The sequence below is a fragment of the Choloepus didactylus genome, chromosome 1 (genome assembly GCF_015220235.1).
Source record: "Choloepus didactylus isolate mChoDid1 chromosome 1, mChoDid1.pri, whole genome shotgun sequence".
Taxonomy (NCBI): domain Eukaryota; kingdom Metazoa; phylum Chordata; class Mammalia; order Pilosa; family Megalonychidae; genus Choloepus; species Choloepus didactylus.
In genome coordinates this window covers 244,875,131-245,017,658 of record NC_051307.1, presented here as the reverse complement: position 1 = coordinate 245,017,658, position 142,528 = coordinate 244,875,131, and the positions used below count along the sequence as shown (strand labels likewise).

At 50.5% G+C, this 142,528-nt stretch overlaps 1 protein-coding gene across 1 annotated transcript; it reads left to right on the top strand.

The window, feature by feature from the left end:
- Positions 1 to 25,335: 25,335 nt before the first annotated feature.
- On the top strand, positions 25,336 to 126,263 carry FBLN2 (fibulin 2). The gene is made up of 18 exons (XM_037802728.1): positions 25,336 to 25,367; positions 56,416 to 57,712; positions 90,588 to 90,699; positions 91,921 to 92,047; positions 96,786 to 96,966; positions 99,996 to 100,205; positions 100,938 to 101,051; positions 101,754 to 101,855; positions 103,883 to 104,023; positions 108,230 to 108,364; positions 109,704 to 109,841; positions 113,084 to 113,227; positions 113,354 to 113,482; positions 113,942 to 114,067; positions 114,745 to 114,861; positions 115,322 to 115,450; positions 120,388 to 120,511; positions 124,325 to 126,263. Exons 2-18 carry the CDS (start codon positions 56,458 to 56,460, stop codon positions 124,680 to 124,682), a joined length of 3,642 nt encoding a protein of 1,213 aa, XP_037658656.1. The 5' UTR covers positions 25,336 to 25,367; positions 56,416 to 56,457; the 3' UTR covers positions 124,683 to 126,263.
- Positions 126,264 to 142,528: the final 16,265 nt, after the last annotated feature.

The following is a 142,528-nucleotide window of genomic DNA, read 5'->3' as shown; positions in this document are numbered from 1 at the left end:
CAGCATGTCAGGGACATCTTGGGCAGCCGTCCAGCTGGACGGATCCCCCAAGAGAGCCTGGTCCCAGCAGCCCCACTTGTAATAGCCTCTCTTGGCGTGAACTTGACGGGTTCCCGGCCAGAAGGTGGCAGGGCCAGATGCTCCACTCTCAAAAGGCCAGTGTGGGACCTGCAGGGTGGTAAGAGCAGACATTTCTGTGGGGTGGTTAATACAGATGTGGGGGTGTCATTATACTATTCTCTCTAACTTCTCTTAGAAATTTTCCCTAATGACAAATGATACAGCTAATCCTAAAGAATAACAGAACGCTTGGACCACTGTGGCATTAAATAGCTCTCTTTCTGGCTCCATTTCCTGGATGGATATAGTAAGGATGTAATCCACTTGCATATGGTGTAGACTTGGCAATGTGGCTTGCAATTTTGTGCAGAATAAACATGTCCCCCAAAGTGGAAGCAGCCCAAATGTCCATCAACTGACTAGTGGATATACAAAAGATGGGCTCACCATCCAATGCAATATTCTTTAGCCATAAGAAAGAAGGATGTTCTGATCCCTGAGTCATGCTACGACAATGGATGGACCTTGAATACATCATGCCGAGTGAAAACACCATGCATGTATTATATGTTTCCACTTACATCAAATATCTGGAATAAGCAAATTCACTTAGACAGAAAATAGATTAGAGGTTATCAGGGGCTGGGGGAGAGGGAATGGAGAGTGATTACTTAATGGGTGCAGAGTTTCTGTTTTGGGTGAGGAAAAAGAGTAATGGAAGGTGATGATAGTAGCATGACATTGTCAAAGTAATTGATGCCATTAAATTATACACTAAAAATGGTTAAAATGGCAACTTTTATTTCATATATATTACCACATTTTAAAAAAGCACATTATGCTAAGTGAGTATGTACAAGGGGGTATATAGGAATGCTGTACTTTCTGCATGATATTTCTGCAAATCTACAACTGCTATTAAAAAAAAAAAAAACACTTTATGCTAAACAAAAGAAGCCAGACACAAAAGAACAAATGTTATATGATTTCATTCATATGAAATGCCCAGAATAGGTAAATTCGTACAAAATAGATTTGCGGTTGCCAGGGACTGGGGTGGGGTGGGGGAGAGGGGAAATAAAGAGTGACTGCAAACGGAGACAGGTTTACTTTTTGGGGTGATAGAAATGATCTAAATTTAGATTATGGTTGTGGGTGCCTAACCTTGTAAATACATTAAAACCCAATAAATTGTTTACTTCAAATGGGTGAATTGAATGGTATATGAGTTATATCTCAATAAAGCCATTTACAAAAAGATGTCTATACCCCAAAGAACTGAAAGCAGGGACTTGAACAGATATTTGCACACTGATGTTCGTAGCAGCATTGTTCACAATTGCCAAATATGGAAGCAACCCAAGTGCCCATCAACTAATGGATGGATAAATAAAACGTGGTATATACACACCATGGAATATTATCCCAGCTGTAAAAAGGAATGAAGTTCTGATACATGCCACAATGTGGATGAACCTTGAAGACATCATGTTGAGTGACATAAGCCAGATGCAAAAGGATAAATATGATATGATCCCAATGATAAGAAATAATTAGAATAAGCAAATTCATAGAATCAGAATCTAGAATATAGGTTACCAGGAGATGGGGTGGTGACATGCTCTTTCCTCTTTGTTATTGTTTCCTTAAATATCCACATGACTGACTCCCTCATCTTATTCACTTCTTTACCGACATGTCACCTTCTCAGATAGGCCTTATCTGACTTGCCCATTTAATATTTACCTTCCACCTCTTTCCAGCACTTCCTGCTTTTTTCCCCTTACCATCCACATCACTATCTAACATACCATATATATACGTACTTACCAGTCTAATCTTGTTCTCTCCCCCTAAACTGTCAGACACGTGAGAGCAGGGAATTTGTCTGTCTTGTCGACTGTGAGGACCCCAGTGCCTGGGCACTGATTGGCACGATGATTGACAAGTATTTGTTGAAATGATACTACTTATTTCCTAGGGGTGTGTGTGCATGCATGGAAACCCCTAGAAAAATGGCTGCAAGGATGTACTCCAAGCTTGTGGTCTTGGTTCTTTCTGGGAGCCTGTTCTCATTAGGAGAAGCACAGGGTGTCCATCCGGTGTTTTAAGGAGATGTTGGTCTACTCTTGAGTGTTTTATTGATGCTGACTCTACATCAGATGCTGCTTCACAGCAGGGAACAGGTAGACAGAGACCCAGCCTTCATGGTGCAGAGACACAAATAAATATATATAACACAGAGATTCTCAAAGCATGGCCTGGAGACCCCTGGGGATCCCTAAGACCCTCTTAGGAGGTTCACCAAAATCAAAACTCTTTTCATAGTAATACTGGGATACCGTTTGCCTTTTTCTCTTGCTGACATTTGCACTGCTGGTGCAAAACATGGCTGGTAAAGCACAAACCAGAACTGAGGCACCTAACTGGGCTAGTAGTCATTGGATTCCTCACCACCATGCACTCACGATAAAAAGAGATGTCAGTTTCAATTAAGAATTTCCTTGATAAAGCATTAAAATGATTAATTTTACTCAACCTTGGTCCTTGAGTACATATCTTTTTAATATTCTATGTGATGAAATGGGATGCACACATAGGCATACAAAAGTACAATGGTTGGCACAAGGAAAAACACTTGTGCAATCATTTGTGTTGTTAGCTAAACTAGCCGCTTTTGTATTGAACACCATTTTTTAATTGAAAGAACCAAAAAAAAAAACTGTGTGGTGATTCAGTCTTGGGCATTTGGCAGGAATTTTCTTGAAAATGAATGAAGTGAGCTGTCACATCAAGGAAACCAACTGATGGCAGTTGCTGCCGATGATAAACTGTGAGTTTTAAGTGAAAATTAGAATTTTGGAAAACTTGTGTTGATACCAGGAGTTTGATAGCTTCCCAATACTTAGAGACTTTTCTGATGAGATTGGTAGTGTTATCGACAAATATCATTTTTAGCTATTGAATAATGGACTGTTTCAAAATTTGGAAGATCTCATTTTCCAAATGACCAAAACATGTTGTTACAAAATCTTACATGGATAAAAGATCCATACAAAATGCCAGATAGACCAATGAATTTTCAGGTAGCAAAGTACGATCAGTTCATTCATATGGTTTCAGATTCCACATAGCAACTGAATTTTCAGAAATCACCACTCATTGAGTTTTGGTGTTCTGGAAAAGAAAACTATTCACAGTTATCTGAAAAGGCTATTAAAATACTCCTCCCTTTGCCAACCACATATCCATGTGTAAGGCCAGATTTTCCTCACATATTTCAACTAAAATTGTGTATCACAACAGATTGAATGCAGAAACAGATATGGGAATCCAGCTGACTTCAATTAAGGCAGACACTAATGAAATTCGCAAAAATATAAAACAACGCCTCTGCATTAATTTGTTTTTAAAAATGGAGTTATTTTTCATAAAAATAAATTATTTATATAACCATGTAATGGTTTTTCTATGGTTATTTTTAAACAGATTGATAAACACATATTTTAACAATTTTCAATCACACACACATAAATTAAAACTCTTTGAGGTCCCCAATGATTTCTGAGAATGTAAAGGATAGGGTTGCCAGGTAAAACAGAAGTATGTCCCAGGCGATATATGGGACAGACTTATACTAAAAATTATGTTATTTATTTGAAATTCAAATTCAACCGGTTGCTCTTCATTTTTATTTATTTACTCAATCTGACAACCCTCTTAAAGGGGTTCCAGGAGCAAAATCTTTGAGAACCACTGATATTATATACTCAGAAGTGTGGTGTTTTGAGGTAAAAGATATTGGGTAGGAAAGAGTGAGGAAGATTGTTTGCTTTATTCAGTGTCAGTGACTTGGTGACATTGGATCAGAGAGTGGAATGAAGGGATGGTTGAGCTATGTGGGGGAAGGGGCTCCGGAGAAGGCACAGTGAGTCCTTGACACTAGTAGGGGCTTGGGGTGTTGGAGGCACAGCAAGGATGGTGGGAGATGTAGCCCTCACTTCCCTCAAATCTGCTCTGTGAGATGGGAATCTCTTTGCCCAGACGTGCAGGCTCAGAGAGGCTTAGAACAAGCTCAAGTTTGTGCAGCTGGTGCACGGCAGCCAGGGAGCCAGCCCCCTTAGGGTTTGACCCCCAAGCCTATGTTCGACCTTTCTAGCATCTTCCCCAGCTGCAGGACAAGGGCAGGCTGGCCCAGGGCCTGGTGGAAATAGATGTGGGATGGGAAGCTGGTTTCCTCCTAGGCTGTGGGGGAAGGCAGGGACAGAGGGGCCAGGGGCGAGGGGCAGCAGAACAAAGGCCTTTTGAGAGAGGCAGGGTTTCTGGGGCTGGCCCTGTCTGCACAGGGGATTAGGGTCATCAGTCTGGAGGAGCAGGTCTGGGCTGAGCCAGGCTGCCTGCTGGGGCTATCATCCCTTCTGGGGCAAAGGCTTAGCTGCCTGGTTGCATCTCTGAGCAGAGTGGACTGGTCAGGGCTGGGAAAACAAGAGAGGGGCATGGGACAAGCATCCCCCTGGGATATGAGTGAGTGGAAAATGTCCTTATCCTCCCCTCGGCCCCACTGTGGCACTGCTGTAGGGGTGTCCTTTAGCTACAGGACATGGCAGGGTGAGGGATGAGCTGACCTGAGACCTACGAGGTGGGCTGGGGCACAAGGTACAAAGGCTCCAGCCCCAGTGTCCTGGCCTGAGGGCTGGGCCTGGGACAGCAGGAGGGAACTTCCTCCCAGCTAATGAGATGCCAGCGCAGTAGAGACCCAGGGTGGGTGGGTGGAGCCGGCAGTCCCAGAGGAACCAACAAAGAGATGCATCAATCATCAAATCAACCAAAAGTCAGTCTGCTTCTTATTAGCACCTTGCTCCGGCAATTTAAAAAAAAAGTCAATGATAAAATACTCCTCCCAGAAAATATTCTTTTCCAGTCTTAGTACTAAGCAATTGCTATAGATACTATTAAGTCTTTTTAAAAAAGTTTCTCTTATCTTGCTTTTATCTTTTATTTTATTTTTTAAATCAAGTTTGAGTGACATAGATGCATGTTTCAAATGAGCATATTTTATGACCGGCCCTTCAGGAAACATTGCATTCTACACAGAAGTTCTTTGGAAGAACTTCCAGTTATGCAATTGTCCCCCGACACGTGCAGATTTCAACTGTAAGCTTTTGCAGAGTAAGCTCATAAAAGTTTGAAATAGTTTGAGCAGTTGAAGGTGCAGTTTGCGTCTCTAACTAGTCTCAAAACACAATGCTTGTGTGGTAATCGTAAAGACGAAAAAGCAGAACTTGGTTTCTTCAAGTCTGTCTTTCCAGGTGGTTGTGTGGAGTTTTTATTGGGGTGTAAAATGCAAAACTGTGAAACAAATGAAAACTCCGCGTGTCATGTTTTTGTTTGGTAAGTGCAAATTTTACTTCGCACAAAGAATATATTCATTCCATGTCATGATAGCTACGGAAAATAATTTTGTCATCTGGAAAGCAGGGAAAAGTGATCCTTTCTGAGCGTCAAACATGCAACGACTGCTGCTGGGTGAGAGTGACAGCAGAGGGAGCCTGAATTGGCCCAGACAAATTTACTCAGAGAGAGGGAGGTGGGTCGCCCAGGTCAGAGTGGGAGGGCAAGGCTGGGCTGGGAAAAGGGTGTGCAGAAGTTATAGCTGAAGTAGGGCTGTGGATGGAAGGATTTGAGGTGGTGCCCAGTTAGTGCAGGGGCAAGACCGACGGGGTGGGGGGAGTTTGCCAGATCTGCACGATACTCCCATGTTCTGCACATCGTATCTTTTTAACACGGCCCCTGGCCACTTCTCTGGGTGAACAGCCCTGCCACTGTGGATTTGCCCAGGTCCCAGCTACTTCATCCTATCCCAAGGGCAGGACAATATGGGAAGTCCTCAGGAAAGGGAGAAAAACCTGTGTATTAGTCAGCATTCTCCAGAGAGACCAAACTGATAATCTCTCTCTCTCTCTCTCTCTCTCTCTCTCTCTCAAGAGATCTATTACAGGAATTGGCTCACACGACCATGGGGACTGGCAAATCTGAATTCTGTACACCTGGCTGCAACCTGGAAACTTCAGAAAAGGTGATTCTGAAATCTGGCACATCTAAAATCTCTAGGGTAGGCTGCAAGCTGGAAACTCCAAAGAAGGTGAGGTCGTATTCCCCAGAGGAGCTGGCTGGCTGAAGAAAAGGCAGAATTTCTTCTTTCTGGTTCCTGAAATCCCTAGTTCTTGCTCCAACTGATTGGATGAGGAGCCTCCCCTCATTGGTGAAGGCAATTTCCTATGTTGATTGTAGATGCAATCAGTTGACTATAGATGCAAATTTATTTACAAGATACCCTCACAGTAGCAATCAAGCCAGTGCTTGTTTGACAAAAAACTGGATGCCATAGCCCAGCCAAGTGGACACATGAACTTAACTATCGCACCCTGATTGGATACAGACCATGTGTCTGGTGTTATTCTCCTGCCCTCTCTGCAGCTCTGTGACTGGGACTCCTTTGGGGCATCCCCACCCTGCTCTCCCCTACTCCTTTCCTCCCTCTCCAACCCCTTCTCCTCTGTTTCCTTCCTGGATGGCTTCACCCATCTGTCCCCTAGCTTCGGCCTCCATTCTCTCTCTTTTTCTAAGTTCTTTTGGCGATGTCTCCCAACCTCACATGCTCCTATACCCCTTCTCTCTGTTAGAAGCTCCCAATCCTGCTCCAATTCAGAAATTCCTCAGACAGTCCTCATGCTTAGCAAATCCAACCCCAGGCTCATCGTTGCTCCTAAGCCTATTCCAAATTTCTATGCTCCCCACTTCAGTGACAGCTCAAGATCTTCCGCTTCTCCTCCTCGATGGCCACCAATCACCAAGCCCAACCACTTCTCCCTCTGTCATAACCTCCTAGACGACTGCTCCATCCTCTAGCCCCAATTCTTCACCCAAAAGTCCGCTTCCAACAGAACCCTGTATTTAGCTCAATGTCAATTTATCAAGCTCCTGCCAGGTTCTGCAGAAGACCCAGAGGTCAAATAAAGATCTGATCCCATCCCCGAGGGCCTCCAATCCCCGATCCTATCCATCTTTCCACCCACCCATCCATCCATCCATCCATCCATTTATTCATTTTTTCCTACTCTGTGCCAGGCCTTAGGCTGGGCATGGGGCTCAGAGAAGACTCAGATATGGCCCCTGCCCATGAATAGCTCAGTCTAATGAGAGAGGGACAGTGGGAATACATAATGACCAGAGATGTAATGGAGGAAGTATGAGAACAGGGGATGTGATGCCTGAGCTGGGTTCTGGCAGTTGAATAGTAGTTTACCAGGAGAAAAATTGAGGGAAGGGCACCGAGGCAGAGGAAACAGCATCTGCAAAGGCTCAGCGGTGTGATGGGTGTGGTGTGTGCCATTAGCTCAGTCTGAGGGGGAGATGTGTGGGAGATGACATTGGCTAGTGGTAGGGTTGGGGTCAGCTGAGCCTTCCTGTGGCCAGAATGGGGGGCAGATTGAAGTAAAGCCTGGAGGCCTCAAGACAAGGTTAGGGCTGTGTGGGGGTCCAAGTGAGGCAGCAAGGAGAGAGGGGATACAGGCAAAAGGACCACGCTCATTCTATTGGCGATGCACCATATGTGAGGCCTGGACAAAACTGGGGCTGGGACAGACAGGGTGCCATTCCTGAGAGAGCAGTTTGAGATGGACATGTGCAGATGAGTCACCATGTTTCTCTCTGAGCATCCAGCCCTCCACTTGCACAATCAAGCTTCCCAGGAGTCCTGGGTTCAAATCCTGACTCAGCCACTTAACCTCTGCCTTACTTTCCTCAGCTACAAAATGGGACAGTGACCTCCCACCTAAGAGGTCATAAACTAGAGTACTTAAGCGAAAATGAGTCTAAAGAATGACAAACCGTCTCTGCCCCTCAGGCTCTGCACTGAGGGGCAACAGGGGCAGGGTGGGGGTTGGGGTATTTGCAGGGCATGTGTCCCGTCTCAAAGGGGGCCTGTGACTTCACTCCAGCTTATGGGAGTACAAGACCAATAGTGCCAGATCCCCTACTTTTTCAAGAGAAGCCAGAAACACAAACTCTTGAAATGCTCTGATTTTTAAGATTCTGCAGTGAAACTTCCCTCCCAGTCCCAGACTCTGAGTGGGTGGTGTGGAGCTGGAACAATCCTATGGGTTTGAGGCAGTGCAGAAAGTGGCCAAGATGTTCCAGAGAGGAAGGGGATGTCAGGCTGGGGAAGCCAGGAAGACAAGGAGGTCTGCACAGCCAGACAGGCACACTTAGTTCCAAAAGCGCAGGGATCCAGTCCACTGATTTCTGCATCCTCTGTGCTCAGTGATGGGGCTGGCATGTGGGAGGTGCTGAGAGAGGTTTGTTGTCCAGATGAATGAATCTGAAATGACACGAGATTGGCATATTCATCTCAGGCTTTAAGGCTCTGGCCCTGGGCTCGTCTGGCTGTCTTCGATTTTCTATAGCCATGGAATTTTTCTTTTTTTTTTTTTTTTTTAGTAGATACACTTTATTAAGTTAAGGGAGTTCCTTTCCATTCCTGGTGTTTGAGAATTTTTTCATGAATGAATGTTGAATTCATTAAATGTCTTTCCCCGCCCCCTGTATCCACTGAGATGATCATATGATTTTTCTTCCAATGCGGTGAACTGAATGAACTTATTGTCTAAGGTTTAAGCCAAACTTGTGTTCTTGGGATAAATCCCACTTGCAAGTGACCCCTTATCTTTTATAGGGATGGCTGGATTTGGTTTGTTAATATTTTGTTGAAGATAATTTGCGTCCGTGTGTCTGAGAGAGGCTGGCTGGTAATTTTCCTTTCTCATGCTTATGGCCTGTTTCCCAGTCGTGCCTCCCTCCCTGCTGGAGCCAGGCTCCCCAACAGTTCAGCCATCTAAGGGGGCTGGGGCTAGCAGTCTCAGGGTCACCCTGGGCTGGGGGGCAGAGTAGGAGCTTCCCGGGCCTGTCTGTGCAGCCTGGGGGTCTCAGGAATGGGGGGAGCAATTAGTGAGGTTGATGGCTGCTGGCAGAGTCACTGTGTGTGTGTGAGTGTGGAGACCCCCCCCCCCCAGAGTCTGCCTGGTGGTTGGGAGGGTCCCACAGCTGGGCCACAGCCTAACTCTGCTTCCCCATAAACCCCCATATATCCTGCCCTCCTTCCTTTTTTAGCATAGCTCCCTGACTCAAGTGCCTGAGCTCTCTGGGAGGACAGACCAGAAAGGGTTTATTTTTTCTTCCCTCTGAGCTGTCAAGCAGGCTCTGTAGATCCTGTTGTCCCCTGATGGACATCTCCTGCAGATCTCAGAGCTTTGGGATGTCAAAAGTCTAAAAGTCTGGTTTGGGCCACTGTGAATTGCAAATCTTCTCTTCTCCCCTTCCTTCCCCTCTCCTCTCCCTTCCCTTCCAGACCCTTCCCTTCCCTTCCACCTGCAAAGGGGTGAGGAGATATGGCCTGCCTCTCCTTTCTGTCCTTCCCTCTGTCCATCCAGCTGGGAGGAGGCTGTCTTGCTAGTCTCCTGGCTGCACTGACAAGCCATGAAAGACCTTGGGTGGCCTCCGTCCCCACCAGCTCATCGAGGTCACGTGTGAGTTCTCCCAGGGGCCCTTTTGGGTTCCGTCATGCAGAGGAACCCTGCTGCTGTGGGTCCCCCAGGGCCCAGGTGGCCATCTAGGGTGGGGAACCTGCCAGACAGCCCAAGCTTGGCCCCGTGGGGTGGTGACCATTTGACTTGCAGAATTTCATGCCACCAAATGGTGGGTGGGCAGGCAGACCCTGCTGCCCTTCTCTTCCCTGTCCCTGCTGTCCCATCCTCCTTGTCCCTGTGCAAAGGGAGGAGTCCACTGCATGAGGTGACGTCCAAACTGAGCCTGTGCTGGCAGCTCCACGCAATTGCCAGGAGATGTAGTTTTGGGTGTACATGTGTTACTTTGGTTTTCTTGGAGAAGAAAAGCATAGCTCCTGCCTGCTAAGCCACAATTCATGACCCAGATGCTTTTCCAAGTCTTGTCTCTCTTTCTGATCATCTCCATATATAGACTGGTGGGACAGGGCAAGGAGGGGGTCCTGGGGCGACAGCTGGAGCTCGATAGTGTGTCTGGCCTCCATTTGCTGCCAGCTTTCTCTGCAAAATGGGCTTCTGGATGCTTTTTCGGCCTCAGCTTTGGGTCCTGGCCACAAATTCAAAAGGGAAATTCTCCCTCAACACCCCGTGACTTGCCCAAGGCCAACCCTCAATCATCCCCTCTTGTCCTGACATGTGGGGACACAAAGGATGACCTGGGACAAGGATTTGGGGGCAAGGACCTTATCTGGGAGGTGTTCCCTGAAAGCGCAGTGAGAGTACAAGTCAGGCAAGGAGGAAAGCCAACAAAGAGTGAGTGAATGAACGAGTCACCATTGTGGGCAAGTGAGGCTCAAACCAGATGGGGACCCCAAAAGGACTGAGTAGAGCATACCTCAGAATGGCCCCAGAAAGGGGCAAGAAAGCTGTGGTGTCTGTCCACTAATCCTGCTCCTTGATTGTTGCGGGCTGCAAAGTCCACCTGTGGGCAGATGAGCTCTTGCACTCAGAGGTGCCAACAGAAAGCCATCTGTGGGTGGCATGGACGTCGTCTGTCCCCGGACCACCCCCTAACCATGGCTTTAGCCACTTAATAATAAGAAAAACCAAAATAAACTGACCTGGGGGCAGCATCACAGCTTACCACAATCACCCTTTTATTAACTACTTAGCCCGCTATCACATGCACATGTAGGATGAATTTTCACAAAGCAAACAAAGTCGTGTAACCCAGATCAAGAAACAAGACATGGCCAGCCCCCCAGAAGTCCCCTTTATCTCCCCTCTTCATCACAGCCACCCTAAATAAAGATATCACTATCCTAACTTCTAATCTTTTCTAGAACTTCATAAAAAAATGGAATCAGACACATGAAATCTGCATGCAACTATTTTGGCTCAAAACTGTGCTTGTCACTGCCTCCACGTTGCTGGGTGTAATTGTAAATCGCTTGCTCCCACTGCTCTAGGGCATTCAATTGTGTGACTACAAAGCCTGATGTATTTATCCATCCGCTGTTGATGGACGTTTGAGTGGTTTTCAGTTTGGGGATACTGCGTACAGCGCTACAAGGAATATTCTTGTACACATCATCTGTCTCCTTCCTCTTGAGCAAAAACTTAGGAGTGGAATTTCTGGGTCATAGTGCACACACACATATGTTCAGCTTTAGGCAATCCTGCCCAAGAATTTACCATTTTATACTCCACCCCCACCCCCAGCAACCAGCGGTGGATAAGAATTCCAGTTGCTTGGCGTCCTTGCCATGCTTGCCATTTTCTATCTTTTTCATTCGACAAGTCTCATGGGCATGGGACCATGGCTTTTTCACATGTGCCATTTGATCGTCCTCATCCTCATTTCACAGATGAGAAAGCAGACGCTCCGAGAGGGAAGTCCCAGGCTCCACGTCACGCACAGTATAGGTGGCAGAATGGGGGCCTGAGCCCTAATTCTCTTTGGGAGGACTTCTGCTGGCTGGGAGGGAGTGGTGGGTGGACACTGGGCAGATTTCTGGATGCGAAGTGGTGAGCGGGAACTGTGGGCTGCTTCCTCTCTTGCAGCTGTCCAGAAAGACCTGGTGATGACACCCGTCCCCACCCATTCCCTGACTTGCTGAGGGGAGGCTGCCTTGTCCCAGCCTTCTCCAAGGAAAGCCCAGAGTGGGATCTGTTCGGGGAAGGAATGCCCCTTTCTTGGCTTTGGAGGGCAGTGTAGCTGCTGAGCGTGATCTCACTTTGACCCGATGCAGATGCAGCCCGAGAGCACGTGGTGATGATCTCCAAGCCTCCCCTGTTCCCTCAGCTGTAAAATGGGCCTGATGGCAATCCCTGCCTGAGGGGCTGGCACAAGGATGTCATGAAACCAGAAGGGAAAATGCTTCAACTGGCTCCCCGAGCTCCACGGGGAACTTGAGCGAGAGGCTGGAGCAGCTGGGGGCGATGGAAGGGGATTTTCCGTTGGAGTCCGGGGCATCTGGCATTCCGTGCAGGGGCCCAGATGTGGAGAGGGGTGCAGGTTTGCCGTCTGCCCACCCTGCCCCCTCCTCCCACATGGTGGCATATGGTTTTGTTCAGCGGGAGCCAAGCTTTTGGCGGGGGGTGGGGGGGTGGGGGGAGAAGATTCTGCCAAAGAGCCCGGAGAACAAGGCGCCTTTGTCTGGGGCCGGGGTCTGCCCATTTCCTGGGCCTGGAACTGCAGGTCAGGTCTCAGGCCGGCTATCCAGGGGCAACATCTGTGACAAGCCAGGGGCTCCATTCTGTCCGGTTGGGGAAACTGAGGCCAGAGAGGACAAGGGACTTTCCAGCGTGCTCTGTTTGTCATCAGCAGGACTAGAACCCGGCTCTCCTGATTCTCCACCTTATATCAGCTCCCAGGAGTCCCCGAGGACCCTGCTGGAGTACATCTTGGTCCAGCCATTCTTCTTTAACAGCCCTTCGCTGCCCCTGCCAATTCCTCCCTCTTTCCCTCTCTCTCACTTGGAGTTTTGGAGAGACTTGTGCAACCACACTCCTTAGGTACCAGGAATATAATCGTGAGCAAACAGTCTTTGCCCTTGGGGAGTTCACTGCATAGTGGCAAATCCTGACAAGCCCTCAAGGTTGAGCGGGAGTGCAGTACAGTTTCAGTGTGGGTGAGGAGAAGCTCGGTGGGCTTCCTGGAGGAAGTGATCTTTAAGCTGAAATCTGAAGGCTGGAAAAGAAGAAGCCAGGCCTGGAGGGTGGAACCAGAGGGGAAAGGGCAGAGCACAAGCAAGAGCTGGAAGGTTGCAGAGAACAGGGTATGGTCAAGCGAGTAGAAGCAGCCCCAGAGGGGAGGACCAGAGGGGAATGAGGAAGACAGGAGTGGAGAGGGAGGAAATGGCTCCTATCTAGAATGAAGAGGCAGGGCAGAGCCAAACCACCGCCGGGCCTTGTCGGCCAGGCTGCTGAGCTTGGGCTTTATTCCTAGGCCGATGGGGAGCCACAGCAAGCCCTTAAAAGACACTGAGTCATGTGATCAGACTTAGGTTTCAGAAATCATGGATTGCAAAGAAGAAAAAAAAAAAAAGTTTTAAGGAGCAAAAGATTTGAGCTGAAATTTCACAAAGGAAGAAATACAGATGGCTCATGCATGGATGTCAAGAGGCTCAACCTCATTAGCAGCAAAGAAAATGTAAATAAAAACCACACCAGGATGCCATTTCGCGCCTACTGCACACAAAAACTGAGGAGTGTTGGGGAGGTGGAGGCACGGCAGCAGCAGCAGCAGCTGGAGGAAATGCACTTTGGTACAAAACGCTCTGATACAACTGTTTGGCATGAGCTGGTGAACTTGAATATGTGTTCCTAAGACTCAGCCCTCCCATTCCTGGATTCTCACCTTAGAGAACACAAGCAAATGTCACAGGAAGACAGAGACAAGGACAGCTATAGCAGCAGTATTTGTCATACGAAAAGACAACAAACAACCTGCATGTTCATAGACAAGAGAATCATTCCGTGTGGCCGAGCCAACCCGTGGAATATTATACAATACTGAAAATAAAAGGACAGCTAGAGGCACTGCTGTGGATGTCTCATAGAAGCCACGAGAAATACTTACAGTATGAGTCTGCTTATATCAAGTTCAAACACAGCCTGGAGGGAAATAATAGATAGTTTCGAGATGCTTCCTGAGGTGGTAAAATTTTTAAGAAAAATAAGGGGCAGATGACCCCACAAGTCAGGAGAGAGGTTATCTCTTGGGGAAGGTCTGCGATTGGAGAGGGGTGCAGGAGAGGGTTCCCCAAACCTGAATCAGCTTTGAGTGCATGTCACATTCTCTCCTGCTGGCTAACATTTTTGCAATGGGTGTAACCTGCTTGTTTTATTATTAGTCACTGACCACAGTGACTTTCCCATCAGACCTAAGTTGCTTCCAGCACCACGCACTGGCCTGGTTGGTACCCAGGCTTGGGGGAGACAAGGGCTCCGCATGATTGGCTGGATTGGTCTGGGCTTCTGTCGGCTGACAGCCAATCACTGATGAGCTGGATGAGGTCCCCTTGTGCCTGTTGGAAATTTTCCAGAGAACATTACTTTAAAAATGTGTGCTAAGAAAATATTGAGATGGGGTGTGAATCTAATGTAGAAGAAATGGATCTTGAACTCACCTGCCCTGTCAGGGCCATTCATGGATTCCTCTCCAACATCTGCAAAAAAAAGAAAAAAAAAAAAAAAAAGGCCCCATTTTCCATTTAGAGATTCATCCCACACCCCATCAGGCTTTGGTCAATCCTGCCCAAGGCTTTGGGGAGAGCATCTGACCTGGGTGGAGCTAATTGGCACAGCCCATTTTTCCTGCCCCCTCCAATCAGAGTGAATCTCAACACCAGGGGATGTGTGCTTTATTTTGCCTGGACTCAAAGGATGTGGGATGAAGCTGCTATGAAATTTTGATCAGCAGAAGAGGTGACCTTGGTGGCAAATGGAGGCAAAAGGAGGAAGAAACTTGTTCCTGGGGACTTTATTTGAGCACCTGGATCCATCTGTGCTTGAAATCCACCCCTATCCTCCTATACTTTTTCATTATTGGGGTCGAGAACTCTGGATATTTTTTTCTTTTCTTTTCTTTTCTTTTCTTTTCTTTTCTTTTCTTTTCTTTTCTTTCTTTTTTCTTTTTTTTGGCTTAAGACTGTTTGGATCAAGTGCACTGTGACTCACAACAGAAAGAGTTCAGCCTGGCACCCCTCCTCAACTCATCAGTGACCCCTCCTGAGCTAGAAACCTGGGCATCACCCTGGCTCCTTTTTCTCCCTCTCTTCCAGCATCTACACTGGTCCTACAATTTCTCTCCTATTCTACCACTTTCCCACTGTTACCACCCTCATCTAAATCCTATCATCTCCCACCTGGACACTTATATTGGCTTCCTTAGGGGATTCCTGCCTCCCCACCCAAGCAGCCAGGGAGATCTTGTAAAACAGAAATCAGACCACACCACTGCCCAGCTTTAAAACCCTTCAGTGTCTCCCCATTGCTCTCAGAATAAATACCAAATTTCTTCCCCTAGCCCACAGGGCTCCCTGAGGTCCTGGCCCTGCCATGTCCCCTTCACCCTGCCCTCCCCCTCTCCCTCCCCCACAAATAACTCTATAGCTTCCAGATTACTTCTTCTGGTCTGGTGAATTGTCCCAGGCAACCTGACTTTCATTAAGCACTTACTGTTCGGGCCGGGCCCTGTTCTAAGTCCTTCCCACATATTGACGCATCAAACCCTTGTGCAACCAGAAATGAGGCCCTGAGAGGTTAGGAGCCTGGCTCCAGTGCCCATGGGCTTACCCACTCCTCCACACCACCTCCCCTGCATGGCCGCCTTAGAGCTCATCTTGCTGTTCGTTTGTGAGATGATTTGAGTTTATATCCATCTCCACTAAAGTGCGAGCTACAAGAGGGCAGAGATAAGTCTGGCAGACCCTCTGCTGGATCTCCTGTGGAATGGAAAGGGCCTTGCACATAGTAGGTGCTCAGTACGGATTTGCCAAGTGAGTCATATTAGCTGGTCTTTGTGGACTGCTTACTATGTGCAAGCTGCTTTCCGAGCACTTCATAGATATTCACTCCTTTTGTCCTTGCAACAGCACGGGGAGTTAGGCAGTATTATTTTATAGCTGGGGACACTGAGACCCAGAGAGGGGCCGTCCCCAGGGTCCCCCGGCTAGTAAATGGAGGAGCTGGGATTCAAACTGAGGCAGCCGGGCTCCAGGGTCTGTTCTTATAAACATGTGCTGCATCACCCCTGTGTGGATAGATGGATGGACAGTGCCAGGAGTCAGGGCGAGCAAGGTCAGGGGTGTGGAGCCGAGACTGGGCCCATGTTCTCAGCAAGTTAGGAGGCCAGGGTTAGACGGACAAAGATGAACAATTAAGACACATATCTCTGGGGATCTGCTCTGCTTCCTGAGGCTGGAGCCAGCTGGCCAGGATGCTCCAGAGAGTGTGTGTCCACTGACTACTGCCTTATCGGGGGCTTGGTAAGGAAGCGGCCGAGGCAGCCTCCAGGGAGAGCTGGATGGGTTGGAAAGAGACCAGAGGGAACTCATTCAAATGATTACCCCTGTTTTATAGAGGAGAAAACGAGGCCCGGAAAGGTTAGGAGCCTGGCTCCAGTGCCCACAGGCTTAACCAGAACAGATGGACAGGGCTGCCTGTGGGTTCCCAAGCCCACAGGTTCAGCTGGGAGGCTGAGAGGAATCTGGAGTCAGGACGTTTTGGCACTTTGATACAGTCACCCCAAATCACCACTACCAGCTTGGGTCACATTACCTGAAGTCTAAAGGTTGGAATGTGGAAGGTGAAACTTCCCTCCGGGTTGCACAAACCATCCCAGGATCCTCTGCGAGAGGGGCAGGCTGAGTTGGCAGAGATTGAGAGAGCTGGGGTGGCTCGGTATGGAGAAGGACCCCTGGTTGCAGAAGGCCCAGAGGGTAGGGCCAGAACTCAAGAAGGGAGTCACCCACACTGTGTGAGGAAAACTTTTCTCTCAGGCCAGGAATTGCCCAGGAATGTAAGATGCTATCCTTCCACCCCATAGCTGAATTCCTGACTCCTTCCTCCAGGTTCAGCTAGGGCAGTTCTGCACTGGGTTCCTTGCACCCAGAGAAGTGGATTCTGGGCCCTCTGGCATTCCTGTGGCCCAGTGGGGTCCAAGGGTCTCAGATTTGGACCAGGAGACACAACGTCCGCTGGACGGTGGCACTGGAAGCCAAGAGCCTGGCTTGGCAGACTCTGGCCTGAAGAGCTTTAGATTCCAGGGGGTTGTGGAGTCCACCCTAACTTCCTGGTGTTAGTGGTGGTGGTGGCGGGGAGTGCCTGGATTTGGAGCCAAGCTCATCTCTCTTTGAGCCTCAGTTTCTGCATCTATAAAGTGGAAACACAGTATTTAATATCCAGGGTGGTGGAGACAAGCTAAAGGAGAGAACAGTGTATCAGAGCTTAATAAACCATGTAACATGGTGGCTATTTTAGGCATTGCCTCAAAATGTCAGGAAGCAGATGTCAGGATAGGATTAGATGTGCAAGAAAATTATCGCGGATGGGAGCAGAAGAAAGCAGAGAGAGTCTCAGAACTGCAATAGGAGGTCTGACACTTGTGAAAGGAGATGGGGGAAGGAAGGTGGAGTAGGAAGAGTTTTGGGGTGCAGCACAGTTCCAAAAAGTTTCAGCTGGGGTGGTGGGGAATCCTTAAGAAATTTTTCTGCTGGAGAAGTCCTAGGTCTCCCCTGAAAGTTCCTGTATTAGTAGCTGGCTGGGAGGGGTTCACGGTGGCCTCTGCACAAATGCAATGGTGGATCTAGAGGGGCTGTTGGTCACCTATGCTTCTTGCAGTGGGAGATGCAAGTGACACATTTTCAGGGTGACCGTAAACACCATTATCCCAAACTTGTCAATACCCAAGGACTGATGGGGCAGAGCCCTGCCAGTTAACCGGAAGTTATTTGGAGCTTCAGAGGCCAGGGTTTGTCATCTAAATACAAATGTGTTTTTCTTCCTCGCATTCCTGGAAGGGGAGATGTCCAGGCATTACTGGAAAATCCTGTCCCACAACCAGGCAATAAGCCGGAGTACCTCCACCAGGTGGGTGGGAAATAGTAGCCAGAGGGGCTTGGGTTAGATTGAAGTGAGTCAGTGAGTGAATGGATGGATGAATGAATGAAAAAAAGAGCTTGAAGAGAATATAAGTGGCTTTCCATTTCTATCTCAGAATAGGGAAAGCCTTTTTAAGCACAACTCCCAAGTCATAGACCACGAATAAAAACTCTGGTAAATTTATTGACATCAAAATTTTAAAAGCCTCTTTGTAAAAAAAAAGGAAGGAACAAAAGAAAGAAAAACATAATGAAAGTTAAAAATACAGAGATAAATATCTGCTGCATGTATTTGACAAAAAGTCACTATTCCTACTACACTTATCCCTTCCACATCACGACTTCCCCATTGCGGTTTCAATATATTGTGGGCTGACATAAGAAATTTAATGGATTTGGGGGGAGTTTTTTTGGAAGCCCCAGACAACATGCAAAAGCCAGGAGATGACACAGAAAAAGTTGAGAAACTCAGGAATGCATAAAATCTATGTATAATATTGTATAATAGCAACATATTTTCTGTTTCTATCATAAATATACACAATTTCTTTTTTAAAGTTAAAATAAGTAAAAAAATTTTACGCGGATTTTCTGGATTCGGGGGAGAGGGAACTGCGCCCCCTTAACCCCTGTGATGTGGAAGGGATAGCTGTATACAAAGAATTCTTAAAACTTAAGATAAAGACAAACAGCCCAGTAATGAAAAGGAATAAAGAATACGTGCATGCAATCCTCAGAAGAAATGCAAATGGCTAATAAGCATTTAAAAAGATGGTCAGCTTCATAAAATGAGACACCCTTTTCACCTAACAGATTGACCCCAGTTGATAATACTGGGTGAGGGCAAATCTGTGGGGAGCAAGTTCTCTCACATGTTATCAGTGGGAGTAAATATGCAAAGCTTTCTGGAGAGCTCTTTTGTAATAAATATCAAAAGCATTAAAACATGTAACATGGTCTTTGCCCTTGCAACTTCTTGAAGGTGGAAAAGAGCCCAAAGACACAGATCTGAGGATGTATTTCAAACATTTTTTCATAATAAGGAAAATTGGAAACAATAAATCAGGTAAATAAACTGCAATTGTAGCAGACAGTGGAATACCACACAGCGTTGGGCAATGATTGTGTAGACATATATTCATCAATGTAGAAAACGGCCACAGTGTATCATATGGAAAAACATATAGTAGAGACAGTATTCATTAGAATTTGATTGTGGAAATGCATAATACATACATACCTACTTACATATAGATGTATGTATAGCTCAAAAGTGGTTGGAAGAGGTACACTTGGGAAGATAGATTTGCTGGTTTTGAATGTTTTACAATTTGTATTTTCTAATTTACTTCTTAAAATCAGAATCAGCCTCTCTCATTTCACAGATGAGGAAACTGAGGGTCAGAGTGGACCAGGCCTCATGTCTCTGAGCTGCCTCTGCTATCCTGTGGGCCCCTTTCAGCACCCCCAGGGCTCTACTATGTGGCCTTGGGCAAGTCCCTTCCCTCTCTGGGCTCGTCCTGTAAGGGAAGGGGGTCTCAGGCCCCTCGGCCTAGTTTTCCAGTCTGATGGGGCAGTCCCAGGCCTGAGCTCAGCGCCCCTGTCCCCCTCTCCTATCCCCCACCTCCAGGAGACCTGGCCTAAACAGCAGGGCTGGGCCAAGTCTTGTCCAGGGTGACCAGGAGTGCCAGAGATTTCATCACATCAGGCGGAGGGGCGGGTGGGGTGAGTCACGAGTGAGTCGGGCCCGAGGAGTGGGGGCCAACCATTCCCAGATGGGAGGTGTCAGGCCACGCAGCTTTCCTGGAATAAGCAGAAAGTTTGGGAAAGTGCAGAAAAATCCGAGTGGAAGAAAAATTTAAATGGTCACCCTCTCCCACATTCCATGCACACCAACCCCTGTAAGCAAATGCTCTGCCAAGGGGTCACCCAGACCCTGCTCACATTCTCTGGGTGATGGGGAACTCACTACTTCACTACAATTTGTTCCATGCCACATCAGGGAAAAGCATTCAGGCTCTGGAGTGAGACTGCTCAGGGCTGGGGTCCTAGCTATGCCACTGAGCCTCTGTTTCTTTGTCTATAAAATGGGTGTAATAGTATCTAGTACCTCTAGGATTGCCTTAAGGAATAAATGACTTAATTGGTATAGGTATCTGTTAAAATCTTTGCCCATAGTGTGTGCTAAACAAATATAAGTTTATGGTTCACTCCAGTCATGTTCCCCTTAATTTAAGGCACATCACCCTTGGAGAGAGCCTGGACATCCTAAATCTCTGATCCCCCAGTGGTTAACCCCAGCAAACAAGAGGGGGCCTGGGAATGCAGGCACTGAACTTGGTAGTTGATGTTTATCAGGCGAGACTCTTGGGTGTGCCAGAAACAAAGCCCCAGCTCAAATTAGCTGAAGCCCCAAAGGGGATTTATTGGCCCAGAATTGAAAAATCCAGGAGTGGGATGGCTTCAGGCAGAGCTATAATCAGGTGCTTAATAAATATTAATGTCATCCAAAAGTTCTCTTTCTCTCTGCCTCTGACTCCTCCTCTCAGCTCTGCTTTCCTCTGAGCCGGTGTCATTTGTGGCAGGTTCCCCTAAAAGGTGCCCCTCAAGCTCCAGGCTCCCACCCCACAGCTGAGCTTCAGAGCAGAAAGAGAGTGCTTCTTTCCCTGGCTGCACTCCAAGCACAGTCTGCCTTAAATAAAGGGACCCCTTCACGAGTCTCATTCCCTTGCCTAAGCCAGTCACCGTGGCTGGGTGATGGAACATTCCAGTGGGCTAGATCTGATCAGGTGCCCACCCAGCTCCATCTGAACCTATGGAGAAAAAGGGAGGTTCTTCAGAGGAGACTTGAGGGGCTGGTACCCAGAATAGGGGGCACGGATGGACCGAAACCACAGATGTGGATTGTGCAAAGTCTTCAAGGGGTGCCCCAAACCATGAGCTTCTGTGGGAGATTGGAGCACAGTGTGTCTATGAATTCTTACCAGCTGCGTTTGAGCTAGATGTTGGAGTTTATTAGATGGTTATTAGGTCTAGGCTGGGCTGCCACAATAAAAAGGCCTTACAGACTCATGGCTTAGCCAACTTAAAAGTTTATTTCTCTTTCATGTGTCGGTCCAGGCCAGCTATGGGTGCTCTACTATCATCACGGGGGCTTCTTCCGGCAAAACAGGTCACTTCCATCTCAAAATACGAGACGGCTGCTGCACCAGATTCTCATTTCAGCCTGCTGGAAGGGGAAAACAGAAAGGGGAAAGTACATTCCTTCCTTTTAAAAGCGTGAACCAGAAGCTGCCCGTATTGCTTCTGCTCCCTTCTAATGGTGCAAAACTTTCACAGTCCTACCTAGCTGCAAAGGAGGCTAGTAGTTGTTAGCCAGGTGGCCCAGCTAAAACATCTCCAATTACATTTCTGATACCAACAGTGGGGGACAACTAGTAGTTTCTGACCTAAGTGGAGAGGATCTGGGTGGATGGAACAGCATTTGTGGTGGAATGGGAAAAAGCAAGGAGATGGGAAGGTTCCTAGTGTACAATAACACATGAGCTTTTCGTCTGGTTGAAGAGTGGGTGCTGGGAATGGGGGCAGGGGTGTGGTTGGGCAAAGAGGTGGAGAGAAGCCTGAATTTCATCCTAGGGATTGCTTGTGTGACTCCATGTCCAAGCTCCAATGCCAGCAGCTGCCCTTGGTCACCCTTGGGACTTGGGGTGTGTAGATGGGTGGTATGGCCTGCTCTGGGGAGGACAGACGAGAAGGAGAGAGACCTTCTCAGGTCCCAGGGCTTGGGGTCATTTGAGCAGGAAATTCCAGGTGTTGGCGGGGGCATGTCCCCTTGTTCTCACAGATTCCTCCACCCTTGTAGACGGACACAGCTGGCAGAAGGTAGCCAGAGTGAGGCCTTGTAAAGCAGTGTTTTTCAAACTTGATACCACCATACAATCAACTAGAGATTAAAAAAATATTGGCGCCCATCTCCACTCTCTGGAGATTCAGATTTAACTGCTCCAGAGTAGAGACCAGATATCAGTATTAAAAGGAAAAAAAAAAAAAAAAAATCCCAGGTGATTCTAATGCACTGCTAAGTTTATAAAACCTTGTTCTAAAGCTGGGGCCGTGCTTTCTTCGTCGTTCCATCCCCTGGAGGAGGTGGCCATCTGTCTGAAATCACTGCCCATCATATTTAAATATCTTTCTATATTTGTGGGATTCTCCCCTCCTCCCCCTTGGAGTCTCGGTAGGGCTACACTCACTTTTCCAGCCTCCTTTGCCAAACTCTGCCTGCCACAGAGTTTGAACGTGAGAGGAGCTGTGACGAAGCAGGCCCAGTGCAGAATCTACTCTTGGAGGAAGGGGAGTAGCATCAGTAGAAGATCTGGTGGGGAGACCCGGGCCCACCATTCGAGGGGTGGGCACATCCCAGGCTGCCTGCACCAGGTGTGCAGGGAGATTTTTAGGTGCTGTTGCCTGGTCTTTTCCCTCCAGGCTTGGTTCCTGAAGACACTGTGATCACAGGTTCCTTTTCTCCTTTGAAAAGCTCTGGTTGGTTCAGATGGTTTGCAAGTAATAATCATAACAACAACAGCAAATGTTTACTGGAGGGTTTATCCTGTGCCAGACACTGCTTTAAGCATCTTAACTTCAGAACAATACTAGGAGGGAGGAGCTATCTTACAGACGAAGATACTGGGATCAGAGAGGTAAAGCAACACAAGGAGGGTATGGAATTTAAATCAAGGTCATTTGGCACCAGCCCCCATGCTCCCAAACCCCAAGTTGTTGTCCTGTTGGTGGCTTTTACCATTCTTGTTACTCTCATTATTCAGATGCCCATACTGGGGCTCAGAGAGGGACAGCCACCTACCCAATGTTACCCAGCGAGGACCCAGACCTGGACAGTGCAGCAAACCTTCTCCTCCCCATCCGGGCTTGCCAGGTGGGTGTAGGTGAGCTGAATCCTGGCATCTCGGTGCCCAGAAGGTTGATGATATTGTCGCCGATATAAATAACACCACTGCCTGCTCTGACAGTTCTGTTTTGGCCTTATCAGCCTGAAACTTCCCCCAACTGTGTCTCGGCCAGGTCCGGGGCCCTAAATTCTTGGTGGGTAATGCATGCTTTCTCTGTGATAACAGTCCTGGCTGAGCTCCCAAGGGGATGGTCGCCTTGGCGGCATCTCCGGCTCAGATAACGGGGGACAAGAGACTGTCTCCACTTTATCTCATGAAAAGCCAGCCAGGTCTTGGGCTCTGCGGGGAGGCCAAATCTCAGCTCACGGCCTCTCAGTCCTGAGGCCGGGGGAAGGGAGCCTCATTCGAAGGGCACCTGGGTGGTGGAGCTCTTAACCATTGGGACACCCTACCTACCTTCATTTATAAATGAAGGAACAAGTTCAGCTAGTGACAAGTACTGGGAAGAGAATGCAACACAGTAATAGGATAGTGTCTGGAGTGGGGGAAGTTGCTACCTTGGCTAGGATGGTCAGGAAGGGTTTGTGGGGTGGTGACATTTCAGCTGATATCTCAAGGCAAGGAGGAGCGAGCACGGGAAGAGATGGGGCCTAGTGTTCCAGGTAGAGGGAACAGCATATGCAAAGACTCTGAAGGCGGAACAAACTCCAATGTGGAGAAGTACCCAGAGCAGGGAGGTCACCTGCCCAGGTAGGGCCTGCTGGGCCTGGGTTCTCAGTTAGAGGCCTTAGTTCTTCTACCCTCTCGGCTTCTCTGTGGTGAGCACTTTCTGAACCGCCGAGCCCTTCAGGCTTCAGTACCTGCCAGCTGTGTGACTCTGGGCATGTTGCTTCCCTTCTCTGTGCTTTGGATCCTGACTGTCTTGCCACTGTGCTGGGCTGTGGGGAGACCCTTGGGTGGGAGAGGGGCACACCCTGGGCCCATGGGTGCTGCCTAGAGGTGAGGTGGAGACCCCTTGGCCAGGTGTCTCTGGGCAGGGACAGAAGGTGTTCTGAGCACTGGGTTCTGGAAAAAGTGGTCTCAGGTTTGAGGGAGACACCGAGACCAAAAGATAAAGTAAGAGGGAGATGCAGAGACCAAGAGGGACAAATAGGGTAAGACATAGAAATAGACTCAGAAAGGGAGAGAAAAGTTTGGGGGAGAGTGAGCAGCACCCCGAGAGAGAGAGATAGAGAGACATACATGGGCCATCGGAATGAGACACCAAGAGATAGAGGGGTTGAGTGACAGAGAGAGACCCAGAAAGACAAAGATGGAGAATTAAAGAGAGGACAAAAGGGAAAGCTGTGAATGTATTAACTGCCACTGAATTAATTGTACACCTTAAAATGGTTAAAATGGTGCATTTTATGCTATGTAAATTTTATCACCACAAAGAGAGAGAGAAAAAGACAAAACAAGAAACTCGGATGGAGAAGCAAAGAGAGACAGACATACAGACAGAGGTAGAAAGACAGAATTCCCGGAGCCCGCCTTGCTTTAGGCCTGACTGGGCTTTGGGACCCTACGTGGGATCACAGTGGTCTGTCCCTGAGTGCACGTCCATGGGGCACTGTGGGTTTGGGGATAGTCCCCTTTCCACTGGGCTGCTCTGGTGCCGGAATGTTTGCCCAAGTCTGGCAGTGCCTGGAATTTGCCCATGTGGGTTTTGGTGGTGGGGCTCTGAGCTCTTGCCCAGGGGGTAAGGACCCGAGAGGCAGCCCCTTGCCAACTGCCTGCTCCCTGTAGGGCCTCCTCCAAATGCAGTCTCCGAGTCTGCCAAATGGGGTGCCTGGGGGAGCAGGATGTCCCATCCTGCCTTGATCGTGGGGCTCAGAGCCACTGTAATTAACATTGTTGGAGCTTGCAACTTGCCCAGTGGTCACTGCCTATTGGGCCTTGACCTGGGGTTAGTCACCCTGTTCAGGAGACAAGGAAGCTGAGCTCAGAGAGGTCAAGGTCCTTGGCTGAGGTCACACAGTAGTCACAGACAGCAGAGTTGGGCTGGGAGAAGGGGCAAATCTGGGGTGTCCCAAAGCTGGAGCTTGGAACCCTCTGCCCAGGGACCTGTAGTAGCAGTAGGGCCTGCCAAGTGCCAGAGGGAGCTCCCAGGGTAGGAAGGGGAGATGGGGAGGCTGGGTCCAGGCTGGACCTGGCCTCGAACCGCACCCCATCGGCCTGCCTCTTGGCAGTTCTGTAGGGCAGGCCCCTTAGGGTTACTGGACCGTCTTCCTCTCATGTGGGGACACTGAATGTCAGGCTAGCCGAGGAGGCCGTGCCAAAGCCCACAGCTTGTGGGCAGCGGCGCCAGATCTGCAGCTGAGAACTTAGTCTGCGCCAGGGAAGAGGGAAGAGGGTGCCGGGAGGGTGTGTGTGTGTTGGGGGGGTTGGTGCTTCAGGGCTCCACAGTTAACGGGCCAGTGGCTTCGGGCGGGCGCAGCCCTCTCCGGGCCTCGGTTTGCGCATCTCTGCTGAGGAGCAAGTCGGCGACGAAGGGATCAGCCCCCTCCCCAGCCCGGCGGTGGAGACCCCGCCCCGGAGGCGGAGGCAGGGGAGGGGGCTGGGGGCGGCTCGGGACCGCCCCTCCCGCGCCTCCGTCCCGCCCCGCGCCGCGCACAGTTCGGAGGCGCACGGGCTCTCGGACGCACGGACCGGCGGGCAGACTCACAGAAGGACGCGCTGACCGCACCGAGGTGAGTTCACGTGGATCCCTCTTCCGCCCGAGGTCTCCATCTCCCCACGGCCCTGCCCCGCGCCCTCTCTAGGCCGCCCCTCGCCGGACGCAGCTTGGGGGGGCGCTCGGGCGCACCGACAGTTCGGCGGATCGAAGGACGCGCGCGCCGCGGGGTGTCCACGCCTCTGTCCCTCGCCGTCGGTCCCCCGTCGGGGTCTCGCGCTCCGGGGTCCCAATCCCAACCCCAGGCACGGCGCCCGAGGCAGCGCGCGGGGCCCCATTGTAGAGATGCGAGCACTGAGGCGGGCGCGGGTGGTGGTGGGGATGCCGCCGGCTCCTGCTGCCCCACCCTTGCAGCTTCCCATTGCTCCCCCTTCCCCTGCCCCCCTCTTCACCCTGCACCCAGGGTCCTGCGGCCCCTCTAGTGCTGAGGCCCAGTCCCCATCCCCAGAGCCAGGAAGTCTCGGCCCCCTCGGCATCGCACATCCCCACCCTAACGCTCACAGCCACAGACCCCCACCCCAGGTCACACACATTGCCACTCACGCACTCAAACCAGTAGCCAGCCGAAGTTCCCGCACACTTTGCATAAGGGCCCCCCCCCCACCGCCATCGCCCTGACGCCCTCAGTTTCGCAGTCTCCACATCCAGACCCTCCTCCCTCCCCCCCTCCAGAATCTTTCTCTTTCTTCCAGGCTCATCTTTCTCACATGCTTTCTCTCACACACATATGCTTCATATGCATATGCCTTGCACACGCATGGCACAACGGCTGTCTCCCACGTGCACATATATCACACAGTTGTCTATTACATAGGCGTGCCTCTAACACATGCATCTATCACTCATGTGTCTTTATCACACATGCATGTCTCTATCATATGTGTCATACATGTGCATCTTGCACTCTGAATACCTGGTATCAGACAAACAGCCCCACACATGGCATCCCACCCAGAGTCCCATGTACCGGTAAGCACAACTTGGTAGTTGCAAGCACCCCTGGCAAGCCCTGGCCATGGACACAGCCCTGCAGCTCTCTGGGGGTGAGATGGGGGGCTGGAGTGGGAGCCTGGGGTGTGTGCGAAGCTGGGAGGCAGGCGTTGCTCTTGGCTGAGGCTCCTTGACAGTGAGGCCTGGGTGGCTGCTGGGAGCACGAAGAGGGGGCTCAGCCCTCAGCCTTGGGAGGGTGGGCCTGACTCCTGTGGGCTTCCCCGCTTCCCTGAGTGGGGGTGCCCCTCCCCACTTCAGTGCTGTTGCAGGGTCTCACCCCCATCTCAGCTCTGTGATGGCCACTTGGGTAGGTCTGAAGCTGGTCTGAGCCAGCAGGTGTCGCTGTGACAGGGCAGGAAGAAAAAGAGCGATGGTTGGGGTGCTTTCCTGCAGAAGGGGGCCAGTCGGGGGCCCTCCCAGAGCGAGCCCCGATGAGCTGGTGGCAGCTGGGACAGTGTCCACGCAGGTGCCCACGCCTGTTTGCTGCCGGATGGTTGAGTCCCTGAACTCTTCCTTCGCCATATGCAAAATGGGGGTGCAGATTCCCGAACTGGAGAGAAGGAGGACCCGAGTCCTGTCCGGGCCAGACCAGCCTGCTCTCTGGACTGAGCCACCTCCTCTCCTGCATCCAAATCTGTGTCACTGGGGGAGTAGTCAGGGGATGCAGTCAAAAGAATCTTATTCCAGAGGCGTCAACCTGCCACCCCAGCCGTGACTGGCCCTGTGTGTTTTGCTTGGCTCTCCTTGTGTTATTATTATTTTTCAAAAAAAATTAATTAGCTGCCAGCATTTACCAGTTGGCAGGTTTCACACGAAAAGTCCGGATTTCCGTCTTCTCTTGAAAAAAATCCTGAGGTCTGGCAACTTGGGGTCTGCATTCCCTTGGGGTGGCCCTGGGCTGGAACTGGCGGTGCAGCCTCCCCTGTGCACGGGGCAGGGGTCCCCCAGCTGATCATTCTCGGCTCCTGCTTGGCTGCTGCAGGCCTCCGAGGTGGCTGTTTTGTGCTGCTTTGTCCACCCCAAGGGTGAGCCCAGGATAGTCCTGGGGGTGGGGAAGCCTTAGGCGAGCTTCGTACCGGCTAAAGGCCTTAGTCATGGGAACTCCGAGGGGCACACCCTGGAGCCTGGATCGGTTTTGTGATGGTGGCAGGCACTTTCTGCTGGGCAGTGGGGGGAATGGCGGCCTGGGGGCCAGGGAAAGAAGGCAGGAACTCACCTCGTGCTGGGCAGGGACAGCTTCAGGGCCAGACTGCACCCATCTCCTTTCTCCATTCTTTCCAGATCTTCCCCTGCCAGGGAGTTTTCCTGTTGGATAGATGGGGAAACTGAGGCTCCGAAAGGGTGAGAGTCTCATGGTGACAGAGGGTTAGAGTTGGGATTATAACACGTTTCCTGACTCTAAAGCCCTTTCCCCCTGCCTCTTAATGAGTTCTTCAGAAGGAGGACTCTGTCTCATTTACCGTGGGGGATACAGTAGGTGCTTAATAAGTGTGGGATGGTGAATGTAAGGGTAGCTGTGTTCTCTGCAGGGGTCAGGGTGGTTCTAAATGCAGGGCTTAAAGTAAAGATCACACACAGCCTGAAGGACTGTTGAAAATCCCTTTTAATGACTGTAGAACCCAGCCCTGTTTTCCAGCTCAGTTTTGATGGCTGCGTTCGCGCACGGTCCATTTTTCTTCAGCATCAGGCCCTGTTGCAGTGTGTCTTGTCGAACATCTGATGAAGTATCTGCCTTGCCTTTAGGGGGTGTGTGGGATCGAGCTTTTTTCCCTCAAACACCAAGTCAGCTTTGGCAGATGAGATGCATGCCGTCAAGGGGACTGAATCACACAGAGAGGCAGCAGGTCCCGCTTACTGGCTCGCACTCACTCTTTGGGTGGCATTGGGTGGGACCGTCAGTGCATTATCCTAAGTCCTATTTCCTGTTCCTCTCTGTTCTGGTTTGTTTGCCACGTGTATGGAGCTGAATGTGTGTCAATTAAATGCCACTGAGGCTTCTCAGTGGCTGAATGAAGAGCAGGGCTTGGGAAAGCTGGGTGGCCCCTGGCTTTCCCTTGTACCTCTAAGAGAAGCCCGACAGCAGCTTTTTTGTTTTTTTTCTTCTGCCAAGGACGTAAGTTGCTGGGCCTTGCTGGGTGAGGTGGTGCAGGGGCCCTGGGGTGGGGGCTGGGCCTTGCCACCGCCCACCATGTGCCCCTGGGTCTCAGTTTCTTCCCCTCTGTGATGTGATGCAGTTCAGTGTCTTCCAGTGCTAAGAGTCCTGAAGTGGCGACGTGGGTAAATTCCGGGGATGGGTTTCCAGGAGGCAGTTGGCTTCCTGAGCTCTAAGGGGCCTCCCTCAGCTGGAGGCTTTCCCTGGGGTGCAGTTCTGTCCTGGCAAAGGATTCCGGATGCTGTGCCCTGTTGGTCCCACGGGACTCGGTGAGGGCAGGACCAGTCCCAGCATGCCGGAGCTGCTGGAGGAGACGTTGCTCCTCCAGGCTGAGTGCAGAAATCCTGTGCTCTCTCGTGATTGCTTCAACAAACATGAGTCCAACAAACCCTCTCCTTAGGTCATGCACTATCCAGAGAGGGGAGCTCATGCTGAATGGTGCAGACAGTATCTTTGATCTCATGAAACTTATATTCTAATTGGAGGAATAAAATGGGAGGAATCAGGTGACGAATGAATGAATGAAGATGATTTCAGACAGGTAGAGATGCTAGAAAGGAGGTGAAGCCCACTGGGCCATGATATACCCAGGGTGGGCAGGGAAGACCTTTAAGAAGGCGATTTCTGAGCTGAAACCAGAGTAATGGGGAAGAAGGCCTGGCAGAGGGGACAGCTAGTGCAAACAAAGGTCCTGTGGTAGAATCATGCTCAGTGTGTGTGAAGGACATGTGAGGGAGCAAAAGTGCAGAGGTGGCAGGGGCAGGGCACGCAGGGCTTGGAGGCCACAGCATGGAGTCTGAATGCTATTGAAAAGTTTCGTGCCAGGGTGCAATGAGATCCGATTTCTATTTTAAGATACCCTCGTTAGCTGCAAGAGGCTCTGCACGTCTGCCGAGAGGGTGTTGGCTTAAGTGCCGCCTTCCTTGATAACCGTTCATTAGAGCCGGCTCCGTGCCAAGCCCCGTGCTTGGGGGCAGGTCTCGGCTGTGACTCGGGCATTTCTTACCTGGAGGAGCTCCAGGCAGGTGGGGGAGATGGGAAACTCTAGAGGGTGTTTCATTCAGTAGTTACCTGGGGGGTGGGAGTGGGCTTCTGGGCAGGTGAGGGTCTGGGCAGGTAGGGTAAGACTTCCCACTGTATGTCTTTTTATGCTTTCTGGTTTTCAAACCTTCTTACTAGATTACCTGTTCAAAACATAGCATTAAAGAGCAATTGGTGGGTGAATGTTCATTTCCAAGCATGAAATTAAAGGATTTAAGGTGGTTTTAAATTTCCCCGCGTTACCAGTTTTGTTGCCTAACAGACTGAACTTCTTCCTGGCATCACATAAGAGAGTTTCCTCTGTGATTAAAATTATATGGTAACAAAGTCACTTTTTGCAAAGTTTGGCAAACGAAGAATAGAAAAGAAAAAAGAAACACCCACCTTTTCCCTCTCCCACTTTTCCTTAACTTCTTTTCCTTTGGGTGTGTTTCCTTCTGGTGGATTGATTGCTAGCTCTTCCTGGACTGGGCATCACAGCAGTTTTGCGTTCTGCTCTCTTGCATTTAACATTTTGTCTTAACCTGTTTCTATAGCTCTGGAACTTGGCTCCAGGCTCCAGACCCCAGAGTGTGGTTGCTGAGCAGGCCTGGCTCTTGTGCCAAGTGCAGGAGACAAGCCTGGGCATTGGAGTCCAACGAGGTTCAAATCCCAGCTCTTTCACTCCCTCAGGGCCAGTGATTTCGTCCTTCTGAGCCTCAGTTTTCTCGTCTGTAAAATGGGTGCCATAATCTGTATCACTCAGGGTTGTTGGAAGGAGAAAATGAGATCATTCATTCCTTCAGAAGATGTTTATTCAGCTCCAACTGTGTGCTGGACACTAAGTATTAGGGATAAAGCAGTGACCAAGATCGTGTCCTTTGCGTGGAGTTGTTTTCTGGTAGGAGGACGGATGGGAAGCAAATAGATGTGTACTGTCATGTTCTGTGCCAGCCACGTGGGCTCGGAGGAATAAGCAGAGCTTGGCCCGAGCACAGGGAGTAGAGATGGGAAGTTCTTTTAGACAGAGCATCAAAAAAGGCCTGTCTGAGGAGGTGACATTTGAGTGGACCTGTGGGTAAAGATGGAGACCCAGTCCTGGGTTTAGCTAGGGGAGAGATGTCCAAGCAGAGAGCACAGCAGGTCCAGACAACCAGGGAATGCCGGAGGACAGGACTCTGGGGAGTGAGGGGTGGTGGGCCCTGGGCCGGGCTTTCTGTCTTATTCCGGGTGTGATGAGGTGCTGGGGGACAATTCTGAAGCTCACCCCAGCTGTCCAGTGAGGCATTGGTGCAGATCAGGGTGGTGGCAGTGCCAGAGGTAAGTAGTGGTCACTTTTCGGACTTTCTTGGAAGGTGACGCTGCCAGGATTTTTTGACAGATTGGAAGTGGCGTGAGCGAGAAAGACAGGAGGCTGAGGTGACACCCAGGGTTTCAGCCTGATGGGGACTTTGCCGCAGCCTGGAAAGCCTTCTCCGAGGTAGGGGAGGCTTTCTTGGGGGGACCTTGGGACACAGACGGCTCTGCCTCCCAGCTGGGTGCCTCCCAGATAGACTGGAACTGATGGCACGGGCAGATTTGGGGCCACAGGGCCAGGACCTATAGCCCAGGTCTTACAGGGTGGTGGGGAGGGGTGGGTTTGTTGCTACTGAGGCAACCTCACCCTGGGAGAGTTGGAACCCTGATCAGATGTCATATGGGAGCAGCTAGGGAGGGGCTTGCTGGAGTTGGGGTTCCCCAGGACAGTGGCTCCCTGACTTTCCATGCCAGGGACATGTCACTAGGGTTTTGGTGGCCTCTGATGTGGACTGGCCCCATGCTGGGTGCTGGGTACCCAGACATAAAGAACCGTTTTGCTTTGCCATCCCAGAGGCCCTTGGGAGTTCCAAACTGTGTGGCTCAGGGCTGTCACAGAGGAGAGCACAAGTTTGGGGGGTCCTGAGGGGGCATTCCGCCAAGCTGACAGGTGATCAGGGAAGGCTTCCTGGAGGGGGTGGTGCTGGGCTTGAATGGAGATAGAGAAAGGAGAAAGCCTGGCTTCTCTTAGGAGTATGTGTTAGGGGACAGGGCATAGATGAGACTGGGGTCCCCTGAGAATGGAGGACCTCAAACTTTGGTCCAAGGATGGGCGATGGGAAGCCTTAGGCATTTCTGAGCCAGGGAGGGACGTGGCCAGACCTGAAGGTTGGAGGATCTCTCTGGCTGCCCAGGTGTGGGGTTGGACCGGAGGGGGCCAAGGTTGGGCCTGGAGGCCTGTGGAGGGTGAAATTGAGGCTCAGAGAGGTATGTACCTGTCTGGAAGTCCCACAGCAGGTCAAGAGGAAGGGCTGGGAAGGGATCAGGTCTCTGCAGCCCCAGAGCACTGCCTCAGGCGAGCTGCCCCTCCTGATGGGGTAAAACTGTGCCCTGCCTGCACACCCCATCCTCAATACACCTCCCTCGAGCTGGTCCTTTTCCAGTGCCCTCTCTCACGTCATTGTGCTCCATTGTCCTCACAGCTCCTGGAATTTGGAAACGTTGCAAAAATGCCTCTCTCCCTTCTCATATATGGCGATTGTTGCAAAGAAAGTGCTGGTTTGGGGAAAGGTTATTTCCTTCCTCGAGGGTGGGGAGCCAGGCTTTTATGAGCTTCCCCGCCCAGGTCCCGTGCTGGTGAGGAGAGGAAGTGGTGCCGCCCGAGTTGGGGACACACAGGGTCACTGCTGGGAGCCTCAGCCTGGCCAAGGAGGGGCGTGGGAGGCAGTGACCCCATCTGCTGCAGGAGCAAGATGACCACCTCAGGGGGTGGAGGTGAGGGTGGTGGCTCTGCTTTCAGGCAGCCCCTCTTGCCTTGGTTCATCTCGCCTCTTTGGGCCTCAGTTTCCTCATCTGTGAATTGGGTTCTGTCTTCCTGGCTCTGTGGGCATTTGGTGCCCAGGAATGAGGGAAGAGGACTCTGAGGCGTGGGGTGACGGCGTGGTGAGGGGCGGCCCAGCACACGCCCGGGTCTGAGTCCTGGGTGCTTTGCTTTCTCTCAGCCTCAGCTTTGGCACCTGTCAAATGGGACTTGGCGACAGCACCCACTTCACAAGGCTGTTGTGGAGATTGGCTTTGGGCAAGTAGACAGGGCTTCCGGAATATGCGTTAGCTCCAGCAGGGATGTCTTCTCCCAGCCAAGTCTTTGGTTCTCAGAAGTGGCAGATTCCCATTTTCATTAGGGAATCTAATCTTCTGCATGCCCCCCAACTCTGCAAACTTCCTGCAGCCTGGGAAGAGCCCCAGATGGTGATGGTGGCTTAGCCTGGGGAGTCCTGTGGCTTGGTGACTGTGCAAGGGAGGGGGTCACCTGGAGGCTGGACCCGTGGCAAGCCAGGTCTCAGAGCCAGCGCTCAGGTGCTGAGGGGACAAGGGTGGTGGGGTCTGGCAAGGCGAGGCTGGGCCCAGTCCACAGAGGAGACCTGGCTGCAAGGAAAGAAGGTGTCTTGTAAACTGTAAAGTGCAGTGCCGAGGTGAGCGAACCTCAAAATCTTACTTCTCTTGGGTGATAACAGTAATATCCACTGTTGTGGCCAGTCAGCCCCTAATTAGCGATGGGACCCGGCACCGGAGAGAGTCTGCCCTGTTCTCTTGCCTCACCCATGTAATTGACAACTGAGGATGGAAGAGGACGTGGTGACACCAGCTGCCTATCCCTGAAATAATCTTCTATGACTGCCAGGCAGGGCAGGCCTGATCTAGGGGTGCTTCCTCAGGATGGAGGTGGCTACCCATGCATGGGATGGAAGAGTGACCCCAGACCTCAGGGTTTCTCCTGGGCTTGGTTTGACTGCAACATGTGGTGGTGTAGCCCACCTATATCCTGGGCTCGGCCTTCACGGTGGTTTCCCCTTCTTCTGGATCCAGAAGTGGGGCTTCCTGTGTTGGTCCATTGCTGGATACATAGTCCATAGGTGGCTCCCTCAGAAAAACAATTAGGATGCTCTAACCAGGAGAAGGGGGCAGAGATCCCCAAAGCATCTCCAGCATGCCTTGCATAAACCCTCCTTATTTCTTTTTCTGTCTTCATCTCCCATGGTAGATTCATCCACCATGTAGCAGCAGTTATTCATGATCTGGGGATAATTCATGTTAAACTAGGGAGTTGGAAAGAGAGCATTCATTGGCTGTGGGGTCCTCACCTTCCAGTCCAACCACATGCCCCTTGAGTCTTGAGGATACAGGCAATGAAAGTCTGTCACTTTATGTGGGTTTGCTCTAAACCTCTTGTTTTTTTTTGTTTGTTTTCTTTTTTTTTTTTTTTTTTTTATCTTTGTTATCTGAGAATCAGAAGATCCAGGAACTCTTATATTAGATTGCATAGAAGTTTCTGTGAGGTTTCCCAGAGGAGGGGATTTTGAGCTGGGGTCTTTAAGGTTGAATAGGAGTTTGCCAAGGGAAAGAAGGGTGCGCCTGGCAGTGAGAATGGGCAAGTTTGAGGAGCTGTGAGAACATTGGAGTAGGTAGAGCTGGTAATTTTTTAAAATATATTAAACATATATTGAGCGCCTGTTGTTTACCAGGCTCAACTCTTTACATTGTCTCCTTTAATCTTCCCAGTTTTGCTGAGAGGCTGTGATTGGCCCATTTTCCAGAGGAAAAACATTGTTGGAGTCCCTCAGCCATCTCCAAATTTGCATTTGAGCCCTGATCTCTGGGAGTCCAGAACTTGGTTCTGCTCACTCTCTGCTTCAGCAGCGGTGGCTGGACTGTCTTGGGGAGCTGCTGAGACTTCCAACCCGGATGGTTATGCCACAGCCTGGGCCAGACCCCCGGACCATTTGCTCCACAATGGCTGCCCCACTGGAAGCCCCAACAAATTCCTAAATTCCAGGACCGTGTAAATAAATTGGGGCGCCGGCCTGGCAGAGGCCTGAGGGAGTGACAGAGCTGCTTTAATGGGCTCCGCTCCCTGCAGAGGCCAGGCCGGGCCGCCTTCCCCACTTCCCTGGCTGCGTGCCTCTTTCAGATGCCTTTGGCAGCCTGTGGCCCTGGAGCCAGCCCTACCTGCCTCCCTGCATTGTCCCTGTCTCCTGCCTGTCACTGTCTGTCTGCCTGCCTGCTGGGCTCTCCATCTCTGCTTCTCTGTGTCCCCTGTCTCTGGCCTCTCTGTTTCTCTCTCCTTCTTGCTCTTTGTCTCTGTCTCTTTCCTTCTGCATCTCTGCCTCTCTTTCTCTCTGCATCTCCAGCTCCCTATATCTTGCTTTTTCTGTCTCTCTAATTGATATCTGTTCCTTGTTCTCTGTTTGTGTCTTTCTGTCTCAGTTTCTTTCTGCCTGTTGCTGCTCCGCCCCCCCCCCCTTTTTTCCCCTCGTTTGGAATCTTGGGCCTTCATGAGGCTAAAAGGAGGACATACAGGGGAAGTGCTTTTGTAGAAAGGGTGGACAGGTTCCTCTGGTTTGTACAGTGTGGGGCTCTGGCTTAGCCCGTGGCTTGTCAGGCGACTTCAGGCAAGTTTCTTTTCTTCTCCTTTAGGCCCTTCTGCAGGTGAGTGTCTGTCATGGTCATGTTTGTAACTCAGCCCATTCTCTGGGTCAGCCCCATGCTGGGGCCAAAGAGATTAGTCAGTTACTCTCCCCCTCCACTCACCCCCCTGTCTACGCAGTCACCACTCCTCCCACCTACCCACTGACCCATCCATCCACCCACTCATATACCCACACATCTACCTACCCTTCCACCCATCTATCCGTTCACTACTTTTTAACCACCCACCCATCCACCTATCTATCCATCCACCCACCCACCCACCCACGTATCCATCCACCCACCCACGTATCCATCCACCCACACAACCATCCATCTACTCACTTACCTGCCCACCCTTTCACCCATCCATCCATTCACCACTCTACCCACCCACCCACCCATCCATGCATCCATCTACCCGTCTATCTAACCATCCATCTACTCACTTACCTGCCCACCCTTTCACCCATCCATCCATTCACCACTCTACCCACCCACCCACCCATCCATGCATCCATCTACCCATCCATCTACCCACACAGCCATTCATTCATCCATCCATCCATCCATCCACCCACCCATCTATCCACCTATCCACCCACTACCCACCCATCCATCTACCTATCCATCCACCCACCCACCCACCCATTTACCCACTCATCTACCCACCCTTCCACCCATCCATCCACCCACCCATCCATCCACTCACCACTCTACCCACCCACCCTCCATCCATCCACCCATCCATACATCCAACAAAAACATCTTGAATGTCCACCATGCTCCCAACCCTGGGTTTCAGGGATGAGCAGGAGAGGCTGGACCCCTGGCCTTAGAGGGTTGTACTCTAGTTGCCGAGATAGCCTTGCAGGCCTACGTGTCAGTTTAAAATGTTTTCTCCTAAGCGTGGGGCGGGAACACCCAACCCAGCCTCTGTTGAGCAATCGTCTCTGGCCTGGAGGGGAAAACAGATAGTCTGTGAAATGGGGCCAAGAGCAGAACGTGTCTCTCCAGTGTGCTGTTCTGGGCATCAAATGGGGTGATATCAGCAGGCCGCCTGCACTGAGGTCGAGCTTGAGAAATGGTGTCATTTGGAGGGGGCTAGGCTGTGATGGAGGGGCGAGCTGGCAGGGGCAGGAGTGTGGCCAGGGAAGCGGGAATCAAGTCACGGTCCTGGCAAGGGACCACAGTGCAAACACAGGGAGGGGGAATTGTCGGGGGCATTGGGGGACAGTGACCTGCAGGCTGGGGCTGGAAGTAGGATGGGGACTGGTGGAGAAGGGACCGGAAACCACCAAATGAGGGAGCCCTAGTGCACACACACACACATACACCCACTCACACTCACATACGCACTCCCACGTATTTCACATGCACACGGATGCCTTTGCTCTCTTTCACACTTATGCACACACACATATACTCCCTCACTTGCGTGGAAACATATCTCTCATGGAAAGGAATCTTGGTTTTTGGGCTTTCCCTGTGTGCTGTTTTGCAGCTGTTATGTACCCCAGAAAAGGCCATGTTCTTTTAATCCATCCCTGTGAGTGCAGACCTGTTGTGGGTGGGACCTTTTGATTAGGTTGTTACAACTAAGATGTGACTCCACCCATTCAAGGTGGGTCTTAATCCTTTACTGGAGCCCTTTATGAGAGGATACAAGGCAGAGACATTTGGAGAGAGCTAGGAGACAGCAATGCCCCAGAGGTGCTAAGAGAAAACCTACAGACACTCAGAGAGAAAGCCACTGGAATTAGAGGCTGAAAGCAATGAAACCCAGGAGCGAAGGACCAGCAGACACCAGCCATGTGCCTTGCCATCTGACAAAGGAATCCCAGATGCCAGCAGCCTTTCTTCAGAGAAGGTATCCTCTTGCTGATGCCCTAATTTGGACATTTTCACGGTCCTAGAATTGTAACTTGTGACTTAATAAATCCCCGTTGTTAAAAGCCAACCCATTTCCAGTATATTGCATTCCAGCAGCTTTTAGCAAACTGAAACACCCTGGAAAAACCTCTTGTATTAAAAGGAGAGGGAGAAAAGGAAGTGAGGGAATATCTAGTTGAGCTCAAGGAACAAGGGAGAGAACCAGCTCCAGAAACTTCTCTAGGGACACCCCCTTACTCCCTGCTCCACCCCCAGAGCCCCAGTTCTGTTCTGTCCTCAGTTTCTCAGCATAGATGGACTGCACTCCAGGACCCAATCCTGGAGGCTGGGGAAGATGTGGGCAGGGACTGAGCTAAGCCCCGGCTTCTCTGGAGGGGTTTGGGAGGCTCTGGAAGAGGGGTGGACCCTGAAGGGTAATTTTACTGGCATGCCACAGTACCTAAAATCCCACCATCTGCATTCCTTTGGGGAAGGCATTAAAGGCCCCACCCCACGAACCCCCCCACCCTTTGAAAGGCCAATTTGTTCTCTGCTAGAGGAGATGGGGTGGACAGATTCTCAGTGCCTGGTAGGGGAGGGGTCACCTTCCACTGGAGCCAAGTATAGGATTCTCTTTCCCAGGCAAGGCTTGCTTTTGTCTGAGCTTGTAACCACAAAATGTTGAATTGTATTGAATACTTTTTCTCGCCTCTAATAAGATGATCATGTAGAGCTCTCCTTCTAGACTCTTTTACAACAAAGTGAATCACACTGAGTTTTGTTTTTTTTTTAATATTGAACCACCCTTGCATTCCTGAGGTAAACCCCTCCTTGGGCATATTATATATTAGTAGCTTTTTAATAGGCTTCTGGATTCAATTTTCTTGTATTTTATTTAGGATTTGGCAGCTAGATTCAGAAGTAAAACCGGCCTGCGATTCCCTTCTCTTTTAGTGTCTGTATCTGCTTTTGGTATTATGGTTTTCCTCGTCTTATAAAATGAGAGGAGAGGTTGCCTTTCTTTTTCTAAGTCCTGGAAAAAAAATTTTTTTTTCAGTAACATGGAGATTATTGTTGGTTCTGACTGTACCACATCCTATGCTAGACTCTGTAGATCATTTGTTTAATTGTCACAGCTCCCTCTGAGGAGAGCATGCTCATTCTTTCATTTAACAGATGGGGAGAATGAGGCTCAGAAAGGCAGAATCTCTTGTTTTTGTCACACAGTCTATGGGAAGTGGCTCTGCTGGGTTTTGGACCCTGGCCAGCCTGGCTGCAAAGCTTGTGCTTTGTGTTGTTCACCACTGCCTAAGAATTATTGGAGATACTGGCCTGTGAAAGTAATTGGGCTTGTTCTAGGGTTTTCCAGAGGGGCCTGGGAAGAGCACTAGTTTGAGCATCAGATAATTCCTAGCTCTACTCACCCATCCATGGCTCGCTTACCCATTTGTATGCTCGCCATTCATGCATCCATTTGTCCACTGGTCCACTACCTACTAATGCCATCATCTGTCCCTCAGCCATCCCTCCCCTGCTGACTCACCCATCCTTCAGCTCACCTTGCCATCTATCTATCCTCTACCTACTACCTCCCCTCTCCCCATCTACCCACTCACCCACCTGTCCATCAGACATATAGCCACATGCAAATTCACTCGTTCATCCATTTATCCATCTTCCCAGCCATCTCTCCTTCATCTACCACCCATTCACCCATCCACCTATCCATGACCACTCCACCATCCATCTACTCACCTATCCATCTGTTCATCAACTATCCATCCAGGTAGCTGTTCATTTACCCAACCATTAATCCACCATCCCATCCATCTACCCCCATCTGCTCGCCATACGTCTACCTGTCTGTCCATCCACCCACTCACCCAATCACCCTTGGGACTTGGCGTTAAAAGAAGGGGGTAAGGATTTTGATGTGCAGAGATTCAGAAGGGAGGGCGTTCTGGTTTGGGGTTGATGATATGAGCAAAGACAAGAGGTTAGGAACCAGAGAGAGTCTTCCAGTTTAGTAAGAGTTGGGTGCATGGAGGACAACAGAAGGAGATGGATTAGGAAAGATGGCAAGGCCTTCGCTTGCCACCCTTAGAAGTTTTCACTTTTTTCCTTGTCTAGGGGTCTCTAACCTGGGGTCCATGGGTGGGCTCCAGGGAATCTGTAAGGTCCCTGCAATGGTACACAACAGTTTTGGGTATGTGTTCCTGTATCTGTTGAGACAGTTGGTTGCGAGTGACAGAAAGCCTGGTCCACGTTCGCTTAGGCAAAATGGATTCTTGTCATCACAAGTGTTCTGGTTTGCCGATGCTGCCATTTGCAAAATGCCAGAAATGGATTGGCTTTTATAAAAGGGGTTTATTTGGTTACAAAATTACAGTCTGAAGGCCATTAAGTGCCCAAGGTAAGGCAAAAACATAGGGTACCTTCACTGAAGGATGGCCAATGGTGCCTGGAAAAAACTCCATCAGCTGGGGAGGCACGTGGTTGGCGTCTGCTTGCTCCCAGGTTGTATTTCAAAATGGTGTTCTCCAAAATGTCAGTGTCAACTTCCTATGGCCATCTTCAAAATGTGTCCCTCAGCTGCAGCACCAAGTTCCCTCCATTTGTCAGCTCTTTTATAGGACTCCAATGATAAATTAATTAAGACCCACCCTGAATGGGTGGGACAACACCTCCATGAAAATTATCCCATCAGAGGTCTTGCCACCATTGATTGAGTCACATCTCCATGGAAACACTCAATCAACAGGTTCCAACCCAATCAACACCAATACATCTGCTCCCGCAAGATTACATCAAAGAACATGGCATTTTGGGGGACATAATACAGCCAAACCAGCATAGCAAGGTTCAGTGTTTCAACTTGTTTCAGGTATATCTGGATGCAGGCCAGGTGCTCAGTGGATAACAGTGTGGCCCCGTTTCTCTTTCCACCTTTTGGCTCTTCTGTTTTTGAGTTGGCTCCAGCCCCAGATGGCAGGATGGCTGCAGAGGCCCTTGACTTGAAGTCAATCTTCTCATGCCCCATATGGTGGGAAAGAGAGAGACTTTTGGCCCAGCCTCTCACCCAGAAGCCCCTGCATTGGGTCTCATGGGCTCCATTTGGCCCAGAGTCCCTCCCCGAGTTAGGTATTGTCAGGGGAATGGGAAGGGCTGACTGGAATGAGAGCAGGGTGGTGTGGGCCCCCAAATAAAATCCAGGGGCTGTTTAGTGGAAGTCAGGTGAATATAACCGACCCATCTTCACTGTAGAGCATTGCTCATATTTTTCTTTTCTGGGTGGAGTAGGTTTTCCATAGCTTTTCTCAGATGCTCAAAGGGGGCCAGAGGTGATAGGGAGTTACTCAGGGTTCTGAGCAGGGATGGGGTGTGAATCAGATGGGACCTGGTGGGGAGAACCCCAGGGGAGCTGGAGGGAGTACACCTCAGGACCCAGCAGAGTGGGGAGCTGGGGTGTGATGCCCATCGGGGAACTGGGCAGAGGGGCTGGGTGGGGGGGTGGCAGATGGAGGGAGCTGGGGAACTCCGTCTTGGCTGGTGGGCAGGGCACTCCCACCGTGGGACTGTTTCCTCTTTCCAGAGTAGTGACTTGTGGGGAAGGAAAACATCAGCTCCCGCCCCGGTGCCAAAAGCAACATTTTGTTTTCTCAAAGGTTGATTATAAGCCGTGGACATTAATCTTTGTAATTTTTCACCTGCTTACGTCGGTAATGAGATTAGCGATTAAATATGTAGGGTCAGCTCTTGCTCAAGAGCAAAGGAGCTTTTAATTCATTTCTTTCTTTCTTTCTTTCTTTTTTTTTTTTTTGTTTTAGGGAGGAGAGGGAAGGGAAGGGAAAAAAACAACACCCTGTCTGTTCTACTCGAAGGATTGTTTTTCCTAGCGTTCCTATGAGCTCACCCCATTGAAGGAAATCCCCAGTGGCTGCTGAGTATGAGAAAAATACAGGGGCTCCTGACACCTCTCTAAATCCACGTAGGTGCCTTGCTGCTCCATCACTCTTCACTCTCTATGGGTCTCTGTTCTCGGGGACATCCTGCTGTCCCTGCCACCCCTGTCTTCAGCCTTGCCTAGCCCTGCCCTTCGCCTGCAAACCTCTTGGCCATCTCCCAACCTGCAGCGGCCGCAGACCCCTTCCCTAGACCCCCATCCTCAGCTCTTCCCTTCACAGCCAGACGTCCTGTCATTCTGCAAATCGTGCCATCCATCATTAAGAGTTTGGTCCGTGGAAGGGTGAAGGAAAACAGGACTTGAAAGATGGAAGCCAAACTTGAGCACTTTTCGCCTTGATAATTTGTGACTCCCTTTTACATCATTCCCCTCTTTTCCATTTCTTCTGCCAACACCCTCCTCTGGCCTTTGTTTCCTTTTGCTGGACTACTGCAATAGGCTCTTTTTCCTTTTCCTTAGAGAATCTCTTTTATTGCAAAATAGCACACATCCAAAAAAAGAGTGCATGAACATCAGTGTAGAGTTTTAACGAATGACGATCAAGTGGGTCCTCCTCTAGTGAGTATGGTCTAGGGGGGAAAGCTGCCACCCTTAGGACCACCCCAACCTGTTTAGTCCTTCCTGAGCACCCCCTCCTCCAAGGATTGCACCATCCGGACTTTTCCTGCTAATCACTCCAACTTTTCTTTCTGGATTTGCCTCCTACATTTGCATTCCCTAAAATGACATCGTTTAATCTGTGCATGTGTTTGTGCTTTATGTGAATGGAATCTTCCTCAGACTTCTCGAAAGAGGTATCTAAAGTCCCTTCTTGAATTCCCAGTATGCTGTGACCTAGCAGTAACCCCCCTTCCCTCATGGAACATTGTCCACTAAATGTATAGGATGCTTTGCTAAATTTTCTAGAGCACTGGATGTGGGTGGTGCCTGGTCCTTCCCACTTCTAGTCTTCTCCTTCCTTGATTGTCATGCTCGTCCCATCCCACGTCTTCTCCTTGCTGCTCACCTTGCCTCCTACCACTCTCTTCCTTGTTCCCTGCAAGCCAGTCTTATTGGCCACAACATGCCAAGCTTGTTCCTGCCTCAGGGCCTTTGCACATACTGTTCCCGCTGCCTTGCATGCTGTTCCCTGATCTTCATGTGGCTGTCACACTTTTGCCAAGCGGGTCTCAGCTGAAGTGTCACCTCCTCAGTGAGATCTTCTCTCAGTCTCCCCACCGTTCTCCATTACTCTGCCTGTATTATCTGTAGAGCGTGGGTAAAAAAAATGAATATCCCTGGAAACCCGCAGTCTGGTGTCTGGCATTGTCTCGACACTGAGGAAATGATAGTTAAGTATGAACCTGCTTGACGGCTAAATCCCCTGCCAAAGATTTGTGCCAAGAACAAGTTTGTTTTTCCCCATGAACTAAATGACTTCCTCTTATCAGACAAGGAGCACCAGGTCACCTTCTAATTTCCCTTTTGGCCTTGGCCGCCAGGAAGCTTACTACTAAAGGGAGGTCTCAGTAGTGGCCCTTATTTCCTGTCAGGCTTTCAGTGTGGTTCTTTCTTCTCCTTCCTCTTTCTGCTCTTTGATTATTCGCTTTTGGAGCCACAGTGCATATACCTTAGTATACCTTTTTTAAAAATAAATTACTTTCTTATCTTCCTGGGCCTGGGATGATTCCAGGTTAAATTATACATTAAAGATAGGTTTCTGGACAGTTTCGAGCACCAAAACCGTTTTCCCCACTTTCGATTGGGTGGGTGTTGATTCCTCTGTGTGTGTGTGTGTCTGACGGGGTGGTAGGCTCTGTAAGTACCCCTCCTTTCCTGTCCAGATCTCGCTCACCTGCAGCTGCTGCAGGTGTTGGCCACACCTGGCTCACACGTGGGCCCATCTCCCTGGGCTGACAGGCCGTGCCTCCCCTGAGATGCCAGGGGGGTGATTCCTCTGCCCCCCTTGCCCTGCTGTAGTCTCTGGCCAATGCCTGACAGATGTCCCTCGGATTGGGACAGCTGTGGTGCCATCCACACCCCAGCGCTCCCCGTCAGATCTGGCTGGCGTCGGACTCCGGCCGAGATTACGTCTTCACCCAGCACCTTCTCCTACCGTCTCCTGCTTCCCCCATCCCTTCCTCCGAGGCCTCCACCCCAAGAAATCACATGCCCGAGAGTCCCCATATCAGGCCCTGCTTCTGGGGAACCCAACGTGAGGCAGCAGGTCACCAAACTGTTCCCCAGTCTACAAGACTGTGTCTCTCGTAGAACTTTGGGGGTGATGGGGTGAATTCTGATACGTTTGAGTGGGAGGGGTCTCCTGGGAATGGGGCTCAGGTTCCCAGTGTCTGCCATTTATAGAAGAGGGGGTTCTTAATCTGGGAAATCAGGGTATTCAGGAGGTGGTCCCGGAGCAGATGGGAGCAGGGATCCCACCTTATCTGAGCCTCTCTTCTTTGGGTGTAGACAGGAGAGGCTCAGGCCCAGGACAGCGCAGACTGGAGAGAGGAACGAGGCAGCCCATGAGACTGCCAGAGAGAGACCAGGTAGATCTTCCATTTTGGATGATTGAACCCCTGCCATCATGGAGGTGAGAGGGATGGAGTGTGGGGCCCCACTTCTCATTTTCCTAGAGAATGTGATAATCCGACGTCAATGTGAAATTTTCTCATTTTGCTAATATTGGCCATGAATTCGGGAAGTACCATGCGGGTTGCACAAACACGGTCCGAGGGCCAGACGCCCCTTCCCCCACCCCAGGCTACTGGTTTGTGACCAACCTCTGATTGGGTTTTGAGGGGAGGGGCCAGGGTCTGGAAGAATCTTCTGGAGACAGTGGCTGCCTTCAGAGATGCTGCCGGGCTGGCCAAGAGGTTATCGATTGTTTAAAACTTGTCTGTGTACCAGTGTTTTGTATACTTATTTCTATTTTACCATCCCCAGCTTTTTGCAAGTCCATGCAAATATTTGAAAAGTTTTAAAGCCACCCCAGCACCAGCCTGAGTCTTTCTTCCTGCCTAGGGTTTGCAGATAAAAATGATACCAGACACCCAGTTAGATTGGGATTTTAGGAAAAGTATGAATAAGTAAGCACACCCCAATGATTGCATGGGACGTACTAATGCTAAAAAATCACTCGTTTCTCTGAAATTCCAATTCAGCGGCGTGTCCCATATCTTCATTTGCTAAATCTGGCCACGTTCTCCTTGTCAGCAGCAGAAGGATCAGAGAATTGGAAAAGGTACGAATTTTCTTAATACAAGAGTCAGTGTTATCTGAGGCTGGGTCTGTGCACCCACTAAGGCAGGCACCCCACTTTTTTTTTTTTTATGTTGAATTGGATCACTTGGTACACTGATTTAGATTTTTTTTGTTTTTTTAATGCAATTTTATTGAGATACATTCACATAACAGTCATCCAAAGTAGTCAGTTGTTCGCAGTATCATCCTGTAGTTGAGCATTCATCACCAAAATCTTTAAACATTTTCATTATTCCAAAAAATAAAAGTTAAAATAAAAACAGAAGATCCAGAATATCCCATTCTCCTCCTCCTCCCCATTGTTCATTTACTTTTTAAAATACAGTTTAATTGAGATATATCCACACACCCTACAGTCATCTGCAGTGTACAATCAATTATTCACAGCACCATCATACAGATGTGCATTCATCACCAGAATCAATTTTTGAACCTTTTCCTTACTCCAAAATAAAAATAAAAGCAAAAAAGAACACCCCAAACTCTCCATCCCCTCCATCCCATCCTATTCTTCATCTAATTTGTGTCCCCATTTTCCCACTTGTCTGTCCATACACTGGATTAAGCAGGCACCCCGCTTTCACCAGTCACAGCACTGGAGGTGGCCCTGATGTTCCCATGTCCCTCCCAGTACAGAGAGCCTTCCTCCGGGACCTACTATGGGTGAGCGCCCGGGTTTATTTGCTCAGATGAGGTGGTGTGATCTCCGTGTGAGGGGGGAGGCATGTTTGTAATTAGTGGGGAGCAGGCAGCAGCCGGGACTGCACAGAGGAAGAGCTGGCAGCCAGGGCTTTAGGGAAACTGAGGTTTGAGCAGCGTCCTGAGGCATTTCTGACTCGACTGTCCCGGATACCTCCATTGTCTTTGGTGGTGAGGCTGTGGGAGAGTGGGGTCATCTGCAGAGGAGACTATTCCACCAGGCTGAGAACCCCACATCCAGCTCAGAATCCCCTCCCGCCCCATCTGGTTTGAGCATCGAACCCCAAAAGCTGTGGCCGGTTGGACACCTGCCTCTCCACATGCCCCTCTGGCTTTCTCTGCCTTTCCAGGGCTCTGATGTGCAAGGGCAACCGCTCGTGGCTGGGTGCTCCCCCAGCTGCTGCGCATTCAGTGCTCCTTAATGGTGGCTTAGCACGCTCCATTTCCATCTGGCTGTCTTCCTGGTTCTTCCTTTTCAAGACTGTCAAACCACTGTGGAGGAGACCTCTAAAGAGACACCCCGACACTCAGCCTCTCCCTAAGTTTAACTGCTGGGAACCTTTTTGCCATATTGCCTTTAGCTATCTGTCTTGCCAAAATCCGTGACAGTGTCTTACAGACCCGGTGATATTCCAAGTGTTAATCTTTAAAAAATGCCGGTATTTGCTAACTGACTCTTGACAGAATGAGCCATTGTTTCTTGCCATAGTCCATCCTGGGGAATGTCCCTTCTTCTCAGCTGGTTTGTTCAAACTAAGGCCTGATCAAGGACACACGTGCATTGGCTGTTGCGTCTCTCGCCTCGTGTCCTCTAGAGCAATCCCTCTCCCCAACCCCCAGCCCACTTCTGCAGTTCTTCCCTGGATCTTGGAGTCTCAAGGCCATGGGCAGAAGTTGTTCTGCCTCTGAGAAGCTGGTCCCCGAGCCGGCTCAGTGAGACACCTCTCTTGGCCAAAGCTTTCTCGTTGCTTACACGCTCCATCACACGCCCATCCTTAAGCCAATCCCAGTCATGAGCGGGGTGAACTTTGTGAATTGGCCAGATGTGGGCATGTCCTGTCCCCCAGCTGGATCGGGGTGGGGCCAGCCCACTGGAAACCCTTGCTGGTGCCCATTTGGAACTCAGGATTCTCTTTGTTGGCTTGATTTTTTTTTTCAGCCAGATCTCAGGAGCTTAGAATTAAGTTAATCACACTCCTCCCTTAGCAGCACACTATTATCTTTCTGTGGGCAGGGTCTAGCTCTTGTTTTATTGGTTTAGCTATTCCCCTTTAGCTTTGTCCCCCATTGTAGCTCCCCCCGCCCTAATAGGCAGCAATTCAGTTCTTTTTAGTGAGTATCTTTCTGTCTGACCCTGTCTCTTGCAAAATGTGTATTTCAGCTTTGGGTGCATGCATTTTTATTTTTTTAAGTTCAATATTATTGAGATATGTTCACATACCATGCAGTCATCCATGGTGTACAATCAGTTGTTCACAGTACCATTATATGGTTGTGCATTCACCACAATCAATTTTTGAACATTTTCATTATCACACACCAAAAAGAATAAAAATAAAAGTTAAAGTAAAAAAGAACACCCAAAACATCCCATACCCCCCATCCCTCCCTACCATTCATTTACTTTTTATCCTCATTTTTCTATTCATCTGTCCATACACTGGATAAAGGGAGTGGGAGCCACAAAGTTTTCACAATCACATGGTCACACAGTGTAAGCTATGTAGTTATACAATTTTCTTCAAGAATCAAGACTACTGGGTTGCAATTCTACAGTTTCAGGTATTTCCTTCTAGCTATTCCAGTGCACTAAAAACTAAAAAGCGGGGTGCATGCATTTTTAATTCATGTGAATGGTGTCGGGGTATGTCTCTTGTTCTGTGTCTTACCTTTCCCACTTAGCATTCTATTTTTAAGGCCCATGTGCAGCTCTGTATATGCTGAATCATTTGCTTCTAGTGCCGTGGCATCCTCCATGGGGATGTATCTCTTGGGGTCCTGGGTGGAAACAGGGTCACTCCCAGGGAGTTTTAGAGTCGGTGCAATAAGAACAGTGCAACACCCAGGAGCTAGCAACAGCAGGGAGCCACTGCCACCCCACCCTGCTGTCCAAAAGCTCAGTAGGGGCAGTTATCAGAGCCCATAAGGGCTGCAGCTATCGGAGAAGGTCCCCCCAACAGGGGCTGTGCCCATGGGGTGAGGAGGAGTGGGGTCTTAGCAAGCTACCCCCAGGCCCCAGCTCAGCAGGAAAGGCAGTGGGGAATAAACACCCCAACTTCTCTCTCTGTCTTCCTGTGATCTCCTGTTAGGGAGATCATCAGCTGAATCTCACAGGATGCCAGAGGGAGGAGGGCATATAGATGATACAATCGGAGGTCAGTGCCCAGGTACAAAGCAGGTAGAGAAGGGCAGGGAGCTGATACAGGATGGGCAGCTGAAAAAATAATGGCACAGTGGTTTCCACCTGCTGTCAATTCCCACTACCAGTGGGACCCCTGGAGACCACGACAGGCCCATGTGGACCTGGTGCAAATGTCTCTGAGTGATAGGCTTGGGATCAGAGCTGCGGGGTCAGGGAGGAGATGTATGCTGAATCAGCATATATTCCTCTCTCCCGGTTGCCACACCTGTCAACACCTAGGCCAGCTGGGTGTTATAATAATAATTCATGATAATAAATAGTAAGGTGTGTGCACTAGCGAGCTTTGTAACGTTTGCCAGTCCAGCAGGTGTAAGGGGAGAGCTGGCGGTGTTTCCACTTGGATTTCTCTGCTTCCATGAGGCTCTACCTTGGGAGGACTGGTTGGGTGACGTGTTCACTGCCTCCCGTGATCCAGTTGGCCCCGAGCTGGTAGCTTTCCAGGGTCTTAGTTTGCCAGCCAGAGTCTGCTGCTAGGGCTTCCCCCTGCAGGGAGATCAGATCGCTTCCCCAACCCCTCCCCGTGTGGCGTAGCTCTTCTTTTCAGATTGCATTTCATTTTATTTTTTGTTCAGGGGCCTCTCCAGTTGGCGGGGGTCCTGTCTGCAGCAGCTGGGTGGACACTCAGGAGGCCACTCGCCACAGGCCATGGGGGAACAGCAATTGGAGCCCCCAGGAGGGGATTGCGGGGTCACATTTGAATCTGTAGAACGAGCAGTAGAGAGATTATGTCCTCCTATCTCTCACTTGTGTGAATGTCCCTAGTCCTGCTTGCATATCTCCTGGGACGGGGAGCTCCCTCCCACTCCCCAGCAGCCTGTCTATTCCTGACCTGGAGAAAGCTTTCTCCACATGGAACTGAGATGTACGGATTCTATCTGAGCCCCCACCCCATCTCACCTCCCACCCCCATGGGCCAGAGACAGTGGGGCCAGGGCTGCCTTGGGCTTCTTTTCTCCACATGGAGTCACCCAAGGGGACTTGACCCCCTTCCCACTTGGGCTTCTGCACTGGACACTTCCCAGCCACTCAGGTCCCCTTCCTGGGGCAGACAACCTTCAGATAGCACCAGGAGACTCGAGCAGCTGTGCGGGGCCATCAGGCCTTCAATATTGGCCCTGGACATCAGCATTCCCAGCTCGGGGCCACAGTGGGGAGCAAGCCTGGGAGTGCAAGTTTGGTGCATAGGTTTTGTCCCAGGGGCCATCAATTCAAACACTCCCAGCTGCATGTCAGTGAGTGAAGGGGCAGGGTGGGCTCTGCAGCCCCAGTGTGGCCAGAGCTTAAGAGTTGTCAAGAGAGATCAGAAACCTGAAATTTGATGGGAATGTTCCCCATTGTTAATGCTGGTAACTAATTTAAAACTTAAAAGATGCACCGTATGGGCTAAACAAAATGGGCTTATTAATTCCTCCAGGTCCCCAGACCACAACCGAAGGTATAGTAGAATCTTTTTATTATATAGATGCAGAAACCAAGGCTCAGAGAGGGTTAGCACCTCACCCAGGGTCACACAGCAAGTCAGAGAATGCAGATTTGGGCCCGGAGCCTTATGCTCTCCATAATTTTCCTGGGCCTAGGAGGAGGGGGTGGTTGGACACAAGATATGGAACCACTCAGGTGTGGACAGAAGGTGTTGGGTGGAAGGGGGTGTCCAAAAGCCAGACCACCCAGGGAGGCCGCGAGGGTGAGCAGGAAGACAAAGGACCAGACTTGGCGAGATTGCGTGGTGGGCGGCAGGGTAGGGCAGGGCTGGCGCTGGCTGGGAATGCAGTTTCCCTGGGAGAACTCCGCCGACCTCTGGCAGGAACAGTTTCCTCCGGGGATGCATTGTTCATGCCTGCCTGCATGTGTGCGTGCGTGCGTGTGATGGGTGGAAAGGCAAATGTAGGTGGGAGGGGGTTTGAGGTAGAGGTCTGGAAAAGATTTCCTTCCTTGAATGGCACTTGTGGGAGTGCACTGGAGGACATCTTTACACCCCAACCCCAGCCTTTGACACTACCCAAGAGGGCACTTTCTTTGTCTGTTGGGATTGCATGCCTGGCTCTCCCCTTAGCAGATTCCTTAGTGGCTTTATGGAGCCCTGTGCCCCACTGGGAGAGGGATTTGCAGCCTTCGAGCCCCTCAGAGCTGGTTCCTAGGATTCCAGGCACTCTGCAGCCCCTGGGCCTTGCCTGGGCACAGCCTCCCATCTCCAAGGGCCCCTTAACCATCTTCACATCTTCTAGGCTTCACTGAGCCACCCCAGATCTTCCCGCCATCCATGGCCATCCTGCAGCCTTGACTCAGAAACGGGCAACTCCATCCTTCCAGGTGCCTGGGCGTGTCCTTGACTCCTTTTCTTTTACACCTGTCCAACTGGAATTCCCTTTCCCACCTCCTCTGCCCACCCCCCTCCTCCCCGGTCCCCCTGTTTCACCTAGAATGCCTGTTTCATTCCCAAGCTCCAGAGCTCCCTTTTCCAGTAACCCTTGCCACCACCCAGGAGCCCTGCTTCATCTGGCTGCTGATAACTTCTCCCAGCTGATCTCTTTCTCACTCTGACTCTTGGTTATTCCATCCTGCCTGAGGGCTTTTGCCCTTGCTCTTCCCTCTGCCTCACCTACTTTGCCTCTAGACACTTACGTGGCTATCTCCACTGATCATTCAAGGCTCAGTGCAAATGTCACCTCCTCCAGGAAGCCTCCCTTGATTTTTCCTGGCTATACTAGCACCCACCCCCCCCCCGCCCACCACCACCACAGTCCCTTTCTATCCCTTTTCCCTGCTTGTGTTCATTGGTTTCTTCATTATACTCATTACTAGTTGACATTCAGTTATCTACTGATTTGTGTGTGGGTTTATCCGCCTCCACCCACCAGGAGGAAGGGGACTAGGCCTGCCTTGTTCACTGATAAATCCCCAGTTCCTAAAGCAGGGACTGGCACCAAGTAGGTGCTCAGCAAATCTGGTTCATCGGGCCGGGGCACCAGGGGATCTGGGAGCCACCCAGGCTTTTCCGCTTCCCTGCACCCTCCGGTGAAGGTAGCAGGGGCTGAGATAGCCTGGACTGTCATCCCCTCTTTGCTGCCCTGGTCCCTGAAACCTTAAATGGTTTGTGTCATTTTTGTCCCTGCCCTTGCCCTGGGGCTCGGCCAGGAGGCGGGCAGCCCCGCAGGCTGCTTTCTGTAGAAACAACAGTGGTGGCCAGGCTCAGTGCCTCCTTTCTCATCTTCTTCGCCAGAAACCTTTATTAAAGCTATTATTTTTAGGCTTGAAATTACAGGCATTTAAATTACTGCAGATGTTGCTTCATTGTTTTTTTTTTTTTTTTTTTTCTGTAATCAGACGATTTTAGTAAAGTAACTAGGAATGTTATCCGTGATGTGTGGGCTGGGCGCTGGGTTGGGGGCTGGGAGTCATTGGAGAAAGACCCTTGTCTGTGGCTTTCTGGAACATCCTGTCTAGGTTGGGGCCAGGCTTCGCCACCCAAAGTCACAGTGGGGGTGTGGGGAATGGATGATGACATTTGCAAGGGTGGAGGGGTGGGGGTGGGGGAGTCATGACTTGCTAAGAAGGTGGCATTTGAGAGGTTTGTTGAAGATAAAGGGGAGGGAGCTGTGGGAGACGAGAGCCCTGAGTGAGCATTCGGGACTTAGGGCTGGGGAGTGAGGAAGTTCGGGGAGGCACCTCCCGGGCTGGGATGCCAGGTGTGGGGACTCGGATCTTGCTGCTGGTGGAGGTGGGAAACTGATACTGATCAAATGCGGTGGATTCTCTGCCTGATGCGCTCAGATGTCCAATTCCTGAGACACCGGGGTTTCAAAGAAAGAGGTTATTGGTAGGTGCAAAGCAGGAGATTGGATGGCCTATTGGCCTAAAAATCTGTGTCCCCAAACAGCAGTAACTCTGATAGTTTTATACTATCAAGAGATGGGCAGGTCTTAGGAGGAGCACAGTGGCCCCAGATGATGTCAGTAGAGGTGACCTGATTACTGAGCATGCGCAGATTGATTACATGCTTAGTCACAGAGCATATGAAAGAAAGTGGCAGGCTTAATATGATGATGGGGATGATTTTTAGTATTATAATGAGGTATAGGTCACTTATAGGTTGAAGTCTAAGTGACTGCACATGTCAGGCAGGCCCATTTTGGTTAGATCAGCTCTGTCTATCAGGATAGCCTTGGAATTGGGTGCGTTAGTTCTGGGCTGATACAAGGCCTTTCATTAATAAACATTAGGGGCTGTCTTTAGTAATCATAAGACTCTAAAGTTGAAAAACTGGATAAGGGAGTATAAGTGAGGGCCAGTCACAAGGTTTTTTACAATAACAAGGGCACAAGATAAAGGCTCTATTGTTATACAGTCATTATCGGAGATCAAGGCAGATGGATTATAGTTCAGAGATTTCAGGTATTTCCCTTTGTCTATTCTAATATATAAGAAAGGAGAAAAGAATGTCTATATAATAATTCAGCAATCATAATCATCCCCTAAATCCTAACTTCTCAGTTACAACTTTTCCCTCTCATTGGATCATTCTCTCAGTCTTGAGGGACGTCTGGATGACGACTCTTCTAACTTCTTCATGCTGAGAAGGGGCATCAACATTATAGGGTAGAGGAATGAAACTGGTTGTTGTTCTTAGAGAGATGGGTACACTTCACAATATGCCTAAAATCTCTTGGTCCAGTCTAGCACCACAAAAGGTCAGAAGAGCCCAAGTTTGAAATACAATCAGCTCCTCAATAATTAAGGGATTTATATCCTGAAAAAACTCAGCATTTTCTTAACATTATTCTCAAGTGCTAAATAATACTAGGAATATGTTAGTTCACAAAATTTAAGTTTTAGCTTCTAAAAAACTGGTTCAGAGCTCCACCTGTTCAAATGCTACTCTCTTATTCATAGACCTTACAGGTATCTTCTCTTCTATGAGGTCTTCCCCTAGGTCATTCTTTATCTATCTGCTTTATTTTTTTCCTGAATTCCTCCAGCATTTTTACTCCCTTAAGATAATTGGCAGGTGCTTTAAAAACTACCGTCTTATACTATACCCTGGTACAAGTATATTCAACTAGCCTATGAATTCCTTGAAGCCAAGCATTATGTCTTCTCCATTCGTGACAGTACTTACTAACCTGATTATATAATATACTCATCAAAAATATGTGGACTGACATTAACAAAGCCACTACAAGTCCAGATTCTTCCGTATACAGTGGCAACAAATGGCAGAGTAATGAAGAAGCCAGATTCTTTGAAATCCAGATAATTAAGGATACAAAAATCTCATTTGTATTTCTTACTAAACTCAACTGACTCCCTAAATAGGATATATTTGAAGCATCAGCATATCCTCATTTTTATTATATTTTATATAAATGTCATCATTACCAGGTACGTTGCTCAGTTTATGCAACCTGTCTAGTTAGGCTACTTTTTAAGTGGAATTTTAAGAAGTTACTTATCTTCTCTTTCAATCCTATTAATTTGGACACATGAACGTTATACAAACCTTCTACAACTTTCCGTAGTCACTCAGGCTTTGTCCTACACATCCTTGAGGATAAAACTCCACACTTTTATTCTGAATTCTTTCAGAACAAACATGGCCTATTCTGCAGCATTTCTTCTATGCCTACCATTTCTAATCTCCAGACCCAGTGGAAAGAATTCTAAACCAAGTCCAGCCTCCCCCATCTTTCTGCACCCAGCCTTTCCCCATAGCTGCCTTAGCTGGTTAGGCCCTGAGGGCAGGGATTGGTGAGACAGAAAGAATGAGGCCTGCTTTTAAAAGTTTTAAATGAGGGTGGTGGGATTTAAGATCCCTAAGGTGGCCTTAGTGTTGATGAGAGTTCTTACCCACTTCTTTTAATTGATTCCAGTTATTAGATCTATTTCACTTAAAGCTGTGACCCAGACAATTGGAAAACGCCTTTGCCGTTTCTGGAGGCAGCCCTCTGACATCCTTCTGCTGACTTAAGGAAATTTCAGGGGCAGTTTCTTTCTAATGTGCAGGTTTGTTTACAATGATTTCATGTACTAAGGCTTTGAACCCTGGTGCCTAGAGGGTATTTTTTCCCTTTTCTCTGGGACTCCAGGAGTACTAATTTTTATATATACATACATATATATATATATATATATATATATATATAAATATAAATATAAATATATATATATAAGCAGTACTAATTTATTTATATATGCACTTATTTATCTTTAAGCAATTCAAATAGAGCTCTTTAATAATTTTTTTGTTAATTTGTTATTATCATCTGGTGGTATGAAAATATACATTGAACAAGCAGACAGACACAAATAGAAAGTCACACACAAAAAACAGAAATACACTTTTAAGTGGGACAAATAAAGGATTGAATACACATCGTGTCATCCCATTTCTGCTGTTTTACAGAACAAGTCTACTGTAACACAGTGTCCTTTTCTTTAGAACCATTTTCAGGCCATTTCTTTCCTGATTCTAAATCATACTGAGGCTAGACTGTGTTACAGAAGTAAACTATTTTTGTTGTTTTTCTCATAGGCTCGTAACTAAAATCTTTCTAATTTTTCTAATTCAGGAATGCTATTAGAATTAGAATTTCCCTTTTTAAAGAATTTCCACAATCAGTAACCGGTTAGTAACATGCTAACAATACAAATGCAATAACATACCAACTAACAAATTTAAACAGATACCTAGCAGTTTCTGTATATTTAAGTAACACACCGATTAATAACTAGATTGAACACACCTTTAACAATTAAACAGGCATTAAACACTTATTATACCTAAGTAACATACCAGTTAACAGTTAAACAGGTATACTTAATTTCATTAAATACCAGTTAATTGTTGGATTACTTATTTTCCAGGGGTATACTCAACAGACAAACTCAGAGCATGGCCTTGAAGCCTGTATAGACAAATGCAGAGCAGGGCCTCAAACCCTGTGTATAATGGATCCCAGAAAACAGAAAGGTGTGGAGGTCAGAGCAAGGGGGATCACTCTGGAAGCAGGACCCCGGGCCTCAAGCTCAGGTCCAGGGGACTCAATCCGCTTCTACCTTGATGACCGACTCACCCAGTCAGATGTCAGTACCTGGAACTGGAAATTGTTTCTCTCTTTGGAGCTTTTTAAGGCACTGAGGGCCTGGAGTGCTGACAGAGCAGAGGAAAACCCAGTTGCCTAGCCCCTAGATTAAGAGTCTGGCAGCCGCAAAAGGCCCGATTACTTGCCCTGCCAGGGCTCCAGAACTTCGGGCAGCTGGACTCCTTGTTTCTTAGAAATCTTTGTCCCATCTGGGTTACCAAATTGATACTGATCAAAAGCAGAGGGTTCTCTGCCTGATGCACTCAAATGATCAATTCCCGAGACACTGAGGTTCAATGAGAGGAAGAGTTTATAGCTAAGTGTGAAGCAGGAGATCAGACAGCCTATTGGCCTAAAAATCTGTCTCCCGAACTGCAGTAACTTTGATAGTTTTATAGTATCAAAAGATAGTCAGGTTTTGGGATAATGAGCACAATGGCTCAAGATGATGAGGTTAAGAAATGATGATTATTGAGCATGTGCAGATTGGTTACATGCTTAGTCAGAACGTATGTAAGAAGATTGCAGCCTTAAGATGATGATGAGCATGATTTTTAGTATTATAACGAGGTATAGGTGACTTGTAGGTTAAAGTTTAAGCTACTGCACATGTCAGGTGGGCCCATTTTGGTTAGAACAGCTCAGTCTATCAGGATAGCCTTGGAATTGGGATGGGTTAGTTCTGGGCTGATACAAGGCCCTTCATTAATAAACATTAGGGGCTGTCTTTAGTGATCATAAGACTATAAAGTTGAAAAACTGGATAAGAGGGTATAGGTGAGGGCCAGCCACAAGGTTTTTACAAACACAAGATAAAGGGTCTATTGCTATGCAATTGTTATCAGAGATCAAGACATTTGGATTACAGTTCAGAGATTTCAGGTATTTCTCTCTCTCTATTCTAATATATCAGAAAGTAAAAAAGAATATCTATATGATCCATAAAGCATAATCATCTACTAAATCCTAACTGCTCAGTTACAAAACTGGAGCAGAGTTTGGGGCAGTGGTGTGTTAGGGTCAGGGAAGGGGGTAGAATGGGGGTGGGGCAGGGAGATGGCCGGGGAATGTTCTGGAAGTCAGATGGGGCCTGAGGCTTGGGCTGTGGTGACAGAGAGAGAAAAGAGTGGAGGGCACGCCATTGGACTTGGATCTGTGTGTGTGGAGGGGACAGCAAGGTGTCCTGGAGAATTCTGGAAATGATGGTTACATTTGCTGTTGTGGTGGAGGTGGTTGGCTGGAGCGTCCTCTGGTTGCTGACCTTGCAGTTCAGGGGGGTCTCCTGGGGTGTTCCTGAGCCCTGGGGTCTGTGGTAGGCTGCAACTAGGGGCTTGGTTGGCTGTGCCAAAGCCTGGGACTTGTGGTGGGGTCTCTGTGGGGAGTCGTTCCTGCCCAGCGTCTTGGACCACTGACCACGGATCCTCTCGGCGGGTGGCTGGGCAAAATCTGGTTCTTTAGGGAGATAAATCTTTCGGGTGGTTGTGTGTGTGCAACGCGTGTGCACACGTGGGATAAGACAACCTGTGGGTGTGCCTTGCCTGGAGTGTGAGCGTGGCTGGGTGTGAGACAGTCTGACATTGTGCACGGGAGACTGTGGGGCAGGTTGTGTGAGTGACAGTGTGTGTGGCACATGCCTGGCCCCGGGGTGTGGGAAACCCAGGGTACCCGTGTCCTGCTGGGTGTTTGCCCTGGTTAGCAAGTGTGACTATGAGTGACATGCATGAGTGAGATCACAGTTGTGTGTGTGTGTGAGGGCACAGCTCTGTGTGTGTATGTGTGTTTAAATGAGGGTACAGCTGTGTGTGTGTGAGTGTGTGACTGTGGCAGGAGAGCCCGACCCTGCCATGTCAGAATGAAGATGAGGGTGGTCCATGCCGTGAACAGACATGGGGCTGTGTTGGCGGTGGCGCCTGTGAGCCCCCAGATGACATCGTGCCATGCCTTTGTCCATCCGAGCAGACGTGGCTGGGTGTGTGCGTGCATGGGAGCCAGTGCAAAGAGTGAGGAAATATGCTTATAGCCCATTGGTGTGCACACACGGCGTGCACGTGCCTGAGGCTGGGTCCCGGTGTGTGTGTGCCGTGTGCACGTGTGCGTGCCCCTGCCGGAGCTGCTGACGAGCCCTCTATCCAACTCCCCCAGGGCTTTGGAGAAGAGGGAGGTGCCCGAGCTGACGGCGGGACGATGACGCTGCCCCGAGGTCCCTGGCTGGCCCTGACCTTGGCCCTGGCCCTGACCACGGGCCCACGTGGAGGCACGGCGGCCCCCCAGCAGGACTGCACAGGCGTCGAGTGCCCGCCGCTGGAGAACTGCATCGAGGAGGCGCTGGAGCCGGGCACCTGCTGCGCCACGTGCGTGCAGCGGGGCTGCTCCTGCGAGGGCTACCAGTACTACGATTGCCTGCAGGGCGGTTTCGTGCGTGGCCGCGTGCCCGCCGGCCAGTCCTACTTCGTGGACTTTGGCAGCACGGAGTGCTCCTGCCCGCTGGGCGGCGGCAAGATCAGCTGCCAGTTCATGCTGTGCCCGGAGCTGCCACCCAACTGCATCGAGGCTGTGGTGGTGGCCGACAGCTGCCCCCAGTGTGGCCAGGTGGGCTGCGTCCACGGTGGCCGCAAGTACCCCGCCGGCCACACCGTGCACCTGCCACCCTGCCGGGCCTGCCACTGTCCCGACGCCGGCGGCGAGCTCATCTGCTACCAGCTCCCTGGCTGCGATGGAGATGCTGAGGTCCTGCCAGCTGCTGCTGCCGCGGCCACCGGAAACTTCTCAGACAGGGAGGAGGGCGAATCCGTGCGGCACTACGAGGACCCCTACAGCTATGACCAGGAGGTGGCCGAGGCGGAAGCAGCGGCGGCCCTGGCGGCTGAGCTCCAGGCAGGTGCAGGGGTCCCGGCCGCCCTTGGAGGCGGGAGTCAGCCACCGGCCTCCATCCGGGTGACGCCATGGCCAGCCGCCCTCCCCAGGCCCACGGCGGCAGCTGCCCTGGGCCCCCCAGCCCCTGCTCAGGCCAAAGCCAAGAGAGTGATGGAGGCCAGTGAGGGGGAAGAGGCAGAGGAGAAGGAGGAAACGGGGCTCCAAGGGCCGCCCCCCACGGGCCCAGCCGAGCCCCCACTCCTGGTCCAGGAGGAGCCAGTAGAGGCCAGGGCCAGGCCAGAAGAGAACCTCATCCCAGACGCCCAGCCCACTCTCCGCAGCACGGGGCAGGAGGCAGCCCGGCCCGGGTCGGGGGCAAGCATGGAAGGTCTTGTCCCGTCGCAGGCCGTGCCAGGCCCTCCCGGGGACCCAGCCAAGCCCAGTGTCCACACCACGCCAACCACATCAACTCACAAGGCCACCCAGGCCCCCCCAACCCAGGAACTGCCCAAGCGGCCGCAGATTCTGCCCCATCCCTGGGCAAAGGAGGACGCAGACCCCAACTCTGTGCATTCTGTCCCCAGAGGTAAGACCCTCTCCTTGTTCCTCCAGGGACATTCGGCCCCGGGGATGGGCAGCCTCAGAGACAGGGGGCCCCAGGTCTCTGCTGCCTCAGGGAGGGTGGGTGGGTGGGAGTGAGCTCCCTGCTCGAGTGCAAGCTTGCATGGGCCCAGCAAGGTCCATGGGTGCCCTGGGGAGAAGTGCCAAGCTTTGCAGATCTGCTGCAGCCCCCGTCACATCCTCCCTGACAGAGATCTCTGGGTACAGCTGCGTTCTTGGTCTCCGAGGTGACAGTGGAGGGGCTGTGGTCTCTTGGCAGGGCTCTTCACAAAATCCCGGTGCCTTCCCAGCTCTGCCACCCCTTCAAGCCAGGGATCCTGTTAACAACAAGTCAGCCCTTGTCCCTCCTCTGCTCAGCACCCTCCATGGCTCCCACCTTCCTCAGAGTAGAAGTAAAATCTGACAGTGAGCCCAAGTTGTGGCATGCTCTGTCTCTGTGACCTCCTGACTTCTCTCCTGTCCTCCTCCCTGCGTCAGCCCCACTGGCCTCCTTGCTGTTTCTTCTCCTTGCCAGGCACCCTCTCTGCCCTGGGGCCTTTGCACTTGCCACTCCCTCTTCCTGAAATGTTCTTTCACATGTCCGCATGGCTCACCCCCTCTGTTATTCAGCTCTCTCTGCCTGAAGCTGCCTTCTCAGAGACGCCTTCCCTGACCATCCAAGCTGAAAGAGCAACCTGCCCCTCTCTCCTCTGCTTTATTTTCTCTTAGTGACATATCTCTTAGCTATATCTGACATGATCGTCTGTAGTTGCTTGTTCGCTTGTTTATCTCCCATCTCCCCCAGTAGAGTGTCAGCATCATGAGGGCTTGACACATAGTTGGTGCTCTATAAATGTTGGACGAGTAGATGAATGAATGAATGAATGAATGAGGCTCTCTGACTTCCCCCCTTTCTCTGTCATCCCTCTTCGCGCTGGTTTCCCTGCCATTCCGTGAACACCCCACACTCTCTCCCCTCCCACACAGTTGCTCTCACTGCTCCTGTAGCCAACGCAGGCAGCACCTCCTCCAGGAAGCCTTCCCTGAATCTCTCCTTGCCCCTTGGTGGGGCTTTGGGTCTTGTCCAATCTCCCATCTCCCCAGTTCTGTTTTCTACTTGCCTATACTCTGAGCATGCTCTGGGGAATTGTCTGGTTATCTCATGTATGTCTTGTTTGATCCTGTCCCCATCACTTTACAAACCTTCATTAGACATCGACTGTCTGCAGGCCCTGGCAGGCCCTTGGGGAGACAGAAATGGCCCATGTGCCCATGAGGAGGGTCTGCCAGGCAAAGGGGGTTAGATCTGAGGGCTCATACAGCCGCACGGGCTCAGACAATTCTGCTCCCAGCCTGCAGAGCACCTTCTGGTTGGCAGTACCTATTTCCATGACTCCGTCCTCTCAAAAAAGATGGGGAGGTGAGCTGGCCACCCCCATACTAAGCAGGGGAAGTCAAGGCCAAAGAGGTGTGGTTAGGGGCTCCAGCTCCCACAGCTAGAGGTGCAGGCTGGGACCCAGGGCAGCACCCCGCTCCCCGAGCCAGCCCTGAGCATGCACGGAGCAGGGCGAGGGGTGTAATCGAGTGTCCCTGCGGCCCTGGGAGGGTTTATGGTCTGGCTGGGAGCACGGAGCGTGGAACATGGATCATGTTGCAATGCATTTGGGCTGCAGACTCCAGGGTTTCCAAAATAGCTGCGGCCCCCACCCTTAACCCACTCCCACTTCTTGCTGCCAGAGGCCTCCCTGCACTTCTGGGCCTTTGGAATCCCGGACAATGGCTTTGTTCTTACAGAGAGGAGAATTCAGCAGGGCGTGGATGGGGAGCAGCAGCCTTTGGGTGGGGAGGGATTGGAAGGCACGGAGAAGAGGGGGCATTTAAATGGAACTCAGAGAGTTAGACCCCGGCCACACGAACAAAGAGCAGCCGGCCATCCACTGTCCCCCATCCATCCTTCCGTCCTCCTGCCCGTCCGCCTACTGTCTGTCCACCTACCCACCTCCTCACGGGCCCTGGCTTCAGCACCTGTGCAGTTTAGGCATGTGGTTTAATGGTTCGTTGCCTCAGTTTCTTCATCTACCTGTAAATGAAAAAAAAGTGAAGGAGAGTCCCTGCTGGCCAGAATTCCTCTGTAGATTCAGCGAGCCAGTTCATGTCAAGCACTCAACCAAGCTTAGTATTTGCTGAGTAATTAATTAAGATGTGAGCCCGCCTACTTATTTCTTCATCAAATATTTACTGAGCACCCGCTCTGTGCCCGGGAGCTGTGCCAGGGAGTAAGGCAGGCGTGACCTCTCCCCTTTAGGGGTCTTGTGGTGCAAGACATGTAGGGGTTAGGATGGGTGATTGCAGTCCTCTTGGGGAGTAGGCCAGGGTTCCTGATGGAGCATCCTGGAGGGGGAGCCCTCTGGCCACTGGTTCTGGGGGGATTGGTGGAGGTTGGAAAGGCTCCCAGTGGGATGGTGGCTTTGGCCAGCTCAGCTGGTGGGGGGCCTGTGGGAGGGGCAGGCAATGGGGCTGGAGACGACCCCCCAGCCGTGTTACCATGGCACCCTGGGGCCCCGCAGAAGGGGGCTTCCAGCCATTGCCCCAGGCCCCGTGCTGAGCGTGTCCAGATGTGGCCTAATGGAAGCCACGTGCACGGCCCTGGAGATGGGGGCAGGGGGTCTGACGTCTGCAGTCACTCGGGGGGCTTTGTGAGGGTGGCATCTCCCACTGGGCTGGCACGACGGAGGGGACCATGGATCGTCCCCCCAGCCCCGGCTGCCCTTCCCGGGGCAGGTTGACACTCAGGAAGTCGGGGGCTCCAGGAACAGCAGGAAGCAGCCCCCCTCCTGGAGGGGGCCCCCCAGGAATGTGTGACAGGAAAGCTGTCCCTTCCTCATATCCTCACTTAACCAGAATCTTTGGGGCCCAGGGCCTCTGAGGACTTTGACATTCTGGTTAACACGAGGAAGCTCTTTAAAATGCAGACAAATGTTTATATTAATTGCAAACACTGTAGGGCATTTCTGGCCCTGCTTAAGCAACTCTGTAATTGTTAACCCTTTCAGTTCTTGCAGCAGCCCCCGCAGGGAGGGTACCACGGGTTTCCAGGAGGGGAAAATGAGTTTCAGAGAGGGGTGACCCATTACCCGTGGATGCACTTTCAGAAAGTGGTAAGGCCAGGTGTCTCTTGCAGTAATTCATGTCTTCATCGTTCTGACGTCATGTTTGAGAGCCCAGTGTGTGCCTGGAAAGTGGCACGCACTGAACATTTGATATTGAGCAAAACACAGCATAATCCTTTCCCTCACGGTGCTCACGGTGGGTTAAGAATCCAGTGGTCACCCGGATGTGAAGTGAGGGGCTGTGGGGCGGCCTGCAGAGGGAGGCAAAAGTGTTCTACAGGGCTATCAGGGGAGGCTTCCTGGAGGAGGTGGTGCATGAAAGGAGCCGCGAGGGAAGTTCATCTTATGGGTGGAAGCAGTGTGAAGAGTCCTTCAGGTGGAGGAAGTAGCACCTGCAAAGGCCCTGGGGTCAGAGGGGATTTGGTGAGGTAATGAAAGGAGGCCCTGCGGACAGGGTAAGAAGGAACCGGGGTGGGGGCAGGGGCCAGGCCTGGGGGATTGTGTTCATTCTTGGGTTGGATATTTTGGTGTTGGTTCCCAAGGCGGTGGAGAACCACTGAAGATGAAAAGCATGGGGTGGCATGCTCTGATTTGTTTGCCACAGAGCTCCTTCTGGGAGCAGGGAAGAGAACCCAGGGCAGGGCTCTATCCTTGTTACGCTGCAGGCCCCAGAGTCTCCAAGCTCCCCCCCCCCCCCCCCAGAATTTCCAGGCTGTGGCTCTGGGGAACAGGAGAGAGTGAACTGCCACGCTCATCCTGTTCTCTGGGAGACCTTCATCTCTCCTCTCCAGTCTTGGCCCGTCAGTGTTTTTTTTAAATTCAGTTTTATTGAGATATATTCACATACCGTACAGTCATCCATGGTGTACAATCAACTGTTCACAGCACCATCATTTAGCTGTGCATTCATCACCTCAATCTATTTTTGAACATTTTCCTTATACCAGAAAGAATCAGAATAAGAATAAAAAATAAAAGTAAAAAAGAACACCCAAATCAACCCCCCCCATCCCACCTTATTTTTCATTTAGGTTTTGTCCCCATTTTTCTACTCATCTGTTCATACACTGGACAAAGGGAGTGCGATCCACAAGGCTTTCACAATCACACTGTCACCTCTTGTAAGCTACATTGTTATATAATCATCTTCAAGAGTCAAGGCTACTCGGTTGCAGTTTGATAGTTTTAGGTATTTACTTCTAGCTATTCCAATACATTAAAACCTAAGAGATGTTATCTATATAGTGCATGAGAATGTCCACCAGAGTGACCTCTCGACCCATTTGAAATCTCTCAGCCACTGAAGCTTTATTTCATTTCATTTCTCATCCCCCTTTTGGTCAAGAAGATATTCTCAATCAGCCTTGAGTGTTTTAAACTTGCATGGAGTCTATGGTGCTGGTCTTGGGGATTCAGGACACTGAAGCCTGTGCCCTGTGTAACAGAATCACATCCTGCAGGAGCTGAGGGCCCCTGGAGCAAGCTGGGGAAGGGGTCTCAGCCTTCTGTGGGGGGTGGGGGTGGAGCTGTGGCCCCTGTGTAGCAGCAGAGCCCTGCGAGGAGGGCTTATGGGTGGGCTTAGCCGAACCTTTCTCTCCCCACCCTACCCCACAGATGGTCCCCTCCAGGCCCCCTTGGGGGGGGTCTCAAAACAGGATGTGTCTGACTGTGCCAGGGCAGTCTAGGGCTGTGCTGGGAGCGGCTGTGGCTGTATAGACAAGAGGCTTGGGTTTCCCACCAGCCCTCTGCACGCCCTGCTCTGGGTTTCCCACCAGCCCTCTATACGCCCTGATCTGGGTTTCTCACCAGCCCCCTCTTTGCCCATGGTGAGGGTTTCCCACCAGCCCCCTGGAGCCCTGGTCCAGGTTTCCCACCAGCCCCCTGCACGCCCTTGTCTGGGTTTCCCATCAGCCCCCTGCACGCCCTGGTCTGGGTTTCCCACCAGCCCCCTCTGTGCCCCTGGTGAGAGTTTCCCACCAGCCCCCTGGAGCCCTGGTCCAGGTTTCCCACCAGCCCCCTGCACGCCCCTGTTCTGGAGTGAGGCTGCCTGCTCCATGCACCAGGCACAGAGCATGCTGAGCCCCCTGCAAAGTGGCTCAGATAGTGTGTGGGTCAGAGCCCAGGTTTTAGTGTGTGCGGGGCCACATCCCCTCTCTGCACTTTGGGGCCAGTGGCACCACTGTCTGTGCCTCAGTTTCTCATCAGCGCATTGGCCTGGCTGACAGTCCTGAGCACTCAGGGCTGCCGTGAGAACAGAACTCTTCGCAGCGTCTGAAGTAGGGCTGGGTGCAGGTTGAGGCCTCGGTCAGCATGGGCCCCACCGCCGTTTGATTTGAGCCCCTCTGCCACCAGCCCGGTCTCACCAGCAGCCCTGCCACCTGTCATCAACATGCATGTTAGCTTCTGGAAAGTGCATTATAGAGGAATGAGAGTTCAAATTTGTCACAGACATTTGTGAATCAGAAGACTTCACATGAAATCCAGCTTTCTGGTTTTGAACAATTGGAAGATGCGACCACACTCGGCTTCTGTCCCGCAGGCCGGCTGGCAGGGATGCTGAGCAGAAGCTGCCACACAGTGTGCAGCAGCCCCTTCCATGCCAGTTCTCTTGGCTCGCTTTTATCACCTGCCAGCCCTGGTTGGCAGCTGGGTTCAGGTCTCCTGCTTGCAGGGCACCTGTCGGAAGCACAGAGTCTTGAGAGAGAGCATCTGGTGGTAGCGTGTCCTATTATATGGATGGGGAAACTGATGACCTGGCGGGAGTGCTTTCTGGAGGTCACAGTAGAGCTGGGCAGTGGGCGAGACCCCCAGCGACTCCCACGGGGACTGGAAGCAGAAGTGCGTTTTGGTGGCTATAGCTGGGCCTTTCCAGCATGTGTCCAACATGGAGACAGTGGCATTCGGAGAGAGGTGCATTTCGACAGCTGCTCCCCCACTTTGAGGGCCCGGGGCCAGGGCTAGGCGTGTGGTGGATTTCTCCATTTTGATTTAGCAACTTTTTTGACCTATGGTTTGCATATCATAAAACTCACCCGTTTAAAGTGTGCGTGGGGTGGTTTTTTGTTATGTTCACAGAGTCTTGCAAACATCACCAAAATCTACGTTTAGAACATTGTTATCCCCATTAATCCTCACTCCTCATTGCCCCTCCCCCCCAGTCCCTGGCAACCACCCATCTGCTTTCTGTATGGATTTGCTTATTCTGGGCATTTCCTGTAACTGGGATCTCATAATATGTGGTGTTTTGTAATTGGCTTCTTTCATTTAGCATGATGTTTCCAAGGTTCATCCATGTAGTAGCATGTACTGGAACTTCATTCCTCCTTATAGCTTCATAGTAGTCTGTTGTGTGGATATAGTACATTTGGTTCGTCCATTCGTCAGTTGATGGACATTTGGGTTGTTCCCACTTTTTGGCTATTATGAATCATGCTGCTATGAACATTTGGGTACAAATTTTGTGCGGATGTCTGTTTTCCTTTCTCTTGGGAGTGGAATTACTGGCTCATATGGTGACCCTATGTTAGAGAAACCGCCAGCCTGTCTTCCAGAGAGGCTCCACCATCTTACATTCCCACCAGCAGCTTGCGAGAATCCCAAGTTTCTCCCGTCCTGGCCAATACTTGCTATTGTCTCCCTTTTTACGATACCCATCCTGCTGAGCGTGAAGTGCTAGTCCATTGTGGTTTTAATTTTGTATTTCCCTGATGACTAATGATGATGAGCATTTTTCCATGAGCTTACTTTAGAAAATTCTAGAAAACACAAGAACACAGCATACATTCCTTCAGTCATCAGCATAATGACATCACCATGTTGTTAGGTGGCCCCTTGAAAACTCCACTGTACACTCTTGCTCATGGGACAATGAGCATGAAAAAGCCAGTTAATGTCCTAGTGTAATTATGAAAATAATTTGGGGCCCAGGACCACACTTGAGAACAGCTGGTCAATAAAAATGCAAGATGTCAGCGGGTATATGTATTTTCCCCTCCACTGATACTAGCATACCATGTACACTGTTCTAGCTTGTGCTTTTTTCAACCAACAGCATCCCTTGCAGTCTTTCCCCTCTTGATACATGAAGAATCTCCTTATTCTGTTTGATGGCTGCACAGCTCTCCAATGTTTGCATGTCCCATTTTTAATTTATAAGTCCCTTGTTGATGGATGTTGTAGTCTTTTCCACTAAAAAGGGATTGCTGCAGCAAATAGCTTTGAACATGCATCTTTAGGCCATGCCCCAGAGTGGAATCACTGGGTGAATGTCCATGGTGCATTGCTTTATTTTTCTCTTTATAAACTTATTATTGGAGTATGTCTGACAGAAAGCGCACCTATCAGAAGCGTACAACTCAAGGAATATGCACAAATGAACTCATTTGTATCACCAGCATCCGAGATCTAGCAACGGAACTGAGCAGCCCCTCCAGAAAGTTCCTTTTGTGCCCCCTTTCAATCACTGCTCTCCCTTCCCAGTGAGCCACTGGCCTGACTTCCAACAGCCAAGATGAGTTTTCTCTGAAACTATTATAAATGGGACTGTATCCCATGTACTCTTTTGTTCTGGCTGTGTTGGTTCAGCCGAGTGTTTTTGAGATTGACCATGTCAAAGTTGGGTGTATCGGTGGTTTCATTGCCACGGGGTGCTCCGTGTATGGTTGACCAGTTTGCTCCTTCTCCTTCTAAGAGTGGGGGGTTGTCACCAGTGTGGGGCCATCTTGAAAAGTGTTGCTGTGCATCTTTTCTTTTAGTGATCATATACATGCATTGCTGTTGGACGGAGGTACTGGCTCATGGGTACAGGTGTACCTTGCAGATATTGCAGGTTTGGTTCCAGGCCACCACCGTAAAGCGAATAGCACAAGAAAGCAAGTTGCACGAATATTTTGGTTTTCCAGTACACATAAAAGTTAGGTTTACCCTCTATGTAGTCTATTAAATGTGCAATAGCATCATGTTTAAAGAAACAATGTACATGCCTTCATTAAAATGTGACACAGAATCCCAAAGCGAGCACACGCTGTTGGAAAAATGGCGCTGATAGCCTTGCCACTGATGTTCAATTTGTAAAAAGAAAAAACCCAAAACACCTGCAAAGTGTGATAAAGCGAAGCACAGTAAAACGAGTTCTGCCTGGACTCAGCTTTTGGAGACATAGGATGTGTGTTTATAATCCTGGTAGATGTAGTCAATTTGTCCTCCCAAGGGGATGGACCAGTTTTTGCTTACACTGGCAATGCACGAGAACGCCTATTTCTCCACTTTATTCATTTAACAAGTATTTATCGAGTGCTTGCCTCTCTGTTCCAGGTGACAGGGATATGGCAGAATGAAGCAGCTACAGTTCCCTTCCCTCATGGAGGAGACAATAAATTAAATGAACAATTAAAATATATGGTAGGATAAATGGTGATAAGTGCGCAGGAGAAGTTTAATCAGGATGCTACAAAATGTTCTGAACTCTGCTTATCCAAGAGGAGAAAATGGCATCTTGCAATGTTTTTTTTTTTTTTTAATTTATCTTTATTTTTATTTTATTTTATTTTTTTTCATTTTTTTAATTGTAGAATATAACATATATGCTTAAAAGTGATAACTTTCCAAGTGCAATTTAGCAAGTAATTAGAGAGCAAATTTAAAAGAATATTGAAGTTTACAATTCCACAGTTTCAGTTATTTCCTTATTATGAAACATAACATATATGCAAAAAGGTACTATTTTCCAAAGCATGATTTAAGTAGTAGATATATAGGAAATTTCCAAAGTTATTATGCATTATAGTACCATAGTTTCAGTCATTTCCTTATTGTGAAATCTAACCTATATACAAAAAGCTATAGCTTTCAAATTTAACAAGTAGGTGTAAAACAAAATTCAAAGGCTGCTATGGGTTCCAGTTCCACCATTTCAATTTTTTCCTTCTAACTATTCTAATAACCTAGGAGCTAAGGAAATGAAAATTTAATATAAAGATTCAGTATTTATAATCCTTTGTTAATTGCAGTGGTTTAACTTGCATATGTGCTTTGTTTTTCATCCACCTTGCCCAGGGGCTCCCCAGCAAGCTTCACTGGCCCCGTTTCCACTATGGCATTGTGGTGTTGGGGTGTCATCTTTTTGCTGTTCTCAGCAGTCCTTTCCTCTGGGAACACACCTCGGTTACTGTATGATTATCTACTACCAAAATAATGCGGAGTAGCAAACAACTACAAAACCTCTGCAGTGCACAACAGTGAGCCTTTGTTATTGCTCTAAGTCCACGGCCCAGCTGGGCAGTGCTGCCAACCTGGGCCAGGTGCAGCTGATGTCACCTGGCAGCTCAGCGGGCAACTGGCTGATGTGGAATGGGCTCAGCTGGAACGGTTCATATCTGCTCCATGTGCTCTCTCATCCTCCAGCAGTTCATCCTGTGCACCCACGGCTTGTTCTTGTGGCTGAAACAGACCCCTCTGAGGCAGATGGGATGTGCCCAGGGATTCTTAAGTTTTGACTAGGAACTAGTGAAGCTATCACTTCTGCCACATTCTGTGGCCCAGAGAGAATCAGGCAACCTGTCCTGATTTGAGGGGTAGGGAAAGAGACCCACCGCTTGATGAAAAGAGCTGCAAAGTCTCCTTGCAAAGAGAGTGGATAAAGAAATCGGAGGTGAAATCAGGGGAGTCATTCTGCCACCATCTCTAAGCACCGAGCCCCAGCCGCAGCCCCTGCCACGTGCTTCACAGGCATCAACCTTGCAACAAAGGGATTGTGAGTCCCTTCTCAAAAGGGGGGAGAGTGACATGGTTGGCCTGTGGCCCAGCAGTAAGGGAGTCGTGAGTCAGCCCTGAACCCAGGTCTGTCGATGCTTAAGACATCTCTGGCTCTCTACCTTGGCTCTTTAGGTAGGCCTGGTCCAAAGATCCCCAAGTTTGAGGCTGGCTGTGCCCCTCACTGGCCGTGTGACCTTAGGCAAACCTGCTTAACTGCCCTGGGCCTCAGTTTTCCCATCTGTAGGTTGGGCTTGCTGGTGGTTCCCTCCCAGAGCTGTGGTCTCAGTTGGAAGAAGGCCTGTGTCAGGTATCTGGTGCTGGGGTCTGTCCATCGTAGGGTTCCGCTCATGGCTTGTGTCCTGGCTCTGATGGGTGGGCTCTGATGGTTGGGCGTTGGTCTCTGAGCTCTGGGCTGCTTCCCACTGTCTTGCCCAGGCCGAGGCAGCAAATACAGCTCTTCCGAAGCGTGGGAAAACTCAGTCTCCTGCTCTGGAGCCCTTTGGAGTCCTGGGTGCCACAGGGGATTGGAGGTCAGAGGTCTGTGCTGCAGGCTTTCCTGGGGGGTGGTGTCAGCGTCGTCTGCTTGCCAGCTCCCCACCTCCAAGCTGGGCCAGCTCTATGTGGTTCCCAGGTCTCTGTGCTGTGTCACTCAGGGCTTCGGTGGGGAGGCTTGTGCCTGGCTGAGGTGGGCTTCACATGGGACCTCCCATCCTCGTGTCCTCTGTGGGGTTTCCATGCTGGGAAAGTGGGCTTGGGACCAAGTCGTGCTGGGGATGAGCCCAGCAAGGCCCTCAGGGAGTCCCGGCTGTGAATCCTGCCTGTGCCACGCTCCATCCCCCCTCAGCTGTGTGACCTCAGGCAAGTGACCCACCCGTTCTGAACCTCAGCTGCTGCCTCTGTAAGAAGGGGAGAGTAATCTCTGCCCCCAGGGTTCTGAGAGGAGCGGGTGGGAGAGTGTAAGCCAGCACCGAGCAGCTGCCCGATACCACGAGTTCCCTTCTCTCCCCTGCCAGAGGATTTGTGTTTTCCTTTAAGGGAACAGATGTATGTCTTTTCTGGTGGCTGCAAGCTGTCCCCTCTGGCGAAAGAGCCCAAGGGGCCAGGCCCAGTGAGGTTGGGTGGGAGGCGTTCAGCTGCTCGCTTCCTGCACCCCCAACCTCTGGCAACGTCCCTTCCAGCCGCGCCCAGATGTGCAGGGGATGCTCCTCACCAGCTGTCCCCTCCCTGCCCCAGTGCTCTTGTGTCAGCACCTGCCAACTGAGTCAGCAGATACTGGAGCCATGGGCCTTTTCTTCCGTGGAGCTGGGCTGTGAGGCCAGCATCCCCAGGAAGGGGGGAGGTGAGGGGGGGTATGGTGCAACAACTGTGTGGGCAGCAGTGGGGACCATTACCCCATCTGGAGGGCCAGGGGTGGAGGTGGCCATGGGAGCTCTGTAAGAGCTGAGGCTATAGGAGGGGTCACGGCCTTAGTAGAGGCTGCTGTCCTTGCCTGCAGGGGACCCTGGCGATGAGGTCCTTCCAGGTCAGCGTCCCTCAGCCAAGAGCAGGGCCGGAAGGTTCTGGAAGGTGCTGGAAGGTGCCAGAAGGTGCCGGAAGGTGGACCTGGGATAGAAGAGAACAGAGAGCAGACGTGGGGACGTGTTGAGCTTGCAGGTGCAGGTGGTTGAGGGAGCAGGGTCGCTCCAGGCTGCCCCCTCCCCAGGCTTCCTGAGATGAGTGACCTCAGGTCAGGGGGCAAGGAGCACTTGACGCTTCTTTCCAGAAGTATTAAAACAAGTCGCGACATGCAGGTGGAGACGCCACCCGGGCAGTGGGGCTTTTGAATCTGGGACTCGGGGCAGCGGTCTGGGCTGGAGGTAGAAATCTGATCAGAGAATGTCCATGCTTTTGTTTCTCCCCCACGAGATGGGCCTTGACTCGGAAGCTGGGTGATTGGATGGTGGTGGGTAAGTGCCAGAGAAGCGTCTGTTGCTTCCTCGTCAGTCACTGCATGGCCCCTGAAGCCTGGATGAAGTTGCAGAAAGGCTAAAGGTCTAGCCTGGAGTTGCCCAGGCAGCGAGAGGCAGAGCAGGGTTTGGATTTGGGGCTCTGGCTTCTGGGCTCCCTGCTTCTGCCGCCCCTGGCTTGGCAGTGTTGTCCCCCTTGGGGGTGGGGTGGGCAGGGAGTACACTGACCTGGCATCTTCTAGGTGCATTTATCAGTTCTGATGGTTTCTTTTTGAGTAGTCAGAGGTACCAGTTACTCTGCAGGCTGGAGAAGGAGCGGGACAAAGGATGGGATGCATTTTGGTGGGAGGGGGGAAAAGGATGGATGCATTTTGGTGGGGGGAAAAGATGGACCCATTTTGGTGGGGGTGGAAAGGATGGATGCATTTTCGTGGTGGAGGAGGATGGACGCATTTAGTGGGGGGAATGATGGACACATCTGGTGGGGGAGAGGTGAGGGTAGTGACGAGGTCCCATTGGCCAGTGCCTGGTCAAGGGCTAGCGAGAACAAGCCTAGAGGGGCCGCATGTGGGTGAAGGAAGAAGAAATGGAAAGCTGCGGGAGAACTGCCTGGAGTTTGGATCTGGAAGGGCCCAACCTGCTCCCTCCACCACCCTCCCACCCAGGGTTTCCGGCTTTGGAACTACCAGGGGCCAGAGAAGAGAGCGGAGAGAACAGGGTCACTGAGCCACAGCACTGAGACTCTTAGCCAGGGCTGCCCTCTGCCCTCTCCTGCCCCAGAGGAGCCTCATCTGGCCACTGCTCCCAGGACGCCCGGCTGCCTCTTGGCCAGGCAGGATTTCAGAGTAAACACCTCTCCGGCCAGCTCGGTCACCTGGGACTTGGCAGGAAGTCACGCTGGACAGCTCTGGTCCCCACTTCCTGTTTGCCTCTAAGAGAAAAAACATGTTCAGTTTTTTTTTCTTTCTTTCTTTTATGATTTGTGTGTGTGTGTGTTTTTAAAAGATCAATCACTATTTATTGAGGTCAAGATAAAGTTATGTTTACATTTCTGGCCCAGGCAAACCAAAATTGCCTTGTTTAAACATCGTGTCTTATTAAACTGTGTACATGTATAATAGACGAGTAATTAAATTGAATTATCTAGAAAGAACAATAAAATAGAATTGAGTCATTTATTAGATTCATCTATAAACAGTACTTTCAAAACACTGTCCCAACAACTGAAATCCCATCAGACTTCAGTTTCAGTAAAACGATAGTAAGTTAGGTAGCAGCAGTTTTTTAAAATAATGATGGAGGGAAAATTCAAAATTCTTTTTGAGGAGAAACAGAAAAAGTCTTAGTGTCTTGGTGATGTTTTGAAGGCCAAGTGATTGTTTTGTTTGAGGTTTGAATTACCCTTGAAGGCTGTGACAGTGGCTGGAAAATCCAGCACAGGGGCTGGGAGGGCCCATAGAGGCTTTCTCCAAGATGAGGAGGGAAAAGAATAGATCTGGGGGTCAGAGTGGACCCCAGCTTGGAAGAACAGGTGAGGGAGTATATCTAGTAACCCCGGGGGAGAGCCTGGAGGAGGGATGGACAGCTCTTCTGTTGAATGAAAGTTCACCAGTTGTTGAGGGATCTCATGCGCAGTCTGCTCTTAGCCACATGCTCTTTTTAGAAAAGATGCTTGTGATGGTCTGACTCTGGAATGATCTTCTAATGACTGGGTCATTTGATTTGAACCATCCAGTTCTTTTGTCCCAAGAGTTTGGGATTGAACTGTATCCCCCACAAAAGGCATGATCAGGTTCCCCATTTGTAAATAGGACCTTCAAACATGTTATTCGTTAAGGTGAGCCCAAATTGAATGAGGGTGGCCTTAATCCAGTATTTCTGAAGACCTTATAAGCAAAGGAAATTGGTCACAGAAAGAGAAGCCATGGGGAGCAGCCAGAAGCTGGAAGTCAGCGGAACCTGGAAGAGAAAGAAGATGCCACCGTGTGCGTTGCCATGTCGTAGAAAAGCCAAGGGACCCCAAAGACTGCCCACCAGCCAAAAGATTCCAACCCTGAAGTAAGCAAGCCGTCTAGCCTGTGAAACTGTTAGCCATTAAATTCCTGTTGTTAACCCAACCCGTTGCATGGTACTTGTTTTAGCGGCTGGGCAACTAATACAATTTGGATCTCTCTTTGTTCCATTCTTGTTCTTTGCAAGTTATTTCCTCTCAGTGATGAAGTTGGTTCCATTTGGCCTTTCACGGTTTTCTTCCAGATTCCAAATTTCTGGTGACTCTTAGAAGGAGGGTACTATTTTCTAAAAATGGTGCCAGGTTTGCACACTCCTTCCAAACAGAACTAAGCTTGTCACACATTTTTGTACTTCTGAATTAGGACAGTGTGCTAATGGACAAGCTCTACAGTTCTCTTTTTGCTTAGACTTGACTTCTAATTCATTGCAAAAGTCTGGACAGAAATAACCCCTTAAACTGCTGATGACAGGTGCACATACCACCAGCTCCCTGGAAGGCCATGGAGGGTGGGCTTGTCCATGGGTCATCGAAGTGCAGGCCACTGGCACCCAAAACTTCCCAGTATCCAGCAACCCAGCCTGAAGCCAAGATCTGGGGGCCTCTCAGCACCTTCCACGTTGGGACAGAACAGTTGGTGGAGCTGGCCGAGGGGCAGTGGGCTCAGTGATGAATTCTTACCCCCATTATTTTCTAGTGCTCCCTCTTCTTTCTCTCTCTTTTGTGAAATGTAATGTGTTTGTGTGCACTTGTGTGTACGGAAACCATTCCAATCTTACAACTCTAAAAAAAACAGACATTTTCCTATGTTACCACATAACATTATTCTGTACCTAACACAATTAACAATTCTCTAATACCTAATACTCAGCCCTATTCATAGTTCTCCACTCATCCCCAAAGTGAATTTTATAGTTGGTCTTGTAAAAGTAATATTTAATCAAGAAAGATTAGATGTGATTTGGTTTATATTTGGTTGTCATATCTCCCAGGTTTCCCTCTTTATAAAAGTTTGTGTTGAAGTATAGACTACATGCTCTTGAGTGTCTTTTAGCCTAGATCAATGTATCTTTTGCATTGAAGTATAATGTTTTGCTGGTTTGGATATATTATGTCCCCTAGAAAAGCCATATTCTTTAATGCAGTCATGTGGGGGCAGACTGATTAGTCTGTTGATTAGGGTGGAAACTCTGATTGAATTATTTCGATGAAGGTGTGACCCCGCCCACTCAGGGTGGGTCTTGATTAGTTCACTGGAGTACTTAAGAAAGTTTCAGAGCCAGAGCAGACAGAGATACTTAGAGATGTGAGAGATGCTTGGAGATGCAGATGGAAGGACATTTGGAGATGCTAAGCTAAGAGATAAAGCCCAGATTCCGCCCCCGGGAGAAGCTGAGAGGACCCCCAGGCGCTTAGAGAGAATCGCCATGGGAGAATGAAACAAGGACAAACAGGATCTGAGAGAGAGGAGCTAAGACCAAAGCCCAGAGATATTTTGGAGAAAGCCATTTTGAAACACAACCCAGGAGCAAAGGACCAGCAGACACTAGCCATGTGCCTTCCCAGCTGTTCCAGACACCATTCTTCAGTGAAGGTATCCTCTTATTGATGCCTTAGTATGTACACTTTATGGCCTTTGAACTGTAAATTTTTTTTTAATCATCATTTTATTGAGATATATTCACATACCACGCAGTCATACAAAACAAATTGTACTTTCGATTGTTTACAGTACCATTACATAGTTGTACATTCATCACCTAAATCAATCCCTGACACCTTCATTAGCACACACACAAAAATAACAAGAATAATAATTATAGTGAAAAAGAGCAATTGAAGTAAAAAAGAACACTGGGTACCTTTGTCTGTTTGTTTCCTTCCCCTATTTTTCTACTCATCCATCCATAAACTAGACAAAGTGGAGTGTGGTCCTTATGGCTTTCCCAATCCCATTGTCACCCCTCATAAGCTACATTTTTATACAACTGTCTTCGAGATTCATGGGTTCTGGGTTGTAGTTTGATAGTTTCAGGTATCCACCACCAGCTACCCCAATTCTTTAGAACCTAAAAAGGGTTGTCTAAAGTGTGCGTAAGAGTGCCCTCCAGAGTGACCTCTCGGCTCGTTTTGGAATCTCTCTGCCACTGAAGCTTATTTCATTTCCTTTCACATCCCCCTTTTGGTCAAGAAGATGTTCTCCGTCCCACGATGCCGGGTCTACATTCCTCCCCGGGAGTCACATTCCACGTTGCCAGGGAGACTCACTCCCCTGGGTGTCCGATCCCACGTAGGGGGGAGGGCAGTGATTTCACCTTTCAAGTTGGCTTAGCCAGAGAGAGAGGGCCACATCTGAGCAACAAAGAGGCACTCGGGAGGAGACTCTCAGGCACAAACATAGGGAGGCCTAGCCTCTCCTTTGCAGCAACCGTCTTCCCAAGGGTAAAACTTATGGTAGAGGGCTCAACCCATCAAACCACCAGTCCCCTATGTCTGTGGTCATGTTAGCAACCATGGAGGTGGGGTAGGCGAATACCCCTGCATTCTCCACAGGCTCCTCAAGGGGGCACTACATCTTTTTTTTTTTTCCTTGTTTTTCTTTCTTTTTTTTTTTTTTTTTTTAACTTTCCCCTCTTTTTTTTTTTTTTTTTTTTTCTTTTTTTAATAACGATTTTTTTTTATCATCATTTTATTGAGATATATTCACATACCACGCAGTCATACAAAACAAATTGTACTTTCGATTGTTTACAGTACCATTACATAGTTGTACATTCATCACCTAAATCAATCCCTGACACCTTCATTAGCACACACACAAAAATAACAAGAATAATAATTATAGTGAAAAAGAGCAATTGAAGTAAAAAAGAACACTAGGTACCTTTGTCTGTTTGTTTGCTTCCCCTACTTTTCTACACATCGATCCATAAACTAGACAAAGTGGAGTTTGGTCCTTATGGCATTCCCAATCCCACTGTCACCCCTCATAAGCTACATTTTTATACAACTGTCTTCGAGATTCATGGGTTCTGGGTTGTAGTTTAATAGTTTCAGGTATCCACCACCAGCTACCCCAATTCTTTAGAACCTAAAAAAGGTTGTCTAAAGTGTGCGTAAGAGTGCCCACCAGAGTGATCTCTCGGCTCGTTTTGGAATCTCTCTGCCACTGAAGCTTATTTCATTTCCTTTCACATCCCCCTTTTGGTCAAGAAGATGTTCTCCGTCCCACGATGCCGGGTCTACATTCCTCCCCGGGAGTCACATTCCACGTTGCCAGGGAGACTCACTCCCCTGGGTGTCCGATCCCACGTAGGGGGGAGGGCAGTGATTTCACCTTTCAAGTTGGCTTAGCCAGAGAGAGAGGGCCACATCTGAGCAACAAAGAGGCACTCGGGAGGAGACTCTCAGGCACAAACATAGGGAGGCCTAGCCTCTCCTTTGCAGCAACCGTCTTCCCAAGGGTAAAACTTATGGTAGAGGGCTCAACCCATCAAACCACCAGTCCCCTATGTCTGTGGTCATGTTAGCAACCATGGAGGTGGGGTAGGCGAATACCCCTGCACTCTCCACAGGCTCCTCAAGGGGGCACTACATCTTTTTTTTTTTTCCTTGTTTTTCTTTCTTTTTTTTTTTTTTTTTTTTAACTTTCCCCTCTTTTTTAAATCAACTGTATGAAAAAAAAAGTTAAAAAGAAAACAAACATACAACATACAATAAAAGAGACCATAACAAGGGAGTAAGAAAAAGACAACTAACCTAAGATAACTGCTTAACTTCCAACATGTTCCTACTTTACCCCAAGAAAGTTACGTAATATAGCAACATTTCTGTGAACTTGTTCCTACCACATCCATCAGAATCCAACAGACCATAGTCATTTCTGGGCATCCCCAGAACGCCAAACAGCCTATCTGTTCTTCCTGGACCACTGTTCCCCCTTCCTTAATTGCTCTCTATTGCTAGTTCCCCTACATTCTACATTATAAACCATTTGTTTTACATTTTTCAAAGTTCACATTAGTGGTAGCATATAATATTTCTCTTTTTGTGCCTGGCTTATTTCGCTCAGCATTATGTCTTCAAGAGAACTGTAAATTTGTAGCCAAATAAACCCCCTTTATAAAAGCCACTCCATTTCTGGTATTTTGCATAATGGCAGCATTACCATACACTGTATATGCATTTATATATACAGTATACAATATATACAAATGTATATACAGTAAAGCAACTGGTCTTGAGAGAATAGCTCAATGAATCTTTCCGAATGTATCCAACCAGGTAACACCATGCAGATCAAGATACAAAACATTTCAAACACTCCAGAATGTTTCCTGATGCCCTTTATCGGTCAGTTCCATGCCTTGCTCCCCAAAACCTAAACCACTGTTTTGACATTTATCACCATCAGTTGATTTGGCCTATTCTTGAATTTATTTATGTAGAAGGGGAGCCATACAATATGAATTTGTTTGTGTTTGGTTTTTTTTTAGCTCAAGATCACGTGTTGGAGATGCATTTGTGTTATCACACAGAACAGTAGTTCGTCTTTTATTTTTTAATTGCTCTTTGTTTTGCTGTTGCATGAATCAATCATAATTAACTTTATTTCTTCCAGTATTGGTGGACATTTGGCTTGTTTTCATGTTTTGGCCATGGTGAGTGCAGGTGCCGTGAACATCCTTGGATGTGTCTTCTGGAAGACTTAGACATACATTTCTGTTGGATGTATACCTAGGGGTGGAAATCCTGCATCAAAGGATATGTTTAGCTTTAGCTGATATAGCCAAACAGTTTGCCAAAACATATTATTCATTTGCATCCCCACCAGCCGTGAATGAGAGTCTCCAATTGCCAACTTTGAGTGTTGCTGTTCATTTTCATTTGAGCCAGTTGGGTAGAAGTGTAGCAGTGTCTTGTTACGGTTTTAATTTGCATGCCTGCTGAGTCAGGATGAGCAATTTTGATATTATGGCCATTTTTTGGTCATCTGCTCATTTTTAAATAGGACTGTCTTTGTTTTGTAGGAGTTCTTTATGAATTCTAGGTATGAGTCCTTTGTCGGACTACCAGTATCTTATTCTGTGATTTGCCTTTCCACTCTTTTAATGATGTTTTCCGATAAACACATTGCAAATACTGTCTTCTGTTGAACCCAAGTTCTTAATTTTAATGATGTTCAATTTATTAATCTTTACTTTTACATTAGCCTGTATTGTGTCCTGTTTAAGAAATTTCATTCTCTCCAAGTTCATGAAGATATTTCCCTATGTTATAATCTAGATGTTTTACTGTTTTACCATTCATTTTTAGATCCTTAGTCCATCTGGAATTTGTTTCTGGAATTTGTGTGGGGTAAGTAGGAGCCAAAATTCATTTTTTTTCACAAAGGGCTATTCAGTTGATACAGTGCGGTGTATTGAAAAGGCCATTTTCCCTCAACACATTGTACATTGTTACCTTTGTCAGGAATCAAATGACTGTATACACGTGGGTCTATTTCTGGTTTCTCTTTTCTTTTCCATTGTCTTTTTTTTTTTTTTTTTTTTTGCACCTGTACAACATTGACTTGATTTTGGTAACTTTTTTGATAGTTGGTAGTAGAACTTTTCCAGCTTTGTTCTTCTTTTTCAGGATTGTTTTGGCTATTCTAGGTCCTCTGTGTAAATTCAGAATCACCTGGTCAATTTCTGTTTTAAAAAAAATCCCGCTAGAATTTTGGTTGGTTATTGTGTTGATCCGCAGATCAATTTTGAGGGAATTGGATTAACGGTATAAATATCTTAACGATATTAAGTTTTCCAATCTGTGAATGTGGTCTATCTTTCCATTTATTTAGATCTTCTTTAATTTCTTTCAACAAATGTTTTGTAATTGGTAGTTAGAGGTCTAGGATATCTTTAATTAGATCTGTTCCTGGCTATTTGATGTCTTTGATGTATTGATTTTAACATTTTATTTTCTACTTACTGGTGGCTGGTATTTAGAAATATTTTTAACTTTTGTATGTTTACCTTGTATCCAGCAACTCCATGTACACACATATTTTTTAACAAACTTTTTTATTTTGGGATAATATTATATTTACAGAAAGATTACGAAGATAGTTTAGAGAGTTCCCATGTACCCTTCACGCAGGTTCCCACATTTATTAACATCTTACATTACCACGGTACATTTGTCAAATCTAAGAAACCAACACCGGTACATTAGTATCAACTAAACGCCAGTCTTCTTTTGGATTTCACCTGTTTTTTCCCATTAAGGTCCTTTTTCTGTTCCAGGATCCAGCCCAGCATACTGCGTTGCATTTAGTCATCGTGTCTTTTTAGTCTCCTCTGGTTTGTAACCGTTTCTCAGTCTTTCCTTGTTGTTGAGTGGCTGACAGTTTTTAGGAGTACCGGCGGGTATTTTGAATTCCTCAATCTGGGTTCCTCTGATGTTTTTCTCATGATTAGCCTGGAGTTGTGGGTTTGGGGGAAGAAGCCACAGAGATGAAGCACCTGCCCCATCCCATCATACCAGGGGTACCTGATGGATACGCAGTAATATTCACTTGAATCACTAGGTTAAGGTAGTGTCCACTGGGTTTCTCCTTTGGGAAATTACCATTTCCCCCCTTTCCCTGATCTGTTCTTCGCAAGTGAGTCACTAACCTGCCACTCTCAAGGTGGGAGTAGGGGGATAAAACTCCACTCTGGAGAGGAGTACTTACATATGTTATTTGGAATTTCTCTGCAAGGAAGATCTATGTCTCCTCCCCTACTTATTTAGATATTTATTCATTCAATCATTTAAATATATCATTGTGGACTCATGGATATTTATTTTCTTCTTTGGATTATCGTCCAGTACTCCATTATTTATTTTTTTGCTCAAATTGTTTCAGCTTTGCTCATTGGGGGTGCTTTCAGCTTGGCTCTTGTGTCCCTTTGACATGTCACTATTCTTTTTTTTATTTTGAGTCCTTCCTCACTTTTTGGTTCTGGGTGATGCATCAGGTTCATCCTGCCCCTTCCCTCACCCCCAGCCCTTGAATCAGCCATTTTTCCAGGGAGCCCCGATTTCTCTAATTGGAGAATGGTATTAGAAACCAAGATCTGGGCACTGGGTGTGCTTGTTGTTACTAGGGTGTCATCATATTTAGGTTTTCTCAACCTAGGTAATGTGTGTGTGTGTACTAACCTGTGTATACTCACATACCTGTACTTGTTTCTGAATCTGTTCTTCTCTAGATATATTTAATCTTTAATATGCATTTATACTGATGTCTCCAACTCTCTCCAGTACCACAGGATCTGTTCTGGCTCTCCTTTCTTCCTTACCTATTACAGCCCTCTCCAACGAGTGTCCTGGTTCCCACCCTCCACCACGCATCTAAAGTATATACCTTTTTAAAAGATGATTATTTCTGAGAGTGACAAGTTTTTGTATTAAAAAAGAGTAGCTGGGTAATGATCTGGCATGAAATGGTGCTAAAATATATATGTCCTAATTTTCAATAGACTTGTGAAACTCAGCCTGCAGTAGTAGAAAGAGAACGTGCTGACAGGTGGCTGAAGGCAGTGTGGCCATTCATATTTGTGGGGTTCTTTTTCATGAATGTTGGCAGCTCTTGATGACTGAAGGAAGGTGAGGTCGTCTCTGTTGATTCTTCTTGCGGACAACCCCACTACCAGGTAGTTTAGTATGAGGAAAGCAGGTCTCAGGCTGAACCTTGCCATTTATTAGCAAGCTGGTGCAGAAATAGTTTTACACCCTATTCTGTAAACATATGGAAATGCTACTCTGCCGGTGGTACAGTGCACAACCTGCTCAACAGTACATGATAGCCCAGCCCCTCTTGGACAAGTGCTTTATATCAATTGCAAAAGAATTTTGATGATGGGATCAGCTAACTTTCTGGTCCTATTGGGGACAGCTTCTTCTGTGAAGTGAAGAAGCACAGGATGAAAGAGGGTTCTCCACTTGAAGCCCGTCTTCAGAGATGTGGCCCGAACTTCCTGGATTCTTAGACCTTTGTTGATAAAACAGTGAAATGCTATACAATATTGGTAGCAAATAATTTGTGTTCATTACTACTCATTTCATCCAGAAAAAATGATTGCTAACATCCGTGTGTCAATCAGCAACCCTCCCTAGTTCTAATTTTAATTTAATTCTCATTGTAATTTGCAACCATTTATACAGTTCAGAGTTCCGTGAGTTGGCAATTTGGACTGAGCTGTGCTGATCAGGGCCAGGCTTGGCTCGCTCATGTGTCTGGGATCAACTGGTGGCTCATTTGGGATCTGGCCTGTCTGGGATAGCCTCATCTGGGACAGCTCGTCTCTGCCCCATGCAATCTCTCAACCTCCAGTGGGCTAACCCGGACTTGTTCCCGGGGCAACTTGTCAGATCCGAAAAAAGAGAGCAGAATTCACACTCTGGGTTTCACTTTTGCCGCATCCTGATGGTCAAAGCAACTTAGTCCCAAAGCCAGCCCAGATTCAGAGGGTGAAGAAATAAACACTGCTGCTCAGTGGGAGGAGCAGCTGAGAATTGTGGCTATTTTTTCAGTTATCACAGAGAGGAGAGCAAAATTTAAATTGAATTTAGCAGCTCCCCCTGGAGGGTCGAATCCTGGCCAAAATCCTTCAAATGTTAGTTGGTCAGGTATGGGTTAAATTAGTTAACCCAGAACCCCACATTGCAGTCCAGATCACAAAGAAGTATTTTAAAGTCAGTTCCAGACAGATAGCAGCCTGGGCTTTGGAGCCAGGCAGACCTGAGTTCCAGTCTTGGTTTGGTCATTTATTAGTTCAACCTCTTTGGGCCTCAGGATGACAATAAGTAGCCCCAACTTGCAGAGACATTGGGACAACTTCTTTGAAGTTCTTTGAAGTCTGCCATCATCATTGATGATAAGAACTCAGCTAACAGGACTTCTTTCCCCCTGGCCCCCATCCCCCAGCACTGCAATTTTTTTTAATACTCAATTTACATCCTTTTCGGAGTTGAGTTGAGCTGGGGTGCAGTTGGCAAGCTGACAGCCTGTTTCAATTTATTGGTCTTTAAGGGAAACATCTTTCCATTTTTAATTTGGTGGTTTCCTTTTTGAAGTTAGGAGCTAGTACATCTCTCGCTCCAGGGACAGGGGACAAACATTTCTGGAAGCCTTTGGAAAACTTGTTCAAATCCCAGGTGCCGCGTCTGGCTGGTGGGTGTGTGGGCTGCCAAAGAGGACCAGTTAATCCCTCCCTTCTTGGGTGTCTGGTTCACTGTGTTCAAATAATGTGGTCATTCGGGCAGCTTTTCTGGGCCTGGTTGGGTTGGGTTGGGGGGCGTCTCCTGGAGTCTTAAGTGCCACCTGATATGATTCTTTTTGTCCTCAGACCCCCATCCTTCACCCTTCGTGGGCTCAGGAGATCTGCAACTTTGGGCAGCCCCTGACTCCTGTCCCAGGGGGGAGGGTCTTCTTGCAAAATAAGCCTGCCATTTATGGACCCCAGGCCTGATCTTGGGCATGTCATGTTGCATATCTGGGCCTCAATTTTCCTAACTGGTGGTGGCGGTTGGCATAGTGATTCCTGCTCTGTTGGCCTCTATGGGACTCTGGTGAGGGAAGGATCCTCGTTCCCCAATGTGGAGGTGGGCAGAAGGTGTGGAGGGGCCTGGACTTCTCGGCTTCCAGAGCTGAAGGGTCAGGCTTGGTTCCAGGCTTGCAGGGGAGGCAGAGCGACCCCCAGAGCCTGGTCCCCGACTCCCACCTGTGCCAGGCAGACGGGGTGGCAGGGCTGCCTGCTGTGCACCAGAGTCTCTTTGAGGGCCTAGGAGTGGGGCTTGGGAAGGGGCCTGAGGGAGAATAGCATGAGTCCTGTGTCCCCTAAAGTGATTGGCGCAGAAGGAGGAACTGGAAGTTCCCTCCCTCTCTTCCTCCTTCCTCTCCTTTCTTTCCCTGAAGCAGGGCATAGGAGCTGGCATTCTGTAGCCACGTGGTGGGGGCTGAAATCCTGCCTTGGAGGGGCTGATCTTGGACAAATGGTTGTCTTTCTCTTGGCTGTCATTAGCTCATCTGCAAAATGGGAGTGGTGACATGAGCTTCCTTCTAGAGCTGTAGTGAAGGTGAAATGGGTGCGGGCTGGGGCCCAAGGTGACCCTGGCAGGCCAGAGAGCTGGGCGGTCAGAAGTTATGGGGTGCGCCTGCTGGGTCAGGCTGGGCCAGGCTTGGGGACAGTGGGGCCAGCTTGGGGACCCCAGGACTAGTCTGAGGCTGCAGGTCCAGGCTTGGAAGCCACAGAACTGGGCTTGGGGTCTACAGTGGGGAGCAGGGCCTGTGAGGTGCAACTTAGGGAGGGCAGAGTGGACAAAAAACACCTGCACATAGTGAGGTGCTAGAAAGAACAGTCCATCAGAAAGGGAGATGCAGTGGACACGGTAGGACCTGGGAAAGGGAGATGTTGGAACCGGGCTGGGGGGCTGGGGATGGGGCTGTGAGGGTGAACTGGGTGGTCTCGGGCTGAGCCTCTAGCCCAGCAGCTCCTGCTGTTTCTCGGCCATTCCCTGGGACTCGGTCTTGGCCCACAGGGCTGAGTGTGGCTGGAAGGCAAAGGGGCAGAGCTTTATAGTAATTGTAAAAAGAACCAAGGAGCTCTCTGGAGACTGCAGAAGTCTGTCCCCATTCTCCCCCCAACCTAGAAGAGTACAAAGGCTAGGGGGTGGGGGAGCATCAGGGTTGTATTCTCTTGGGCTGTTTGCTCAGGGACCCCACAAACATCCTGTCCAAACAGAGGGTCTGGGGGAGGTGGCCCCACTCACCCCCCACCCCCCAGGTGTAGACATTTTTCTGCTGGTGTTTCCAAAGCCAGAATTCTTTAGGACTTTAATGTCAGGGAGGTGAGGGCTGTCCAAGAGGGGTCATGACCTCTAGGCTGGCTTGTCTAGGAGACCCCTTATCCTGGGATCAAAGGAGGTTAGACTTCCTGGAGGTCTGGAGACTTTTATAACAAAGCGTTTCTTGAATGGGCACTACCTGCATGTGATAAAGGAGAAATGAAACAGACAAAAGGGGTAAACAAGGGAGGTCAGTTACCTTACCCCAGGGTCAGGCTCTCCCCCAGAGGTCATCACTGTTAATTGGTTTCTTGGGTGTCCTTCCAGAAATACACCATGCATGCAAGGCAAGGGGTAGCTTCTTGTACAGACCGCTCAGTGTTGTGCTTTAAAAAAAAAAAATCTTTCCAGGACGTCTCAGAAATGGTTCCATAGAGAGCATGCCAACCTGCCCAATCAGTTTTAATTCCTACATGAGATCGGAGCATTGCTTCACCATTGCTCTGTTGGACTTGAGATGGCTTCTGGACCTTGGCTATCTGGCTGTGGTCGGTTTCCACAACATACAGTCCTAGGAGGGCAAGAAGCTTTTGACCTTAGAATTTTCTAATCCTACTAATTTAAAAGAAAATGTATCATGTGATTGGGAAAGCCATATGGACCACACTCCCCTTTGTCCAGTGTATGGATGGATGAGTAGAAAAATGGGGGCAAAAAAAAATAAAATAAAGACACCCAGTGTTCTTCTTTATTTTAGTTGTTCTTTTTCACTTTAATTTTTATACTTACTATTTTTGTGTGTACAGTAATGAAAATGTTCAAAAATTAATTTTGGTGGTGAATGCACAACTATGTAATGGTACTGTGAACAATTGATTGTATGCTTTGTATGACTGCATGGTGTGTGAATATATCTCAATAAAATTGAGTGAAAAAAATGTATCATGGTAGTGTAAATACAACACAAAATTCCCCAGTTTAGCCTCTTTTCACATGAACAATTCAGCGACGTTATTACATGCACAATATTGTGCTGCTGTCACCGCCATCCATTACCAAAACCTTTTTCTTCACCCCAAACAGAAATTCTGTATCCGTTCAATAACCCCTCATTCCCCACTTCCTTCCCAATTCCTGGTAACCTGTCATCTTTTCCTGTCTCTATGAATTTGCTTATTCTAACTGTTTCATGTAAGTGGAATGATATAATATTTGTCCTTTGGTGTCTGGCTTGTTTCATTTAACATGATGTCTTCAATGTTCATCTGTGTTGTAGCATGCACAGAACCTCATTCCTTTTTATGGCTGAATAATATTCCATTGTATGGATAAACCACATTTTGTTTATGTGCTCATCTGTGGATGGATATTTGGGTTGCTTCCCCCTTCTGGCTGGATAATGCTGCTATGAACTCTTATTACCTTTTCTAGTAATGTTTTTGCTGTGAAATATTTGCATATGGAAGAGTGTGTGGAATATATATGAACAGCTTAAAGAAAATTTAAAGCAAACACTCATGGAAATACCAGCCAGTGGAAGCGGAAAGTGTGGCCAGCCCCCCTGACCACATCCCTCCCTGGGCCTCAGTGATCCCAACTTCCAAGATTATAACTCCTTTCCTTCTTTTATAGAGTTTTACACCCAAACAATTTCATTTCACCTTTTTCCTGCTTTTGAACTTCGAAGCGTGCATGGTTCTCTTGCAACTTGCGTCATTCCCTCCAACATTCTGTTGGTACGATTCAGCTGTGTTTTTGTGTGTGGTTGTGGTTCACGCATTGCGTTGTGTGATTGCGCCGCAGTTCGTTCGCCCATTCTCCTGTTCATGGGCACTTGGGTTGTTTCCAGCTTGGCGCTCTGGGGTCTCCAGGTGCACATGGGCATCGGTTTCTCTTGGGCATGAACGAAACGACTGGGTTGTGGGGTCTGCACATCTTCAGCTTTATGAGATGATGGTCAACCATTTTCCGTACTGGATTTACTCTCCCACTGCCAACCAGGGATGTCCGAGCAGGACTTCCTCAGGGGTCAAGGGTCGTGCTCCTGACCCTGCAAAGTAGACCAGGCAGTGTGTCGTCAAGCCCGGATGCTGCCGGCCACGTCACTGTTCATCCCAGAGAGACTCCTGTGCTGGGGCTGTGGCTGTCACAGCAAGCCACCGCCTTCAGCTCTCTTCCTGCATGCCCTGAGTGACAGCAGGGGAGGAAGGCCACCTACCCTCTCTGTCGGAGCTCGTGCAGAGTGGCCAAGTGGACAGAAACTGGGGAGTCCACCTGTGCAGACCCAGGGGAGAGCAGAAAAGGCAGGAGTGGGCATCGCTGAGAGTTCCCCCAACTTCTTCTGCTAAAGGGACCGTTGTCCTAGCATTCCACTTATTTGGCTGTTCTCTTGTTTGCTAAATTAATTAGTTTAGAAAAACGTCCCCAAATACCTTCTCTGTGCACAGGGAGCGGGAGATAATGTTTAGTGAGCCAGACACCGAGTTGTTTCGCCTCCTTGAGATGGGGATGTGTGTGTATTTGCCCATTTTGCAGGTAGAAGAACTGAGGCTTCCAGGAGTGATGAGGCTTCCAAGCCCCTGAGCCCCAGTGGTGATAGAGAAGCACCCAAGCTTGTCCCTCTGACCCTCAGTTCTCCCAGACAGTGTGACGGGAGATAGAGGGACAGGCTCATTTTCCTAACCCTGTGCCCCCAGCCCATATGATTTAAACTCCTTGAACTCTGTTGACCCCTGTGGGAAAGGAGGTAATCATGCCAACTTCATGTTGACATAAGCTTTAAATGAGATACTACACCTCCAGGGCTGGTGTACTCCATCCAACCCCAGCTTTTGCTATAAGGGGCTGGTCCTGAGCCCCATTCTTGGCTGGTGAGCCCCTCCCTGTTGTTGGTTGAGGGGACCCCAAGGGTGACGGGGTCCTGTGTGCATGGAGTGCTGACATGGGTGATGCCAGAGGAGGGAGCCGTGTGTTCTGGGTGGGGGTAGGGGGACTGGCAGGAGCACAGTGTGGGGAGAGACAGGGAGGCACATCTGGATTGGCTTTTTTAGGATGGGTCGTTGGACATTTGCCGGTTGGACAAGGCAGAGGAAGGGCATTCCCAACCTGGAACAGCATGTGCAAAGGTATAGAGGCAAGAAGAGGCGTGTGTGGCTAGAGTAGAGGGGAAAGAGCCGGGATGTGCCTCTGGAGCTGTGTTGTCACAGCCCAGGGAGAAGCCCGTCATTCTGTTGGGCGGTGGCTTTCCAGTGGGGACTGTGGAGCCCCAAGGTTCCCTGAGATGAGGGGGTGTAATGGAGGTGAGTTTAGATGCTGAGGTCAGGGAGGCCTTCACTGAGGAGATGAGGTCCCCGAAGGAGAAGAAGCCAACTTTGTGGAGCGTGGCGGTGGGGCAGAGGCACCAGGAGGGGAGGAGGGGTCCAGGCAGAGAGCACAGCGAGTGCCAAGGCCCTGGGGCAGGAATGAGCTTGTAATGGTCAAGGAGGAGGTGAGAGAAGGGGTCAGAGAAAGGAGATGAGGTGGGGAGATCAGTAGAGTCAACTCTGGTTGGGGCTTTACAAGAAAAGCTGGCAGCTCCTGGGGGCTTATAGACAGAGGAGGGACTCATCTGTTTTCTATTTGTGAAAGATCATTCTGACATTCTGGAAATGGGCTGGAGGAGGACGGAAGTGGGCGCAGGAGATGGTGGTGGGAGCAAGGGGGGAGAGGTGCATAGACTTGCATGCGTTTGGGAGGTAGCACCGGTGGGCAACGGATTGGAGGAGGGAGGTGAGGCAAGAAGTACTTGGTCCAGGAGGAAACCCTGAGGATGGTGGACATGACAGAGACCTGGGGTGGAGGTGGTTTGGGGGAAAATCAGTTGCTGAACACATCCTGGCTGTGGCAATGCCAGTGAGATGGACGCAGTGCTTCCTTGGTCAGCTGTGTTATGCACGAGCCTAGGACTGGATTCAGAGATGCCAGGGCGAGCAGAGGGACAAGACATTTTGGACGATACTGTGCAATACCACACTTGACTTCTATACTAATTCCCTGTCCTGGTCCAAGTCAGTGGCCTTCCCAGCCTGTGGGGTCACGGCCCCTGCGTTCCTTTGTCTGAAAAGGAGGGAAGCTGGGGTGGGAAAGGCCGGGAGAGAATGGTGGGAAGTCTGCCAAGGACAGGGTGAAACCCTGGCATCTGTTCAAGGACGGGGCAGGAAGGGAGCCCCATTCCATCCTCACGAAAGCAGAACCACCGTGCAGGCTGCTGGTGGTTAGATTCTCAGAAAGGGCCTTCAGGATCGGCTGCATCAAGTCGCTCATGCTACAGACATGGGGAGACTGAGGCCTGGAGAGGGGAAGGCCATTGAAAAAGTAAACTCTTAAATAAAGAAGAGGATTCCATGTCGTGAGAAATGCTACAGGGAGATTTAATAGTGAGTGGTGTCAGAAGAGAGTAGCTGGGGCTGGTTGACTATGCTGTCTTGTGCCATACACATGTGTGTGTATTTTATACTTTTATGTTGTCATTTATATTAATGCTTTCCTTTATGTTTGTGGATTTTATTTCTGAAGAAGGCTCTTCAGGAGGAGGAAACCACCTTTTATTTAAGTCTTCACCACCACCGAAAGAAGCCTCTTTTTATTCTGAAATTATTTTCTTATATTTTTCTTCCAATACTACCTTTATAGAGTCGGAATTTACTTTTAGCATATGATGTGAGGTAGGAATCTGACTTTATTTTTTTCCAAATTAATAACCAGGTGTTCCAACATCATATACGGAATCCTTTCCCCGCTGAGTTTTTATACTGAATTCCCACAAGCACTGAACTTTATTTCTGTTCCAATCCTTTCCCCGCTGAGTTTTTATACTGCATTCCCACAAGCACTGAACTTTATTTCTGTTCCATTGGTCTTGTCATCTCTCTGTTTTCATCGTGAGAACTTTATAGTATGTTTTGATATCTAGTAGAGAAAGCCCACCCTAGTGGTTCTTCTTTTTCAGAATGTTTCTTGGGCATTCTTAAGCGTTTCCTTTACTGGATGAGTTTTAGAGTCAGCTTATCAAATTCCATGATAAATTATGTTGAGATTTTAGCTGGGATTGCATTGAAGTCATAGGTTAAATGGAGGTGAATTGACATCTTCAAAGCATTGAATCTTCCCATCCAGACCAGACAGATGTTACACTGTTATATCCATTAGATAGTTTAAACTATTTCTTTGTGTAGACCTGGCATGTTTACCAAATGTTTATTTCTGGGTTTGTTTCTGTTTTGAAAGGGATTTTTTTCCTTCGACCTTTTCTGTTTAATTGTTGATGGCCACACATTTTAGCATGTTGATTTTATTTTTGGTCATTGTCATTAATTCTATTATTATTATTAATTTTAATACTTTGTTAATTTTGATTCCCTTGGGTTTTCTAGGAAGATGAAACCATAATATCTGCAAATAATAACTGTTGTCTCTTCTTTAGTATTTGTTACCTCTTTTTTTCTTGTTTTATTGTATTTGCTAGTATCTCTAGGACAATGCTAAACAAGAGCCGTGCTGGTGGGCATTTTTGTCATATTTCTTACTTCACTGGGTATGTGCCTGATGTTTTATTATTGAATATGATGTTTGCTACTGGTTTATAGTAGACACCACTACCAAGAAATTTTTCATTCTTCCTGGTGTCTCAGGTTGTTTCCCCATTTTACAGAGGGGGATTGAAACTTGGAAAAGCTTGATCACTTACCCAGAACACAAAGCAGGTGATGCTGATGATATTTCACAAGCTCTTGCCCTGTTCCTGGAACCAGGCAGGCTCCTGATATCCCATGGTGCATTTGTTCTTTAGTCTTGCCAGATTAATTGAATTGCCAGGACGTGGCTAGAGGTCCTCGGAGGTTTCAGCCCCTGAGCTGCCATTCCTTCCTCTTGAAGGAAGGACACTGAGTCTTTAAGGAGCAAAAAGGAACCACTCACCATCACTCAGCCATAAATGGCAGCACAGAGATGTGGAGCCAGAGCTGTTGGGCTCCAGAGTTTCCCACGCTCCTCTGCAACCCTTCAGCATGTACCTAGGCGTTCTAGATGTGCTTTTTTCATGCATTTAATTCACTTTCAGACCTGAGGGGCAAATGTTTAGGTTCATAATAACTTCTCATTTCCTGGCACCTTATCAAGGTCTTTGCAAGGCTCTCTTTTGTCTTCTTGATGTATTTCATTCCCTTTTATCCCTCTTCCCCATTCCCGTTCTCCCGAAGACAACAGTTCTTGTCTGCGTAATTCGTGTGTTTTTTGTTTGTTGGTTTTTATGTGTTCTTGCAAAGTGTGTATTATTTTGCGTGTAGTATTTTTAACGTTTGTAATGGACCATGTTTCACATCTCCCTTCACCCCCCTCAGCACTGGGTTCCCTTTTTCTCCATGTGGCTCTCTGGACACACGTCCAGTGTCCTGTTGCTGGGTGTACATCAAGGCTATCACTTCTGGAGGCAGAATCCGCAGATTTTAACCATCCACTGTGCTGCTGAAGGACACTGAGGCTGCCTTCAACCCCCGTCCCCGAATAATGCTGACGTGAATGTGCTTATACCTGTCCCCTGTGGGCTTGGCAAGAATTTCCCTGGGATCTTACACCAGCAGCAGAACTGCTGGGTCCTGGACAGTGCATTTACTTAATTTTATAAGCCACCCTCGAGATCTGCTGGCCCCAGTCATTGCTTCTGTCCCCAGGGGACCAGGGTTTCCAGCTGTGCTGCATTTTCCCCTCTGTTTAATTTTTCCCAGTTATAAAAGGACATTTTAATGTTGTTTAATTTTTCCCAGTTATAAAGGGACATTTTAATGTTGTTTTTATTTGTATTTAACTTAATTTTTTGTTTTGATTTTTTTCTAGAAAGATGAGTTTGAGTGTTTTCCCATAGGCTTTTTTGAGTTTCTTCTCTCAGTTGCTTATTCATACTCTTTGCCTGTTTTATTTAGGGGTTGGTTTTCTTTTGTTGTGGCTGTTAATTTTCAGGAGTTCATTATGGTTCCTAGATAGCAATTCCTCTTTGGTTTCAGAAATTCTGGGCATGTCTCCTCATCTGTCAGCTGTCTTTTATATTTATCCACAGAGTTCTTTGTTGGGTAGAAAATTTTAGATTTGAGGTCATCACATTCATCAATTTTTAAAAATTGTGGTCTGTGCCTTTGAGATTTAAAGAACTTCTCCTTTCTCCTGATGGCCCTACCTTGCCCAATAGCAAAGATATTCTCCATGTCCCTTCTTTCATTAGCTTTCCTGTACAAGTAATTTTTTTAACTGCAGATTTTATTGAGATATATTCACACACCATACAATCCATCCAAAGTTTACAATCAGTGGCTCACAGCGTCATCACCTAGTTATGCAATCATCACGCTCAATTTTAGAACATTTTCATTGCTCCAAAAAGAAAAATAAGAGACATAAAAAGGAAAACCCAAAACACCCCATACCGCTTATCCCCCCACTATTGTTGACCCCTACTATTGGTGTGATACATTTGTTACTGCTGATGGAAGAATATTAAGATATTACTGTTAACTATAGTCTATAGCTTGCAATAGGTACTTTTTCCCCATAAACCACTCTATTGTTAACTCTTTGTACAAGGATCATGCAGTTGTACTAGTTCATGAAAGAACTTACTTAGACGTGTAGTGTTAATCTTAAACAACACCTAGACACATTTTTTAGTGTCCTTTGTTCTTATGGTTTTCCTTAAGGTTTGTCTTGCTTGGGGTCTTAGGTCGGCTTTCCTAGAAGCAGAACCCAGATATGGGATTCTCGTGCACGTGGTTCTTTTGGGGAGACCTCTTGGGAAAAACTTTTGAGGAGTTGGGGAGGGAGCAGGATGAGACAGAGGAAAGAAGTGGAAAAAGCTGGGGTTCAGCTGGGTTCCTGCCTCCCTGGAGTGTGGATGGCTTCCCATGGTTGTCCCTTTTGAGGTTCGGGGTGGGACTCTTGTACCCCCGTGTTACTCAGTCATTGGCTGCCCTTCACCCTTAACCTCCTGGGTGATTCTCTGAAGAAGGTTGCAAGCTGTGAGCTGCTTGCAGCCAACACACGCAGTAGCAGGGGTGAGGGTTGTGGGGTGGGGGGAGTTCACCCTACCAGTGAAGGGGCTCTGGATGGGCTCCGGCAGCTTCCACTCTACTTGGTGACCCTGGACCCCTTAGAACCCACTCACCGCCTCTGGGGTGTGACTGCCTGTATCGCCACCCACAGCCTCCACCAAGGACCTCATCGAGACGTGCTGCGCTGCTGGGCAGCAGTGGGCCATCGACAATGACGAATGTGTGGAAATCCCCGAGAGTGGCGCCGAGGGTGACGTCTGCAGGTAGGTGGGCCCTGTTGGTGGGCAGAACTGCCCCTTCTCCTTTCTCCAGATCCTTGCTTGCCTTGAACCCCAGCCCCTGAGCCATCAGATGTGCTGCTGTGGGCCCTCTGGACCATGCTTTCCCCAGGCACGGATAGCCCAACACTTGCCCCAAGAATAAACTAATTGCCAAAAGTAATGGCTGATCTAATGAGCGTAATGAAAGGAACTTCAATTTGGAGCAAGTTTTAAATGACCATAATCACCTAGGAACAATGAGGTGCTTCTCTCCCTGCACCCAGTAGCTGTCTTTGTGCCTTGCTCAGCCCCGCACTGGTTTCCTTTCCTCAGCATTGACCCGGAGGTCCTCAGTCCTCTTTCTCCACTTTGTTATCCCAGACTCCCCAAAAGGATGGACTCTCTCCTTCCACCTCTGCTGCCTATGCTGATTTTTCCTGCTGACACTGGTGTTCTCAGAAAAGGAATAATTTATACTATGGCCCCTCTCTGCCCGGTCCCAGAAGAGCTCTCAGTCCACCATTTACCCCTTCTTTTTTTTTCCGGGGACCCCATCTTTTCCAACCTACTCATTTTTCCAGACAAGGGAGATGAAGTTCAGAGAGGCTTTGCAATTCACCCAAGGCCACACAGCTAATTAGTGCCCAGCTAGGATTAGACTTCTTGTTTCTAATGTCCGGCTCACTCTGCCTCCTTTAGGAACAATCTTAATTCTAGCTCCTTCCTTTCCCTTCTGCCATCCTACCAATTTGAGGTTGCTTAGGAGTGCACCATTTAAACCCCTAGTGTTTAGAGCTTTAGCAACCCTGTTGCATGCTTACATCCCTCTTAGGATGGGAAGCTCACCACTTTATGGGCAGAAAGTGCCATCACTGGATAACCTTTGCTGGGAGATGCTGTTCCTCGAGTACTTCCAAAACCTGCCTCCCTGTGTCCCTCTCCCCACTTTTGTGTCCTGGTCCCTCATGAGCCCCTCTGCCCCACGGCAGCTCTGCAGAGATTGGGACTCTGGAGGCCTCACTCCTCCAGGCTTGCCCTGAGCTTTGTGGACACTGAGCACTGGCGGCCACTCCCTGTGCCACCTTGAGCAGGGAGCATGTCTTACCTGAACCTCAGTTTCCCCTCTGTGAAATGGGGACCGTGCTCCCTCCTGCAGAGGGTCCCTAGGAGGGTGAGGTCAGGGGCCCAGTGCTGGGTGGGGCTGAGGTGTCCCCTCTCTTGCAGGACAGCCCAGAAGCACTGCTGCATCTCCTACCTGAAGGAGAAGAGCTGCGTGGCCGGCGTCATGGGGGCCAAGGAGGGTGAGGCCTGCGGGGTCGAGGACGACACCTGTGGCGTCTCCCTGTACAAGGCAAGCCGGACCTGGAGCATCCATGGGCTGGGGTGGGGGCGGGAGGCCCGGCTAGGCCTGAGGGTGCTTGGGGCCGAAGGGTTGGGCTCCCATGCAGGGGCTCCTCGTTGGGCGTGTGTGTGGATGTGGGGTTCATCTTTATAGCAAAATCTTCCATTATTATATTGATCAATTAATTCAAAAGACATGTAGCGAGCACCATGTATGCCAGGCCCTGTTTTAGGTGTTAGGGATGCAGCAGTGAATGGGACAGATAAACCATGGGGCTTTCTTTCTAGACAGGGAAAGCAACAAAGCTCAAGATGAATACATTCAAGTGGGGCGTGCTAGAAGGTGATAAGTGCTGAGGCGGAAAAACTGAAGAGAGGGGCGTAAGCTGCGTCAGGGCTTGGAAGAGGTCGTAGCTTCTGGTAACTTCTGGTGACTGGGGACAGCTTCTCTGAGAAGGGGACGTTTGCATAAATCCCCGGAGGAGGAGAGGCCTGAACCTCGTAGACGTCTGTGGGAAGTGCTTTCCAGGCAGAGGGAACAACCAGTGCAAAGGGCCTGAGGTAGACGCGCGCCTGGCGTGTTTGAGAAGCAGGCTGGAGCGGAGTTAGCGAGTGGAGAGGTCATTCCAGAGACATGCTGGGGCCGGTCCTGGGGCTTGTAAGGGCTGTGGTTTTTACCCTGAGTGAGGTGGAAGCCACGGAGAGTTTTTATTTTTAATGCAATTTTATTGAGATATATTCACACACCATACAATCCATCCGAAGTATTGTCAGTGGCTCACAATTAGTTGCGCATTCCTCACCACAATCAATTTTAGAATATTTTTATTACTCCATGAAAAAAGGAAAAAGAAAAAAAGACAGAAAACCCAAAACATCCCATACTAATTATTCCCACCGTCATTGACCCCTAGCATTGATGTGGTACATTTTTTTTTAATTCAATTTTATTGAGGTATATTCACATACCATGCAGTCATACGAAGCATACAATCAATTGTTCACGGTACCATTATATAGTTGTGCATTCATCACCAAAATTAATTTTTGATCATTTTCATTACCACACACACAAAAATAATAAGAATAAAAATTAAAGTGAAAAAGAACAATTAAAGTAAAAAAGAACACTGGGTGCCTTTTTTTTTTTCTTTTTTTTTGCCCCCGTTTTTCTACTCATCCATCCATACACTGGACAAAGGGGAGTGTGGTCCACATGGCTTTCCCAATCACATTGTCACCCCTCATAAGCTATATTTTTATACAATTGTCTTCAAGATTCAAGGGTTCTGGGTTGTAGTTTCATAGTTTCAGGTATTTACTGCTAGCTTTTCCAATTCATTAGAACCTAAAAAGGGTTATATATATTGTACATAAGAGTGCCCACCAGAGTGACTTCTCGGCTCCTTTTGGAATCTCTCAGCCACTGAAACTTACTTTGTTTCATTTCACATCCCCCTTTTGGTCAAGAAGATGTTCTCCATCCCACGATGCCAGGTCTAGATTCACTCCCCTGGGTGTCTGATCCCACGTAGGGGGGAGGGCAGTGACTTCACCTTTCAAGTTGGCTTAGCCAGAGAGAGAGGGCCACATCTGAGCAACAAAGAGGCATTCGGGAGGAGACTCTTAGGCACAAATATAGGGAGGCCTAGCCTCTCCTTTGCAGCAACAGTCTTCCCAAGGGCAAGTCCTGTGGTAGAGGGCTCAGCCCATCAAACCGCCAGTGCCCAGTGTCTGTGAACACATCAGGAACTATCGAGGTTGCATTCTCCCCCTCAGGGGGGCTCTGCATATTTTTTTCATTTTTTTTTTTTTTTTAAATTAACTGTTAACTATATCTAAAAAAAATTAAAAAAAAACATACAATAAAAATTTCAAACAAACCAAAACAAGGGAATAAGAAAAAGACAACTAACCTAAAATAACTACTTTACTTCCAACATGTTCCTACTCGACCCCAAGAAAATAACCTAACATAGCAGCATTTCTGTGAACTTGTTCCTACCATAGTTGTTTTTTACTGCTGATGAAAGACTATTAAGATATTGCTGTTGACTATAGCCCAGAGTTTTCAATAGGTGCATTTTCCCCCATATACCACTCTTTTATTAAGTCCTTATAGTAGTGCCATACATTTGTTCTAGTTCATGGAGGAAATTTTTTATATTTGTACCATTAATCTCAGTCATTGACCACCCCAAGATTTACTGTGTTACCTAGTTCCATGTTTTAACCTCTGGCTTTCCTTCTGGTGGCATACATGACTCTAAACTTCCCCTATCAACTGCATTCACCCACAATTCAATACTGTTTAATTATCCTCACAGTAATGTGCTACCATCATCTCTATCCATTTCCACTCATCTAAATTCAGCCCCACGGAGAGTTTTGAGGGACATGATCCAGGACCTCTCTTGGATTTGTGGGGACAATGGGATGGGGACAGGGTAAAACCTCACCAGGCAGCAACGGGGCAGAGAGAGATAAGAGGAGGGTGCTTCATGCAGAGGAAGCAGTTTGAAGAAATGCACGGAGGCAAGAGTGTGCAGAAATGGTGTGTAGTGTGATAGGGCTGAAGGGCAGTGGGGAACAGGCTGCAAACAGTCCTTGGACTCAAACATGAAGAATGGTAAATACTGCACTGAGGACTTTGGGCTTCAAGCAGAGGGTCCAGGGGGCCTTGGGAGGGGTTTAAAGAAGGAGATTGGTTTTGGCATCTGAGGAAGTACACGGACAGCAGGGCCAGGGCCAGGTGTCAGCTTGATTGCAAGAAATGGGAAAATTCCATAGAATATTGCTTTTTCCCTCATATGCTGGGTGATGGAGGTAGGCTGGCCAGAGCTGGTGTGGCAGCTCCAACGGTCATAAGGGATGCAGACTCCTGCTGTCTTGTTTTGCTCTGCAAAATTTAGTTTGCTGCCTCATGATCCAAAGTGGCTGCTTGAGCTCCAGCCATCAGATGAGAGGAAGGACATCTCATTGGCCAGAACTTAGTCCTGTGGTCACACCTAGCTGCAAGGGAGCCTGAGAAGTGTAGTCTTTATTAGAGGGTAGTCACATGGCAAACTGAAAATCAGGGAGAAGGGAGAACAGATCTGGCTATCTCTGCAGCAGAGGAGGAAGGTATCCTAGGGCAGTGGAACAATTTAAGGAAACACCACAGGTGGGTCCTTGTCCTGACTGGGGGAAAGGTGGGGAAGGAGTTGAAGAAGGGAACAATGTTTCAGGCCTGGGTGACTATGACAGAGACCTCTGGAGGGGGGCAGCATTGGGGAGAGGATGTTAAGTTCAGTTTTTGTCACATTGGAGTCAGTTTCCTCCTTAAAAAGTTGATATTTGAGAAAGAACTGGTGACAGGCAGGTTTAGCATCCCATTTCTGCCTTTATATTTGACCCTAGACCACTCCCCCTTTTTGAACCTCAGCTTCTCTGTCTATAAAATGGGGATTATAATATGGGGGTGGTTGGAAAGATAGGAAACAATGAGAACTAAGATTTATTGAGTATATGGTGTATCTTCAATAAGTGCTGGTGTTCAGCTTTGGGAGCTGTAGGTCTGGAGTACTAGTTAGCTGTTGCCCAGTAACAAATCATCTCAAAACCTAGTGGATTCTGAATGGCTTAGCTGAATAGTTCTGCTGATCAGGGTCACATTTGGTTCAGCCGATCTTGGCTGGATTCATGTGTGTGTCTGCGGTCAGCTGAGAGCTCTGTTGGGACTGGATGGTCTACAGTGGCCTCAGCTGAGATGACTTGTCTCTGCTCTGTGTAGTCTGTCAACTTCCAGCAGACTAGTCTGGGCTTGTTCACTTAGAGGCTGGGCAGGGTTCCAAGAGAGGGAGTAGAAGCATGCAAAAGGCCTTTTGAGGCCTAGCCGCCAAAACTGGCACTCTCGCTTATAACTCATCCTATTGACTAACCCGAATTGTAAGAAACAACTGAGAGGTTGGGCAATAGGCTTTCTCTCTTGATAAGAGGAGCTGCAATATCATATTGCAAAAACAGTGGACACCAGGAGGAGTGAACAGCTGGGGCTGTTATTGCAGTCAACCTACCACAGTCCTTTAAACAAACTAAAGATTTTCTCTTTGGCGGTAAGCCATCTGGAACAGGGGTGAATCTCCCTGATGTTTTCAGGGACCTAGGTTTCTTCTATTTTTCTGCTCATTTTGAGTTTGTAGCATCTGTCTTCAAGTTCACTTCATGGCCCAAGATGGCTGCTGGAGCTCCAGCCATCAGATAGGTGTTCCAAGAAGGAGGAAGGGGAGGAGAGCAAAAGGATGGGCTTCCAAGCTGAGTCCGCCCCAGTTAAAAAGCTCCGCCCCCAGTGACTTCCATCCCTAATTGTGATGGACACTGGGAAGTGATGTCTTTGCTGGCCTGAATAGAATTGAGTTTCTGTTAGTGAAGTTAAGGGGATGATTGATGTGGCTGGGGAGTAATTAGTAATTTTTTCCTCAAGAGGCCATTCCTTTATTAATAATTTCATCAGATTTGTATTAGCCCTACTGTGTGCCAGGCCTGGTTGGGAGACAAAGACCCTTCTGCCTTCAAAGGACACATAGATGGCAGAACAGACAAGACACTGAGCAGTTTCAGACTCGTTTATTGACCCTTCCCCTGAACGTGGGCCTAGGCTGTGCCTGGGGACCCCGACAAGCCACGTGGGCTCTCGGGCTGCGGGAAGGTGGGTGTGTCCCAGCCAGGGAGTGGCGAGTGGGCAGTGACGGCCTGTCTCCCGCCCCCAGCAATGCTGTGACTGTTGTGGTCTGGGACTCCGCGTGCGGGGCGAGGGCCATTCCTGCGAGTCCAACCCCAACCTGGGCTACCCCTGCAACCACGTCATGCTCTCTTGCTGCGAGGGTGAAGACACCCTCATTGTGCCTGAGGTCCGCCAGCCTCCGGAGCCCGCGGCCATGCCACGGAGAGGTGGGTGCTGCCCTGTCCTGTGCCCGGGGATGTGGGGTGATTGGGTGAGGACGGGGAGAACTGTTGGGGTTGCCAGCCAGTGCTGGTGACCTCTGACCTTCTGTGGGGACCCTGGTCCGCTGTCATCTATAGCCCAAGGCACTGGTTTTGTGCTGGATGAAGTCCTTCTGTGGACTCTGACTGTGGACTCTGTCCCGTTGTTTCTGAGGTGATGATCTGGACACGTTGTCATTCAGCTTTCTACTTATCACCCCACTCACCTCATCACCAACTATCTACTGTCCATCACCTTTCTACTGTTCTGCCTACACATCCATACATCTTCCTTCCCATCAACTCAGCCACTCACCACTAAGGTTCTCCCTTTTTATCCATTCATTCCTCCATCCTTTCATCCATCCCCCATCCATCCCCATGTATCTCCATCCATCTCCCATCCATCGATCCACTCATCTACCCACGCATCTACTACTCTTCTGCCATCCATCCATTCATCACTCTACCCATCCACCCACCTACCCATCTATCCATTCATCTATCCATTCTCCATCCATCCCTCCATCCATCTCCCCATCCATGCATCCACTCATCTACCCATGCATCACACACCCTTACACCATCCATCCATTCACCATTCTACCCATCCATCCATCTATCCATTCATCCCTCATCCATCCCCCCATCCATGTCCCCATCCTTCCATCCCTCATCCATCCATCCACTCATCTACCCACCCTTCCACCATCTATCCATTCACCGCTCTACCCATCCACCCATCCATCCCTCACCCATCCCCCCACCCATCATCCATCTATCCATCCAGTCCTCCCCCCTTCCCTCCCACACTACCCATCTGCTCATGTATCCACTCACCAGCCCAGCCAGCAAACCTTTCCTTCACCTGTTCATTCACATTGCCTTCCTTTTGTCCATCCATAACACATAACATCCCCTCTCACCTATGCCATTTCTGTGTCCCCAGTGCCCAACACGACCAGGCACAGAGAGTGCACTAATCAGTTTTCCCTGCTTACCTCATGGGCCCTTCAGGCCAGAACTGTCAGTTCTGTATTCTCGGTGCCTGGCCCCTTCTTGGCCTGGAAGAGTCCCTAACAAGTGATTCAGTCATTGAATAAATGAATGAATGAATGGATTCATTTGTTGGTCACCCTTTTGCCACCCACTGAGCCTTTTTCCGGCCACCCAGGCCTGTACCCTGCACTCTGTGTCCCCACCCAGAGCCCATCCCTGAGCAGGCACAGGCCACGAGTGTGGGAGCTGAGGGCCCCAAGTGCCTCCAGGGGCCAGTTTGCTCCTGTCTGGGAGTCATCTTGGGCCACGACCTGGAGCTCCCAGTCTTCAGCATCCCTGGCATTTCCTTCCTCCTCTCCCCTTCTGGTGTCTGTGGTCTCTGTTCCAGCCATCATGCCTGACCTGTCACCCTAGCCAGGCCATCTCCTGGACTCATGGCTGTTAGCATCAGCCTTCCTCCTGCTAAGGGGTGGTGGGTGCTGTGAGGGCCCTCAGAAGGATCTCAGCATTGGCACCAGCTTTTTGTTATTGTCACATTCCACCAGGCCAGATCAGAGAGCAGAGGCCCAGAGAGGGGCAGGGCCTTGCCTGGGTCCCAGGGTCATCTTTGGCATGACCAGGACTGGATACCTGGGCTCTAACACCTCCCACTTCTGCCGATTAGCCCTGACCCGAGTCAACCCAAATCTCTGTCACTCCAGTGCAAGACTGTGGAAATCTGTTTGGGAGTCAGATGGCCAAGGGGCTTCTTGGAAGGACATCTTGGAGAAAAGCTAACACCTTGTGGGGTGTGAGGTTTCCAGAAGTTACCTGGCTGGCCCAGCAGGGTGAGCAGGGGCCAGTGTGTAGAGATTGGACGAGGCCAGATCAGGACAAATGAACCAAGACAGAGGTCCTGAGCAACTCCCCACCAAGCCACCGTGGTCATGGAGATGCAGAACAACTCAGGGAAAGCCCACTTGCTCAGGTTGGCTCTAAGCAGGCTGGGTGAATACTGGTGTGAAGCTCACGATTATTAACCCAAGAGAGTCTGAATCAAGGTGAAGTTTAGGAGGAAGTCCAGCCTCAGAGATCAGGGGGCAGTGGGGCAGAGTCCAGCCAGAGCCAGAGATACATGTCTCTCTCTTCCTGGATGCAGGCAGCCAAACCAGACTGACCTGGGTTCGAGTCCTGCTCAAATGATGTTGAACACATTGCTTTGCTCTGCTGAGCCTCACTTTCCCACTGCGCCAGCAGGATCGTGGTGAGGGACGTGCAGATGAAGGGAAGCTGGGCCTGAATCTCTGGAATGGTCCGAGGAGCCCAGGTCCAGGGCTGTCTGCTGCATGCCTTCAGTGCTGGGATGCTGAAGTTTCCCGTTGCAAGGGGCCCCTCCTGCAGATTTTGCTAATGCAAAGCCCCTAGAGTCCAGACTGCAGGCCTTGCCCACACCTTTATAGGACGAGCTTCCCAACTTGGGCTCAGCCCTGTGGGCCTTCCCAGCCTCACCTGCTTCTCTCTGCAGCCTGGGGAGATGGGATTCAACTCTGGAACACGGAGGCTCAGTGAGAACAGGTAGCTGCTCATGGTGACCTGGCTAGGGACGGCCCGAGGCAGGTTCAGATCCCAGTCTGGTGGAATCCAGGCTCGGGGCCCTTTTGGTTGCTGGGGGGACCCCTGCACTCCCCCTGATGTCACCCAGATCAGGGATTTGAATCCAATTCCACATTTTAGCATTAAGGACTATTGTGGGCCTGACCCTGTGATATTGCAGGGGATCCCGGATGCTGATAACTTCGGCCCTGGCTCTGATGGGTTTACTCCTGTCACTGGAGGTTTGTTCAGTTGTTCACTTGCTCATTCATTCATTCATTCATTCATGCACACTAACCCCTATCCGTGCTGGGCACACAGAGGGTTCCGACGAGGACCGGTACCGATTTCCAGGTGGCCTGTGGTCTCGGCCACCTGCTCAGGCCCGCCTGGCCCCAGGTCACGAGTGCTGACCCCTGCCCCAGTTTCAGAGGCGGACGTGGCAGGCCGGGAGGCTCTGTCTCTGGGCATGGAGACTGAGCTGCCCAACAGCCTGCCGGGCGATGACCAGGACGAGTGCCTGCTGCTCCCCGGGGAGCTGTGCCAGCACTCGTGCATCAACACCGTGGGCTCCTACCGCTGCTCCTGCTTCCCTGGCTTCATGCTGCAGGATGATGGCCGCACCTGCCGCCCAGGTAAGCGCCCACCTGCCCACCTGGATGGTAAGGTGGAAACTGGGCCAGGGGCTAATTTTCCTGTGGGGGCCTGGACAGGCAGGAGGGGCTATGGGGCGGAACTTTGCCTCCCACCACCTTGGGAGCTTACAGGAGCTGGGGACCCCCAGCTTTGAAGATTCGGGGGCCTTGGCAGGCAGCAGCCTTTTTCCTACAGTTCCATCTGCAAGGAGCAGGGCCCCAGCCCTCTGCCCTAGATTCGAGCTCAGGAGCACGACACAGGCCTGCAGAGGCTCTCAGCCAAACCTGTCACTGGGCCCGTGGTGGCCTGGTCCTCACAGGCAGCCCAGGGGCCTGCCCCAACCCCTGGCCTGCCTGGAAGGGCTTCTGCTTTGCCAACTATCCAGGGATAGATTCATTTGCAGTCTAGAAACTCTTTCTCCTCCCTTCTCCTCTCTTTGTCCTTGCCTCCTTCCTTCTGGAATTGTGAAAGCCTCCATGTCCGCTCTGCCTGAACAGCTGGGAGATCTTTCCCAAGGTACACCTGCTTTCCAAGCCTCAGCTTCTCCTCCTCTAAAATGGGCTCTTAAGCTCTCAGTGAAGTGGGGCAGTATTGAACGAGGTGTGCTCTCTGCCCAGGGCTTGCATTCGCCCAGGGCGTGAGCCATGTTCCACGTGTGGTAGTGCCCGAGGTCTGGCTGAAGAAGTGAGACTTTCTCTCTTCCACTCTCCCATCTGCTCTGCCTGTGACAGACAGGGACCACTCCCAGCCGGCAGTCGCGGGGGAGCTTACACTGAAGTCCGAACCTTCCCAAGTGGCTCCCAACACGATTCTACTACCACCGCCGCAACCCAATACCTGCAAAGGTGAGTGGAGGGCAGGTGTCCCCTGGACAGGCCCCTGGGACCATGGGGCAGGTTTGCGCTGCTCACAGGTAGTGAGCTCTCAGTTACCAGAGGAGTTCAAGGTGGCCTTCTGCCAAAGGCAGGTGCTTCTGGGGGTTGCTTGGGCTCGACCATCTGAGGATGGGTGAGGAGCCGAGTGTGTAGCTGGGGAGGTGCAGTTAGGTGGGCTCTGGGCAGCTAGACCTATTCATTTATTTAATCATTTAGCCCTAATATCCTCCTTTCCTGGATGTGTGACCCCTAAGCAAGTCCTTTAACTTCTTTTCATCGCATCACCGGCAAATTGAGATCATAAAGTCCTTGATTGCCAATCTGTCCTGGAGACTGTGTTCAGGAACGCATAGGAAGTTCTCTGATGTGGTTCTCCCCTAGTTCCCTTCTTGCTGTTTCTTTTTCCTTTTCTCTCTTGCTTTCTCTTCTTTCTCCTCTGTCTTCTCCCTTCCTTCTTGTTGTCTCTGTCATTATCACTACCATGGGGGCCCCAGAAGGTCTCCTTTGGAGCTGATGGAACGTGGACAGACTGAACTGCTCGCAGCTTTTTGACTCAGGGACCAGGGTTTCCCACTCTAGGCCTCAGGTTCGATGACCGTGGCTGGGCTGATGACCCGGTGGGGGACCAGGCCCCAGCCACGTGTCTCTGATTTCCATGCTGCTTCCTCTCAGACAATGGGCCGTGCAAGCAGGTGTGCAACATCATTGAAGACAAGGTCATGTGCTCCTGCTTCCCTGGCTACGCCATCATGGCGGATGGCGTGTCCTGTGAAGGTGAGTGTCTGGGGCCACCCTTATGCCTGTCCAAACCGAGTTAGCCTGTATCAGTTAGGGAACAGGTTTGGCTGCTGTGACAAAGATCCCCAAATCTGGCAGCTTAAACAGGACGGAAGCTGTTTTCCCCACACGTCTCCTCACAGGGGTGGGGACGGGCGGACAGGGTGGCACCTGGCAGCCCTGCTCCAAAAGTTTGTCCGGGAGCCCAGGTTCCTTCCGTCTTGTTGCTCTGCCTTTTCCTAGGGCAGAGCCCCTCAAAATTGAGCAGGCATCAGGGTCACCTGGAGAGCCGGTTAGAACCCAGACTCCTGGGCCCTGCTTCCAGAGGTTCTGACTCAGTAGGTCTGGGGCGGGGCCTGGGAATCTGCATTCCTAACACGGTCCCAGGCAATGCTGATGCTTCTGGTCTGTGGATCAGCAAGTGACCAGCCCTGACCTTGAGCATTGCCCTTATCCACGTGGTTGAAGTCAGTTCGCAGCCACTGTGTCCACATTCCAGCCACGGATGGAAAAAGAGGAGAAGGGAAGCACCTGCCTGGTTGTTTTCAAGGGCAAGACCCAGGAGTGTCATTTTTCACTTCCACCTCCGCCGGTTGGGAGTGGGAAGGCGACTGGGGAAACCGAGTCCCCACCTGGACGGTGTGCGCTCAGCTCTATTATGAGAGCAGAGAAGAGGAGAGTGGATATTGGCGACAGTGGCCTCTGCCATTCACACAGGGCCCAGTGAGGGTCCGGAAAGTGCCTCCCTTTCTTTCACCCTGGCGACTCCGCCAGGTCTCCGTCTTGTCTCCGGTCTGCCCCTTTTCTTGGTGGGAGCTGGGACCTGCTGCTGCAGAAGGGAACCGTTGGTCCGGTGCCTCAAGGACCAACCTAAGAGGTCTTGAGATTCTGTCTCCTCGTCTCTAGAGGCAGGACAGGCTGTGAGTGGGCAGAGAGTCTGGATGAGGCTTCTCAGTTCAAGTTTAGCACCCATGACCCTGGTGGGGTCTGGGGAGAGTACCCATGTCCAGCCGCTCAGCAGAGCCTGGTATTCTGATGGGGATGAAAACCATCCCACCTGCCCAGAGAAGGCAGGATACTTTTCCAGGGGGCACACAGCGTGGTGGGGACCTGGCAGGCCTCTGTCTCAGAGAGCTTGGGGTGGACCTCAGGCCCAGGGCCCTGAAGACATGAAAAATTCATCTCTCCTGGGTCAAGACTCTTTGGGGCCCCAGCCACGCTAGGGGCTTCAGGGGTCCCAGCCCGGGTAAGGCCCTCGGAGCTGAGGGCTTGGCATGTTTCTGCTTCTGCAGCTATGTGGCCCGGCTAGCACATGTGTGTCCCCAGGCCTCCACGTCCTCATCTGCAAGAAACCCTTGCAGAAAACACTGGGGCGTCCAGGCCAGTTGCATACTGGCATTATGAGGGCTCAGCTGGTCTGCAGAAGGGATTCTGGTTGGCTCGACCGTGCTTAAAAAGCTGCCAGCTACAGAGAGCTCAAGAAACTTTTGAAAATTCCAGATTAGAGGTTTTTTTTGAAATTTCGCCAAATCTGGCTGCAGGGGCCAAATCTCTGGTCCTCCTTGGGACAGAGCACAGCCCCATGGTTCCTTTGAGAACCCCCCTTGGCCCCTTTTCTCATTTATGTTGCCAGCCTGGCCACTTAGCCCTTGAGTGTGCAAACCCTGCTGTTGTGTTATCCCTTGTCTGCCCTTGGAGTTGGGAGTGTGTCCGGAGACTGGGAAGGGGGACCACCTCTGGTCCCACCCCGCTGTGTGACATTGGACAGGTTTCCCACCCTCTCTGAGTCCCTTCTCTCCATCTATCCAGTAGGAGCAGTGGGTTTCAGCCCCAACATTTTGAGGTTCTGCAAACTCAGAGACTTAGGTCCAAGGTCCAACACTAGCACTGATGAGCTGGGAGGCCCTGGGAAGGTCCCTGCCCCTCTCTGGGCCTCAGTTTCCCCATCCATCACCAGAGGCTCTGTGGCGGACCATTATCCCTCTAACAGCCCTTCTGTTTTTCCTCCCCACTACTGACCCTAGACCAAGACGAGTGCCTGCTGGGTGTTCACGATTGTAGCCGACGGCAGTTCTGTGTGAACACCCTGGGATCCTACCACTGTGTCAACCACACAGTGCTCTGTGCCGAGGGCTTTATCCTCAATGTGCACAGGAAGTGTGTGGGTAAGCTAGAGCCCCTCCTGCGTGCCCACCGTCACGGCTCTCTGCTCTGCGCCATGCCACGCCACCCCACGCCACATGGCAGCCACATGCTAAAGGGCCTGGCCCTTTGCATGTGAGCTCAGCACAGCCGCCACCCTCCCTACGTTCCGTGTCATGCCCTCTGTGTCCTGGTGTCCTGTCCTGCTTGTCCACCAGCTCCCCTGAAGCTGCTTTCCCCCAGGGACATGCCCTGCAGGTCTGACAACTCTTCATGGGGTGTGTGACCTGGCTGTGTCATTACTCTGTCTGGGCTGCAGAGAAATGGGGAGGACAGACACTGAGTTAAGCAACAGGATATTCTGCATGGGCTCTGGAGTCAGGGAGGCCTGGGTTCAGAGTGGACCTCTGCCCCTTAATAGCCCGGTGATCCTGGGCAGATGACTTTCCTTCTCTGAGCCTCAGTTTCCTCATCTGTCACAAGGGGGCAATGACCCCTCCTTTGGAGGCTGGTCCTGAGGTTTATGGGATGAGGGTACAAGGGAGCTCAGCATGTGGGGCCATAGCAAGCTTGTTACGTCTTGTTAGGCGTATCCAGAGTCTAGAGAAGAATGGATGGGACGCTGGGGGCTGATGGACCTGGGTTTGCACCCCAGCTTGGTGCTCATTTGCTGTGTGGCCTTGGAGAGTCAAACTGGCCTCTGTGAGCCTCTGTTCCTCTCCTCTAACTTGAGGTTCTGCCAACCTGGGGTCCAGGAGTCCTGGGTCAGGGCTCATACCTATCTCCCAGCCTTGGACGGCCCAGGCTCAGTGCCCAGTAAGGGCTTGTGGTTTCTGGTAGTGCTCTGGGGGCAGCAAGGAGGGTAGGTAGCCCTGATGTTCTCACACGGCTGGTGGGTCTGATGATTACTGAGAAAACATAGACCCTTGTCCTCCTGGAGTTCTTGGTCCCAAACAGAAAGACAGACCCCAAATAGTGGGGACTCGGAAACGTACCTTTTGGAGAAAAGCCTGGGCACAGTGGGAGCATGGGAAGGCCAATCAGCGGAAGGAACAGCTCGAGGAAAAGTAGGAAGGAAAAGTGCAGCGTGTTTGGGGCACGTGACGTGGAGCCCCGTTTGTCTTCTCTGTGCTTGTGGATCAACTCACAGCCTGAATGTGTCCCCCTTTCTCACCTTCGGTGCTGGCAGACGGGCCCCAGGGGTTGCTGCCGCAGACATGTTTGCCCCTGGCCTCTTACCGTGGGTACAACATGCATCCCCTGATCTGCTTGCTGGGGCAGGATGGCCAGTGTCTTTCTGGGATTGCACCTGCATGCATGTGCGTGTGTGTGTGCGTGCGTGCGTGTGTGTGTGTGTCTGGGAAGGCTGCCCAGCAGTGCCCACTCCCCAGGAAACACATCCTTCTCTCTGATGCCCGGGTGTGCTGGCTTCCCTGGAATTCCCTGCAAGGGCTCCTCTGCAGCTTGGTGGTGGGGAGAAGACCTTGTGTCAAAAGACAACCCCTCCCCACCCCAGGCAGCTGGAAAATGGGTTCTGGAAACAAAAGAACATGGGTACATTCCATTCAGCAAAATTTATTAGCTTGCATTCCAGCTCTTTTGTTGCCTTCCCTCCTTATCATATCCTGCCCAGACTTATCAGTGCCTTCTCTTTGTCCTTCCATTCCTCTTCCACTTCTGTATTCATTTTATCATTCATCAGCACCCACTACCCCTTCTTTCTATCGCGTATTCATCCACAGGCATCACTGGGTATCTGCGGTTCATTTGTTCACGCCACACTTGTTTTTTTGGGCTTCTTTTGTTTTTGTTTTTTCACCCGGGCTGGTGAGAGGGGAGGCTGTGCACTTATGAAGGGTGCCTGGGTTCCAATCTGGCTCTGTCACTTTCTGGTTGTAAGGCTGTAAGCAAGTCAGTTAACCTCTCTGAGCCTCAGTTTCTTCATCTGCGAAATGGGATAACAATAGCTCACAACCCAAGGGATCACTGTGGGGATTTAAATGAGTTAATCCATGTAAAATCCTTGTGAGTGTTTGATATTGTGACGATTCAACAAATGTGGTATGCCAAGGCAGGCTGTGGAGGTAGTGAGCTCCCCGTCACCAGAGGTGTGTAAGCCAAAGTGGGACAGTATTGGGTGGGGCTGAGTCCAGAGGGCCTCTAACGGACATGTGACCTTTGCTGAAGACTTCCCCTGTGCTTTGCCATTTGCCTTGCTTGTTTGGCCCCTGGGAAGAGTGTTCCAGGACTTCTGGCCTGCGAGAAGATGGGGCGGGAGCAGCCCCAGGCTCCAGGACCCATCCCTGCCACAGTGGGGAAAGGGTGCAGGCTCAGGGCTGGATGCTCTGGGTTCCGTTCTTGCTGCTGCCCCATGCTGGCTGTGTGACTTAGGTCCTTCACATCCCCTTGGGGCCACCCTATTTCCTCATTTGTGAGATGGGACCGGCCATCCCTGCACCACAGGACGGGGCAGCAACCCAGTTCCTATAAACCGCCCAACTCCTAGAGAGCGTGAAATAATGGATACTGTTGTTATTTGTTATCATCTTTCCTCCCAGGCTGTGGGAGTCTCCCCAGGCTGTAGCATTTCTGGGATCTTGGATTAATTGAGCCTATAAATCAGAAGTCTTTATCTTGGCCAGCCAAGCCTTCCTTGGAAACGACGGGCCCCAAACTCTCCCTTTCCCTCCTCCCCTACTCCCACCCAAACCAGGATCTGCCCGGCGTGTACACCATTTATTCATCAGTGGATCTTTCCCCATGCTTCCCCCACTCATCCTTGTAGACTCAGCTCAAATATCACAACTCCAAGCAATGATTCTGACAGTCCGGGAGGTCCCAGAGCATGTGATTCTTTGTCCTGAGTCCTCGGAGACTCTGCAGCTTTTTGCTCCAGTCCTTCTGCCCTGCCTCCTTGTTCCCCACTGCTAGACTGGCAGCTCCTTGAGGGCAGGGGCTGTGGGTGCCAAATGGATGCGTGAATGAGCACGTACCTCCTCTGCTAGGTGGAGCTCCGTGGAGGCAGGAACTAGCTGGCCAGTCACCCAGGCATCGTTGGCGCCTGGCCCTGGAGCAAGTTTTGAGTCTGCTAAGTCTCTGGTTCTCCCCGACGCCCCTTCTCTTTCTCCTTGGCTGGCTTCTGCCTTCCCCAATTGCTGGTCCCTGGAGTGTCCCAGAAGTCAGTCCCTGGCTTCTCCTCTAAGTGCCCTCTCCCCCAGGTGACCTCAGCCAGGACCAGGCTTTTACTAGGCCCCTGTAGACACTCAGACTCAAAGTGGCCACGGTGGGCTCCGGCTCCTCCCCTGCCTTCCCTCTTTCTTTCACATCCTTCCTCTCATCCATCTCAACCCAAACCCTGGCCAGTTCCAACTTCACGTATTTCCAGAATCCAGCCACCTCTTTGAGGTCCACCTCCTCCATGGATGGGTGTCCGAGCCTCCCTCATCTCCTGCCTGGGTTATTCTAACAGCCTCCTCGCAGGCCTCCCTGCCTCCACCCTCAACCCCTTGAGTGGCTCCATGCACAACGGGGGACCCTGTGACAAACGAGACCTTCACCCTCCTCTGCTGGGGCTGCCACCTCCCTCAGGGTGAAAATCAGTCCTCAGATTGGCCACCAATTTCTCAGTTCTGTCTGGCCTCATCTTCTAGCACGCTCTCTGCTTCTCTACCTCGCCCCAGTCATACCTGCCTCCTCGCTGTCCCTTGAGCAGGCTGGCAGGCCCTGCCTCTGTGGTTCTTTCTGCTTCATATCCACGTGGCTCACTGTCATTTCAAATCCTTGCTCAAGTGGCATCTTCTCTAAGCCTTCCCTGAAAACCCTCCTTAAAATTGGACTCCCCCACCCCTGCACCTCGGCACTCCTCCTTTCCTGTCCCTTCCCCCCAGAGGACTCAGGGCCAACTTCCACATTCTACATGTGTTTGTTTGTTTATTGTATCTCTCTACTTGAATATCGGCTCCACAAGGGCAGGAGTTTCTGTCTTCCTGTTCCCCGGTCATCTCAGTCACAGTGCCTGGCCCATAGTAGCTGCTCAATAAATATTTGTTGAATGAATGGACGAATAGATAGATAAGCTCTCTTTGGATGGTGGGTGCCTTGAGGGCAGGGCCTGGCTCTCCCTGTCTCCTGGTGGCCCAAGTGTGGCCCTGGGCTGTCCTCGGAGCTCCCCGACTCGGGCCGCTGTCCCGGGTGCACACAGCCTCCAACGGCCTCGCTTCTCCCCACAGACATCAACGAGTGTGTGACCGACCTGCACACGTGCAGCCGGGGCGAGCACTGTGTGAACACGCTGGGCTCCTTCCAGTGCTACAAGGCTCTCACCTGTGAGCCAGGCTACACCCTCACGGACGGGGAGTGTACAGGTGAGGGGGGGGTCAGCTGGAGCCCCACCCCCCACTCCACCCCTCCACTCTGCCCCCCCACTCCCCCGCCTGCTAAGGGCCTTCATGCTGCTTGCAGAGGGTGGAATCCGAACCTGGGTCGGGGAGAGCAGAGTCTGGGCCTGGCTTTGCAACTGCCTGCGGGGCATCTGGGCGTCAGTTATTCCCCTCACCGTGCCTCAGTTTCCCTGTTGGTACACTGGGGCCGAGCCCCAAACGAGGATGACTTCTGTCCCTTTCCCTGGAAAATTCTCGCTTTCTAGCAGCCCAGGGATGGTTGGAGGATCACACTCCCCGTTCTGGGAGTGAGCTAGGAGAAGTAAGTCCCGCCACCTCGGCTGTGCAGGAACACACACACACACAGGTACACTCACACACTGCAGATCCAGGGTCATCCCCCTCACACACATTTGCAAACACACACACACTGCAGATCCAGGGCTATCCCACTCACCTACACCGACATGCACATACATGCACACACACACTGTCGATCCAGCGTCACTCCCGTGCACACGTATACACACATGTACTCTCACACAGGTGCTCACACGTTGCCGATGCATGGCCGTGCTGCCCTCTGGGACCCATGTCACCTTCCTTGACACCTGGGAGGGGTACCCCCATGGCACACGATGGTCCCCAGAGGAGGGGTCCACTGAAGATGCTCCGCAACCACTGCAGTCATGGGTGTCAGACACGAGCTAGATGTTCTGGCCTTGCCTCTGAGAGACCCACCCAGGGCCACCCAGCATGGGCTACAGCTGGGAGCTGATCCCAGGTCTGGCAGCTCCAGTATCAGCAGCTCCACGCCTGACTGCTGTCAAGGCCCCCTCCCAAGGATCCTCAACAAGTGGCCTCAGGGATTTAAGCGCTCGTTCCCATTTCCCCTGCCCCTGGGCAGCATGAAGCTCAGTTAAGGGCCCAGGCTCTGGAGTCAGACCACCTGGGTTCGAATCCCAGCCCAGTGCTCCCCTAGCTGGGTGACGTTGTGCCTGCCTCGGTTTCCCTCTTTGTAAAGTGGGGCTGGTCACAGCACCCACTCCCCAGGGTTGCTGTGAGAACTAAGTAAATAATGAACATATTTAAGGCTTAGAAAGGTGCCTGGGACCAGGGCAGAGCTCAGAAAACGTGGTCATTGTCATTGCCACGGGGTCACATGCCAATTAGGTGCTGCTGCTCTGCTGGCTCCCCATGGTGCATAAGGACCTTGGGGACATCCAGGGCCACGGATCTGAGATCGGGGATGGGAGAGCAGGGCTGCCAGGGTGCGAGGGGCAGAGTGCCCGCCCGGCCCTGACACCCGGCCTCTGTGTGGCAGATGTGGACGAGTGCATGCTGGGCACGCACACCTGCCAGGCGGGCTTCACCTGTCAGAACACCAAGGGCTCCTTCTACTGCCAGGCCCGACAGCGCTGCATGGAGGGCTTCCTGCAGGACCCCCAGGGCAACTGTGTGGGTGAGTGGGGGCCGGAGGGGTGTGGGTGTGGTGTCTTCAGAGGGGCCGGTTGAGGGGGCTTCGGGGATCGGGTAGCCTGGGTGCTGCTGCTTATCTTCTCCCCAGTCTCACCGGGAAATGGGCCTTGTTCCGGTTTGCTAATGCTGCTAATGCTGCTGTTATGCAAAATACCAGAAATGGATTGGTTTTTATAAAGGAGGGTTTATTTGACTATAGATTTACAGTCTGAAGGCCATGAAAATGTCCAAATTAAGTCATCAACTTGCGTATACCTTCACTGAAGGAAGGCCAATGGCTTTCTCCCAGGATGTTTCTCTCTAGATGTCTGGGGATATTCTCTTAGTATCTCCCAAGCAAACTCTGGAGTAGAAAAAGTCCTATTTTCACTGGCTTTCTTCAGAAAGTCTCTGTTGGCTGCAGCTGTTTTTCTCCAAAATGTCACTCTTAGCTGCTCTGAGGTCCTTCTGTTTGTGAGCTTTTTATAGGGCTCAAACGGATTAAATCAAAAGCCACCCTGAATAGGCGGGTCCATATCTCCATGGAAATTATCCAATCAAAGGTCTTGCCCACAGTTGATTGAGTCACATCTTCATGGAAACGCTCAATCAAAGGATTCCAACCTAATCAACACTAATACGTCTGCCCCCACAAGATTGCATCAAAGAACATGGTGTTTGGGGGACATAATACATCCAAACTGGCACAGGCCTGTCCAGGGCCCAACACTCGGGAGACACTTACAAATGGTAGCTGCTCATCTTACCATGAGCGGTCTGACTTCGACTGCGCTACAACCTCTGGGGGCCTCAGTTTACCCATCCGCGGGTGTCTAAGTTTGCCAAGGCTGCTTCTGCAAACCAGTTGCCCTAAATAACAGGAATTTATCATCTCCCAGCTTTGGAGTCTAGAAGTCCAACGTCAAGATCTCGGCAGGCTGTGCCTTCTCCTGGAGTCTGTAGCATTCCAGTGCTGGCTTGCCACCTGTTTGAGTTTGCTAAAGCTGACGAAATGCAATATACCACGAATGAGTTGGCTTTTACAATGGGGATTTATTAACTCACAAGCTTACAGTTCTGATACTGTGAAAATGTCCAAATCAAGGCATCAACAGATGATGCTTTCTCCCCCAAAACTGGCTACCGGCAATCCTCAGCTCCTCTGTTACATGGCCAGTCACATGGTGACATCTGCTGGTCTCTGCCTTCTCTCCCAGGTTTCGTTGCTTCCAGCTTCTAGCTGTTTCTCTCTCAGCTTCTCTCCCTTCTCTGGGGCTTCTTTCTGTGCCTTCTCTTTGTCGTTTATCCTTTCACAAAGGACTCCATTAAGAGGATTAAGACCCACCCTGAATGAAGTGGGTTACATCTCAGCTTAAGTTAAGATGCTACTCACCAAAAGATTCTACTTACAATTGATCTGCACCCAGAGGGATGGATTAGCTTTAAGAACATGATCTTTTCTGGGGTACATGCAGCTTTAGACCATCATCCCGCCGTCCTTGGGGTTCCTTGGCTTGTATCTCTGGCCTCTGGCCTCCATCTCCCACCCGCCTACCTCTTTCTCTGGCTTCTTCTGACTTCTAGCTCCTGCTTTGCGTCCAGTTTCCTGTGCGTATAAGGACTTCAGCTGTATTGTGTTAAGGCCCACTCCGATGCAGCTTGACCTCATCTTAATGAATAACATCTTCAAAGATTTACAAATGGGTTCACACCCCCAGGAACATGTCTCTTTGGGGAACACGAGTCAATCCCCAACAGTGGAGTTGGACTTGATGAGGGTGTGTCAACCACTGTTTAAACCCAACCGAGAGTAAGAAATATATTTTATATCGTGACCTGATAACACACACGGATGTGCATACCTTTGCACACCCACACACATGTCCCTGGAGCACCAATTTCACAAAACAGTACTTACCTTTACTCTTACTGGGCATGTGGTCCATGCTGAGATGGCCTATTTTCAAAGAACGCTGGCCGAGACCTTCTAGGTTGATTTCATGTTCCATGGCTCGGTTGAGAACTGCAGTTTGATGAGATGCCGGCCTAGATGTTGTCCCCAAGAGGGCCTGAGGTCCCAGGCTCTCCCCACCCTCCTTTGGCCTCTTCCCAAACGCCGTGGGCGCCCCTGAAGGACAGGTTGCATTTTGGGTAGGAATGTGGAAAGGCAAGCTTTGTGCAGAGCCAGCGCTGGCCCGGCTGTGCAGAAGGGAGCGTGCCATGCTGCACACAGCCATCGAGCCACTCCTTCCTCCCGACAACAGCTTGAGGGTGGGCGTCCCATTTTACTGGGAGGAAACCTAAGATTCTGGGGAGGGCCTCTGGCAAACCTGCGAGATTTTCTCGATGCACCCCCTTTAACAGCTCCTTACTGTGGGCCATCACTACGCCACCCCCTGTTGTCACAGGATGAAAAAAACCCCTCAGGATGCTGCAGGGCTGTGGGCTCAGGGCTTCCCATGATCTGCCCTGAGACCACCTCTCCAAAACCAGGATCAGGGCAAGGTGGCGAGGGGTCTCCCCAATTTCAACAAGCTCCTCAGTACTTCATTCATAAACATCTCCTGAGTCCCTCCTGTGTCCCAGGATTCTAGATATTGGGGAGAGACTAAAAACCCAAAAAACATTTAGAAAATAAGCAGGGTTCACAGGTGCTTTGATAAATAACAAAGCTTAAAGAGGAGGCACCTCTGCTAGTGCAGTCTTGGAAGGCCTCTTGGAGGAGGTGACTTTTGGGCAGAGACCCGAGGAAGTGAGGGAGCCAGCCGGAGTGTGCTGGGGAAGGGGGAATAGTGAGTGCAAAGGCCCTGTGGCAGGACCATGCCTGGGTGTTGTGGAATGGTGAGGAGTGTTTGAGGGGAGAATGGTAGGATGAGGCTGCACAGATCCTCAGGGTCCCTGTTGGCTGTGGTAAAATGCTTGGATTTAACATTAGATAGAATGGGCAGCTATGGGAGGGCAGTGACTTGCTCTAATTATCCTAGAGCTCAGCCTCGATTTCCCCTCTGCTGCTGGCTTCTCCATCAGGGGCAGATGTGAGGAGGCTGTAGGAAGGAGCTTGGCAAGCAGGCATTCGGGGTTCTGGGAAGCTGAACCCCTGAGGTCACAGGGAGACCGGGGTGGGACAGTCTGGCCCAGCAGCCTTGAGCAGGGGCTGCCCTGGGTCTTGGAGCTGGCTGCCTCCCAGGGCAGTCCTGCCCCCAAGTGCCATGTGGGTTTCCTCATGACCCACGCCCACCTCCGCAGATATCAACGAGTGCACATCACTGCCTGAGCCCTGCAAGCCAGGCTTCAGCTGCATCAACACGGTGGGGTCCTACACATGCCAGAGGAACCCGCTGCTCTGCAGCCGAGGCTACCATGCCAGTGAGGACGGGACCAAGTGCGTGGGTAAGGCCTCTTGCCCCGAGCCCGTGCCAGCCTCAGGCCTACCAGCTCCCCCACACTTGTGGGTGTGGGGCCTGGGTGGAAGGAGAGCCCTTGGCCTCAGTGAGCCCACTCTCCTCCCCCTGGCAGATGTGAATGAGTGTGAGACAGGCGTGCACCGCTGTGGCGAGACCCAGGTCTGCCAGAACCTTCCGGGCTCCTACCGCTGCGACTGCAAACCTGGCTTCCAGCGTGACGCCTTTGGCCGGGCCTGCATTGGTACGTGGTTGGGGGTGGGAGGCTAGTGGGGGATCCTCGTAGCCCCTGGGCTTGGCGGGGCTTGCCCTTCTGTGCCCCTTCATCCTCCCCACCTGCAGCCCCTGTGACTGCCAGCACCCCCACTGCCTGAGGGTGCTCTGCCTTCTTGTCCCCCCACCAATCTGTTCCCTCGGGCGGTTTTTCTCTGCTTCTCTCAGTCACGGTCCCTGTCGCCCTCTTTTCTTGACTCTTGCTGTCTGTCCGTCTGTTGCTCTGCCTCTGTACTGCTTGCTCCTTTCCTGCCCCAACATTCTAGCTCTCTCTGTTGCCCACTTTTCTTGCCTCTTGCTTTCTGTCTCTCCTTCTCTGTCTTTCCTTCTGGGTCCTTCTCCCCTCTGTGGCCTGGTGGTGCCGGGGGGTGGCAAGAGCCAGTTCCAGGCCCCTCTGCCCACCCCTGCATGCCCGCGTGCCCGCTCACAGATGTGAACGAGTGCTGGAGTGCCCCGGGCCGCCTGTGCCAGCACACGTGCGAGAACACGCTGGGCTCCTACCGCTGCTCCTGCGCCTTGGGATTCCGGCTGGCCGCCGACGGCAGGCGCTGTGAAGGTGCATCCTAGCCCTGACTTTGACCCCGGCCCCAACCTTTGACCCCACCCAGCCTGGTTCCACCCTGCGGCAGACAGCCCCTGGCAGGCCCGGGCACAGACACCACGGGCAGCCTGGTGCCTTCCCCAGGCACTCGCTGGTCCTCTACCCCGTCACCTTCACCCACCCTCCCCACCTGCACCTGCAGTGTCCCTCTTCTCCTCCCTTTCTCCAAACCCTCCCTGATCTCAGTGGGTAGGGCTGTTTCTTCCTTCGAATTCCCTTCCTGAGTGCCCTGGGCACTGGCTGCCTTAGACCAGAGGGCCTGGGTCTCTGTGTCACCTGCACCTTCAGATGGGAGCTCCTTCCAGGCGGGGACTGCAGTGGCCAAACCCTCTGCCCCTCAAGGACAGCCCCACCCCCTGGGGCATCTGAGCTGGCCTGTGGCCGCCTCCTTCAGGCAGTGGGCCAGGAGTGCACCAGCAAGCATCCTCTCCCTGCCTCAGCCGGGTGCCCTGGCCGGCCTGTTATCCCTTCGGGGCCTCAGTTTCCCCATCTACCCCAAGGGGAAGTGGGAATTAAAAGTCTTTCCAGGTGAGGCTCAAGGTGAGCCTTGGGGTCCTTGGTCCTTATCCCAGGAGTGGGTGGTCCAGGCCCCAGCCACGGAGGACCCTGCCATGACACTGATCTCCTTGCAGATGTGAATGAGTGTGAGGCCCAGCGCTGCAGCCAGGAGTGCGCCAACATCTATGGCTCCTACCAATGCTACTGCCGCCAAGGCTACCAGCTGGCCGAGGATGGGCACACCTGCAGAGGTACATTTCCTCTCCCCGGGGACCCCCAGAGAGGAACCTCCTTTCCCAGGTTCCAGGCTCCCAAAGACTCTCGGGACTAGGGATTCCCTCCCGGGCCTAGGACGCACACAGGCTTCAGCCCTGCTCTTTCCCGGTTGTATGACCGTGGACTAATCACTTCCCCACTCTGAACCTCAGGCTCTTCCTCTATAAAATGGGAGTAGTGATCCTGACCTCAAGAGGATGATGGATTCAATTAATTAACATATGAGGGAGTGCTAGGTCCCGGAGTGAGCATTGGAATGGGAGTCTTGTTTTGCTTTGTGACCTTGGGCAACTCTCTTCCCCTTTCTGAGCCTTATTGTTCTCATCTGTAAAATGGGCCTTTAAGTTCCACAGCTACGACAGGGATGGAATGAGCATCAGTGGCGGGGCCCTGAGTGGGGATGGGGTTCACAAGGGCCATACCTCTCTCTGGCAGATATCAACGAGTGTGCACAGGGCGCCGGGATCCTCTGCACCTTCCGCTGTCTCAACGTTCCGGGGAGCTACAAGTGTGCATGCCCGGAGCAGGGCTACACCATAACGGCCAATGGGAGGTCCTGCAAGGGTGAGTCAGGGGTCCTCCCCGGCCTGGGCCTTGGGCAGGCTCCGGGCAGGGTCTGCTTTGTGTTTGGAGCTCACACACCAAGTGCACAAACTTTATAATGGTCAGTGCCACCAGTGGCCACATTAACCAAGGTCTATGCCTGGGATGAGGAAGGTGACAGTCTTTCTGCTGCTGGGAATTTTCCAGGCCTGGGCTGTGCCCTGGGCTAGGGCTAGGGATACTGTGGGTGGCTCTTGAGAAGGCAGGATCTAGTCACTGTCCCCATGTCTCTGTGGTATCCAGTGACGGGGGAGCAGGTGGGTCTGTGGACAAAAAGGGTAGTGGAAAGGGGGGTTCCCAGGGAGGCATATCCCAGCCTTGCATGTAGAAAAGCATTCCCCAGTCAGAGCTGTGCAGGGATAGGAAGGGTGGCACAAGAGGGAGCGAGCTCCCCATCACTGGGGTCATGCAAGTGGGGGCTGGGTACCACCCATTAAATTTACAGTAGAGGAGATTTAAATAATAATAATAATAGTTGCAAATCTGGATGGAGACAAGATTCTGGGACATTTAATGTCACCTCAAAGCTGGAGATTCCATGATTTTAAGATGAATTCCATCAGCAGTTACTGAGGCCTCTGACTTCTGGGCCTGACAAGCCACCAGGGCAAGGGAGCAGGGCCTCAAATCCACCTGGGCAGGACGTGGGAAGGACACACAGCATCCTCTGGGAGAACCAAGCACTCAGCACCTCAGAGCTGAGACCACCTGCTCTCTTCCTGCCTTCCGTGGGCCCCACTGTCCCCAGCTGGGGTTCTCTTGGTTGCAGCCAGAGTCCTGCCCCAGCCGTGAGCATCTTCTTGGTCCTCAAAGGCAGGTCCTGGTGCTTTTGGGGGACCAAACCTCAGAAGTAGCACCCGGAAAAGGATAGAGTTAGACCCGCATTGTACAGGCTGGTGCTTGCTACCCACAAACAGGTTCTGAAATCAGTTTAGTTGAGATCAAGCAGCTGTGCTTGTTTTCTTTTTTAGTGCTATAGAATAGAATATAGGGCAGGGCATGATGCACTGTGCCTGACAAGTCCTATTCCAGTCTGTGTCTGCATACTTGGTCCCAACATGACAGCATTCGTTTCTGTAGATTGGAATAACCAAAAAAAAAAAAAAAAAAAAAATTAAATTAAATTAAATTAAACTAAAAGGTCCTAAATAAGCCCATGCAAATCACCAACTGGGAGGCCTGCTGGGACCAACAGAAGTTAGCCTGGGTCTCCCTGGCTGCAAAGGCCTCCCTCAGCTTTTTAATTAAAAAAAATAATACATACAGACTCTGTAAAAGGTAAGGATTTTACCTGCCCTGAACTCCGCTGTGCAGAAAACGACACTTTATATTTCTAGAACGTGATTTTAGTTTTGACTCCGAGGCCCTTCTTTACCTGAGAGCAGGGCACAAGTTTAGCCACTTCTGGGAAAACTCACTCAGCCGCTGAAGCAACTTTTGTTCCTGGAGGCGCTTCTGGCTGAAAGCACGTCCACGTTCGGGACAGTCCCTGGCTGAGTTCCGGCTTCCCCTGGACCCGCGCTGAGCTGGACTGTCCGGTCTGTTTCCATCAGGCTGTACCCATGTTGTCTGCCAGAAAGAGCCCCTGGGTCTGCAGCTGGTTGTCTGCACACCTGACATCCCCCCCACCACCACCACAACCAACTGGAAAAGGCGCCTGGGGCCTACTTATGGTGTACAAGCCTCTCTTCCTGGCCTTGGGCCCCTGCAGGCTGCTTCTGTCTGCCTTCTTTTCCCGGAGTTGGCAGCTCCTCATCCCCCTCGCAGCCTCCTCCGTCACCCGTCAGTGCAAGGGGTTGAGAGCGAGGGTTCATCTGCCTGGGCTGCAGAAGAACCAGCAAGACACAATCCCTATGGCCTGGTCAGCCCCCCACCCAGGAGGACAGGGTGAGGGAGAGGCCCCCCCACCGTCACATCTGACTCTTTTGCTTTCTCTCCAAACTCTCCTGCTCAGAGAGTCTCCCTGTACACGTGGGGCAGAGGAGGGCAGAGCAGGACAAGCTCGTCACACGTCCACTTTCTGGATCATTCCATCCGGACCTGGGTCTGTGGCTTCTGATGCCCCAAGCGGAGAGCTTACCCTTTCTGCTCTCTCAGGCCCTGTTCTAATTCAGGCTCAACAGTGAGGTCTCTCAGCTCCATGGGCAGGACGGGAGGCTGGCCACAGGGGAAGAGAATATTCTGGATTCTCATGCTAGTATGCTGCCCCTCTTCAGTATTAAAAAAAAAGGAAAGGACAGGGAAATATTAAGAACTTTAGACTCAGCCATCATCTCCCTGGAGTATCCACTCTGTTGAAGTAGGGGCCACATCTTTTGGGTTCACCAGCACCGAGAGCTGTGCCCAGCACAAAGCTGGTGCTCATTGAACATTTCAGTAACTGAAAGAAGCAGCTGCTGCTTTATGTAGATGTATTTCTTTCTGATCTTTATGTGTGTGTATCTATGTACATATCTATAAGTGTATATTACATACATACACATATACACGTAGAAAATGATATTAAGATCATACTAAAAGTAATTTTGAATCCTGCTTTTATATTAATGTAGCCTTATCAGCCTGCTACTCAATAAGGGATAACTTTTAGCTATTACTAATGCTATTAGCATTGACATCCCATGAGCATCCTCAAAAGCCCTTGGAAACCTCTCTTTCTGGGAGCTGAATTCTGCAGCATTGCCACTTTTTTTTTTTCCTTTGTTCCCATTTCTGCACATCTGCTCTGTAGCAGATGCCTCACTGTCAGTTGATGAGACTGGGATAACATTCCTGGATGTACAGCCTCATCCAGAGCTCTGGCCGCCCTTGGCCCGAGCGCTCCAAGAATGGAGGCTGAGTGAGGCCCCCTTGGTCACAGGGAGTCCTGCCGAGGACTTCCTGGGAGCTTGGCAAGGCCACGCTGCAGCTGCTGTCCCTTCCCTTTTTCAGCTCCATCAGCGCCTGACCGGGCCCGCCGGCCAGCTCCCACCCCTTTCCTGCCCACCCCAACCCCTCCCCATGCTCGAGCTCCAGGGGTCAGACTTCCTGCTCCGCAGAGCAGGCAACCCCCGGGCACAAGTTAAGAAAAGAAGGCGGCCCTCCCTCCTTTCGTGTGGATGCAATTAATGAATAAGCAGGCCGGTGCCCCCACCCATCCTGGGACCCACCCTCCTTGGGCCTCTTGCTGGATTTCCTTTGGGGAAGTGGGGATCATGACCCATTTTACAGAGGAGGAAACTGAGGTCTGGAGAGGTGATTGGTTATGGGCTGATTCCCTGCAGGAAAGCTTGGCGGCCCACAGCCTGAGTCTGGAGTAGGCCGCAGGGCTGGGGCCCTGTGTGTGCCCCTGCTGTGGCCTTGTGACCCTGGGCACACTGCAAAATGGGCTGACCCCAGTGCCAGCATCCCGGGGGTGTCGGGAGCATCAAATCAGTTCATGGGCGCAAAGTGCCTTGAACACCCATCCACCCCTTGATGTATCGTAGTAAACCACATATGCACATGGGCTGTTACTATTACTGTTATGTGTCTCGTCGTCATCATTGTTGGGAATCATCTCAGCATAATGATCAGATCCCAGATTTGGGCATCAGCCCCAGTTGCCCCACTGACCAGTGTGTGGCTTTGAGCGACACTCATCCCCCTCTCGGAGCCTCAGTTTCCTTCTGTGGGGATCAGATGAGGACAACTCCCTCGAGTAGATCATTGTTGCTCCAGGGTCTCTGTGTGGGTCCCATCCCTGCCCCCGACAGACCTGTCTGCTCACCCCACTGCAGGGGACAGCCCCTGGGGCCTCCTGAGGCTGCTGTCTCTGAGCTGAGCAGCAGGTGCCCCCCGAAAGTGGTCTCTTGGACCCACTTATTTATTCTTTTGTCTTTGGGTCAGCCCGCCGTTGCACACCCACACTCAGGCACACCACGTGGACTTCCTTGAACATTTGTCAGAGATGTTGTGTCCATACATCTCCCCACATACTGGGCTGTGTGTTTCAGGGTCCAGAATGGACTGTCTCTGAGTTTGTGTGTCCGTGTCTCCACTCACCTGCGTGGCACGCTTGAACATCTCCGCACTGCTGCCTTCTGTGTCCGTGGGCCTTTGTGCACACAGGTTTCTGTGTGTACATGCAGCGTGAGCACGTCAGTGCCGTTCAGCGGTGTCCTTCATGGCCGTGCACCTTGGAGTCTGATTTACAAGTGACAGGTCTTGGGCTTGCACCCAACAACACGTGCTCTGTGCCAGCCCTCCGCTGGGCGCTGGGGACGCCTTGGGAACAAACAATACCCGGACCCCAAGTCTCCCGGAGCTCGTGTTGAAGAGGGGAGGGTGGAGACGGAGCAGATACGCTGAATAGCTCAGGTGTGTTTCGAGCGTGACAGGCAGCCTGGAGACCACAGAACGGGATAGGAGAGGGGGTGAGGGACGGGGGGTCAGAGAGGGCCTCTCGGAGTGGGGGGATGATGAGATGAGGCCTGAAAGATCAGAAGGAGCCAGGGTGGGAAGATGTGGGGAAAGTTCCAGCAGAGGCAATGCACGTGCAAAATCCTGGGGTGGGAATGAGGGTGGGGTGTTGGGGACACCCAGAGGAGGCCCCTGGGGATGGGAGACTGCAGCCTTGCAGAAGGGGAGGGGCTTAGAGAAGACCCAAAGGTCCAAGGAAGGGCCTGGGCTTTTATTCAAGAAGCATGGGAAGCCCTCGGAGGAGGTGACCTAAGATGACTTAGATTTTAAAGCAACACCCCAAGCTGCTGGGTGCAGGACGGGCCATTAGGGGCCACGTGTGTGGTGCAGAGCAGTACCTGAGCTGGGGGAGTTCTCAAAATCAGGGCAGAGCCCTCCCCTCCTCCAGCCTGGGGTCCAGGCTGGGCTGCCCCGGCCATGGGGGTCTCTCACATGCCCCCCTCCTCTCCTCCCTCCAGACCTGGACGAGTGTGCCCTGGGCACCCACAACTGCTCGGAGGCTGAGACCTGCCACAACATCCAAGGCAGCTTTCGCTGCCTGCGCTTCGAGTGTCCCCCCAACTACGTCCGAGTCTCCGAAACGTGAGTGCCCCCCGCCCCGCCCCTGGTCTTGCACTCAGGCACCCCACACAGCCCAGGGGAGAGGCTCCAGGGTGGGTGGTCCCAGCCTAGACCACCTCCCACTCCTCACAGCCCTGGCTGCCTGGTTTTTGGTCCAAGTTTACCAAAAGCAGAAAAAAAAAACAACAAAAAACCAGAAAGTTCAAAATACAGAGGACAAAGGACAAAGGAATAAGCTCACAGAAAACATCAGCCTCTTTCTATCTCCCTTCTCTCTCTCCCTCCCCTTTTTTCTCCCTGCTTCCGTCCCTCTCTTCCTTTCTGTCTCTCTCCCTCTCCTCCTTTCTGTCTCTCTCCCTCTGTCTCTTTCTTTCTATCTCTGTCCCTCCCTCTCTCTTCCTCACTCTTTTTCTCTCCCTCCCTCCCTCTTTCCTCTCTCTGCCTCTCCTTCTCTCTCTTTCTCTCTCCCTCCCTCTCTTTCCTTTTCTCCCTTCTTCTCTCCCTTTCTCCTGCTTCTCACCCTCTCCTTCCCTTTCTCTCCTTCTCTTCTCCTCTTCTATCTCCCCACTCTTTCTTCCTCCCTCTCTCTCCTGTCCCTCCCTCCCTCTTTCCTCTTTCTTCCTCCCCGTCTCTCCTCTCCCCCCTCTTCTCCCTGTTTCCCCCTCTATCCTTCTTTCTCACTTTCTCTTCCTCCCTCCCTCTTTCCTCTCTTTACCTCCTTCCCTCTCTCCTCTCTCTTTTTCTCTCCTTCTCTGTCTTTATCTCACTCCCCCTCTCCCTCCCTCTTCCTCTTCTCTCTTTCTCCATCCCCCTCTCTCCTCCTCCCCACCTCTCTGTCCATCTCCCCCTCTCTCTCATACACAGAGACAACATTAATTATTTATTGATTGCTGTGTAACAATTTATCCCAACAATTAGCAGCTTAAAACAGCAAGCATTTGCTATCCCACGCAGTTTGAGGGTCAGGAATCCAGGAGCAGCCGGGCGGGACAGATCTGGTTCAGGGCCTCTCTCGAGATAGCCATCAACCCTCGGGCCAGGCCCACAGGAATCTGAGGGCTCAACTGGATGGCAGGACCCCACCACCCCCACCCTTGGGTGAGCAGGAGGCCTCAGCTTGTCGCCCTGTGGGCCACTCCCCAGGGCTGATCACCAGACGGCATCTCTCAAGTGAGTTAACTGAGAGGGAGGACAAGGATGGAAGCCACAGTCCGTGGTGACCTAACCTAGTCCTGGAAGTGACTTCCCAGCCCTTCCTAGGCCCAGCCCTGCGTCCCTGGGAGGGAACTTCACAGGGACACAGACACCCAGTGAGCGGGACCCGGGGGCACCTCTTAGGCTGGGGCCCGTCGTCGATGGCACTCGGCATTTTGCTCTGTTTCCTGCCCTTTTCTAAGCCTGTGTTTTTTTTAAAGCACTTTTGTTCGTACCAGATTGCCTGCTTATTTCCCTGCTCTATTTTATTTTGTAAAGTATTTTTCCAGATCTAAAATTTTTAAATGGCTAAAGTGACACGTGCTTATAAAAAAACTCTTAAGGGATAGAAGTGTATAGAGCAAAAGCGAATGTTCCTGCCTCCCCAGAAAGTTGCACGACTGCTCACCTCTGCTCTTCTCCCAGCCTAACCTTCCACCCAGCTTCATCTGCACAGCAGGGGCCTCGATGCTTCGGCAGCTTGCTTTTTTTCACTTTACACACACTATCCTTTACGGTGGCACGTGCAGGCTGCGTAGTTCCTCCAGACTGCATGGCATTTCCCGGGGTGGACTGTGCATGATTTATCCACTGGGTTGGCATTTTTCACTATAACAGACAGTGCTCGGTGAATGTCCCTGTGCATGTGTCTTGGCACGTTTAAGTGACTATGTGTGACCCTGGGGCAAGGACCTCATCTGTCTGGGTCCCAGCAGCCCCATCTGTCACATGAGGGTGATAACAGCAGCACTGCTGCAAGGGGGGTGTGAGGATGCGATGAGGAAATGCATGTCAGATGCTCAGCACGGCACGTGGCACGTAATATGTGCCTGATGAAGGCTGCTTGCTGGGGTCGTTGCTGTCCCTTTGCCCCCGGGTAACGTGTGTGCTGTGGCTCACCGGTCTGGGGACTCTGTTCCAGGCAATATCCTGGGCCCCCGAGTGCCTGAGCCATGTCCCATTTCGGAATTGGGGAAAAAAACAGAGATTTTTTTTTTTTAGTCAGTGATTAAATGATGGAGAGGACAGCGGCCAAGAGACTGAAGTGTTGTTGTGGGTACTTAGAAATCTAAGGCCACCCTGGAGGGTTTGGTGAGGATTCTCTCTGCATTGCTCATGGCTGAGCCTGGAGGTTTCCAGCAGGAGGGGGTGACTCAGAGCCCCAGCCAGGCCATCAGCCTAGTACTTGGAAAGGTCAGGAGGGGAAATGGCTCAAAAGGAGACTCAATTATGAAAGAAACAATCTTAAAAAATAATGGAAACAAAAACACTTTAGCCAGGGAATCCACGCCATTGGTCAGTAGGCAAATAAAAGAGGAAGGAAGGATGATAAAAATGAAGGTAGGTAGGAAAGAAGGTAGGTAGGTTGGCTGAGTGAATAGAAGGATGGGAGGGAGGGAGGGAGGAAGGTGTGTCAAAATGAAGGATGGATGGAAAGTTTAATCAATGGATGGATAGATAGAAGGAGGAGGGGAAGGAACAAAAGAAGGGAGATAGGATGGAAGGATGAATGGGTAGATGGGTGGGTGGATGGAAAGAAGGAAGTAGGTAGAAATGAAGAAAGGTTGGAATGAAGGATGAATGGATGGTTGGGTAGAAGGAAGGAAGGAAGAAATGAAGGTTAGAAAAGTAGATGGAAGAAGGGAGGGAGGAAGCTGGGTCAGAGTGAAGGATGGGTGGAAGGGCAAATGGATGGATGGTTGGATAGAAGGAAGGAGGGAGGGAAGGAAGGAACAAAAGATAGGAAGCATGGATGGATGGAAGGATGATACATAGGTAGATGGGTGGATGGATGGAAAGAAGGGAGGAAGGGAAGAAAAGGAGGTAAGAATGGGTGGATGGGTAGAAGGAAAGTAGGAATGAATGAAGGATGGATGGGTGGATGGATGGATGGATGAGAAGTTGGATGGTTGGTTGGATGGATGGATGGGTGGGTTGGTGGATGATGGATGGATGGATGGGTAGTTGGTTGGATGGACGGATGGATGGGTGGGCGGATAAGTAGTTGGATGGATGGATGGATGGGTAGTTGGATGGGTGGTTGGTTGGATGAGTGGATGAGTGGATGGGTGGATGGATGGATGGATGGGTAGCTGGTTGGATGGATGGATGGATGAGTGGGTGGATGGGTGGTTGGATGGATGGATGGATGGATGGATGGATGGTTGGATGGGTGGATGGGTATTTGGATGGGTGGTTGGTTGGATGGATGGATATTCGGTTGGAAGGGTGGGTGGAAGGAAGAAGGTAGATAAATGCACATAGATGAATCAGAACTATCAAACCATACCAGGCACTGTGCTAAGCACTGCATGCTCATAAACTTGCCCCATCCTCCCACTGGAACCAGGTGGTGGTTATTCCCCTATCTTACAGATGAGACACTGAGACCAAGAGGGGACGTGACTTACCCAAGGCCACCCAGCTCCTTAGCGGTGGAGCTGTCTTTTCAACCCTGGATCAGCCCCTCCTGAGCTGGCACTCTGCCGCCCTGTGGGCCTGTGCCAGTGTCCGGAGAGGGACAGAGGGGCAGGCAGGAGTTGGGCCATGAGCCGTGGGCTGTGGGTGAGCCACGGGGGTGGAGGGTGGTGAGCGCGCACCAGGGCCCCAGCTCACCGCGCTCCCCGCCGCCCCCCGCAGGAAGTGCGAGCGCACCACGTGCCAGGACTTCATGGAGTGCCAGAACTCGCCGGCGCGCATCACGTACTACCAGCTCAACTTACAGACCAACCTGCCGGTGCCCACGCACATCTTCCGCATCGGCCCGGCGCCGGCCTACGCGACTGACACCATCGCCCTGTCCATCATCAAGGGCAACGAAGAGGGCTACTTCGGCACGCGCCGGCTCAACGCCTACACCGGCGTGGTTCTCCTGCGGCGGCCGGTGCGCGAGCCGCGGGACTTCGCCCTGGACGTGGAGATGAGGCTCTGGCGCCAGGGCTCCGTCACCACCTTCCTGGCCAAGATGCACATCTTCTTTACCACCTTCGCCCTGTGAGACTCCCGGGCAGGGGCCCCCGGAGCTCCCGGCTTTCCCTGCATCGCGGCTCGCCCTCTCTTTTCATTGTCAGACAAACCCGCCTGGGTGGGATTGCGTTATCATTGGAGTTGGGTTTTTATTTGTTTTTTTTTTTTTTGTTTTTTGTTTTTTTACCATGATTTTGTAAATTAACTTAATTTTGCTGACTTGCTCCCTCTTGGGTTTGTGGGCCTCTCTGTTGCCCTGGAGCGGAGGGCGTTCGGCTAGGGCAGTGAAAGATCCAAGGAGAGCTTCAAGGTCACCGTGTGTGCCTCTAAGTGGAATTACAAGACCAAAGAATGGAAACACAGGGACCACGTTGGAGCTTGACCTGTCCTCAAAGTTGATGCTTCGTTTCGTGTTCCACTGTGATTAGTTGTCTACTTATATTTTTTAAAAATCATTTTAAGATTTTTTTAAAATGATAAAGGGTAGTACATGTCTATTGTAAAAAAAAAAATTCAAATAGTACGAAAGGGTTATAAAGTAAAAAAGGAAAACACTTCTGGGCCCCTTACTTTTGTAACATGTTTTTGAGTTTGGCAACAGTATCTGATTGTCACGGGGTTCCCCAGCCTGGCCAACATGTCAAAATGTTGATCGAGACCTAATTTGATGTCTTAGGTAAATCATTTGTCTGAAAAACAAGTTTGCCCCGGGGGGTGGGGGGTGGGGTAGAAGAGGGGTAGAAGAACGGAAGTATAATTAGAGATGCTAGCTTTATAATCCTTTGTTCTCTTCAGCATCTACGTCTCCTCCTTCTTCTCCCTTCTCCCCTCTCTCCTCCCCTTCCTTCCCCAAATGTGGACCCCAGCTGGTCTGTGACTCTGGATAACATCCAGGAGCTCCAACGCTGGCTCCCATTGCTGAGGCCTAAGAAAACAGATTGGGCAGTGAACTCAAGCAGGAACCTGGAGGATGTGAGAATTCAGCTTTTCTCCTCCGGTGTAGGTTTCTGGGGCAAAGGGGGCTTAGCAGAACCCGGGGAAACTGAGGCACCGAGAGGGAGGGCACGTGCTCCAGGCACATGGTTAGCGTCTCTGAGCCCAAATCTACAGACCCCACAAATGGAGTTTTGCCACCACCCCTGGCTTGCTCTTTCTCTAACCCAGTGGATTTCCGACTGTAAGCCGTTGAGTCCTGTGGGGCTGAATTGAATGGTGTGGGTTACGGCATTTTAAGAATGAAGTAGAATCGGGTGGACAATGTCAAAGTGTTTCCCGCTTCTGGAAGGTGGGACTTGTTTCATGAAACAAAAGTGTGTGTCTCTGTGTGTGCACATACCTGGGCATACACCAGCTTTGACTTGTGACATGAAATACAGTTCTTGCTGTGAGTGATCGCCAAAGATGAAGGCTCAGCAGGCCTGATGGGGACGAGAAAGCATGTGTCCCCAATGAGGGGGGCAGCTCTCCTCAGCTCTGGCGATGGCTGCTTTCTGGGAATACTGGCCAGATTTTCTGATTTCTCAAGACAAGTTCCCAAGCTTTATTTTGATGTAAACTCTCCCAACTTTAAGATGTGGCGATTGATTAAAACTTCAGGCGTGAGCCAAACAAAGCCTGTTCGCTCTGAGCCTTCTTTCGGGGGCTCCTGAAGCCTCCATCTCTGAACTTCTACTCTGTTCCTTCCCTTCCTGACCCCCAGTCCCCAAGTGTGTCCAGCAGAAGCAAGGTCTTCCTTCTCACCGGCCCAGCTGTGTCTCTCTTTCTTGGTACAGGAAAACCAGAACTGCCACATTTTTGTCATCCACGGTCACATATCAAGCAGGGACCCAGTACGAATGGAATTCTCTTCAAGAAGATGGAGAGGGTTAAGGAAACCTTCAGGTGCAGCACCAGAGCTGGCCACAGCTGCTCCTTCCCCTACAACTGTCCTGGGTGCTTCTCCCAGTTCACAGGCTATTTCCTGTGTGACCTTGGGCAAATACCTTCACCTCTCTGGGCTTCGTTTGCCTTACCTGGGAATGAGGACATTTAACAATTCTTCCCGCACAGGGTTGCTATATGGATAAAACGAGCAGCACATATAAAGCACGCAGCCTGATATCTGGCACTCCTGTGGGCCCTCGGAAAACACTTTTCCTTCTGACCTTAGCGTTTCTAAGGGTCATTGAAACTAGACTTCCACGATTGCTCCCAAGATTTTAAAATCCAGACCATCTTTTGGATTTAAAGAGCCCTTCTGTGAATCCACCTTCTTTCACTGAGTATTGAGGGAAGGCTGTATTTCTTTTTTTCTCTTGGTAATTTTTTTTTAATAATTTAATTTTATTGAGATATATTCACATGCCATGCAGTCACAGAAAGTGTACAATCAGTTGTTCACAGTACCACCATATAGTTGTGCATCCATCACCAAAATTAATTTTTGAATATTTTCATTACCTTACACACAAAAGTAGTAAGAATAAAAATTAAAGTGAAAAAGAACAATTAAAGTAAAAAAGAACACTGGGTGATTTTTTTTTTTTTTGTCTCTGTTTTTCTACTCATCCATCCATACACTGGACAAAGGGGAGCGTGGTCCTTATGGCTTTCCCAATCCCATTGTCACCCCTCATAAGCTACATTTTTATACAATCGTCTTCAAGATTCAAGGGTTTTGGGTTGTAGTCATATTTCTTTATAAGCTTCATCATGTTTAGTCTTCCTGAACAGCCTGTGAATTCCCATTTGATGAATGAGGAAACAGGGGTGCTAGGCAGGGCCCCACAATGAGTGAAGGTCAGAGTGAGGGTTGAGCCCAGGTCAGCCTGCATTCCACGCACTTAAATCCAGGTCTCAGGCCATGACCTCCAACTTGGAGCTCAGTTCCCTCTGGCTGGGATCCCAGCTCTGATCCTAAGTCCCCTTCACGGACATGCCCCAATTTCTATCGCTGTCCCCCAAGGTTCTTTCAGCTAAGAAATGAGGACCACTGAGGATAAATGGGTCTCAGAGCAAGATGTTTGCCCAATTCCATTTCCCTTAAGCGTTTGCCTAGTGTAAAAGAAGAGGCTTCATCCAACCCTTCAGCATAGTTTTGCACTGAGGATATGTCCAGTTTGTGCGGTTGGGACGACTGGACTGGCTGCCGTGGGGTGAGGTCTGGGAGAGCTGGAACATCAGGGACGCTGACCTTCTGGAGACGTGGGGACGGGAGAGGGCAGCAGGAACCATTGTCCAAGGAAGATACTTCCTGAACACCCGCGGAGCTCCGCTGTCCTGCCAGCCCCATTCATCATGCATCCACGCACAGTGGTTTTTTATGCATCTACTATGTACCAACCGCTTTGCTGATTCCCAGGTGCTGGGACCCTGGGGGGCAGCCAGATGGATGACAGTGGCATTGTCATGGTTGTGGGAGGGAGGGCCCCTTGCAGGCCTCCAGCTGCTGCACTCTGAAATCCATCACCGAGTTTGCACTGAGGCCACGGGCTCCTCCAGCCAGTGACAGGGCACTGGAGGGACACTGAGGCAGACCTGTTCCCGGCGGTCGTCCGACTCCTCCAACAGCCTTTGACTCAGTCTTGCCAAATCTGCCCATAGACTGCTCTGCAGACCCAGATGCCTCCACCCAGTATTTCCTTCCTCTCTCCTTCTCTTGGGGTCAGACTTGCGTCCTGGCCTGACAGCTCTCCCAGCCTTGCCCAGCTCCCTCTCCATCCTTAAATCCTTCAGTGTTTAATCCTGCCTCAGCATCTGCTGCTAGGAAAACCCAGACTAACACAAATGGTACCCAGGAGTGCTCCAGAGATTGGGGACTGACTCCCTGCCGCCTGGTGGGTGGAGAGGGGGCTGCCTTGCTTAGTAGTTGGGGCCCAGAGAGTCCCTGGCACAAGGTGGCTGTGCAATTGCTAAGGATTTCACCAGTGGCATCCCGGGAACATGTCCTGGTGGTGGGCGGAAATGCTAAGGTGGAAATTTGGAAAATACAGAGGGGCCACGACTACAAAGCCAGACGAGTTGGCTGGTTATTGCTAAGTTGTATTGACGGCCTGCAGGGGGATAAGGGGAGATGGGGGTGGGGGTGGGGGCTGTTAAGCAGATAATGCTAAGTGTGAGAGCTAGGGGGCCTCCCAGGCAGTAACCCCAGAGAAGCACCTGTCACCTGTAGTTGGAAGAGGAGGCGCAGTGGAGTGGCAAGTGCAAGTCTTAAGTGTGCAATTCCCAGAACTCCGAATCTGCTGGGCCAAGGTCTGTCACGTGAAGTCCAGGGCCGCGGTGTGGGAAACCTGGGACCCTGAAAACAGACAGGGGCATCTGACGATGTTGACTCTCGATCCCTCTGGGCCTTATAGAGGTGCAAAGGAGGCTCTCCCTTCCCTAGCAAAAGCTAGCACTGCTGGGCTGGAAGCTACTGCAGCAGTCACTCCCCTGCAGGACAACAGGTGCCCTCCCAGGGGGCTGTCCCACCGCCTCACCTGGCTGCCAGACCAATAATTAGGGTTAAATCCCAGCAGAACCTGGCTGGGGAGCTGCTGGGCCTGGTAAGAAAGGCAAGGGCCTACATGCCTAAGAATTGCAAGAAGTGGCTAGCAGATACTCAAAGGAGCCAATGGGGGTGATTCTGGGATAAGATTTTGAGGGTGCTTGATCAGCAGGGTCAGAATATAGGCTCAGATAAGCATGACTTCATTGAGTTGGGGGCACTTTCTTGGCACACAGGATTCAATCCCCTGGGCAGGGACCCCAGGTGTAGGGGTTGAATTGCAAACCCCCCAGTACCTCAAAGCATGACCTCATTTAGAAATAGGGTCTTTGTGGTTGTATTCAAGCTAAGATGACATCCTACTGAGTTGGGATGGAAACTAATCCATTGACTTCCGTCCTTGTAAAGAAGAGCAGAAGTGGCCCAGGGAGAAGATGTCCAGGTGACAACAGAAGCAGAGACTGCAGGGCTACAGCTGCAGACCACGGAACGCCAGGGGTTGCCACGAAACACCAGAAGCTGGAAGAGGCAGGGAAGGGTGATCCCCTCCAGGTTTCAGAGGGAGCACGGCCCTGTTGACACCTTGATGTTGGCCTTCTGGTCTCCAGAACTGCGAGACCCTAAATCCCTGTTATTTTAAACCACCCAGTTGGTGGCATTTTGTTACAGGGGCACAAGCAAATGAAGGCAACAGGGGTTGGGGGCAAATTGGCTACCAGGGTGATTCTTAGCGGCCTGGAGAAAATGATGATCAGCTCGGAGGTTGGCCGGGAAGGCTGCCAACCTTGAGTGGGACCGGGATGGCATTGCACTTGGGCTAGAAAAACTAGAGACCTGACGGTGTTGGTGTCAGTGGTTGGAAAGACTCACAGTACAGGCCTCTGGGATTCTGGAGCAAGGCCACACCATCTGCCTTTTGCAAAATAGCTCATGGCGTGTTACCGGGCCCTACTGGAGACAGCGCAGTTGACTAGGGGGCAGCAAGTGATCATCCAGAACTGCCATGCTGGGCTGGGTCTGTCAAACCCACTGAATCTAAAGTCAGATGGGCGCGTCTGCAGTGTGTCGTAAGATGGAAATAGTATATCCAGGATGGAGTCTGAGCAGGACGCCAGAGGTGTGAGCCGGCTTCATGAGCAGGGAGCTCAGAGTCCCATGTCACCCACTGAAGTTGCACAAGTGCCTGTCCCGTGGCTTGTGCTTGTGGCCATTTGGGCATTTTTCTGTGACCAGCTGAAAGAGGAAGCACTTGTCCAAGCTTGGGTTATGAGTGGGTTGGCTCAGTACTTGAGTGCAGGTTGAAAGTGGATGACAGCTGCATTGCAGCCCAGTTTGGGGGTGACCTTGAAAGACAGTGGGGAGGAAACATCTTCCCAATGACGGTGCTGTGAGTAGAGTATCCGGTCATCTACTTTGTGAGGAAGGAGGCAAGTTTCAAGATGGAATAGATGCAGATTCCTGGGCAGAAGCCAATGACATGACCAGCTGTAGAGACCCAGGAAGAGAAGGACAGTGTGAATGGAGACAGGAAATTCTGGGGCAGAGGCACGTAGGTAGAGAGGTAGTAAGGTTCCTGGATCACACATCAGTGCCCGCCAGAGAGCATCCACCAGGGAAAAAGCAGTACATCCAAGAAGACAAGATGAGTCAGCCAGTTGACAATGCCCAGTCTTTGTCATTGGCCACCCCAGAAATTGCATGATGGCCATGAGAATGGGGCGGTCATGGTGACAGAGCCAGGAGTCACATACGGGCCCAAGAGCATGGACTCCCACTTAGCAAGGCTTATCAGGCCACTTCTGCCTCTGAATGTCCAACCTGCCTACAACATGGACAAACACGGGCGCCCAATGTGTCACCATTCCTTGAGGCGACCATCTGGCCACTTGGTGGCAAAGTGACCGTCCTGACCCCCTTCCATACTCTTCAGTCACTCTATTGGGAGACTTGCAGAGTGCCTGATCCTCAGGCATGGCACCCACAGAGCATTGGATCTGACCAGGGGCTCCCTTCACAGTGAAGGAGCTGAGAGAGTGGTCCGTGACTAGCGGACCCACTGGTCATACAAACACTCATTATGGACATCATCCAGTTCCTTAAGGTTTTTGCACTCAGTACCGTGCATTAAAGTCTCTTTGCTGTTATCATATGTCCATCTGGTCTGTGGCTGCTAGCTGCTGCAGAATCCTCTGTGATGTGCCCTTCCTGTCCCATCTGGGTGATGACGCCAGGGCTGCCCCAGGTCCCAGCTCCGCACAGTCTTCTGTGGATGTCCTCATGTCTGCCTCTTGGGACCCATTTGTGGATGCATCTGGATGTGCGAAGGAGTCAAACTGCTGGATCCCAGGGTGTCTGCCTCCCGACTTGACTGCATTTTACCAGGCTGAGCTCCAAAAAGGTGGCGCCATTGTCCTGTTGACCTACTTCATCCCTGTCAAGTATCTCACCTCCATATGCCATGTGACGGCCACTTTAGCTCACTGGTGGCCCATGTGCAGATGGAGATGACTCAGCACCACACGTGGACACCCAAAGTGGGCTTCACTGAAGTCACTGAGCTACCCCATAAGTCAGAACCCCATCCTAGGGCCTCAAGGACCCTAAGTGATCCATTGCTTGAATGGCACGGTACTTAGAAAAGTTTTGAGCTGACTTGAAAACATTGCAAAATTTCAAAAACTGTTAGGTTTTGAGGTTTTTCTCCTTCCCATGACTTCCCAAGGTAAAGCTGTTCTCTTAAAATTGTTTTTTAATTTGATAGCCCCTTAAGACTTCTCCAAAATGAGAAGCAAAGGCAGAGTTCTCCTGAGATGGACCAGGTGGCCTGGGCTGGGGGTGGTGAGCTCCCCATCATGGGAGGTGTGTAAGCAGAACCTGGAAGGTCCCAGGCGTGAGAACGCCACTGGGACCTCTAAAGTTCAGTCCCCTACAGATTCTACTGATTTTGTGAGATAAGTGTTCATCCCATATTGGGTGATGCAATATGCTCCCTGGAGCTGCAATCTGGGGGAGCTGCCTCAGTTTCCCAAGCTTAGAGTCCCAGCCTGGCTCCCGGAGTGCTCTGCAAGCCCCGTGGGTTGGAACCATCTCCTTCCAGCCTTCCACATGAGTTTTTGCAAATCTGTGGTGCAATGGTGCCCCCTCGTGGCCGCAGTCCCAGCCCAGCCCGCTCTGCCCTTGACTAACGGAGAGCCAGGGACAAGTGTTTCTGGTGGCAGGGAGGACTGTGGGACCTCATGGGGTGCACTACAGGCCCTGCCCATGGCCCAGGGTGGCTGGAGGGTGAGGCATGGCTGGAGCAGAAGCTGGGAGGTCTGTGGGAGCTAAAGGGAAGAGAGCATTGACTGCTAAGCGAGATGACTCAGCTCCACCGCTATCCTCTAAGGCTCTGTGCCGGGGGTGTGTTGCATTGTTAAGATCTCATTCCATCTGTACTCCTACCCCAGAAGGGAGGGCTTCTCTCTCTAGTTTATAGACTCGGAAACTGAGACCCAGAGAGGGCATGTGGCTTACCTAAGGTCACACAGGGATTCAAACCCAGATGTGCCTGGCTGCAAAAGCATTGCCCCAGCCAACCTCCTGGAGCTCACAGTCTAGTGGGGAGATGGACACAGTAACAGGTATGAATGCTATACTGTCAAAGAGTAATGATGACAAAGCCACAGGGAGCATGGAAACAGAGGGGCTCCTAAGCTGGCATCAGGGAAGGCTTCCTGGAGGAGGTGTTGGCTCTAGTGGATTCAGAAGCTCAGGTGGGACCTACTCAGGTGGATAGGCAGAGGCACATCACGCACAAAGACATCAAGGTATGGGGAATTGGGGGAGCAGCTGGAGTCCCGAGGTGCAGCACGAGGGTGGTGCAGTGCAGAGATAAGCTGCAGGAGGCAGGCAGAAAAGATTCTGGGCGCTGCCCCTTAGAGCCTCTCACGAAGCTGCCTGAGGGCTGGACCCCGACGTCCGGGTTGCAGAGGCTCCTTCGGGCCACGCATGCGCACAGCGACACCTCGTGGTGGTGCGCGGGACTGCGGGCGGTGGCGCCGGGCGCCGGGGACAGAGGCTTTGAGGACTGCGGGTCTGGAAAGAAATCAGAGGGATCTGTGAACGTGGATGCACCAAAAAAATTAAATAAATGAATAAAAAAAAATAAATTATATATATATATGTATATTTTTTTTGCTTGTCACTAACCTCTAATGGAAATGTTGTATTCCTTTTATTTATTAACACAGCCAACAAGCCACATTAGCATTTGCTGTGTTCACATCAAAATACCGTTTACGCTCAAAATATTGCTTACACTCATCAGTACTTTGAAATTATGGTGGTTATTAGACCTGCAGCTAGATCGTGTTATTTATTGTGTTAAGAGCGAAACCCATTTCATGCCGTATCACAGATCTGTGTGCCAGTATTTATATTTATTTATTTATTTGAGAAGTGGATTTACAGAACAATCATGCATAAAATACGGGATTCCCTTATACCACCCTATTATTAATACCTTACACTGATGTGGTACATTCGTTAGAATGGATGAAAGCACATTATAAAAACTGCACTATGTCGTGCAATTCCATGGATATTTTTAAAAATTTTTATTCTGGTATCATATATACAACCTAAAATCTCCCCCTTTAACCACATTCAAATATATAATTCGGTGCTGTTAATTGCATTCACGATGTTGTGCTACCATCACCACCATCTACTACCAAAACTTTTCCATAGTCCCAAATAGAAATTCTGTACATTTTAAGCCTTAACTACTCCTTCCCTTTTCCCACCCCATCCCCTGGTAACCTGTATTCTAGATTCTGACTCTGCGTTTACTTGTTCTAATTATTTCATATCAGTGAGATCATACAATATGTCTTTTTGTGTCTGGCTTATTTCACTCTAAGTGACATCTTCAAGGTTCATCCATGTTGTCGCATGTATCAGGACTTCATTCCTTTTTATGGCTGGATAATATTCCAATATGTGTATATATCGCATTTTGTATATCCATTAATCAGTTGATGGACATGTGTTGCTTCCATGTTTTAGCAATTGTGAATAATTTCGCTATGAACATTGGTGTGCAGATATCTGTTCAAGTCCTGCTTAAAATTCTTTGGGGTATATAACTAGAAGTGGAACTGCCAAAATGTCTTCCACAGTGACTGCACCATTTTACATTCCCACCAGCAATGAACACGTTTCCTGTTTCTCCACATCTTCTCCAACACTTACAATTTTCTGTTGTTTTTTTTTTAAATAGTAGCCATTCTACTGGGTGTGAAACGATATCTCATTGTGGTTTTAATTTGCATTTCCCTAATGGCTAATGATGTAGACCACTGAGACTGGAGGTCCACCACTGCTCTGGGTGTGTGTGTGTGTGTGTGTGTGTGTGTGTGTGTGTGTATGTGTGTGTGATAATCTCTGGGGCCAGAGATCTGATCTCTGTTCTGACAGATGACTGACCCACAGCTCCAGGTTGGGCCCAGCCATTCTGGCCCTCAGAAGGAACTCTGCCTTGCCCGGGGCAGGGTGGGGGCCAGAAGATGTTCTCAGGGGTGATGAGTGGTCTGGGGAGGGGTCTGCTCTGTCTCCTCTGAGGGAGATGGTTGAGCTATGAGTGTAGCCTTCCTGCAGCACCAAACTTACTTTCCTTTCCATGATCATCCCCGTTTTACAGATGCAGAAACTGAGGTCCAGAGATGTTTCTATGCTTTGCCTGGGGCCGTATGGAGCATCCAACCATGGACAAGTGGGGGGCTGGGGGATTTGGCCTTCCTAGAAGGACCCCATCATTCCTTCCTTGCCTTTTCTGAGCCTCTGCTTCCTCGTTTACCATGTCAGGGAGGCAGGAATCCCACCCTGACCCTGTCCCCACTGACCACAGCATTAGCATCCTGGCCCCTGCCCCTCTCCGGCCTCATGGCCCATCATCTCTACCCATACTGGCTCTTCCTGGATCCCTCCAAGCCACTTCACACATCCATGCCTTTGCCCAGTCTGTTCCCTCTGCCTGGAGTGCCTGACAAACTCCTACTCATCCCTCAATGCCCAGCCCCAATCACCCCAAACAGAGTTGGCACCTCCCTGCCCTTGCCCCCACTGCCTTCAAGGATCCCTGCCAGGATTTTATCACCTCATTCCAGCACCTAGCACCAGACACAGCACAAAGCAGGCACCGATAAATGTTTGTGGAATGAATAAACAAACATGCTTGTGCACTCCCCTCCTTCCCCCCACCTATGAGCAGCTTGAGAGAAAGGCCCAAGTCATTTCCATATATCCAGGGGGTAATAAAAGTTTGTTGAACTGCCCAGGCTGGGGCCGGAGCTGAACGGAGGAGCTGGGCTGGGTAGGAGGGTGGTGGCAGGCAGATGGGAGTCTCAGGCTGGAGCCCCTGTTCTAGGTTCCTCTCTGCATGTGCCTTGGGGGGATTCACTGTTGTTTTAACACAGGCCCCGGAGCGCCCAGCACTGGGGCTCAACCTTTTGTGGCACTCTCTCTCTCTCTCTCTCTCTCTCTCTCTCTCAGCCCTAAAGGTCAGCGCTGGGTTGGGCTTTGTCCTCTTCTCCATCCATTTATCAGGTCGGAAGCTCGAGGCTGGTCTGGCCATGGCAGGGGCCAAGGTTTATGTGCTTCTCTTCCTGACCCCAGCCACTTCTGACCCCATGAAGCACGCCAGGAAGGGTGGGGACAGGAAAGGGACAGTGGGGCCTCTGGGCCTGCTCCAGAGTGCTGTCAGAGGGCTTGGGATTGATGTTGTGCTCCCATCCCGAGGGCTGGTCGCCGGGTGGATGCCCTTTGGCTGACACAGAGCCATCCTCGCAGGGGGCCGGTCAGGTCAGGGACCAGGGGACAGCTCAGGTGGGCAGGAGGAGTGGAAGGCACTCGGAGACACCAGCCTGTCCCCAGACTGGGCTCAAAGTGAACCCACCACACTTTCCCTAGGGAAGCCCCTCCACCCCACATGGTGAAGCGGAAAGGCCAGCCTTTGTCCAGCTGGGACATTGTGCCTCCCTGGGCCTCAGTTTTCCCAGCTGTGAATAGGCATAATCAGAGTAGCCACCTCTTAGGTGCTCAGGTCTGCCCCACTGGCCCGTCCCATATCATTTTCTTTTGAGGAGCTCTCCCCCCTAAATCCTCGTGCTGCACTGTCCCCTCCCCACCAATCCACCTGTCCCCCAAACCATGGGGGTTGAGGGGTGAGCAGAGCTCAGATGGGCAAGAGGTAAGGAAAGACGTGATTTTACAGTGTTTGCTGGCAGCAAACTGAGTTCAAGGAACTGGAGATGGTAAATGGGGAGAAAGGGGTAGCCTGGGTTGGATCAGGGGGTGCACAGGAGCTCACCCAGGTGCTCATTTAGAAACCTAGAGTAGCCTGCCTTTTTTGTCAACACCCTCACACACCCAAACCATCAGTAAGTCCTGCACCATCAACTCTCAGAACATTCCAGAACTCTACTGCTTGTCCTGCCTCTACTGCTACCAGCCTGCTTCCAGCCACCGTCATCTCTCACCTCAATGACGGCAGTGGTCTCCCGGCCTCTTCCCTTACACTCTCCCTCCTATCATCACAACCCTCTCCCCTGAGCAATTTTAAATAACTTGCCTGTTCTCACTACCCCCCACCATGATTTCCCATCACACACACACCCCAAATTTAAATACCTTAGCATGACTTAGAAGACCCTCTGAGTTCCTTGTCCTCTTACCCTTCTGTATTTTCCTTCAAAGCACACTCGCTTGCTGATATTATTTTATATACCCAGCTGTGCAATTACCGTCTGAGGATCCCTGGGAGGCAGGCCCCGTGGTGTGACGGCTGCCTTGATGCGGCAAACTCTAGGAGCAAGTCACTGCCCTTCCTGAGGCCTCAGTTTCCCCATCTGTACCCTGAGGTCTGGGTGCTCCCTCTTGCAGCCTGCTAACACGATGTGGGTAATTCTGAGTCGTTGCTTTGTCCCGGAGGAGGTTGCCATGGAAACCGAGGCAAGAGGCACCAGCAACGGAGCATCCGCCTTCCTTTGTTAGATCCAGGGCTTGCCTTCTGGGAGTCCCTGCTGCCTGGTTTCTGGAAAGGATGCTGCCTGAGGTCTGTGCATGGTTGAGGGGCCAAGGGTCAAGAAGCTGGGGGCCCACTCTGACCATGCTCCTTCCCCTCTGCACACCCTCCACCCCACCCCACCCCAGTTTGCCATCTGCTTCACCACTTTGTGAGGCAGTGGTGGAAAGACAGTTTATAGGGGTCAGGGGTCGGGGCATCAGGACCCATGTCCCCAACCCTCTGTGGCTTTAGGCAGGTCCCCTTGCCATTCTCTGCACCCCTAGCCCTGGCATTTCCATCTTAACAAAACCAAGACTTCAAAAACGTGGAGCCCACCGCCCTGTCCCCACCCCACTGGTGCAGGATATGGGCTGGGCTGGGGCAGGCATCGTTGGCAGCGTTCAGGGCAGTTGCCTCTGCCTCCAGTCTCCCCAGGAGGGCCCAGGTGATGCAGGAAGGGGGTGCTCTCTGCCCCGCACAGCTGGGCGCTGAGGAGGGGGGAGCCCCTAGCCCTCCTCTCCCCAGGACAGAGCTGCAGCCGAGCACGTCCAGGAGCCGCGGGGCCAGGATCGGCGAGAAAGAACAAATCCCATCCACGAGATGGCGAGATCGAGGCTCAGGAGGGGCAGCGCTCCAGGGAGTCGGTCCCCTCCACCTCTCACTCCACCCAACCTCCCGCTGCTGGCCGACCCCACCCGCCTTCCGCTCCCCGGGCCGTCCCTGAGCCGCTCCCTCGGGCCAGGCCTTGGCCGTCGTCCCCTACCTCCCCGCACCCCGCAGGCGCCTCTTCCTCTTCCCGGGGCGCGCCCCTGCCCGGCCGCCGGGGGAGCATCCCTGCACCCGCGCCAGGAAGGGCCGCACCCGCGCGCCCAAGGCTGGAACCGGGCGCCGCAGGGACGCCGGCCGCCGCCAGGGGGCGCTGCGGAGCTGCCAGACGTGAGCGGCCGGAGCCCACGAGGAGCGCGGGGCGCGCCGCACCCCAGGCTGTTCCAGCCGCGTCCACCTAAGGACTGGTTCTTGTGGGCACCGCGCCCCCCATCCCAGCCCTTCCCTCGGTCCGGCTACTCACCCCTGCCCCGGGGAAGGCTGACGGGGCTGGTTCAAATCCCATCTCAGTACTCTGCCTCAGTTTCCCCACTAGTACCCACGAAAGCAGGACTTGGAGCTGGAGGGAGCTAGAGCAGGGGGCCCCCAAACCAATCCGGGATTGCCCAAAGGGCACAGGTACCCAGCCATCTCTTAGCCCCACCCCCTAGAACTTGTACTTCTGTTTTTGTTTTGTTTTGTTTTCCCAGGGAGTCGAAGGTGGAGGCTTCCTTGGAGGCTTTTCACAGGAACATTTGATTAAGGAGAATTAGACTCCCTTCTGTGTCTGTAAAGTTGCCGTTTTCAAACCTTAGCCCCAGAATTCTGGCCTCGGAAATCCGGAGTTTTAGTACTGTGTAGCCGTGATGAGCATGGATCCTGGAGCCAGGCAGCCTGTGTTCAAATCCTGGCTCTGCCACTTACCAGCTGTGTGGCCATGGGCAAGTTCCATAACCTCTCTGTGCCTCAGCTTCCCCACCTGTAAGATGGGGTTGATGATAGGCTTGCCTCAGATGATTGTGGTGAGGACTGATGAGGGCGTGAGGGTTAAGTCCCTAGTGCAGCACCTGAAGGGTTAATTATTGTCACTTATTACAGCAAATTTGATTTGCAGGCTCAGAGACCCCCAAACCCTTAGAATTGTGGACACAGAAAATGGGGGGTCTTAGAAGTTGAGAAATGAAGCAGCATGGCCAGCATGGCTGGAGGGGGTCCAGGGTACATTTGGCTCCAATTTTCCTCTTTCTGTAAAGAAGGAAAACAAGAGGCCTCAACAGGTTAAGCCACAGCAGGTAAAGGCTGGAACATGGGTTTGGAGACGTGGGCAAGTTGCTGAGTTCTCCAAGTCCATTTCTCCAACCTGTAAAGTGGGGTGCACCTGCCTCTCGTGCAGGGCTGAGGAGACAAGGCCAGGATGGGATATGGCACAGAATAGGTGCTCAATAAACATAGGTGGTCATTTCCCCCAATTTTGTCACACAGCAAGAGGGAGGCTTGTATGGGGGCAGTTGGGCCAGGCCATCCCTTTTCCCCTAGAAAAGGGCTATGACAGCCGCCATCAGGCCATCTTTGAGGGGTGCTGGGCAGGTGGAGGGCAGCCCTCCCTGTCCCTGACTGACCCCTGGCCCTGGGCACAGTCCCTCTAGCAACTGTGTGTTCCTCTTCCTTGCTGAGGCTGCAGATTGCCACCCCCTAAGCAGCAGGGGAGAGGGTGGGAGGCAGCGGGATGGGCAGGAAAGCATTTTAGTTGCGGGTGCTTGTCAAAGCCACAGGTTCAAAGCAGGGACAGGCTCAATAGCATTGGGATAGGGGGCTCCCAGGGTCCTAGGGAGCTTTGATATCATCCTCACTAGCCCCATGCTGTATCTAAGAAAAACTGGAGGGACTAAGGGGAGGCTAAGATAGACAGAGGTAGGTGGGATGAAGGAGGCTGAGCCTGTATCTTTCTCTCTCTCCCACAAACAATATCCAGGTCAGATTCATTTCTGCATATCCTTCTGTACCAGCATGGAGCAGCATGGAGATGCATTTGTTGAGTGAATGCTTGTGTGTGTCAGGCCACATTACCAAAGGTCTATGCTTGCAATGAGGGAGGGGATGTCCAGCTCTGCTCCATTTTTCTCAGTGCTCCCTGCATCCCATGCTCAGCTCCAGATCCTGCAGTGGACCGCGAAGTGGACAGTGACACCTGGAGACCCCATTCTGTGATGAGATGGGGTGACTCAGCCCAAGGAAGAGCAGCCCCAGGGTTGTCCTGGAGCAGGAAGGGCAGGTCAATCTGTGCCCCCTGGGGAGACAGAACCCAGGCTTTTATTCATAGCCATCCCATAATGGGGCAGGCTGCCCAGAAGGGAGTGAATTCTCTGTCATGGAGGTAAGCAATTTGCTACATCCATTTGATGGAGATGCTCGTTCAGTCATCTGTTCAACAGCCATTATTAAGCACCACCTGTGGGCCAGACATCGCAATTGACAACATTTTGCTGGAGAAGTGGACAGTCAACAAATAAACGAGTAAATATGTAACGTGTTGGCAAGTGGTAACGAGTATAAAGATGTTCAATAGAGCAGAGTCGGGAGCAGAGGGTGATGTGGGGGGCTTGGTTGCAAGGAGGAGGGGTCACAGGACTGGAAACCTGAATGATGAGAAGATACTGCTGTGTCAACAGCCAGAGGAAGTGTTCCGGGCAGGACCTGCAGGTGAAAAGACCAGGAAATGGGAATGTGCATGAGCTGTGCAAGTTGCAGCAAGGCAACCTGCATGGCTGGAGGGGAGTGAGCCCCTCACCAGGGCCTCCTTGCCTTCTGCCCAGCCCAGTCACCCCCTCTTCCCCTCAAGCCCCCTCCCAGACCGCTAAAGCCTTGCAGCTGCAAAAGGCTGCGTGAACTCTATCGACCACCAGGGGGCAGCAGAGAACATGACTGGGGTGGAGGGCCGCAATTGAAGGTTGAATAAGAGTCCCAGAGAGGTAGCTTTTCAGCAACTCTTTCCGTCCCCTGCCCTTTCCGTCCCCTGCCCTCTGACCCATGCTTGCTTCTCTCTTCCCAGCTCCTCCCTCCTAGCCAGCAGGAGCAGTGCCTGTGAAAATCTTGGCTCCACCACTTCCAGCCAGTCACATCTCCCTTGAGCCTCAGTGCCCGCATCTGTGAAATGGGAACAGTTGACTTCCAGCTTGAGGGGGCACATCATAGGTAGACAGGAATACTCGGGCAGCCCCAGCCCTGGGACCACCGCCTGGGGAGACAAGGACATTGTCTACTTGCAGTTTGCTGTGAGACCTTGTGCAAGTCGCTTACACTGTCTGAGCCTTCTTCATCCCTACCTGTAAAATGGGAAGATGGCCCCTCTGAGACTGTCTGCCCATTTGCCAGATGGGGACACTGAGGCCAAGCCACCCTGCCTAAGAGACAGGGCTAGAATCTGAAATGTCCTTTTCCAGACTACATCATAGGACCTTCGCTTCAGAACCCCTGACCCAGTCTCTTGCCCAGGACTGCACATTCCTTCCCAGAAGTGACCTCCAGATTCTGCCCACACATCCCCAGTGACAGTCACCCCTCTGTGTCATTGGAAAGGAAGGCTCAGCCTTACCCCAAGCCTCCGTCCTTTATAATTCCTCAAAGAAGGAGCTTGCGTGGACAGGCAGGTTTCCAGGCTGTAGTCGCTCATGTTCCTACTTTCTTCTCCAACTTTGCCTGTGCCAGTCAAAGTCTGCAAATCTTGGAACTGTGGATTCTTGGAAACCTGGTCCCTTCTAATCTTTGAATTCTTGGAGCCTCCCTCTGGGGGCTGGGGCTCAGGCTGGAAGGGAGCCCCTGTCTTCACTGTTCCTCAGAGTGAGTGAGGTGTTTCTGGGAGGCGAGTGGAGGTGACAGAGGAGATGGGAATTGGGGGCAGAGAGGAGGAAGAGGGTTTGGGGAGCCCAGAGTGAAAAACTCCCCTATTCGCCTCTAAAACCATCTCTCAGCTGGAGCACTCTCCCCTTTGGATTACAGAAGAAGCCACTTTTCACATGGGACACCCGCAGTCCTCTTGGAATAATTCCCCCGAAACCTCGAATACCTCCTGCGTCTTTTAGGGCATTTTTCTTGTGGTTAAGGTGGTATTTACAGTGAAAACAGCTATTGAGCTGAATTGCAAAAATAATGTCAGTGTTTCCACTTTTGACAAAAATGGGAAGGCAGGTGGTTTCTTGTCTGCGATAAGTGCATCTGCTCCTGCCATAATTACTATTTGAGATAATTATGAAAAAGAATTTAAATACTTAAGGCGTGCACGGCGGCCGGGACAACTTTCTTTCGCCTTATTCATAATGTCTGCCATGAGCTGGAGTCTTGTCCTGACGTGGGGTGCGGGTGAATGCTGGGAGGTGGTGGGTGAGTTTTCGGACCCCCTGCTGGGTTCCTGCTCCAGGTTCAAGGGCTGGGGTTGGGTCACAGAAAAAGCACAAGTCTTGGAGAGGGAGGGTTGAATCTGAGTTTGTTAGCTGAGAAACCCTTGGCAAATTTCTCTCTCTGGACCTCACTTTCCTGATCTATAAAATGGGTTTAATATTGCCTGTGTCCTAGGAGATTATTGTATTGATTAGATATGTATGGGAAGTACTCAGCACTCTGCATGGTATACAGTCAGTGCTTAATCCATGCTGGGTGTTTCCTGTGCTGTGTGAGGGTTGGGCAAGTTTCTATAGCACCTTTATCTGATGAGATAAAAACCTGAAGCTCCAAGAGGCCCCCGGTGATGCTACATTTGCTTCCCTCCTCTCTCCTGCCCAAACTTTTT

Coding starts and splice junctions, on each gene's coding strand:
- FBLN2 (XM_037802728.1), top strand. CDS start 56,458: ATGACGCTGCCCCGAGGTCCCTGGCTGGCCCTGACCTTGGCCCTGGCC. Junction 108,365..109,703: donor CACGGACGGGGAGTGTACAG/GTGAGGGGGGGG, acceptor TCTGTGTGGCAG/ATGTGGACGAGTGCATGCTG. Junction 115,451..120,387: donor CAATGGGAGGTCCTGCAAGG/GTGAGTCAGGGG, acceptor TCCTCCCTCCAG/ACCTGGACGAGTGTGCCCTG.